Source organism: Hylobates moloch, unplaced genomic scaffold (genome assembly GCF_009828535.3).
Source record: "Hylobates moloch isolate HMO894 unplaced genomic scaffold, HMol_V3 SCAFFOLD_1, whole genome shotgun sequence".
Taxonomy (NCBI): Eukaryota; Metazoa; Chordata; class Mammalia; order Primates; family Hylobatidae; genus Hylobates; species Hylobates moloch.
The window spans coordinates 34,174,069-34,318,247 of NW_026652276.1; the positions used below are offsets into that span (position 1 = coordinate 34,174,069).

The 144,179-nt window shown below is 44.2% G+C and overlaps 2 protein-coding genes, 1 long non-coding RNA gene, 1 other non-coding gene and 1 pseudogene across 5 annotated transcripts; 2 read left to right on the top strand and 3 right to left on the bottom strand.

Annotated features, from left to right (window-relative positions):
- Positions 1 to 30,460: 30,460 nt before the first annotated feature.
- FZD5 (frizzled class receptor 5) lies at positions 30,461 to 37,795 on the top strand. The gene is made up of 2 exons (XM_032754738.2): positions 30,461 to 31,102; positions 31,371 to 37,795. Exon 2 carries the CDS (start codon positions 31,626 to 31,628, stop codon positions 33,381 to 33,383), a length of 1,758 nt encoding a protein of 585 aa, XP_032610629.1. The 5' UTR covers positions 30,461 to 31,102; positions 31,371 to 31,625; the 3' UTR covers positions 33,384 to 37,795.
- A 6,657-nt stretch (positions 37,796 to 44,452) lies between these two features.
- On the bottom strand, positions 44,453 to 90,300 carry CCNYL1 (cyclin Y like 1). 2 transcript variants are annotated; one of them, XM_032754739.2, is made up of 10 exons: positions 89,694 to 90,300; positions 77,203 to 77,277; positions 74,885 to 74,919; positions 67,697 to 67,797; positions 63,839 to 63,874; positions 59,954 to 60,005; positions 58,303 to 58,422; positions 53,454 to 53,620; positions 49,554 to 49,716; positions 44,453 to 47,062 (listed from the first exon to the last, which is right to left on the bottom strand). In XM_032754739.2, the coding sequence occupies exons 1-10, from the start codon at positions 89,911 to 89,913 to the stop codon at positions 46,952 to 46,954; spliced, it is 1,080 nt and encodes a 359-aa protein (XP_032610630.1). In that variant the 5' UTR covers positions 89,914 to 90,300; the 3' UTR covers positions 44,453 to 46,951. The 2 variants fall into 2 exon arrangements, with proteins under 2 accessions (XP_032610630.1, XP_032610632.1); XM_032754741.2 differs by lacking the exons at positions 59,954 to 60,005; positions 67,697 to 67,797.
- Positions 90,301 to 119,493: 29,193 nt separating this feature from the next.
- LOC116809478 (protein phosphatase 1 regulatory subunit 14B-like) lies at positions 119,494 to 120,257 on the bottom strand (annotated as a pseudogene).
- Positions 120,258 to 121,006: 749 nt separating this feature from the next.
- Positions 121,007 to 121,113, top strand: LOC116809762 (U6 spliceosomal RNA). The gene has a single exon (XR_004369947.1). It is a non-coding gene; the product is annotated as a U6 spliceosomal RNA (small nuclear RNA).
- Positions 121,114 to 122,785: 1,672 nt separating this feature from the next.
- On the bottom strand, positions 122,786 to 140,983 carry LOC116809479 (uncharacterized). Its single transcript, XR_009213610.1, has 4 exons — positions 140,845 to 140,983; positions 135,512 to 135,577; positions 127,082 to 127,206; positions 122,786 to 123,360 (listed from the first exon to the last, which is right to left on the bottom strand). It is a non-coding gene; the product is annotated as an uncharacterized LOC116809479 (long non-coding RNA).
- Positions 140,984 to 144,179: the final 3,196 nt, after the last annotated feature.

The window sequence follows — 144,179 nt, forward strand, 5'->3', positions numbered from 1 at the left end:
TTACCCAGTCCCTATTCAAGATGGAGTCGCTCTGGTTCAAACACTTCTGACACCACCATGACCAGTTTCAAGTTACCAGCATGATGTCGCTGAATGGAGAGTTGGGAAAAGCAGTAGACTAGCACACTGTATTCCACAGAACTTCTACCATACAGATACAATAGACGTAACCTCCAAAGCACAGATACAAACACAGTCAAATAATTAGTAAGTGATGAGTTCTGTGTATTTATTACCTTTGTTCTAAACATAATTTACTTAATTATAAGTTTATGTAATAAACTTTTTATTTATTTATTTTTTTTAGGCAGTCTCACTCTGTTGCCCAGGCTGGAGTGCAATGGCATGATCTCGACTCACTGCAAACTCTGCCTCCTGGGTTCAAGTGATTCTCCTGCCTCAGCCTCCTGAGTAGCTGGGATTACAGGCATGCACCACCACATCTGGCTAATTTTTGTATTTCTAGTAAAGACGCGGTTTCACTATGTTGGTCAGGCTAGTCTCGAACTCCCGACCTCAAGTGATCCACCCACCTTGGCCTCCCAAAGTGCTGGGATTATAGGTGTGAGGCACCACGCCCGGCCTATTTATTTATTTTTTGAAACGAGGTCTCGTTGTGTTCCCCGGGCTGATTTCAAACTTCTGGGCTCAGTCAGTCCTACCACCTCAGCCTTACCAATGGCTATGTTTAACCATTCGCTTACTAAATTCTTTTTTTTTTTTTTTTTTTGAGACGGAGTCTTGCTGTGTCGCCAAGGCTGGAGTGCAGTGGCACGATCTTGGCTCACTGCAAGCTCCGCCTCCTGGGTTCATGCCATTCTCCTGCCTCAGCCTCCTGAGTAGCTGGGACTGCAGGCGCCCACCACCATGACCAACTAATTTTTTGTATTTTTAGTAGAGACAGGGTTTCACCGTGTTAGCCAGGATGGTCTCAATCTCCTGACCTCGTGATCCGCCCGCCTCGGCCTCCCAAAGTGCTGGGATACAGGCTTCAGCCACCGTGCCCGGAAAAATTCTTGAAGTTTAACAACCAGCTCTGGCTTCCTCACACTGCTGTCTCTAAGTCTGTTCTTTCTCACCTGTGAATCGGAAAGCACAGCAAGCAATCATGCTTAGAGGCGAGGATTAAAGAAGAGTGTGCCCTTGAGCACACAGGGAAGAGTTCATGACTGTTCTTGGTCAAGAGGACCTCAAACAGAAAGTCACTCGCTCCCCCTAGTTGGGCCAGGAGAGCAGCCATGTGGGGCTTGTAGCAACTCACTGCACACAGGGCAGCCGTTTTCAGAATTCCAGGGGGAGAAAGCAGCCAGAATAGGGTGTGAGCTCACCCTGTAGGCCCAGGAATTGACCCTTGGGCCTGGCTTGAGAAACAAGAGCTAAGCAGTCAGGCAGCCGGCTCCACCCCTCCACTTTACACACAGGCCACTTACACTGTTTGCTAAAATCAAGACCCTTCTTTTGAGGTAGATCAGGTTACAGGTAAGGTGATTATTGTTTCTAATGGTCTGCAAACAGCTTCTCAACTGTTAACCCCTCCATCGTCTGGGGACTCTTGGACAAGCCCTGCCCGGGCAGAGTTACTCAAGCCCCCTGAGCTCAGAGGACTGAGATGTGTTCCAAGAATGGGGCCGGAGTTAGTGGGGTCCCAGGCCAGCCAACAGGTTGAGGCTGAGTGCTCCGCACCCATCTTCCCCAAATAGCACGTGACTGCCTCCTGGCAGTCTCATTCCTGGGAGTTTAAACCAGGGACTGGAGAGCTCATAGGCAGCCAAACCTTGCCTGCAGAGCAAGTAAATAAAAGAGGCAGGATCAAGTGGCACTACATCCTTTGTGCCTGTCAGACTGAATTCTGGGCCCCCACTGCCCATCAGTGGGAGCTTGGGCAAATTACTAATGTTCTCTGTGCCTCAGTTTCCTCATCTGTATAATGAGGATAAAATGATATCCGCCCTGAGGAGTTATGGGCCAAATTATAGGCAAATGCATGGAGAGCACTTAGCAAAATACCTGGCACCTAACAAGTACACAATAAATAGTAACTGCTATTACTATTATTTTAGTAATATTTTAATGCGTGTAGATATTCTTTTTTTTTTTTTTTTTTTCCTGGAGAGAGAGTCTTGCTCTGTCGCCCAGGCTGGAGTGCAATGGCACGATCTCAGCTCACTGCAACCTCCACCTCCTGGGTTCAAGCGATTCTCCTGCTTCAGCCTCCCAAGTAGCTGGGATTACAGGCATGTGCCACCATGCCCGGCTAATTTTTTGTATTTTTAGTAGAGACAGGGTTTCACCATGTAGGCAAGGCTGGTCTCGAACTCCTGACCTCAGATGATCCACTCGCCTCGGCCTCCCAAAGTACTGGGATTACAGGCGTGAACCACCACGCCCAGCCGCATGTAGATATTCTTATAGTTAATAAAATGCAAATCCATTTAGAAGCATTGCATTTAATTAATATGCTTTGCTTTTCTGTATTTTCCCATTCAGTAGATATTAAAAGTGTCACAAAGGGCCATCTTTGAGGTGTTTAGACTTTTAAAAACAGTCCTCATTCTTGGGAAACCACTGATCTAGCCTATGAGAGATGAGCACTGTCTTGGTGTACCTCAAGAGGGCTCAGGCCCATGAAAGATGACAGTATTTTGCACAGTTGAAATGGGAAAAAAAGGCCAGGCGCGGTGGCTCATGCTTGTAATCCCAGCACTTTGGGAAGCTGAGGTGGGTGGATCACCTGAGGTCAGGAGTTTGAGACCAGACTGGCCAACATGGTGAAACCCCATCTCTACTAAAAATACAAAAATTAGCTGGGCATGATGGCAGGCGCCTGTAGTCCCAGCTACTCGGGAGGCTGAGGCAGGAGAATTGCTTGAATCCAGGAAGCAGAGGTTGCAGTGAGCCACGATTGTGCCACTGCACTCCAGCCTAGGCAACAGAGCGAGATTCTGTCTCAAAAAAAAGAAAAAGAAAAAGAAATGGAAAAAAAGGCAATGGAGATTAGACAGTGTCACCTTAGATGTCAAGAAGGAAGAGGGAGGCCAGGCGCGGTGGCTCACGCCCGTAATCCCAGCACTTTGGGAGGCTGAGGCAGGCGGATCACCTGAGGTCAGGAGTTCAAGACCACCCTGACCAACATGGAGAAACCCCATCTGTACTAAAAATCCAAAATTAGCTGGGCATGGTGGCGCATGCCTGTAGTCCCAGCTACTTGGGAGGCTGAGGCAGGAGAATCACTTGAACCTGGTAGGTGGATATTGCAATTAGCCTAGATCAAGCCACTGCACTCCAGCCTGGGTGACAGAGCAAGACTCCGTCAAAAAAAAAAAAAAAAAGAAAGAAAGAAAGAAAGAAGAGGGAGCTGAGGAGATGGGAACCTGGGAACCTGGGAACCTGGGATGAGGTGGGATGGAAGAGGTGTGGCTCTTCAAAAGAAAAACAATTTAGAAAAATACAGTATCTTCAAAATGTTCTTTTACCCATTAGTGGCATCCACAAAATCTTTCTGAGGGCTCTAACATGGAAAAGCAATTAATATTAAAACAGAAGAACAGGAAATTGTTGAGATTCAGAAATGGCTGTTTTCAATTTTGTTGCTTCTTCCTCTCCCATTGCCAGTTACAGTGTGAGGTACAGGGTGAGCCCATTACACAGAATGACATTCATATATGCCCAGAAAAGTTCTCTGGAAGGTTATTGCATGAAAGAATGAATAGCAGTTAACTCAGAGATGTGAAATTTGAATATGGGGAAATAAGAATAATTTTCACTGGCCGAGTGTGGTGGCTCACGCCTGTAATCCCAGCACTTTGGGAGGCCGAGGTGGGCGATCACCTGAGGTCTAGAGTTAGAAACCAACATGACCAACAAGGAGAAACCCCATTTCTACTAAAAACAGAAAATTAGCCGGGCTTGGTGGCGCATGCCTGTAATCCCAGCTACTCCAGAGGCTGAGGCAGGAGAATTGCTGGAACTCAGGCGGCGGAGTTTGTGGTGAGCTGAGATCGCGTCATTGCACTCCAGCCTGGGCAACAAGAGTGAAATTCCGTCCCTGCCCCCCCAAAAAGGAATAATTTTTGCTTACTTCTTTACTTCTATATAGTTTTGCAACAGTTATGTACTACCGTTTCCCCCATCTTTCAAATGTAGATGGAACTTATGATATCCAAGTGCACAGATCTTGTGTACAATTTGGTCAGTTCTAACAAATGCATACATCCATGTAACCTACACACCTATCAAGATATGGAACATTTTTCGCTGGGCACAGTGGCTCACACCTGTAATCCCAGTGCTTTGGGAGGCTGAGGCAGACAGATCACCTGAGGTTAGGAGTTCAAAACCAGCCTGGCCAACATTGTGAAACCCCGTCTATACTAAAAATATAAAAAATTAGCTGGTCATGGTGGTGGGTGCCTGCAATCCCAGCTACTCGGGAGGCTGAGGCAGGAGAATTGCTTGAACCCAGGAGGCAGAGGTTGCAGTGAGCCAAGATCGTATCACTGCACTCCAACCTGGGCGACAGAGAGAGACTCTGTCTCAAAAAACAAAGCAAAACAAAACCCAAAAAACAGGATATGGAACATTTTTAAGATGAACCCAAAAAACTTTCCTCACGCCCCTTTCCAAGTAATCCTCTCCTCCTTCTGTCCTCTGTGGATCTTCCTATCCTTCCAGCCCCTGGAAACAAACATGGACCTGATTTCTAGTTTTGCATGATCCAGAACGTCGTGTAAGCAGAGTCATATGGCATGTACTCTCGTCTCTAGCTTCTTTCACTCAACATAATGTCTTAAGCTTCATTCATGCGGTCATATGGATCGGTAGTTTGTTCCTTTTTTTTTTTTTGATTCGGAGTCTTGCTCTGTCGCCCAGGCTGGATTGCAGTGGCGCGATCTTGGCTCACTGGAACCTCTGCCTCCCAGGTTCAAGCGATCCTCCTGCCTCAGCCTCCTGAGTAGCTGGGATTATAGGCGTGGGCCACCACGTCCAGCTAATTTTTGTATTTTTAGTAGAGATGGCATTTCACCATGTTGGTCAGGCTGGTCTTGAACTCCTGACCTCGTGATCTGCCCACCTCGGCCTCCCAAAGTGCTGGGATTACAGCCTGAGCCACCGCGCCCGGCTAGTTTGCTCTTTTTTATTGATGAGTAATAACCTGTTGCATGGATCTACCACAATTTGTGTATTCATCTGTCAGTCGACACCTGGACTGTTTTCAGTTTTTGATTATTACAAATAAAAATACAGAGAAAGGCCGGGTGCGGTGGCTCATGCCTATAATCCCAGCACTTTGGGAGGGTGAGGCAGGCGGATCACCTGAAGTCAGGAGTTCAAGACCAGCCTGACCAACATGGCAAAACCCTATCTCTACTAAAAATACAAAAATTAGCCAGACATGGTGGCACACGCTTGTAATCCCAGCTACTCAGGAGGCTGAGATAGAAGAATTGCATGAACCCAGGAGGCAGAGGTTGTAGTGAGCTGAGATCGCACCACTGCACTCCAGCCTGCGCGACAGAGCAAGACTCTGTCTCAAAAAAACAAACACAGCAAAAACAAACAAACAAACAAACAAAAAACCGTGTCTAAGTCTTTTTGAAGATAGCTGTTTTTTCTCTCTTGGGTGAATATCTAGGAGCAGAATGGCTGGATTAAAGCTGACTGTTTTCCATATTCTTCCTGTCACTCAGGACCTCAAGATTCACTGCCTGGACAAAAAGGAGGCAAAGAAAGTTTAGGGGGAAATATAAGCTGAAATGGGAGGCGGCAGCATTTTAGAGTAGAAGATACCAGGAACTTGGATTTGTAAGACCTCAGCCAGCCCTCGCTTCTCCTGGGACTGACTTTGTCTTTGGGTGAGTCAGTCATTCAGGACCCCAGTCCCCTCATGTGTAAAGAGAAGCAGCCATGCTAAAGAGCTCCAAGTAGGAGCACACATTTTCAAAGGTAGATGCCCCAGGAATGAAGCTGGGCCATTAGCCAACTCCTTGCCCCGTCTTGGAGGTGAGGAGACGTGGTCAGTCTCCCCATCACTGAGTCCAAGTGAGGAAAATGGCATGTTCAGCGTGGCTTTCTGGAGGTGGCTAGGAAAGAACAAACAGATGACTCATCTAGATCCAGGAAGTTCTGTCTTTGTTCAGCCTCCAGCTCACAGTTGAGCTGTGGGGGGGTGGGGGGGAGGAGATTCCGGTCTTCTGCACCTCCTCCTATGTAATCTGGAAAGTAAGTTTGGATTCTAGTCCCAGCCCACTACTAACCAACGGAGCTTGGACAAGCCACTTAACATCCAGGCACTTCAGGAAGCTTCCATTCAGCAACACATATAAAGCAGTCCCATAATAAAAGAAGGAAATGTGTTATTAGAAGTGACAATGAGAAATGCTGAGGACTAAGGTTTGGGGATGTAGAGATAAGCAATTCATGAAACTCTGCAAACAGCAACTTCCCATCTCTCCCGGTTTTCTCTCTCAATATCCTTATTTCCAGTTCCCCAGTCAAATGGAACAGCTCCCCCAGCCACCCCCACCGCACCCACCTCCCGCACCCCGCCCCCCGCCACACACACACACACACACACACACACACACACACACACACGAGTGAATGCCTGCTGGGCTCCAGGTGTTTATCTGGACTGGAATGCCCCCATCCCTGGAGGGTCAAATACTTCCTTGCCAGGTAATGGAGCTCCAGGAGGACAGGGTTGGACGCTAAGAGAGGCAGGCCTGGGCTGGAATGCTGACTCCACTTGCCAGTGGGCAGATGTGGAATTGGGAGTTACCTCATCTCATTTTCCCCAGGTACAAAGTGGGGCCAGTGTTACCTTCCTTGGAGGAGTCTTGTGAGGACTAAATTAAAAGCTATAGTTTAGCATCATGCTAGTACATCTTAGGTGCCGAAATAAACATTTGCTCTGAATAAAAGTAAAGAACGATCCATGGATGTTTTGGGGGAGCTGTGAAAATAATTTGTTTAGGGAAGTGTTAGATACGGATCAGAGATCATGATCTCCATGAATTTAAGGGACCCTGTCCTTCAGGTTTATCTGGCACAGTGCCTGGCATATCACTGGCACTTGATAGTACTTGTCCAATGAATTATTCCATAAGGAAGACCTTGGATAGCAAATTGTTCAATTTGCAAATCCAGTAATTGTTTTGTTGTTTTATTTAACTAAGAGTGATTACATGCTAATCTCTAGGGCAGGCTCTGAGAAAGGCACAGAAGCCAGACCCTGCCTTCTTGGGGGTGCTGCATAAAAGCCAGGTTTCATGATGTTAGGGATGAGGATTTGGCTGGGGAGTGGACAAACTGGAGCACGAGGGACACGGATGGATGGGAGGCTAGCCAGGAGGCTCTAGCTGTGGCCGGACAGGACCAGGCAGGGCTGGGAATGTGGCCAGAGGCACTGGTTTGAGAGATAGTACCAGGGAGAGTTCTCACCCGGTGGAGGAAGGGAGACCTCAAGACAAGTTCAGGTTTTTGTAGACAGATTTTCTAGCCATGTGCTTGGCCACTGGAGAGTAGAACCTTCCTTGCCATGGTGGTGACAAGTTGTTGTGTCTTGGGGAGAAAGCCTCCCCTTTTCCAGAAGGGCAGTGGGCTGGTGTGAAAGACCTCCACAGATGGGACTCCCAGCCTTCTGGGAGTCCGTCTGATTCTGCAGAGCAGGGGGTTTCCTGATGTTCCTGGGAGATGGTAGAAACTTCAGCTGCCCCTCTCCCTGCTCCACCACTCTGTCCTGCTCACAACAGGAGAGACTGATATTCACACTGGACTCCAAATGTAGAGAGCACTTTTCCAGGGAAACCCCAAATGCCATAGCCTGAGGCCCAGGCCTAGATGCTTTCTGAAGAGGGTAGGAACTAGGCTGAGCTCAGAGGAGCTTGGATGCTTTCTGAAGAGGGTAGGAACTAGGCTGAGCTCAGAGGAGCTTGTTGAAATATTAAACAAGTATCTTTCACTACATCACCTCCCGGGTTTCAATTTGTGTCTCCTTAATGTGCCATTAACTGTTCCATGTATTCCATTGTATTTACTTATTTCTCTCCTGGTCTCCTACACTCCTGTTGGGAGGTTTTCAGCCATCTATTCACTTAACAATTATTCACGGAGTGCCAACATGCTGGAGATACAAAGGAAAACAAGAGGCTGGAGCGGTGGCTCATGCCTGTAATCCCAACACTTTGGGAGGCTGAGACAGGCAGATCACTTGAGGTCAGGAGTTTGAGACCAGCCTGGCCAGCATGGTGAAACCCCGTCTCTATTAAAAATACAAAAATTAGGCCGGGCGCGGTGGCTCACGCTTGTAATCCCAGCACTTTGGGAGGCCGAGGCGGGCGGATCACGAGGTCAGGAGATCGAGACCACGGTGAAACCCCGTCTCTATTAAAAATACAAAAAATTAGCCGGGCGTGGTGGCGGGCGCCTGTAGTCCCAGCTACTCGGAGAGGCTGAGGCAGGAGAATGGCGTGAACCCTTGGGAGGCCAAGGCAGGAGGATCACTTGAGGTCAGGAGTTCGAAACAGCCTGGCCATCATCATGGTGAAACCCCATCTCTACAAAAAAATACAAAAAAAAATTAGTTGGGCATGGTGGTGCGTGCCTGTAATCCCAGCTGTTGGGAGGCTGGCAGGAGAATCGCCTGAACCTGGAAGGCAGAGGTTACAGTGAGCCAAGATCTGCCACTGCACTCCAGCCTGGGCAACAGTGCAAGACTCAGTCTCAAAAAAAAAAAAAAAAAAAGAAAAGAAAAGGAAAACAAGGTAGAATTTCAGCCCTCCAGCTTGGCAATTGCTAGTAAAAAGTTAAATGTCATTATAGATTTGACCCAGCAACTCAATTTACAAAAAATTTATTTTAAAGATATACTCCCATAGCTGCCAAAGCTTTTTTTTTTTTTTTTTTTTGAGATGGGGTCTCACTCTGTTGCCCAGGCTGGAGTACAGTAGTGAGATCTTGGCTCACTGCAACCTCTGACCCCCGACCCTGGGGCTCAGGCAATCTTCCCACCTCAGCCTCCTGAGTAGCTGGGACCACAGGGGCACACCACCACACTTGGCTAATTTTTTGTATTTTTGGTAGAGACAAAATTTCACCATGTTACCCAGGCTGGTCTTGAACTCTTGAGCTCAAGTGATCCACCTTCCTCAGCCTCCCAAGTGCTGGGATTACAGGTGTGAGCCACTACGCCCAGCCTAGTGCCAAAACTTACATGTAAAAGGACAATCCCTGCACTATTTTGAATAACAATCCAAAATTAGGAACAATACAGATGTCCACCAGCAGGGAACTGACAAAATAGAATATGATAAATCTAAACAATGGAATGTTATAATTGGCCCAATAAATACAAATTGATCTTTGTAGAATGGTAGGGAAAGATATCTAAGAAAGATTATTTAGTAAAAAGTTATTGTACTACTTTTGTTTTTAAAAATATATGTAATTGGCCGGGCATGGTGGCTCACGCCTGTAATCCCAGCACTTTGGGAGGCCGAGGCAGGTGGATCACCTGAGGTCAGGAGTTCGAGACCAGCCTGGCCAACATGGAGAAACCCCGTCTCTACTAAAAATACAAAAATTAGCTGGGTGTGGTGGTGCACGCTTGTAGTCCCAGCTACTCCGGAGGCTGAGGCAGGAGAATCTCTTGAACCCAAGGAGGTGGAGGTTGCAGTGAGTCGAGATCACGCCATTGCATTCCAGCCTGGCTGACAAGTGAAACTCGGTCTCAAAAACAACAACAACAACAACAAATATATATGTGTGTGTGTGTGTGTGTGTGTGTGTGTGTATAATTATGTGCTTACAAAGACAATCTAGATTCTTTTTTTTTTTTTTTTGGAGACAGTTTCACTCTTGTTGCCCAGGCTGGAGTGCAATGGTGCTATCTTGGCTCACGGCTACCTCTGCCTCCTGGGTTCAAGTGATTCTCCTGCCTCAGCCTCCCGAGTAGCTGGGATTACAGGCATGTGCCACCACTCCTGGCTAATTTTGTATTTGTGATCCACCCACCTCGGCCTCCCAAAGTGCTGGGATTACAGGCATGAGCCACTGTATCCACCGACAATCTAGATTCTACAGCTCAGCTGTCCAACAGGTGCCTATTGAACAAGGGAGATGTGGCTGGTCTGAATTGAAATGTGCCATATGTATAAAATACACAGCAGATTTTGAAGACTTAGTAAAATACAAGAATGTAAAATATTTTAGTAATTTATTATTTGATTATTTTTTGATTTTGTGATGAAATAATATTTTGGATATATTGGGTTAAATTAAACATAACATTGAACATTAAACATAACATTGAAATTGATCTCAGCCTGGTGCGGTGGCTTGCACCTGTAATCCCAGCACTTTGGGAGGCTGAGGTGGGTGGATAACCTGATGTCAGGAGTTTGAGACCATCCTGGCCAACATGGTGAAACCCTGTCTCTACTAAAAATACAAAAAAATTAGCTGGGCATGGTGGCATATGCCTGCAGTCTCAGCTACTCGGGAGGCCGAGGCAGGAGAATTACTTGAACCCTGGCGGCAGAGGTTGCAGTGAACTGAGATCATGGCATTGCACTCCATCCTGGTCAACAAGAGCAAAACTCCATTAAAAAAAAGGAAGGAAGGAAGGAAGAAGGAAGGAAGGAAGCAAGGAAGGAAGGAAGGAAGGAAGGGAAAGAAAGAAAGAAAAAAGAAAGAAAGAAAGAGAGAGAGAGAAAGAAAGAAGAAGAAGGAAGGAAGGAAGGAAGGAAGGGAGGAAAGAAAGAAAGAAAGAAAGGAAGGAAGGAAGGAAGAAAGAAAGGAAAGAAAAGAAAGAAAGAAAGAAAGAGAAAGAAAGAAAGAAAAATTGATCTCATCTCACCTTTATTTAAACTACAAGAAAATGGAAAATTGCATATGTGGTTCCCATTATGTTCCTGTTGAACCACATGGTTCTACGGCAGGGGTGGCACACTGTGGTTGCAGGGCCAAGTCAGCCTGAATCCTGTTTTTGTAAATAAAGTGTTACTGGAAAACAGCCACACCTATTCGTTTAGGTGTTGTCTATGGCTGCTCACAGAGACGCTCTCCTTTGACTAAACTTGAATCAGGCTCCCCTGAGTCCTCTGCTTGACTGAGCTGACCTTGGGCTTCCCTCCCTGTCCTTGTAGAATCTACTTGGAGCAAGATCCCACTACGGCAGTTTAGTGAACATCCCCCACCCTCAATATCTTTATCACCCTGGTCTGCCTTCAGCAAGAATTCTACTGAGTTTGTCTAGCAAGAAGACCCCTTACTCCTGATGTTTCCTCTTAGTAATTTTCCATCCACTGCCACCAAGCCTGCTCCTTGGCTGTCAATCTCCGCTTACCCTTGCGGAAGTTGAGCCCACTGCGAGACCACACGGGTCCCTATTCCTATGGTGATAGTTGCCTTCTAAGTAAAGTCTCCCTTCCCATATTTAACAAGTGCTGTGAGCCAGGTCTGGCGGCTCACACCTGTAATCCCAATACTTTGGGAGGTCAAGGAGGGAGGCTCATTTGAGCCCAGGAGTTCAAAACCAGCAATATAATGAGAACCTGTCACTACAAAAAATTAAAAAATTATCAGGCCATGGTAGTGCAAGCCTGTAGTCTCAGCTACGATGGAGGCCGAGGTGGGAGGATTGCTTGAGTCAGGAGGTTGGGGCTGCAGTGAGCCGTGATCATGCCACTGCACTCCAGCCTGGGTGACAGAGGAAGACTGTGTCTCAAAAAAAAAAAAAAAGTTATGAATAATTTTTCCTTAACATTGCTTTTCTGCTGTAAGGGCAAAATTGAGTGGTTGCAACAGAGATGGTGTGGCCACAAAGCCAAAAATATTAACTATCTAGCCCTTTACAGGAAAAAGCTCTCAGTGTTGCCCAACAGTGTTTAGATAATCTGTAATGATTATCTTTAGAGATTGAGATTAGGAGAGATTCTTACATTTCTTTTTTTTTTTTTTCTTTTTTCCAGAAAGAATGTATTCTTTGTGTCAACAGGGGAGAAAAACAATTAAAAGAACTTGAAAAAAATCTGCCCTCATAGGGTGCACATTCTAACAGATGGGTAAGCAAATAAAAATCTAAAGAGTCAAGGGAAAGTAGAAGGTCACTTAGACATTTGATATGTTAAGTAGATAATAACGGTAATAGCCAGTAATTATTGAAAGCTTAACTGGGTGTTGGACACTGTGTGCAAAGTGACATTTTAAATATTTATTTTTTTCTTCAAGATCAAAACAGCTTTATTGGCTTTTACGATTTTAAATGTAACACATGCTCATTGCAAAAATTCAGAAAATATTTTTTAAAATGAACTCTGTGTATAATTTTAATGAGATTAGTCTATAAATACTGTTTGGTAACTTGCTGTTTTCACCAACAATGTATTTTGGACATCTTTCCATGCTAGTGAATATCACTCTGTGGCTACAGATTACATCCTTGTATGAATATGTCAAGCTTAATGTCTATTGTAATTTAATTTAATTTAATTAATTAAATCTTATCTCACTTAATCACAACATGCCCATTTTACAGTTGAGGAAATTGAAGCCCAGAGACATTAAGTAACTTGCTCAACGAAACAAGTCCATGCTCCTTTTTTTTTTTTTTTTTTTTTTTTTGAGGCAGAGTCTTGCTCTATCACCCAGGCTGGAGTGCAGTGGCATGATCTCGGCTCACTACAGTCTCCACCTTCTGGGTTCAAGAGCGATTCTCCTGCCTCAGCCTCCCAAGTAGTTGGGATTACAGGTGCTCACCACCATGACCAGCTAATTTACAAGTCCATGCTCTTAACCACACTACAGTATGTTGGGGAGTTAGCCTGGAGAAGTCCATAGAACCAAGGAAGGACTTTACTATTGCTCTCCCTGCCTGCATTTTCCTAAGCAGCATTTCTGTCTATTTTCCTAAAGTAGTCTTGAGCTTGAGAAAGGCAGTATGAGGGCTACCTGCTCTGGGATGTTCTGAATGCTTTAAAAAAAACCTTTCCATTAGGAACATAACCTGCTTATAAACTACTATAACAATGCAGAAGCAAAAAGTGGCTTTTCCATTCTGCCCCCTTCTTCTCCACGACCCTGTCACAGACCTGGAGAATGGCCTCCCAGGCTTCATATTTAAACAATGTTAAATAATGCTTTTAGCAGAAGCAGTGCACATGACAGTTTTTACTTGCTTTTATCACTTAACAATAGAGGATAGCCCTTTTTACATACTAGCATTCATAATCAACTTAATTTTTTTAACAGTTGCATATTATTTTAATAATCCCCCCTCTTTTTTTTTTTTTTTTTTTTTTGAGATGGAGTCTCACTCTGTTGCCCAGGCTGGAGTACAGTGGCGCAACCTCGGCTCACTACAACCTCTGTCTCCCAGGTTCAAGTGATTCTTCTGCCTCAGCCTCCCAAGTAGCTGGGACTATGAGCGTGCCACCACGCCCGGCTAATTTTTGTATTTTTAGTATAGACGGGGCTTCACCACATTGGCCAGGCTGGTCTAGAACTCCTGACGTCGTGATCCGCCTGCCTTGGCCTTCCAAAGTGCTGGGATTACAGGCATGAGCCACCGCATCTGGCCAATTATCCCCCTTTTAATGAAAGAATCAATCAAAATTCTAGGATTTTGAATACTAGAAAAATAACTTTTAAGAACTGCTTTTACCCATTAGTCTTTGCTTTCAGGAAGTGGATTTATGTTTCTGATTTCTCAGGGGACACAGCCAGCAGGCTGGGTGCAGTTCTGAATCTGTGTTGGAAGACATGGCCCCCATCAGTTTTCAATCTGTGACAATCTGGGAACAGAGAACCAGAGACGGAAGCAGAACCTGATGATCTTTGACCCTCAAGATCTTGCACAATCACAGCATTATGCACCTGCAAAACTGGGGATGATAACTGTCACAGTAATTATGACTTGCCAGTGAGGGAGGCGTGTTGTGGAATGTCAAAGTCGTGTCCAGGCAGAGTAGGCTGAGGAATGATGGCTTCGTGTCTGCCTGTCTTTTTCTACCTTTGCACCCACCAGCCTAGCTTGGGCCTCTTCACTTCATTCCTGGGCTTCTATCATGGTTTCCAGGAATCTCCTAAACTGAAGACCTCCTCTGTAACAATCTGCTTAGCCTAGGATGGCTAGATTACACTCCCAACACAAAGTTTTGTGCATGCTGCCTCTCACTCAAACACTTAAACAAAATTCCAGATCATTATCTTGGCATCCAAAGCCCTCTCTAGTGTTGCCCCATCTACCCTTTTCATCTTATCACTGAGTCACTCTCTGCATCTGTCTCCTCAGTCCCACCAAAGTGGATCTCTTTGCCCCCAACCCGCCTTGCTCATTCCAGGCTCTGCCTCTGACGTAGTTCAATAGAAACGACATATATTTTAGGGTAAAAAATACTTAATTTTTTATCTTTCTCATATAAAGCATGTGACTTTGGACAAGCCACTTAATCTCTCTGAGCTATAATTTTCCCCTCTGAAAAAGGATCTAGTCATATATGTGTGTGTGTGTGTATATATATATGTATGTGTGTGTGTGTGTTTGTTTGCCCAGGCTGGAGTGCAGTTGAACAATCATAGCTCACTGCAGCTTTGACCTTCTGGGCTCAAGCAATCCTCCCACCTCAGCCTCCTAAGTCCCTGCGACTGCAGGTGCATGCTACCACTCCTGGCTAAGTTTTTGTAGAGACGGGATCTCCCTGTGTTGCCCAGGGGCTGATCTCAAACTCCTGGGCTCAAGCAATCCTCTCACCTCAGCCTCCCTAAGTTTGGGGATTACAGGCATGAGCCACCACGCCTGGCCTAGTAGTATATATTTTGATATGAATGACAATATATGAGAAGTTTGTCTAGCCTGAGTTGGTAGCCACCTCAGGAACCACGTGTTCACCATCTCATCCCCAGAGTCCAGAATAGTTTCTGGAAGGGATCATGTAATGAGAATGGAATGAATAAATGAATCCTATTTCATCCACTTGTCCATAAGATAGGTGATTCGTCCAAGGTCAGATACTGAGTGACCAAGACGAACTAAAGGTAACTAAGGAAGGAGCTCAGACAGGCATCTGACTGCTAGTCGGGCCTATTGTCTCTCCACCTGACCAAACACTTCATCATTGTCCCCAGCTTTGCTTTATTCCATGGGAAGGGAAGAGCTGTCAGGAAGGTGCCTTCTAGAAACCATTTTCAGGGTCACTCTTCTCTCACGTACTCATTCATGTAGCCCACACTTTCAGGGCAATGTCTTTGATCTCTGGGGAAGTGAGACTACTTTATATCTGGGCTTCAAGACTACCTTTCAGCTTTAATCAAACATTTTCTTCAAAATTCTCCAATTCACAACTCAACAGATCTGCCCCTTTTATTTGAGTATAGTATTTTATTTTATTTATTTTTGAGACACGGTCTCACTTTGTCACCCAGGCTGCAGTGCAGTGGCACGATCTTGGCTCCCTGCAGCCTCAGCCTCCTGGGCTCAGGCAATTCTCCCACCTCAGCCCCCCAAGTAGCTGGGACTACAGGCTATAATATTTTATACTCAAAATTCCCTCTAAACTCCCTCCTACCTTCCTTATCCCTTCCTCACCTCTGCTAATGAAGTTCTAGGACTCATATCAATTTTTTGACATCCTCTGAAGCTCTTATGTTTTGAGTCCGCAAGTCAGCTCTGTAACTTTATAGTAAGACCCAGAAAAGTGAAATTATTTGCCCAAGTCTACAGAGTGAGCTGAGAGTGAGGGTGAATTGTAACTCAGGTTTTCAGGCTCCAGAGCCTGTTCAGTTCACTCTCCAAGTTCCCATGGCTGTACATTTGCAGTTTAGAAGGATTCACTCTTTTTTGTTGTTTTTGTTTTGGAGACGGATCTCCTGTCCCCAGGCTAGATCATGGGCAAGTCCGCCTCCGGTTCAGCCTTTAGCTGGGACTACAGGCGCCCGCCACTGCGCCCGGCTAATTTTTTGTATTTTTAGTAGAGACGGGGTTTCACCGTGGTCTCGATCTCCTGACCTCGTGATCCGCCCGCCTCGGCCTCCCAAAGTGCTGGGATTACAAGCGTGAGCCACCGCGCCCGGCGAGACGGAGTTCACTCTTGTTGCCCAGGCTGGAGTGCAATGGCACTATCTCGGCTCACCGCAACCTCCGCCTCCCGGGTTCAAGCACTTCTCCTGCCTCAGCCTCCCAAGTAGCTGGAATTACAGGCATGTACCACCATGCCTGGCTAATTTTGTATTTTTAGTAGAGACGGGGTTTCTCCATATTGGTCAGGCTGGTCTCCAACTCCTGACCTCAGGTGATCCGCCCACCTCGGCCTCCCAAAGTGCTGGGATTACAGGCGTGAGCCACCGTGCCCGGCCAAAGTGCTTTTGTTTCTAGTTGCTCAGGTAATCATCGTTAAGTCTCAGAGCATGACCTCATTGCTATTGCTGGACAGCAAACCACCTAAAAATTCAGAGGCTTAAAATAACAATCACTTCCTACTCCAGCTCCTGCATCTGCTGTTCATTGGAAGGCTGGCTACGCAGACCTGCTAATCCTGGCTGGGTTTGCTTATACACCTCTGGGTCAGCTGGGCTGCTCTGTTCCAGGCAGGGCTGGGCCTGGAGCACCTTCCTTGGAGCAGCTCTGCCCGACTTATCTCTCATCCTCCTGCTGGGACCAGCGGGCTAGCCTTGGCACCCTGGCATACTCTTCTCATGGAAATAGCAGAGAGGCGAGGGAGCAAGTCCAATCACACAAGAACATTTTCAAGTCTCTGCTTGTGTCACATCTGTAACATCCTATTGGCCAAAGCAGCTGTCATGGTCAGAATCGATGTGTAGGGAATATACTCATCTCTTGATGGAAGGAACTGCAACGTCCCATGGCAGAGGGTACGGATATCAGGAGGGATGAAGAGTGGAGGCACTAAAGCAAACTCCCACGGGCTTCAAATATCAAGCCATCCTGCATTCAGCTAATTTTTTTTCTTGCCTCCAAGCACAAACCCATTCTCTAAAACATGGCCTCCCCATCACATAGGTACCCCAAGCACATAAGTGTAGCAGAAATGGGCACTGAAGGTACTTCCTTGGCTGGTGACTTCAGCACAAAGGCTGCACTTTGGCCTGCTGCAGCAGGGTAAACAGAGAGTGAGGTTGACGAGCTGGCACTGGCTCGAAACTCTCAGCTCTGCATCCAGCTGCCCCCACCCTAATGGCTTTTTAGAATGTGATTCACTGCTCTAGGAAGAGAAAAGTAATTGAGAGTGTAATTTATATTGAGAAATTGCTCTGAAAAAAATTAGTGAGCAACAGGCCAGACACTTTGTCTCAAAGGGAGTTTAATACCAAAAAGTCTAGGAAAGACTGAACAAAGCAGGATAAGGGTTGTGGGTAACTGGAAGAGTAGATATAAACCCACGGATGTGAGGGGTGGGAGAGAGATCTAAAACAGAAGAAAACATTTTTTAACAATTCTGAGAAACGCTGAAATCATCTTAGAGGAGAAATATGGACAAGCAACAAGTCTCACATTTTCTGAGATTTGTTTTACTTCCTGGAAGTGCTCAAGAAAAGACTTAGATGTGTAACACCAAGTTTTCAGTGAAAACTTCTCCAAGAGATTTCTTTCACACACCCTACCCCTTTCACTGCCAGAATAAATATGCTGGGAGGCCAGTCACATATGACACGAAATCCAAACAAACTGAACACATTCAGAGAAACCCGAGAGAACCCACTTTTCAACTCGGATAACTGTGATCACCAGCTGTCTCTCTGGTTTAGATTATAAGCTCACAATACAGAGACTTACAATTCTATAAATAATAATATTCACTTGTGACGAATGTTAAACCAAATAATAGTAGTAACATTACTGGCCACAAAGTTGTATTTACAAAGGCCGCAGACTTGCACATCTGAGGGCGAGAACAAATAAGTCAAAGCCCCTACTTGCCCAGGGAAGCTTTACCTGGAGTTTCCCCAGGAGTATTTGGACTCTCTAATTTTCTCTCATTCAGTTTAAGTTTATCCAAAATCTTCTTTGACCCATTTCTTCATCTGTAAAATGAGGAGGTAAAAACCATAGGATCATCAAGGTCCATTCCAGCACACATAGGTGACTGTAATTTTTCCCACCGTTATCCCCGCTCATTATGCTGTACATCAAAAGAATGAAATTGCCGGGCGCGGTGGCTCACGCTTGTAAATCCCAGCACTTTGGGAGGCCGAGGCAGGCGGCTCACGAGGTCAGGAGATCGAGACCACGGTGAAACCCCATCTCTACTAAAAATACAAAAAATTAGCCGGGCGTGGTGGCGGGCGCCTGCAGTCCCAGCTACTCGGGAGGCTGAGGCAGGAGAATGGCGTGAACCTGGCAGGCAGAGCTTGCAGTGAGCCGAGATCGCGCCACTGCACTCCAGCCTGGGCGACAGAGCGAGACTCCATCTCAAAAAAAGAAAAAAAAAAAAAAAAAGAAAGAATGAAATTGATGTGGCATTAATCTTTGCCCAAGTATTTAATAGCAAAGGTAAGTTGGCACAGATATTTAAAATAAAACCACAATAGAGTTACAGCAAGAGGAATCCCTGCAAGTGAAGCATTGCCAATTACACACTGAGTGGCCCTAGGCGAGCTACTTAATCTCTTTATGCCTAGGTTTCCTCATCTGTAAAATCGGGAAAATAAAATAACCTATTATTACTGGGTGTTGTGAGGATTGAATGAGATAATGCATGAAGCATTTATCTAGGGGCTTGGTACATAGAAAGCACTCCATAAGGGCCAGGCACGGTGGCTCACGCCTGTAATCCCAGCACTTTGGGAGGCCGAGGCGGGCGGATCACGAGATCAGGAGATCGAGACCATCCTGGCTAACACAGTGAAACCCCCATCTCTACTAAAAATACAAAAAATTAGCTGGGCGCGGTGGCGGGCGCCTGTAGTCCCAGCTACTCGGGAGGCTGAGTCAGGAGAATGGCGTGAACCCAGGAGGCGGAGCTTGCAGTGAGCCGAGATCGCGCCACTGCACTCTGGCCTGGGCGAAAGAGCAAGACTCTGTCTCAAAAAAAAAAAAAAAAAAAAGAAAGCACTCCATAAATCTTTTATTGCCATCTGCAAATATGATTTTGGCAATTTCATATGCCTCAGGATGGCAGATTTTCTTTCACTAAGAGGTGAATCTGAGAAAAGTTGTTGTATTTTAAATATGTTGGTGTGTGGGCTTTGGGGTTTTTAAAAAAAACTTTTAGGTTCATGGCGTATGTGTGCAGGTTTGTTACATGGGTAAATTGTGTGTCACTGAGGTTTGGTATATGAATTATCCCATCATGCAGAGAGTGAACATAGTACCAGAAATTAGCTGGGTGTGGTGGCAGGCACCTGTAATCCTAGCTACTTAGGAGGCTGAGGCAGGAGAATCGCTTGAACCTGGGAGGTGGAGGTGTCAGTGAGCAGAGAATGCGCCACTGCACTCCAGCCTGCGTGACAGACTGAGACCCTGTCTCAAAAGAAGTTCCCTGGTCTGGAACTCCCGACCTCAGGTGATCCATCCGCCTCGGCCTCCCAAAATGCTGGGATTACAGGCGTGAGCCACCATGCCTGGCCTGCCTCTTGCAGAATTTAGAGACTATTTTTTTTTTTTTAAAGCTTGGAACTAAATCTGTGACTAATTAGAATGGAGTGTTCCACCACCTTTAAGTCACCAACTAAAATCCACTGCTTCATGTCCCAGTGTGCCCGAGGCCTTCTGGGTGACCAGCTCAAAGGAAAATTATTGTCTCAACTTAGGTCTCTGTGTGTAGGTACCCACAGAATGGAAATCGCTTTACTTGGGGAAGAACAAGAGGACAAGATGAGATAAAAAGGAAGCATGTTTAAATGGATAAAAGGAGGTACTTTTTTCCCCCACTACACACAATTGACCTGGGGAACTCACTGCAGCAGGATATTAAGATCAATGGTGAAGATTTGTGTTTTAAAGGATTAGACATTTCACATGCATATGATCAACAGTGAGGCTCAATAGGATAAAAGTACAGCGGATGAAAGTTCTCAAGCTTCAGTGTAGAAGTTGATCACCAACTGGGTCAGGCAAAAAGAAAAAAGTTGTCTACCTGATTATCTAAGATGTCACGGGATGGTGGGTTTGGGGGTATTTGGGTATTCCCAGTTACCACTACTGTGTAACAAACCACTCCAGATTAGTGGTGTAAAACAAGAGCCATTTAATTATGCTCACGGATGCTGCAAATCAGGAAGCGGGAGAGAGCACAGTGGGGGTGGCTGGTCTCTGCCCCATGCTATCTGGGGCCTCAGATGGGAAGACTTGAACGGCAGGGAGTGGCTTGAGGCTGGGGGTAGAATCATCTGGGAGCTTCTTTATTCATGTGCCTGACACCTGGCCTGGGATGACCCCGTCTCTACAAAGAAAACAAACATTAGCTGGGCGTGGTGGCGCGTGCCTGTAGTTCCATCTACTCAGGAGGCTGGGGTGGGAGGATTGCTTGAGCCTGGGAGGTTGAGGCTACAGTGAGCCGTGGTCGTACCACTGCACTCCAGCCTGAGAGACAGATTGAGACCCCGTCGCAAAGAAAAAAAAGAAAAAGAAAAAATGAAAAAAAAAAAAAAAAAAAAGGCCAGGCACGGTGGCTCACACCTGTAATCCCAGCACTTTGGGAGGCTGAGGTAGGTGGATCACAACACCAGGAGATCGAGACCATCCTGGCTAACACGGTGAAACCCCGTCTCTACTAAAAATACAAAAAATTAGCCTGGCATGGTGGCCTGTAGTCCCAGCTACTCAGGAGGCTGAGGCAGGAGAATGGCGTGAACCTGGGAGGCGGAGCTTGCAGTGAGTGCAGTGCCACTGCACTCCAGCCTGGGGACAGAGCGAGACTCCATCTCAAAAAAAAAAAAAGGAAAAGAAAAAATGGAAAAAAAACAGGGGCAGGAGGGAGCAACATGGTCAACTGGACCAACTGTGTGTTATGTCTTTGGGCTGGGCCTGGAGTTCCTGCCTCCACTGAAGCACATGGCTGTGAAAAGAAGGGTAGATGCCTACAAGTCAAAACACAAAAAACCAACTGGGGTTCTGTTAGGAAACTGAAAGGAGAGATGACTCAGGTAGTAATCAATAGTGTTTGTAGCATGAAGCCTGGGGAAGGTTAAGGCTCTGTTTTCTTTGTGGATATCACCCAACACTCTTGTTTTTTCTCTCTTGTGCTCTTTGCTCCTTTCCTCTGTCCTTTTGCATTGGTAATGAGTTGGATAAATCAAATACTGTATCAATAAATAAGTGTTTTAGGTAGAGTGTGTATATGAATTTAACTCGTTAAAAAATACTTTGGCTGGATGTGGTGGCTTATACCCTGTAATCGGAGCACTTAGGGAGGCAGAGGTGGGAGGACAGCTTGAGCCCAGAAATTTGAGACCTGCCTGGGCAATGTAGTGAGACCCTCTTCTCCACAAAAAGGGGGGAAAAAGGCAAAAAGAATACTTTGATTAGACATGAATGACTAATCAGGTACAAGTTTGACTTTCAGGTACAAACCTTGACTCAGTTGCTTCTGTTACTTCTTGATAACCTGGTAATCTCCAGCTGTTCACCACTTGTGCCAGCCTCACTCCTGGCTCTGTGCCCTTTGCCTGGGCTGATTCCTCCATCCAGGAAGTCCTTCTCACTTTCTTTTTGCACACATAGTAGACACTGAGGCTTCGCTCTCCTGGCCTCCTTTCTATCTTCTAGTAGTCTAGTTGGAGAGATTGGAAACCTCGAAACTACATTTCCAAGAGCCAGGCGTGGCAGTGAGTGCCTAGAGTTTCAGCTACTCAGGAAGCTGAAGCAAGAGGCTTACTTGAGCCCAGTTCAAGACTCAGCCTGGGCAACATAGAGAGGCCCTATCTTTAAAAAAAAATTACATTTCCCAGACTCCCTTATAGCTCAGGTGTGGATCTGAAATAAGTTCTCATGTGAGATTTGGAAGGCAAAGTAGAAGCTACTGTTCCACTGTTGCTGCAGCAGCGGCTGCATAAAGCAAGCAGGGTGAAGGCACTGAATGCCGCTGGACTCAGTGTCCCTTCCGACCATCTGGTCGCCAGCTTCATGTGGCAGTTGCCTTGTCACAGGCAGTTGCAGCAGCACCACCACCATCCTGGTTTCTGGAGCATGGCCACTGTGGTGGCCCTTGAACTCAATACTCCAGGAGTACCCCCCTGGCGTGTATCTCTCCAGCCCTCTCGACAATTGTGTAATCTCTGCTTGATTCTCAGTATTAAATTTTTCTCTGCTTGAAATACCTAGAGTGGCCAGGTGTAGTGGCTCATGCCTGTAATCTCGGCACTTTGGGAGGCCAAGGCAGGCTGATGGCTTAACCTAGGAGTTTGAGACCAGCCTGAGCAATGTGGCAAAACCCCATCTATAAAAAAAATTAAACATTAGCTGGGCATGGTGACACAGGCCTATAGTCCCAACTACTCAGGAGGCTGAGGTGGGAGGATCGCTTGAGCCCAGGGGGTCGAGGCTGCAGTGAGCCTTGATTGTACCACTGCACTCCAGCCTGGGTGACACAGCAAGACCCTGTCTCAAAAAACAAAAACAAACAAACAAAAAAATACCTACAGAGGTTTCTACTTCCTATACTAAACCCTGATGGACCGTCTAACTCATAGGCCAGCCTGGGTCTTCCCTGAACCACCAGGTTGTGCTAAGTGCCTGGTGTGAGCTCCCACTATGCCCCACATTGTAAGTTCCTGCCTTTTCATCTTGTGACCCTGGCACCAGTGCTTGGCTCACAGCAGGTGCAGAGTCAATGTTTAATGAACTGAAGCTCCCTCTGCCAAGATACCGGGAGGTTCTATAATCTAGCTTAAGGAGCACTCCACCTCCTGCTTGCCCTGCAAAGCCCAAAGAACATGTTGCCTCTGGACGCTTACTGGATTCAAGATGAATCCCAGGTCCTCAGCTTTTCCACACTTGAACCACCCCGCCACAAGAGGCCACACCAGAATTGGAGAGTTGACCTGGTCCCAGGAAAAAGGTGCTAAGGAACAAGAAAAATTGCTTGTCTCAAGATTTACCATCTGGTGGTTCTTAGGGCCCTGTACTTGATGAATGGTTGCTGCTAGGCTGCAGTGAAGGCTGCAGTGGATGAGAGCATCAGCTTTGGGGCCAGGAAAACCCTCCAAGTTGGAAGGTGTGCAAGCTTCAGCAAGTCACTCAGCTTGTTTGAACCTCAGGTTTTTGTTTGTTTTCGAGACAGGGTCTCACTCGGTTGCCCAGGCTGGAGTGCAGCGCAGTGGTGTGACCATGGCTCACTGCAGCCTCAACCTCTGGGGCTCAAGTGATCCTCCCATCTCAGCCTCCTGAGCAGCTGGAACCACAGGTGCCTGCCACCATGCCCCACTAATATAAAAATAAAAACTTTTTTTTTTGTAGAGCTGGAGGCCTCCCTATGTTGCCCAGGCTGGTCTCGAACTCTTGAGCTCAAGAGACCCTCCCACCTCAGCCTCCTAAAGTGCTGGGATTACAGGCATGAGCCACTCGCCCAGCCATGATTTTTCATCAATAAAATGGGAATAATAAAATCAATCTTACAGGATTCTTAGGCATGAAAAGGTATGCATAAAATATCAAATGCTTAGTACAGTGCATGCACTTAGGAAGTGCTCGATTTTTATCAGTAGCTCTTATAATGGTCATCATTGTTGTCACTTTATCACAATTCTGTTGCTTTATATAATTTTTCCTTCAGCCTAAACAGACTCGGATGCAATTAGCCTAGAATGCAGTTCTTTATACCTATTCCCGGCGTTCCATTTTACACACTGATATGAATAACCCTCTTTGCAAAAGACTCAGCTAGGCCCAAGTTGGGGGCTGTACTGAGGAAACACCAAAACCATCTATGCCAGTGGTTCTCCACCCTAGCCAAAAACAAGGTTAAGATTTAAAAACAAAACAACCACCAAAACAAACAAATAAACCAAAACACATTTTCTGTCCCTCAACCAGAGACTCTGATTAAACAGGGCCCAAGCTTCAGTGTTTCTAAAAGCTCCCCAGGTGATTGTAACGCGCAGCTGAGGGCCACTGATCAGCGTGGCAAAGATTAGCCCATTACTTCCATTACCCCGAGGAGAAAAAGAAAGCTGCTTTTACTCTTCTATAATCTCCACCACATTGTGGGAGAAGAGAGGACTGAAGATTACTGTTGAATTATTCCACTTACAAAAGATATTCTCATTATGAACCCGGGAAAAATGGCTCATCGTTTTAATCCCCTGGTTTGTGTCTCGAGGTATCTGATATGATGGGAAGAGGAGTGATCAGAGATGCTGTAGGACATGTTGGGAGCTAGTCTGGAAATACCTGTGAGGAACTTGGGTTGGCTGGTGGCTCTCTATCCTGAGCCAGCAAGTGTGCACACACATGGTTACTGATAATCAGGTGTGTGCACTTTGATCCTGGGCAAGTGACATGATCCCTGCTTTGGCACTAAATTTACCAATATCTAAGCGCCAGAGATAGCTGGTGAGAGTCTGCAGTGTGCTCAGAAATAAAGTACACCCGGAAAAAAATAGTTATTTTTTCCATTGTTAAAGTAATATACAAAAGAAAAATACAGAAAACTGGAAAAACAGAATGAACCTTAGAAGAAACTAATAATAATAGCCAAGACCTATAGAGACTTAGGGGCTAGACATGGTTCTAAGCTCTTTACCATATAAATATACTTACTCCTCACTATAGCTCTAAGAGGTAGCTAACTATTTCTAACTCTATTTTACAGAGAAGAAAGGGGGCCTGGAGCTGTTAGGTGACTTGCCTGAGGTTGCCTAGCTTGTAAAGGCAGAGCCAAAATTTGGACTTAGGCTTCATTTAACAGGACCTGGTCAACATCAGAGGGAGAGTTCATCTGCATTCAAAGACTGAATGCCAGTTGCTAAAATTGAAAAAGTTAATATCAGTTGTCATTCACTCATTTATTTATTTCACAAATATTTATTGAAGGTGTCTAGATGTAACATAATATTCCAGGCTTATCAAGATATTGAATAGCATACATACAAAGGGTACCTGTTCATTCATTCCTACAGCATTGAACTCTCAAGAATCTCAACAAAATAATGCATGTATAAACAACATAAATGTAGAAAGTTTTTTTTTTTTTTTTTTTTTTTTTGAAGACAGAATCTCGCTCTGTCGCCCAGGCTGGAGTGCAGTGGCACAATCTTGGCTCACTGCAACCTCTGTCTCCTGGGTTCAAGAAATTCTCCTGCTTCAGTCTTCTGAGTAGCTGGTACTACAAGCGCCTGCCACCATGCCTGGCTACTTTTTTGTATTTTAGTAGAGACAGAGTTTCACCATGTTGCCCAGGCTGGTCTCAAACTCCTGAGCTCAGGCAATCTGCCCGCCTTGGTCTCCCAAAGTGCTAGGATTACAGGCGTGAGCCACTGCGCCCAGCCAAATCTAGAAAGTTTTTTTTTTTTTTTTTTTTGAGACGGAGTTTTTGCTCTTGTTGCCCAGGCTGGAAGTGCAATGGCACGATCTCGGCTCACCGCAACCTCCGCCTCCCGGGTTCAAGCAATTCTCCTGCCTCAGACCCTGAGGAGCTGGGATTACAGGCACGCACCACCACGCCCTTCTAATTTTGTATTTTTAGTAGAGATGAGGTTGCTCCATGTTAGTCAGGCTGGTCTCGAACTCCTGACCTCAGGTGATCCGCCCACCTCGGCCTCCTGAAGTGCTGGGATTACAGGTGTGAGCCACTGCGCCTGGCCTTCTAGAAAGTTTTAAAATGATATAACTGTTCCCTGATGGCAAAAATCCAAAACCAATACTTCAAAACTTATGGAATGTCACACGCCTATTAGATGGAATATTTAGCACTATCCTCTGTATTTTCATCAATTAATAAACACAATTTGGACAATAATTTCAGTTAAATTTCATGAGTTCGGCTTTGTCAGATTATGTTTTGTATGGCAGTAGTGTCTTCAACTCAGAAATTTGATGTTTGGTGAATGGATGGATTAATCGATAGATGGACGGATGCATGAGTGAATAAATAGACAAAGATGCTCAGTAATGTTCTAAATGCTTAAACATTGCATTTTTTAAAAAATTTGGCTAGGCACAGTGGCTCACACCTGTAATCCTAGCATTTCTGGAAGCTGAGGTGGGAGGATTGCCTGAATCCAGGAGTTCAAGACCAGCTTCAGCAACATAGCGAGACCTGGTCTCTACAAAAAGTTTTTAAAAAATTAGCTGAGCATGGTGGTGCATGCCTGTAGTCCTGGCTACTCAGAAGGCTGAGGTGGGAGGATCACTTGAGCCAAGGAGGCAGAGGCTGCAGTGAGCCAAGATTGTGCCACTGTATTCTAGCCTGGGTGACAGAGAGCGACCCCGTCCCCCCAACCAAAAAGAAAAAAAAAAAAATTCAGTGTTTTCTAGTTTGTTCGGTAATAAAGTATGACTCAGGTGAAAATTGTGAGGTATTTTATTTTTTAACTGACAAATAACAATTGTATATATTTATGATGTACCACATGATGTTCTGACATATATATACATTCTAGAATGATTAAATTGAGCTAATTAACATATGCATTACCTCTACATATTTTTCATTTTTTTTTTGTGGTGAGAACACTTAAAATCTACTCTCTTAGCAATTTTCATTTACAGTATGTTGTTACTGAACTGTAATCATCACAGTATATGAAAATTTTTATTTTGACTCTTTCCATAGACTAAATAAATAACTTCAAGCAAGTTATTAAAGTCATTATGGTGCCAGTTTCTTCATCTGAGGATTAAATGAGGTCTAGCACCCTGCCTAATACATGTTAAACAGCCAGCATATTTTAAAGTGCCTTCAAAATATAGACAAAAAGCAACACAAATGTCTCTCTCTCTCTCTCTTTTTTTTTTTTTTTAGAGACGAGTTCTCACTATATTGCCAAGGCTGGTCTTGAACTCCTGGGCCCTAGTGATCTTCCTGCCTCAGCTTCCCAAAGCATTGAAATTACTGGCATGAGCCACCTTGCCCAGCTGAAATAAGTTTCTTTCCATAAAGTTTTCTGCTATCACTATTATTATTAGAGATCTCCAAGCAAAATTAAGATTTTGCTGTTGATGAAGAAAAGGTTTACAAACCAGTACATAACATTGTTTGCTTCAGAACCGTTACTGGACAAGGGTCCTGATTCAGACCCCAAGAGAGGGTTTTTGGATCTTGTGCAAGAAAGAATTCCGGGCGAATCCATAGAGTAAAGTGAAAGCCAAGTTTGGTAAGAAAGGGCCGAGCGAGGTGGCTCATACTTGTAATCCAGCACCTTGAGAGGCCAAGGTGGGCAGATCACTTGAGGCCAGGAGTTCCAGACCAGCCTGGTGAACATGGCGAAACCCCGACTCTACTAAAAATACAAAAATTAGCAGGGTGTTGTGGCGTAGGCCTGTAACCCCAGCTTCCTGGGAGGCTGAGGCACAAGAATCGCTTGAACCCAGGAGGCAGAGGTTGCAGTGAGACGAGCTCGCACCACTGCACTCCAGCCTGGGCGTCAGAGCAAGACTGTCCCAAAAAAAAAAAAAAAAAAAGTAAAGGAATAAAGAATGGCTACTCCATAGACAGAGCAGTGGCGTGGGCCGCTGGTTGCCCATTTTTATGGTTATTTCTTGATCATATGCTAAACAAGGGGTGGATTATTCATGAGTTTCTGGGAAAGGGGCGGCCAATTCCCGGAACTGAGGGTTCCTCCCCCTCTTAGACCATACAGGGTAACTTCCTGACGGTTGCCATGACATCTGTAAACTGCTTTGGCATTGGTGGGAGTGTCTTTTAGCATGCCAATGCATTATAATTAAGGTATAATAAGCAGTGAGGACGACCAGTGGTCACTCTCCCGGCCATCTTGGTTTTGCTGGATTTGGGCCGGCTTCTTTACTGCGCCCTGTTTTATCAGCAAGGTCTTTATGGCTTGTATCTTGTGCTGACCTCCTATCTCACCCTGTTGACTTAGAAGTCTTCACCTCCTGGGAATGCAGCCCAATAGATCTCAGCCCTATTTTACCCAGTCCCTATCCAAGATGGAGTCACTCTGGTTCAAATGCCTCTGACAGAACCGTGTGAAATAACACAAATATTCTGGCTAAATTCCAGTGTGAGTGATTAACATTCTCCAACTTCAAATAATTTTTATTATTAGCCAACACTTGTCCATCCCCAGTAATACGCACGTTGCATAAAGAGCACAGAATGAGATGGGCCTCCCTTGGCATGTTCATAGCCTGCACATACTTTCCACTGAGGCTTCCCTTTCTTGCTCACTGCTATGCCCACAGCTTTTCAACTCCCACTATTTTCAACCCCGGGGTGCTTCCTGACCCAGAGTGGCAAGTAATTCCAAAACACAAGAGATAAAATATGAACACCTGTAGAATTCCAGAGAAAGAAAGATGTAAGGTATATTTATTCATTTATTTAATTATGTATTTTAGAGTGGGGGGTCTTGCTATGTTGCTCACGCTGGTCTGCAAACTCCTGAGTTCAAGCCATCCTCCCACCTCAGCCTCCCAAAGTGTTAGGATTACAGGCGTGAGCCATGGCGCCCGGCCTTTTAAACGATTATTAATAGTTTTGATATCTGCTAAGTGATTGATATTTGTTCTTTTAACTTGGAGACTGGGATTAATACACGTGTTCTTCATTATTGCCCACAAAGCGTTGTTGCTACGCAGGAGGGGAGTGGCACTTCCGCAATTTATTCTTCCAACCTGTGGCAATGGGATCCAGGACAGGAGATCGACAGTAACCCGCGGTTGATCTGGATCTAGTCCAGTTAGTCCAGTCCCTATCCCTTCAAGTGTCCCCAGGCCCTCTTGCCTATTTTCGCCCTTTGCCCAGTGGAAGGAAGAGTTTGGGGAGAAGGAAAAAATTTAAACCCTCTTCCTAGGCGTGTGAATGTATTTCAAGTATGCTAAATACCTCAGTCTTCCAATCTAATTACAACACATAGAAAACAGGCATTTTAAGGACATTTAAAACTTGTAGCATAATTGCGCAACTGAAGAGCGCCGCCGTGTCCCCGCCGTCGGTGCGCCCTCCGACCCCCCGCGGCGCGCAAGTGCGCGGCTTAGCAGCAGGCAGCCGGGGACGGAAGGGGACGGGGAGGCCGGCGCCCTGCCCAGCACAGAGCCCTGGGTCAGTATTGCTTCTCTCTGCGGGCGACTTCGGAACTGCCTGGAATTATAAACCTCGACTAATAAAGGACTCACATCTTTCTGGGTCTTCTAAAGGCAGAAAGAAATCCATTTTTTTGTCACAACAAGATTTTGTTAAGAGATGCAAAAGTAAAGGCCAAAGCCAGGGAGGCTGCGATAGTATGGGGGGAGGGGTGGCTACGATGGTGAGTGCCACCGACCAACTACCTGGGTTCGAATCCCAGGGTTGCCATTTGGGCGGCTACGATGTGCCAGGTGATCGGAATACGGAGGTGAACTTGCTTGCCGAGGTCGCCCTTTCTTGGGGGAACTATGATTAGCTCGGTTGCCTTGGCCAAGTCTCAGTCTCGGTTTCTTCACCTGTAGGGAGTACCTGCCTCAGAATTGTAAGGAGTGAGATCTTGTCTTAAGATGTAAACGGGCCGGGCGCGGTGGCTCACACCTGTAATCCCAGCACTTTCGGAGGCCGAGGCGGGCAGATCACGAGGTCAGGAGTTCGAGAACAGCCTAACATGGTGAAACTCCGTCTCTACCAAAAATACAAAAATTAGCCGGGCGTGGTGGTGGGCGCCAGTAATCCCAGCTACCCGGGAGGCTGAGGCAGGAGAATCGCTTGAACCCGGGAGGCGGAGGTTGCAGTGAGCCGAGATCGCGCCACTGCACTCCAGCCTGGGCGACAGAACAACTCGACAAAAAAAAAAAAAAAAAAAAAGGATGTAACCGATTAACACTTTGTTGGGCACACAGTAAAGGGCTCAGTAAGTATTCTCTCTTCTTTCACACAGTTCCAAGACAGCGCAGAAGGGAGACAGCCACGCCTAAGAATGATTCCTTGAGCAGTTCTTTCAAAGAAGCACTGAACTCTGTAAGGACGCTTAGCTGCAGACAGAAAGGGCAGGGGCCCTGGGAGCAAAGGTGCATAAGCCAGGACGTTACAGGAGCGAGTCCTGCACCCAGGGCGCGGGCAGAAAACTCCGGAGGGACTTCTGGCGAGGGCTTCCCTCCTGGGTTCCCAGAGCGGCAAGATTAGCATTCGCCCCGCCTCCATCGCCTCCCGGCCCGCGATTGGTCAGCGCTTCTTGGCTGCCCGCTCCGGGAGGGGCCAGAGGGCGCCGGGGGAAAGGCCGAGCCCGCGGGGCAGTGGGCGGGGACGCGCGGAGAGCGTGGCGAGGCGGCCCACCAACCGCGCCCGGGCCTGAGGGGGCGGGGCCGGGGCGGGGCCTCCCGGCGGGCATTAGAAGCAGGTGACCCGGGCGGGGCGGGAGAGGGCAGCCAGCCTGCGGCCGTGAGTCCGCTGTGGTCGCCGCCGCGCGCGGTTCCGTGCTCGCCAGAGGTGGGCGAAAGGGTGCGAGAGCGCGGGGGAGGAGCCGAGCAGGGCACGTCCCGAGAGCGTCGCCACCGCCCCCAGGAGTCCACTGGAGCGCGGAGCCCCCTGCAGGGGAGGAGGCGAGCGGCGGGCGGGACGCGGCGGCCGGCGCTCACCATGCAGTCCCGGCCGGGCCAGCGCCGGCTACTCGCGGTGCTGTGAGGCGGAGGGGTCCCACGGCCCCCGCCTCCTGCCTTCCTCCCGCCCAGGTGCTGCCAGGCGCGCTCGCCCTCCGTCCGGCCCCCGGCCCCGGGGAGAACGCACGGCCTGCCCCTGCCCGGCTCCGTCTGGATCATGCGGGGGGCTCCTGAGGAGGAGAGGGCGAGTGACTGGCCTGCGCCGCCCCTTTTCTGGGGGCGCCCCCCACTCTGAGTTGCCCCCACCTGCTGCCATGTGCTGCTGCCACGGGTGCCCAGCCTGTCGCTAAACTTTCCCGGCGCCAGCCCGGCTCTGAGTCGCGCTTCTCAGCGGAGTGACCCAGGGACGGAGGACCCAGGCTGGCTGGGGACTGTCTGCTCCTCTCGGCGGGATCCGTGGAGGTGAGAACCTTCCCCTTCTCCCTGTTCTTCTCCCGGTTCCTGTGCCCTTTTCCGGGAAGCTGAGGGTTCTGGTCTCTGGGCACTGCCTGAAGGGCCCAGCTTGGAAAGAGGGTGGGGGAGTCAGTAGTTTGGTTACAGGAGGCGGAGCGGGGAGGAAAGGAAAGGGGTTAACTTAAGAGATTTGGAGACGGCTCGCGGGGACCGAACCGTTGACGCCCCTCCAACAGGGAGTTGTTGCAATCTTTCTTCTCCCCCTTCTTTTTTAAAGAGTCCTTTCCTTGGAATCCGAGCCCTAACCGTCTCTCCCCAGCTCTATCCGGCGAGGAGCGGAGCGCTGCCAGCGGAGGCAGCGCCTTCCCGAAGCAGTTTATCTTTGGACGGTTTTCTTTAAAGGAAAAAGCAACCAACAGGTTGCCAGCCCCGGCGCCACACACGAGACGCCGGAGGGAGAAGCCCCGGCCCGGATTCCTCTGCCTGTGTGCGTCCCTCGCGGGCTGCTGGAGGCGAGGGGAGGGAGGGGGCGATGGCTCGGCCTGACCCATCCGCGCCGCCCTCGCTGTTGCTGCTGCTCCTGGCGCAGCTGGTGGGCCGGGCGGCTGCCGCGTCCAAGGCCCCGGTGTGCCAGGAAATCACGGTGCCAATGTGCCGCGGCATCGGCTACAACCTGACGCACATGCCCAACCAGTTCAACCACGACACGCAGGACGAGGCGGGCCTGGAGGTGCACCAGTTCTGGCCGCTGGTGGAGATCCAATGCTCGCCGGACCTGCGCTTCTTCCTATGCTCCATGTACACGCCCATCTGTCTGCCCGACTACCACAAGCCGCTGCCGCCCTGCCGCTCGGTGTGCGAGCGCGCCAAGGCCGGCTGCTCGCCGCTGATGCGCCAGTACGGCTTCGCCTGGCCCGAGCGCATGAGCTGCGACCGCCTCCCGGTGCTGGGCCGCGACGCCGAGGTCCTCTGCATGGATTACAACCGCAGCGAGGCCACCACGGCGCCCCCCAGGCCTTTCCCAGCCAAGCCCACCCTTCCAGGCCCGCCACGGGCGCCGGCTTCGGGGGGCGAATGCCCCGCTGGGGGCCCGTCCGTGTGCAAGTGTCGCGAGCCCTTCGTGCCCATTCTGAAGGAGTCACACCCGCTCTACAACAAGGTGCGGACGGGCCAGGTGCCCAACTGCGCGGTACCCTGCTACCAGCCGTCCTTCAGTGCCGACGAGCGCACGTTCGCCACCTTCTGGATAGGCCTGTGGTCGGTGCTGTGCTTCATCTCCACGTCCACCACAGTGGCCACCTTCCTCATCGACATGGAACGCTTCCGCTATCCTGAGCGCCCCATCATCTTCCTGTCAGCCTGCTACCTGTGCGTGTCGCTGGGCTTCCTGGTGCGCCTGGTCGTGGGCCATGCCAGCGTGGCCTGCAGCCGCGAGCACAACCACATCCACTACGAGACCACGGGCCCTGCACTGTGCACCATCGTCTTCCTCCTGGTCTACTTCTTCGGCATGGCCAGCTCCATCTGGTGGGTCATCCTGTCGCTCACCTGGTTCCTGGCCGCTGGCATGAAGTGGGGCAACGAGGCCATCGCGGGCTACGCGCAGTACTTCCACCTGGCTGCGTGGCTCATCCCCAGCGTCAAGTCCATCACGGCACTGGCGCTGAGCTCCGTGGACGGGGACCCAGTGGCCGGCATCTGCTACGTGGGCAACCAGAACCTGAACTCGCTGCGCGGCTTCGTGCTGGGCCCGCTGGTGCTCTACCTGCTGGTGGGCACGCTCTTCCTGCTGGCGGGCTTCGTGTCGCTCTTCCGTATCCGCAGCGTCATCAAGCAGGGCGGCACCAAGACGGACAAGCTGGAGAAGCTCATGATCCGCATCGGCATCTTCACGCTGCTCTACACGGTGCCCGCCAGCATTGTGGTGGCCTGCTACCTGTACGAGCAGCACTACCGCGAGAGCTGGGAGGCGGCGCTCACCTGCGCCTGTCCAGGCCCCGACGCCGGCCAGCCGCGCGCCAAGCCCGAGTACTGGGTGCTCATGCTCAAGTACTTCATGTGCCTGGTGGTGGGCATCACGTCGGGCGTCTGGATCTGGTCGGGCAAGACGGTGGAATCGTGGCGGCGTTTCACCAGCCGCTGCTGCTGCCGCCCGCGGCGCGGCCACAAGAGTGGGGGCGCCATGGCCGCCGGGGACTACCCCGAGGCGAGCGCCGCGCTCACAGGCAGGACCGGGCCGCCGGGCCCCGCCGCCACCTACCACAAGCAGGTGTCCCTGTCGCACGTGTAGGAGGCTGCCGCCGAGGGACCCGGCCGGAGAGCTGAGGGGGGCGTTTTGTTTGGTAGTTTTGCCAAGGTCACTTCCGTTTACCTTCATGGTGCTGTTGCCCCCTCCCGCGGCGACTTGGAGAGAGGGAAGAGGGGCGTTTTCGAGGAAGAATCTGTCCCAGGTCTTCTCCAAGGGGCCCAGCTCACGTGTATTCTGTTTTGCGTTTCTTACTGCCTTCTTTATGGGAACCCTCTTTTTAATTTATATGTATTTTTCTTAATTTGTAACTTTGTTGCATTTTGGCAACAATTTACCTTTGCTTTGGGGGCTTTACAATCCTAAGGTTGGCGTTGTAATGAAGTTCCACTTGGTTCAGGTTTCTTTGAACTGTGTGGTCTCAATTGGGAAAATATATTTCCTATACGTGTGTCTTTAAAAAAAAATGTGAACAGTGAACGTTTCGGTTGCTGTGACTGGGAAGTTGTTGGGTGTGCTTTTTCAGCCCGCTTCTCCTTCCACTGCTTAAAGTGTCCATGATTCTTTAAGGTGAGCTGCAGTTTATAGCCCCAGGTCATACCTAGGAGGGGAGCATAATGTGCTCAGGGCCTCCCCAAAGTGACAAGGATAGGGAGTGCTTAGCGATTTTGTGTTCAGCCTTAGCTTTGTTTATAGAGGGAGGTTCAGTTTCTTTTCTGTAGTGCTTGTAATAATTCTCACTCCTAACAGCACCATCGTTGTGTCTTGAATAAGTTAGAGGTAGCATTATAGAGGATCTGGCATAAATATTTGCAATAGTGAGAGCCTAAGCGATGGTGATTGGTGGAGCTTGAATTTTAGGCTGGTGAGATGGCAGCTTTGTGCCTGAGAGGTAGTGGGCGGTTCTTAGGCTTCAGTGATCCCCCCACCTTTTTTTTTTTAAAGGAACTTGTGTTATAATTTTGGTAAAAGTATAAACCCACTCCCTCTGGACAGTACTTAGCAATAGTTGCTAAAGGGGGCTCCTTTTTAAATGTAAGGACTGAAATGGATATACTTCTAATAATTAAAGTACATTTCCAACACTTATTTTCTCCACCCCCTCACCCCTCCCCCTTTATCATGTTAAACAGCCTTTTTGCTTTTCTTATTCCTCCTCTCCTGGAGAGCTGTGATTAGAAACCACACCCACCCTTGAATGAAGTGCTTGAACTGGGGGAGGGAGGCTGGCTACCTGTGAACAAACATTGGCCCAAATAAGGGAAAATAAGTGTCCCTGGACTTTGGACTAGTTTATAGCCAGATATTCCGAGAGCAGCAAGACGTTGCTCTCTGCCGTCTCTGAAAACAAAAGAGACGCATAACATGCTTGCACAACCTTTTAAAATATAGATCAGTGTAGTGCTACCTCTATAGTTTTCCTCCTCTTCTGAGAAAGCCTGTATATTGATGATCACACACACACACACAAACACACAGTTTGCAATTAGAGAATTTGGTTTGCTTTACTAATCTGTTTAACTATTTCTTCATTCATTATGAACGCTTATATTGATGAACACACACACAGAGGTTTCTTTGCTATTAGAAAATTCTGTTTGCTTTCCTAATCTGTTTAAGCATTCATTCATGAAGAGTGTGGGGCCATTACTGGGGAAGGGGGGTGACAGTGCCTCAGCCAGCAAAACACCAATGACCAGGATTGGGGACTAAATTTAGGAAGCTAAAATGGCCAGAGCAATTAACATTTGAGAAAGTCCTGTCTAGGAAAACAACTGGAGTGTAGGCATTTGTAATTCATTTATACCAAAGTTGGAAAAGTAAAATTTAAGCCTAGGTCAATTTTTACTTCATGGATGTTAAATAGACAAATGCATAGTTCCCAAGGGGAATTTAAACACTTTACTGGTGGGAAGAAACCTAGTATTAAAGTTTTAAGGACTCTCAAAAACTTCACATTTATTAAAATGCACTGCTCTTACCCAATTTATCCTCTGAATTAAAATTTCAGTAGATTCTGCAAAACCTCGTACAAATAGCTACAGAACTTTGTGCCTATTTTATTCCTCTATTTATTCTTCTAGGAAGAAGCCTCTTCCTAGAATCTTGAAATAGATCCCTTGACTGAATGCCAGTTCTCTCCTGTTTTTCAAATGAGAGAACCTTTTCTGATCACCTTGACCTTTTCCCTCATTTCATATGTCTTCCCAGAAAGTACACAGACTGCTCTGCTGCCTTCAGTCGTTGTGCCTCATTTGGGTTGTCCCTCCTTCTTTGTGGAGAAATCTAGAAATGATGCGCAGTGTATCCAAAAGTTGTGGGATGAAGTGGATGAAAGTGATTTAATTCATTTTTAGAATTTGTTTTTTTTTCGTTTTAGCAACATGCTGAACAACTGATTTACTTTAAAAATAAGCCAGTTAAAGGATGCTAAGCCCAAGCGGGGGGGGGGGGCAATATTAGTCAGGATCTTTGGGGTCTAATTCCAGACCAACTTTCAGAGGCACTTCTTTGTCTCTGTTCTCACCTCTGCTGTCCCTCTCTTCCCTCATCCCCTAAGAGACAAAGATAAAAGCCCACCTGCTTCCCTAAGTCTTACTGAGATCAGCCACCCCAGGGGAGAGAAACTGGATCTACTTACGGCCACCCCCTGTTTCCATCCATATACTTAATTCCCCCAATTTGCATGTGATTATGGAAACAAGTCATGCTCATGAAAACAACTGTAAAATAAAAGGTTATGGAATAGTTCAGCAACTTCTTCACAGCCAGCTTTGTGGAGCTGGGGAGGACTTAGGGCCCATTGGAGTCTCTTATGTGTACACCTTCAGGGCTGTCCCTTTCAGTTTGATTTTAAGCAATGCCTCACTTCGTAGTTTAGGGGGTGAGGATTCCATTCAGGTAGGTTGTCTAAAGGAACTAATGGGACCTCTCAGTGAATCAGCTGACCAGATTTTAGGAAATCTTTTTAATGATTTCCCTTCTCACATTTTCTATGATTTCCCTTCTTACATTTTGAAATGGTAAAATTGACTGGAAATAATTTTTCTTGGTGCCTTATTGGTTTATCCTTGCAAACCTTTGTCATATTTTCTCACGACCATTGCCAGTGACCAAGGCCCATGTGTGTGTTGTGTGTAATTGTGCGCATGTACAAGCTTAAATAACGTGCCGACAGCACTGTTTCAAAGTTGGTATTCATTAGGCTGTTTCCTCCTGGGCTGGAGCTGCACTAATCCTGACACCGGCTGCCAGGAGAAAACCTCATGGATCACACACCAAACCTTAATAACAGCATCCGTGACCTGCACTCTCCAGTACAGAATGGGAACCCCAGAGCTAGGAAATGTAGTTGTATATTTTAATGAACTGCTACCCCAGCCAAAGAAGCTTCTTTCACTTTTGTGCTCTACAGAAAGCCCAAGGGGGGTAGGAGGGACAAAGCTTTGAATAACTGCTTTCTAACGCTAAATGTGGCCAACAGGACAGAGCACATCACACATATAGGCAGGTGTGAGGGACAGTGGCTAAGAATTGCCTGCTCCCTCTGCATGCTCTTTCTTGTTTCCAAAGTCCAATCAAGTGATCCTGGGAAAGAAATCTGTCTGGATTGGGGAGGGCGGTTCTGAAAGAACTGCCAAGACATTAAAGAAGGGTGAAGAGTAGGCAGAATATAAGTAGCTAACCTGAGTCAAGACTCTCAAAAGCTAGCAGCCTGATGACAATAGGATTTATTTCAGCCAGGATAATGTCTGTCTGTGAGTGCATCATTTTAAGACAGTATGACTTCATGTTGTTACAAACTATGTATAGTATGTATGTTTTGTGGGTTGTGTATATACATAATATATATTATATATATATATATGAGAGATTTGGTGACTTTTGATACGGGTTTGGTGCAGGTGAATTTATTACTGAGCCAAATGAGGCACATACCGAGTCAGTAGTTCAAGTCCAGGGCATTCGATACTTTTTATGATTTCCATATATGTATAGTGCCTATCCCATGCTGTAGTCACTGTTATGTTAAATCCAGAAGTTACACCAGAGCCAGCGATACTTTATTTGTAGACAATCAATTTGAATCCATATGTTATTACTGGAAGATGATAGATGATTACAGTCCTGAATCTGTAACACTTACAAAAGGAAACCCAGAGCAGCTTGATGAGTTTTTGTTTCTGCTTCGTTCCTGGGAGTCAGTAGAAACAGCAGTTGTATGTGGTTATGTTAGTCTCAAGATACTTAATTTGTTGACCTTACTTCAGAAAAATTTTGTATGTATTATATTTGTGGGAAGGTAAAATAATCGTTTGAGATTTTTATCAAATATGAAGATTAGTTATTTATGAAAAACAAAGAAATGTCTATTTTTCTTTGTTCCCAATTAATGTAGATAAATTTTAAAACACATTAAAGTAATGGTAAAGACAATAAAAAGATGCTGTAGAAGTCTTTTTCTCCTCATGTTTTTATAGAGAGACACTGCTTTCTAAGAGTATTTGAGGAGATAATACGGATTCTAACTTCATAATCAGGTTTTTCAGATGTACTTAAAATATAAGCAGCAAAAGTTTTATTAGTAAATAAAATCAAGCAAATTCCAGTCACCAGAAACAGAACTAGTTAAGAAACATGTTTTACTTGAATATATTTCCTAGGTCTCACTCCTGCCGATCCTGTGATTGTCTCATGAGTCACTTGATGAAGGCAGATACGTGGAAGAACAGAGAATTTGCCTGAGATTGCGTTCTATTTTACAAACCCTCCGTTTATACTGAACCAATTTGATTAGAGATGATGCTGTGTTGTGCGTCCGGTTGGAGGGCAGGAACTCCCAAAACTTTTGTCACCCAGCAGTTGGATCTGCAACTTGGTATTGCGCTCTAAATACAAGTCAGGGAGCCCAGAAGAGACAGTGAAACTGACTGAGCTGGCTCTTCCCTGATTATCTGGACAGATGCTTAGTAAGCCTGAGATACTATTGTCAGACCACCACCTACTGATGCTGCTTTGGCAAAATGCAGATTAGCCACCGTCAACCAAACACCACCTCATTTTAATGCCTGGGACGTCAGTGTTCTCCACCAATGCTCTGAGACATAAGTATGTGGGAGAACATGGGTAATTAGCTTAAAATATTTGTAGGAGACAACATAAATCCAATAAGAATTTAGTTAGCAATATGAGAGTGTGTAATTCAATGTCAAGGTGAGCACTAGGAACTTTATTAGATTGATGCATAAGGTAGTTAGGAGAGGCAGACTAGAAAATATAGTTGAGTTGAATCCTAAGAGAAGAGCAACTGTACCTTACATGTCCGGGACACGGTAGTTAGCACATCTTCCCCGTGCTTTCTTGTCACTCATTTTTCCCTATTGGAAAAGGGGGCAAAGGGCAAAGTCACAAGCTGGAACAGAGAGAGGGACTGTTGGGCTTAGAAGGTTGCAGAAATAGGCTGGGCATGGTGGCTCACGCCTGTAATCCTAGCACTCTGGGAGGCCGAGGCGGGCAGATCACCTGAAGTTGGGAGTTTGAAACCAACCTGACCAACATGGAGAAACCCTGTCTCTACTAAAATTAGCCAGGCCTGATGGCACATGCCTGTAATCCCAGGTACTCGGGAGGCTGAGGCAGGAGAATCACTTGAACCTGGGGGTCAGAGTTTGCAGTGAGCCAAGATCACGCCATTGCACTCCAACCTGGGCAGTAAGAGTGAAACTCCGTCTCAAAAAAAAAAAAAAAAAAAGAAGGTTGCAGAAATAGGTGGGCCCAGGGTAATACTGGTAACAATGGTTCTTTTAGTGATTTAGTTACACAGCTCGTTAGCTTGTCTATGGATGGTAACGGTTGAGAGGCAGAGTGGTTATGAGCATGGATTTGGGGGCCAGACTTATTAGTAATTAAAATCCCAGCTCCACCACTTATGTGCCATGTGATCCTGGACACAACCTCTGGGTATTTCAGTTTTCTCATTTGTGAAAAGGGAGACTTATATTTTATGGTTAAAAAGATTTAAAGGATTGACTCAGATTAAGGCAAAGTTAAGGTAAGTAAAACAATGGGGAAGCCGCTGTTCAGACATGGAATGAAAGGAGATGGAAAGATTAGGTTTTCTTTTTTTTTTTTTTTGAGACGGAGTCTTGCTCTGTCGCCCAGGCTGGAGTGCAGTGGCGCAGTCTCAGCTCACTGCAAGCTCTGCCTCCCGGGTTCACGCCATTCTCCTGCCTCAGCCTCTCCGAGTAGCTGGGACTACAGGCACCCGCCACCACGCCCGGCTAATTTTTTGTATTTTTTAGTAGAGATGGGGTTTCACCGTGCTCTCGATCTCCTGACCTCGTGATCCGCCCGCCTCGGCCTCCCAAAGTGCTGGGATTACAAGCGTGAGCCACTGCGCCCGGCAAGATTAGGTTTTCAAATTTGTATTTGCGTAAGAGTCATTTGAGGTTCATGTTAAAAATGTCAATTCCCAGATCTCAGCCCCAGGAATTGAGATTCAGTAGCTCTGGGGCGCAATAAGCTATTTTTTTTAAATAAGCTTTTAATTTTGGAATAATTTTAGATTTACCAAAAGTTGCCAAAATCAGTTTCTGTATGCCCCTTACTCATTTCCCAATGTTAACATTTGTTAAAACTAAGTAGTCAATGTTGGCACATTACTATTAACTGCAGACTTCATCAGATTTTCCACTGATGTTCTTTATCTGTTCCAGGATCCAGTGCAGGACACCACACTGCCTTTAGAGAAGCTTTGTTTTTCACAGGCACTTTCAGCTGATGAGAGGCAGGTGGGTTGGGGACCACATCGTGAGAATCATTGGGACATTTAAAGAACTGGACAAAAATTGCTGCATCCCCAAACTGGGGAGATGAATGCAATTTTAAAGCAGAAGGGAATAAAGTAGTGGAGAGGGTGGATATAGAAGGTTGATTTTAGAGTTAGAGATGTAATCCTCTCCACTAGATGAGGAGGGTTACTTTAAAGAAGGCATCTAATGCCAGAGTAAATAGTAGATTTTGGAAGGTGCAGATGCTACTTAGTCCACAGCCTAGATTGAGGATACATGACTAGGGTTGTGAGCAGGTCAGGAGATCGGGTAAGTGCAGTAAGTTGGGAACAGCTGCTTTGGGGAACACAGGTGGGCTCAAATAGGTGATGAAGGGGAATTAAAAGAGGCAGGTTAGCCTGTGAGCCTCATGACACCTGCATGTCCTGGAACCTGATGCTAATGCTTTGGCAATGAGTCACAGTGACCAACATCAAGCATTGCCACATTGGGTCAGGGTGAGGCTGGGATGATTTTGTTGAGGGAGGGTCCTAAGGATCTTCACCTAAGAGTGAAGGAGCAGGTGGAAGACGAAGTGCGTAAAACACTTGAAGCTCCTCCTTTGTCAGAGACAGTTCTCACACCGAGGAGACACAGGAGCCACCAGCTAGGGGGTGGCAGGTAAACATTTGTAGAATTGAGGTTAAGAAGACAAAGCAACATATTTTTTTTTTTTTTTCCTTAAAGCTAGCAGTCTAATTTGGGAATCTTTTGAGGTCTTTTGAAGTAGATACTACTGATAGCTCATTGAAGACCTTAGGTTCTGGGACCATTACTGAATTTTCCTAATCACATTCCAATTGCTTTGCTCCCTTACAGCAGTTATAATAATCACTAAACCTGTCCCTTTTTTTTTTTTTTTTTAGATGGCGTTTCACTCTTGCCTCAGCCTCTTGCGTAACTGGGATTACAGGCACGTGCCACCACGCCAGGCTAATTTTTGTATTTTTAGTAGAGATGGGGTTTCATCATGTTGGCCAGGCTGGTCCCGAACTCTTGACCTTAGGTGATCCACCCCCCTCAGCCTCCCAAAGTACTAGGATTACAGGCGTGAGCCAAGGCGCCCGGCTAAACCTGTCCCTTTTTAAAGACTGTAACCTTCTTTCATTGGACTCGAGATTCCTCTTAATTTCTATACCATTTCACTTTCATAGTTGTTCTTCCTGCACCCTGGATATCCTAAACCACAAATTAACACTCTTAAAATTTCACATTTAAGTGCACGTCCTCCCACTCGCCAAATAGTTTAGATGGAAATTGCCTTAGAAACCAAACAGATTGCTCCTATATACTAGGGGAGCAGGCTTCACTGAAGGGCTCCTAGGTATTGCTTGCTGGCACAATGTCAGCCTCAGCCAGGTCCACCAGATGGGTAAGTAGGCAGAAATTAGACTTTAAGGTAATACAATCCTTAATCTGTTGAGAGGTGCTGGGTGTAATCTACAGATTCTGCATAAAAACTAGTACTTATCTGGGAGATTTCTCTGCCAGCTGTCAAGTGCTTTTCCAAGTAGTACTATACTCAATAAGCCTGCTTGAGGCTGGTGTGGTGGCTCATGCCTGTAATCCCAGCACTTTGGGAGGCCGAGACGGGCAGATCACGAGGTCAAGAAATTGAGACCATCCTGGCCAACATGGTGAAACCCTGTCTCTACTAAAAATACAAAAATTAGCTGGGTGTGGTGGCACACAACTGTATTCCCAGCTATTTGGGAGGCTGAGGCCGGAGAATCACTTGAACCTGGGAGACTGAGGTTGCAGTGAGCCAAGATCGCGCCACTGCACTCCAGCCTGGCGACAGAGTGAGACTCCATCTAAAAAAAAGCCCCTAAAAACTCCAAAAATTAGCCGGGCAGGGTGGCACACACCTGCCCTCAGGAGGCTGAGGCAGGAGAATCGTTTGAACCCGGGAGGTGGAGGTTGTAGTCAGCCGAGATCATGCCACTGCTTTCCAGCCTGGGTGACAGAGCAAGACTCCATCTCCAAAAAAGAAAAAAGCCTGCTTGAGAGTCTGTCATAGCTATCTTAAATGTAGTTAGGGAGAAAGGCTGGGTGATGAAAGATTCTAGTTAACCTGCATACTATAGCTAAACTAGTTCCCAGAAATACTGCAGAGCCTGAACACAGAATCAAGACTGATTTTGTTTTCTGGTTAAAATTGGCTTTGGCTTTAAAAAACTCAAGGTATACTTAGAAATGCAGGAAAACTAGACCAAGAAATGAACCTTGAGCTGTTATAAAGCCAGGATTTAGTGCTGTTGGATTTCAATAATGTATAGACATATGGATTACATAAAGAGGAAATGTAAAATAAAGGGCCAGGGTAAACTTTCTCTTTAACCAGAAACACTGAGCCCTAAGTGGTCATCTTAGGATGAAACATAAGAAATTGCCAAAAGGCAACCAAAAGGCCTATAAAAATGGCAATTTGGTTCAAATATATCTTTCATTTTCTTAACTCTTCACCCCCAGACTCCTATCAAATATGTTTCAGGTATTCTGTCTTGTAATGAAGATGTGAAAGTTCAATTCACAATATACCAAAGTTAATATTTCACTGGGGTCTGTATTATAGTAGTTAAAAAAAACCTACAAATGAACATAAATTTGAGTCCAGGTAATCAGCCCTTTTTAAAAGTCTCATGTTAGGGAACAAATTTTCCCTAGGTACAGAACTCTTGAGAAAAATGCCATAGTTACCACCCCACTAGCAACTTAGTTTCCATGCCCCATTTGTCAGAGAACCTACCTGCTTTTCAGTGTCATTTATACTCTTTTCCTCAACTGACCCAATTTCCCATTTATCAAAGTTGTTGTATTGCCTTCTAGAATTAAAAGTCAAAGGAAGAGAGCAGCTTTAGTGATACTTATTTTACCAACTTGTTCTTCAAGTCACAGATTCATGTCCAATGTCCTTCTCCCAAACTTTCTTTTAAACCTTTGGCCAAATATGTCAGCATTTCTCCTTATAACTGGCATATCACAGGGTGCAAACCATCTTACAAAGTGACGTATGATAGATTTTTTTTCTAAGTTAGATCTTTTATCCTAGTCGGCAACTTATCCAGACAGTGATCAGTTTTTTTTTTTTTTGAGACACAGTCTCATGCTGTCACTCAGGCTCGAGTACAGTGGCGCAATCGCGGCTCACTGCACTCTGCCTCCTGGGTTCAAGCGATTCTTGTGCCTCAGCCTCCTGAGTAGCTAGGATTACAGGCATGTGCCACCATGTCCTGCTAACGTTTTTGTAATTTTATTTCTTTTGAGCCGGAGTTGCAGTGTCGCCCAGGCTGGAGTGCAGTGGCGCCATCTTGGCTCACTGCAACTTCCGCCTCCAGAGTTAAGGGATTCTCCTGTCTCAGCCTCCCGAGTAGCTGGGATTACAGGCGTGCGTCACCACACCTGGCCTTTTTTTTTTTTTTTTTTTTTTTTAAATAGAGACGAGGTTTACCATGTTGGCCAGACTCCTGACCTCATGTGTTGGGATTACAGGCGTGAGCCACCGCACCGTCTTTTTTGTAATTTATTTTAATAAAGACGAGGTTTCATCATGTTGGCCAGGCTGGTCTCAAACTCTTGGCCTCAAGTGATCCACCCACCTTGGGCTTTCAAAGTGCTGGGATTACAGGCGTAAGCCACCATGGCTGACTGTGACCATTTACTTAAATATTTAGGTAATGAAGAATTAAAGTGGATGAAAATACTGCAATGCTATCAGGATTTATTGAGAATTGCTAAAGCTGAGTGGCTAGACTCTTAGTTCTAAAGAAACCTAATAGTGACTTTTGGTATATTTTTAACTGAAACGTAAGCTTGAAAATAGCACGTTAAAGTCAAATTATGTGGCTTAAGACACCCTCTCAACAGCAACACAAATTCTAGTTCCTGTCTTTCCATTCTTTCCTGTTTGTCTGAAAACCTCAAATACCTCTTGTTCTAATTCTACACTATTTCTGTAATTCCTTTCTCTTTGATACATTTTGCTTAATTTTATATTCTAATGTGCTTTTCCCTCTCAGAAGCGATAACCAACTATTCAAGATGCCATCTAATGCATTATGCCATTATGTATTGTGGCCAGTGATTTTAAGTGTAATAAATTATCTTCAGGTTGAAAAGAGCATGTGCAAAAGAAATGGATCACTACATCTTAACTAGAGGCATGGATCAAATCAACTTATGGTTGGTTTGAAAATGCTTTAAGACATCAGGATTGACTTAAAACTGGGCTGGGCAGAGATGTAACACTATGTGAATAGAAGTGTTACAAACACACTAGCCATATTTTAATTAAAATATAGTTTATTAGCTTTTAATATAAACATGAGAAATAAAAACCACATAAATTGTAGCATTCTTTTCAAAATAAAACTGCAATCAATACTTGAATCTCCAAGCTCTGAATTCCATAAACAATATTTGTGTTTTTTTGAGGTGGTAGATTGTAATATTTTTATACATTATTTATCATTTATGTCTCTGTCCTTTAAAAATGATGGAAACTGCAGCACAATGATGTGAAGCATTGCTATAATAGAGGAAGTACTCCTGTCCCAGAAACGCTTTGTTTATAAGCAAGATTCCTAGGATTAGATTTGATAAAGTAGGAGAAACAGATTTCACATAGTTGAGAACACTAACCTCTTTTTAGTATTTCAAATTTAGGTGACATTATCGGTCTCCTAAAATTATTTGCTCCTTGCCTTTTAAAGCCTGAAGTAAGAGTTCCTAAGGGTTATGTAAGTATTTCTTAAATAGCCGGACTTAATGGGACACCTACAGCTTGGTAGCATGTAGGACAATAAAACAGCTGGTCATATCACCTTCTATCATTAGGGTCCAATTCCTTTTATTACATGTTAATTAACACTGCTGTTCAAAATCTTCCTTTAAAGAAACTTCGGTGATCAAAGCATATAGAGCAGAGCTCTGCAGGTAACTACTTTTAAAAAGACGAGGGCATTTTATGGAGATACAAGGTATTCCAAAAGTTCAGTGTAATTTTAAGCTTTGATACTTGTAGAAATATAAATGCCACAAACCTTTACAAAACCTTGTCTGAACATTTTTCTTCTGCTTTTTTCTTTGAGACAGGGTCTGGGTGTCGCCCAGGTTGGAGTGCAGTGACATGATCATGGCCCACTGCAGCCTTGACCTCCTGGGCTCTACTGATCCTCCCACCTTAGCCTCCAGAGTGGCTGGGACTACAGACACATGCCACCATATCCAACTATTTTTATTATTATCATTTTTTTTTACAGACAGGGTCTCACTGTTGCCTAGACTGGTCTTGAACTCCTGCACTCAAGCAATCCTTCCACCTCAGCCTCCCAGGGTACTGAGATTATAGGCATGAATCACTATGCCCAGCCCATTTCTTTTGCATTTAATTTTGCATTTTTCTAAGAGATGGGGTCTTGATATGTTGTCCAGGTTGGAGTGTAGTAGCTATTCTTATAGGCACCATCATGGTACACTGCAGCCTCCAATACTTGACCTCAAGCAATCCTCCAGCCTCAGCCTCCCAAGTAGCTGGGACTATAGGTGTGCACCACAACACCCAGCTTCATTTTGCAAATTTTGAATATAAAGCTTTTAATTTTTTGTTTCAGTCAATGTCTGCTATCAAGAGTGACCAAAACAAAAAATTAAAAGCTTAATATTCAGGAGACAAGTGCCAGGTGCACTTGTAGTCCCAGCTACTTGTGTGGCTGAGGCTAGAGGATGGCTTGAGACCAGGAAGTTCTAGGCTGCAGTGAGTGCCCAATGATGGCACCTGTGAAAAGCCACTGCACTCCAGCCTGGATAATGCAGTAAGACCCCATCTCTTTAAAAACAAACAAAACAAAAAACTTTTAAATGATGTTTTTTAAAGGTTTATAGCATTTATACTCATGCTGCAGTGCCCTGGAGGGCCCAAACTATATTAAAGCCTAAAACTGCTTTACTTTTTTTCATCGTCACTGAACCACCATGTTGGTTGGCATTATGAAAATATCTTTTAATGCATTTATTTAACAAGAAAAATTATCAGAAAATGAGAAGCACCATTTATAGTTCACAAGAAATGCAACATGGACGCCAATAGAAGTAGATATCAATAACTGATACTTCCTCTGTTTATGACCCCAAACATGCTAAAATGCTAAAGTAATGCTTGCAAAGAATATGAATGACAAATGTTATCCAGCAGCTTTTTGGTTTAAAATGATTGCCAATGACTAGCAGCTTCAGTGGTAACAGTAGGGAGGAAGAACCCTGCAATACCTAACAATGCTGCAGTCTGCTCCTAAGTGGCTTTAGAGTCCCATGTTTTAATGATAATACTGCATTGATTTTAAAGGCATATGCAGCAAAATGGGGGGGGGGGGAGAAAAACTGGAAGAAACATAAAAGTTATATGGTTAGTGTCTTTAAAGTCTAAAAATTTAAACTATTGTTTAAAAAACCTTACATAGTTCACAGCTATCGGCCCACACAGTAAGCAAATATCTGTGTGTGGGATGGGAGCCTTCACTTTGGAGTGGTTTTTGTAACTCTGTTTACATTAAAAAAGGACAGAAGAGTGTTTTGTTGCATTGACCTCTTCCTGTGGTCCTCCATAGGAAGAGGTCCCATTCTTTCCTATGGAGTATAATCCTTGTTGTCCACGAGTCTCTTGAATTTGAGATCTTTCCTTTTGATGAAAACACTAATTTTGCTGGTTTTTGAGCAGGAAAGGTGATATTTCTCCAGTCTCTGTAGATGAAGGTCCCATGACGTTATAACCCCTCATTTCTCCCTTTAAGAGAGGATGGCTTTAGAGCGCTGGATACCAATGAAGTTATCAGCGCTGAAAGACCTTCTCATAGCGGCTCTACACAAGTCTTTGTCTTCACACAATCTAGAAATAGCCTAAGAAAGTCAATCAAATAGAAAACAGGTACAATTTTAAAAAGGGTTCCCACCTTTGAAAAAGCACCATTGATGAAAGCCACACATGTAGACTCCTTTACATGGTTCACATTTACAGCTACTTTGGCTGGTTTTACACTGCCAGGTTCTGGGGACACTACTTCCTGCCAATTCACCAAGGTAATATCCTTTAAGGGCTACGATTAGATTCCCAGAGAACAAAGGGCAATTTATTATATTATTAAAAAATTGGATTCCCAAAGATGTCAAAGGTATTGTGACAGGCTTCTAACAGCGATAGCATCTGTTACCTGTTAACTTATTCCTTAAATATAACAAACATACACTTGTGCAAAAAAATAAGTTTATTCAGCTATTCAAATTCTACCCAATCCTTCTTAGCTATTATATACTCAAAGCACATTTTAATGAGGCAGGTGTGTGCTGGACTATACTGGAACATATGAGAGGTCTAATGACTGATGCGCCAAAAGGTGTTACTTCACATGCACGTTAATTATGGTAGAAATACATATTATTTCTTATTTCTTCTTTTTTTTTTGAGGCAGAGTTTCGCTCTTGTTGCCCAGGCTGGAGTGCAATGGCATGATCTCAGCTCACTGCAACCTCTACCTCCCAGGTTCAAGCGATTCTCCTGACTCAGCCTCCCAAGTAGCTGGGATTACAGGCATGTGCCACCATACCCAGCTAATTTTTTGTATTTTTAGTAGAGACAGGGTTTCACCATGTTGGCCAGGCTGGTCTCAAACTCCTGACCTCAGGTGATCCACCTGCCTCGGCCTCCCAAAGTGCTGGGATTGCAGGCATGAGCCACTGAGCCCAGCCTAGAAATACATATTATTCTAAAGTACCACCAAGGTACCACAGAAAGTGTTAGTTTAAAATATGTGTCCATTTCAGCTGTAATTCTCCTGTATACTCACCAGAGTCATAAGCCATAAATATTACTTTGCCCTATAAAGTTACCATTTCCATTAAAAACCCATGTACTTCCTACATTATTATTATTATTATTATTATTATTATTATTATTATTATTATTTGAGACAGGTTCTTGCTCTATCGCCCAGGCTGGAGTGCAGTGGCATGATCTCGGCTCACTGCAGCCTCCACCTCCCAGGTTCAAGCACTTCTCATGCCTCAGCCTCCTGAGTAACTGGGCGTCTGCCACCACACCCAGCTAATCTTTGTATTTTTAGTAGAGACCGGGTTTCACCATGTTGGTCAGGCTGGTCTCGAACTCTTGACCTCAAGTGATCCGCCTGCCTCAGCCTCCCAAAATGCTGGAATTACAGGTATGGGCCACCATGCCCAGCACTTACATCCAGCATTTGAAACACCTGCATCCTATATAGTGAAGGGTAAAGGTCTCTTGGCTTACCCAAGAGACCTAAAAAAAACTCATGGGACTGCACTGTGATATATAAACCATGACATGAATTTGCAAACAGAATAAGTAAGGCAGTCAAGAGTGGCAAGTGAATTATGTATGTAGATAAAATTAGGAATACAGTCACAAAGAAAAAAAAAATTTTTTTTTTTTTTTTTTTTGAGACAATCTCACTCCATCACCTAGGCTAGATAGAGTGCAGTGGTGCAATCTTGGCTCACTGCAACCTCCGCCTCGCAGGTTCAAGCAATGCTCATCCCCCCCCCAAGCTGGGGGTTTAGGAGACAGCCCCCCCCCCCCTTTTTTTTTTTTGTGTGTGTTTTTTTTTTTTTTTTTTTTTTTTGAGACAGAGTTTCGCTCTGGTTGCCCAGGCTGGAGTGCAATGGCACAATTTCAGCTCACCGCAACCTCCGCCTCCCGGGTTCAACTGATTCTCCTGCCTCAGCCTCCCAAGTAGCTGGGATTACCGGCACATGCCACCACGGCCGGCTAATTTTGTATTTTTATTAGAGACGGGGTTTCTCCATGTTGGTCAGGCTGCTCTCGAACTCCCAACCTCAGGTGAACCACACCCGCCTCGGCCTCCCAAAGTGCTGGGATTACAGGCGTAAGCCACCGTGCCTGGCCTGTGTGTGTATTTTTATAGTAGAGACAGGGTTTCACTACATTCGCCAGGCTGGTCTTGAACTCCCGACCTTAAGTGATCTGCCCACTTCAGCCTCCCAAAGTGCTGGGATTACAGAAATGAGCCACAGTGCCCAGCTAAAAAAATTATTCATGTATGGTTATGTGAAAGGGTAGAAGTTCAAAAGGAAATCTCATTAACAACAGATTAAATGTGATTTAAAATATTCTGAATTTTGGTCACAGAAGAGTTAATATGTATAATTTTTAAATAATGTTGATCCTTGTATAAACCATAAAAGACAGGAAATCTGATGCCAAAGGGCTAATAAGCTCTTCAGTGTTCGTTAATTTTAAAGCTTTCCATTTTCCTAATCACTACTTAATATGATTTAGTCACAGATGTTGGCTTTGGTGGCTGATGGAAAACCTCACTTAGTGACCTCATAGCCTTACCTCTAGGTTCTGTGCTCTTTCTTTGCTAAGAGGAGCAAATAGAAAATTCAGGTTGTTGTCATCTGCTAAGGAGCGAAGGTCAAAGTAGTATTTGGCATAAACACTGGCAGGAACATTAATATTAAACTGAAGAAGCTCCAGAAAATGCCTTTCCATTTCATTCCTGGAGGAGGAAGAACACAACAGAACCAGCACAGGACAATGTCAATCAACTGGGCTATCTTCAAAAATATTCTAAGCAACTAGAATGGCTCTAAACTCTGTTTTAAAATATAGGCTACCCAGATGTATTAACATACTAATGTTCACACAAGGTACAGTTACTTGTGGTCCCTTCTGCATCCCAGCACTCTGGAACTGGGATGAAGGTTGAAGGTTACGGCCTCTGATGCACTTGTGCTGCTGACTCGGGCCTCATTCTTCAGAGTTCCATTAGTGCAGCTGTACAATTCATACTTCACGCTCACTCACAAGGCCCCACTATAGTGATCAGATGAAAGGAATGATGTATGCTGTTTATTAGCTCTGAAGAACTTGCAGACATTTTCACCAGGCTGATAACAGGAAGGGGTTTATTGAAGTAGAGAAGCACCAACAAAAGGAGTGGGCATATCACCACGGCAACAAATGGATCCATCGAGAGCCACTGCTATTATCTCTGAGGGAGAAAAACTCTTGAGGCAAAAACAAGGATTCATCTCAAATAAATAAATAAGCAAGCTACATTACAGGGGAAGGGAATCCCCTCCCCCTGTCCCAGCGCATGAGGCTATGTCAGAGGGCATAATGCAAGTTTCTGCTCACTTTAATATTATGAAGGTGAGAAATTGTCACTATGACATGGTAAGGAGACTCTTTATACTCTGGAAGGCAGAAAGATCAAAGGTGGATGTCTTGGCTAGACTAAACCTATTTTATGATATGACTTATGGTAGGTCACCGGACTTAAAAACTCAGTGTTTCTTCTGAGTTGGGAATGAAACCCTGAGGTGCTCAGTATCTACCATCCTGGTCAGAACAGAATGTAGGAGTGAGCTGAATGCAGTGGGAGAGGAAAGGGCTGGGAGTAGTAGTCGGCTACATGACCACACAGCTGCCCTTGCCAAATGCTTAAGCAAATAAACATAAAACTAGAGAAAATCTTAACCACTTTCACAGTAATCCCTATAAGGAGTTAACTGTATAAAAATGATAAATACCTAAACAACCTATTTGGTTTCTTGGTTTTAAAGTTTTAATATTTTATCCACTGGCTAAGTCAACAAATGCTTGATGATCTCCTGTATGGAGAGCAGTTAATATGAGCAGAGATGTGGTTTTCTCATTTGCTGAGCTTAAAAACCCAACTGAACCTACTTCCAAAATTAATTTCCTGTTCACATGTCCATAAGCCTATAGAAATGTAAATCAGACGATGTTTTGATAATCAGCTAACCGGGACTTAATTTACTACAGCAATAAATGCACTTCACAATCCCTTTTATATTTTTTCCACTAATACATTTTAACTGTGTAGAAATATAGTACTTCATAGGATTAACACACGTATTAATAGAGGTTTAATCACTGAAGAAAAGCATTATGCCTACAGAATATGCATCTTCTAGGTATTTTGTTGTTTTTAAATGGCTAGGTGGCTGAATAGCATACCCTTTACAGGCACAGCAAACCGTCTGAATAGCAGCTGCTCAGTTTAACTTATTCTTTTAAAGGGAAATATATTCTAACAGGACATGTAGATGTTGAAAATTTTTAAGAAAAACCTGATAAACACCAATTTAAAATTGTTTCAGTTTAGACTCAAAATGAGACCACTACAAATCGTCAACAGCAGGAGGATGAGACAAATGTATATTAAACAGTTTGTTGAAATGCTTTCCAAAGATCATAAACAAAAGCAGCCTGTTTGTAGCATAGCTCCTGGTGCTTCCCTGGGCATACACAAACAGCACTATTTAGAACTGGTCTTCTTAGAGCTGGCCCCTGCCACCGCTGCTCCTGAAGCTTACATCTGTAGAAACCTGCACATTTCCTTGCATGTTCTCTGATACTGTATCTTGAACTACAGCCCCAGTCAGTTCCGTTGCAGGTTTTGAGAACATTTTAGCTGCCATCATGGTAGGGCTAAGTGTTCATAATAATAAATTTTGCTTCCTTCAAGAAACCAGTTTGCAGACTGATGACAGCAGTAATCAAAGTCACTTTAGTTTCTGCAATTTCCAAAAGTACTTCCATTTGTTTCAAATTCATTTGCTGTCACACCCTTTGCTAAAACAGCTACCAGCAATATCATTAGGGCTGTTCGGTAAACAGTAAAGTGGTCAACTTCACCAAAAGCCACTTCAACAGCTACCACAATTACTGGTTCCTTTTTAGTCACAAGTATCCTCACTTCAGTTGTGAATATATGGTATTGTAATTCTGAATGACAGTCATATGGAGTAATGGGCAAAGGCAATAAAAACAAACTCTTGCCACTGCCTGTCATGACCTTGATCTTCCTCCGCTGCTCAACATCATCAAGAGGTGCTCCTTCATGTTTTTCTAAATGCCACCCACAAAGCCATTCTCACTATCTGGTGGGCACCCTGAGAGCCTTTGCTGGAAATGCTTCCCTGGCTCACCCTGCCTACCAAGCTCCAAGGCCCTTCCCTTCACAGCCGTCACGAGGCCAGCCTGGAAGGAACCCTGATGAAGCTGCTGTTTCAGGGTCATATTGTTGCCATCTGTGAGGAACTCCATGATTCAGCAAGGATCCTTGCATTCTCATAGGTAACTCAAGGCCCCCAAAGTAGTGCTGTGGTTGTCCGAGTGCCCAGGGAGCCTCTCAAGTGTGGTGAGCATTGGGTGATGCCCCAGCAGTGCTTCTCAGACCGCCTGAGGGGAACGCTGGAGCTTCCTAACTCATGAGACCAATTTCTAAATACAAAAAACACTCCTAATGGGGAGGGGTCAGGGGCACAGGGATCTTCCTATCTCAAGGCTTCTGTAAAAACAGACCTTCAGATAAAATGTGGAAAGACTAGCAAAAGCAAATATACAATGTGTGACTCAGGTTGAAAATATGTAACTTCTCAATAGTCCAGAGGCCCTAAGACCTTAATAGTGGCCAAACAATTATTTCAAAGGCCAGACATATGCCCTTTAAGGGCTGTTTACACCCTACTGGTCACATGAAAAAATATAAAGGAATGAATGAATGAATGAAAAAGAGAAAGGAGCTTGAACTGGCAGATAACTTTTTAAAAGCCATAAAGAGGCCAGGCGCAGTGGTTCATGCCTGTAATCCCAGCTCTTTGGGAGACCGAGGCGGGCAGATCACAAGGTCAGGAGTTCAAGACCAGCCTGACCAACACAGTGAAACCTCGTCTCTACTAAAAATACAAAAATTAGCCAGGCGTGGTGGCGCGTGCCTGTAATCCCACTGTGATCTCAGCTACTCAGGAAGCTGAGGCAGGAGAATCGCTTGAACCTGGGAGATGGAGCTTGCAGTGAGCCGAGACTGCGTCACTGCACTCCAGCCTAGGCAACAGAGCAAGACTCCGTCTCAAAGAAAAAAATAAAAAAAAAAATAAAGATATGTACTGTGTTATGTTGTTCTGGTAGTATACTTGTAAGATTTTTGCCAAAACCACCCAAAAGATATTTTTCAATTTACCAAGCAGATTATTACACATCAAAACCTATCAAGTAATGATGGAAAATACGTAGTTTTTTTTTTTTTGAGACAGAGTCTTGCTCTGTTGTGAACTGTTATACTAAAGATAGACAGATATAGTCTTATGCCTATTTCCATTATCTGCATAATGTAACCTTTAAAAATATTCCTTAAATTGTTAACTTTATAGGAATAAGATACTGGAAAATGGTTAGAAGTTCACCAAAACCTTACAAACTCACATGTCCTCAACTGTAATGTCCTTGAGGATCTGGCAGTAGTCCACATTCCATACAGCCTGATCGTCCCAAACCTTGGAGGCAAGAAGAATGGCTCCCAGAACAATCCTTTTCCAGTTGGTGGGACAAATGTCGATTTCAGCATAAGTTAAAAGCCTTTCTAAGTAAACCTGTAAAATAGAGCACTGGTCTTTGATTTTAGTTCAGTTTAAATGCTTTGATAAGCTTTTTTTTTTTTTTTTTTTTGAGACGGAGTTTCGCTCTTGTTGCCCAGGCTATAGTGCAATGGTGCGATCTCGGCTCACAGAACCTCCGCCTCCCAGGTTCAAGCGATTCTCCTGCCTCGGCCTCCCGACTAGGTGGGATTACAGGCATGCGCCACCATGCCCGGCTAATTTTTGTATTTTTAGTAGAGAGGGGGTTTCAAACATGTTGGTCAGGTTAGTCTCGAACTCTTGATCTCAAGTGATCCACCCGATCCTCCCAAAGTGTCAGGATTACAGGTGTGAGCCACCGCGCCCAGCCCCGAAATGCTTTGATAAGAATTCATGACTAATTTCTTCTGTTTTTGACCAGAAAATAAGTGCCTTTTATTCTTATGTTCTACAGACACTTTGCTTAGTCAGCCAAAGCAAGACACTAAATCACAGTTGTAGGTCAGATATCTCTGCTGCCTACTCTGCCCATATACATTTCCCGCCCGATTTTGGTCACGGGAATGACTGGACAGCTCAGCAAAGGGCATCATCAAGAGAGGCACTCTTGACACTCGTACGAGTTTTCAATAAATACTGAGTGCCTACCAGGTACAATGTATCATACCTGGATGGTAGATAGTAATTTTACAGGTAGTTATATTATGCTCAAATATGTAAAACCCAAGTAATGCTGAGCACATTTTTACCTTCTTTTCATAGTAACTAACCCTTTTGTGGCACTAGCTTGAAGAACTGCTGGTCAAGAGAGCCACCCAGTGGCTGCTGTGCAGAGCAGCATGACAGGTCTTTAGGGCTGTAAAATATTCCCCATGTTCAGTGCCTCCACAAGGAACATAGATGGACAAAAGGATGTCTCTGGACCCCTGGTATTCCTCTAAACCTGCCAAGCAGTTTATGAGACAATTTCATGAATTATTTTACATCTACCAAACATCCTTCAAAGAATTGGGCAAAGTGAACAGCTGAGTAGATTTCAGAGGTAAGCTGTAATTTGCTGTTACCTCAAAGGGTTCTCTGTGGAAGAGTATGTGTATATGCTGTTTTAACTCTGTATCAAGACAAAAACAAATCTTTTTAGACTGGAGTGCAGTGATGCAATCTTGGCTCATGGCAACCTCTGCCCCCTGGGTTCAAGCGATTCTCCTGCCTCAGCCCCCCAAGTAGCTGAGCACCCGCCAGCACGCCTGGCTGATTTTTGTATTTTTAGTAGAGACAGGGTTTCACCACGTTGGCCAGGCTGGTCTCAAACTCCTGGCCTCAAGTGATCTGCCCACCTCAGCCTCCCAAAGTGCTGGGATTACAGATATGAGCCACTGCGCCAAGCCTGAAAAAAGTTCATTTTAACAGAGCTTATTTACTGTCTGAAGGTTATCAGACAGGCATATCAGATCTGGCAGTGTTCTCCAAACTCAACTGTGTTTTCAAAAATGGGTATTGAACATGATATGTTCTTAAGAGAGATTCTGTTCCCTTTCCCCCAAATTCTGCACTCTCAGTATCCTAAGAATGAACCTCTTTCACAGGGTTCAAATTTCAATGAGAATAATTAGACCACAGGGAAACAACATAGACAATCCCTCAACTTCCTGTTGCCTTTACGGGTAAGCTGGTGATGTGCTGATGCTCACTGATACCACTTGCCCTCCTGTGTCAGTGAGATTTCTTTTCTTCCCACTAAAGCCAACTCCATCAGTGCAGTTGATCCCATCCCACTTGTGCAGAACACTGCCCCACAACTGCATCTTTTTGAAGCCTTTCTCCTTCTCTGCCAGAGATTTTCCCCAATGTGTTTCCTTTGTTCCCATCCCCCTCCCGACAACTCCCCAGATGTGTCCTCTCATTTGCTCAGCATCATGTCCTGGTGTCAGCTTCTCATCTCCCATCTCTCCTTAACCCACTCCTGTTTGTCCCTTGCTGCTGTCACTCTCCTGAGACTCCTCTTGCCAAGGTCCCCAGAGCTCTTCATCCCACTGCTCCACTCCCCAAGTCTTCCCTAATATTGTACAGGGCATTTTCATTCACCTAGTTGCTGAGGCCAAATACCTACATTCAAGTTACCCCACACCAGACTGTGCACAATTCCTGCTATGTCCACCTTCACTGGTAGGCTGCTCGCTTTTGATTCTGAGCTGCCATTTGTCACTGCTCACCTGTATCACCCTAGTTGCTTCTTAACTCTCTTCTCTGCCTCTATTCTGCCAATTATGGTCTACTCTCTTCAAGCCATCAGCACAACCTCTTAAGAACACTTCACTCCCCTGCTCAAAATCTACCTAAAGTACCCATCAAATTGGAATAAAAACTTCTTCCTGGCCAGGCGCAGTGGCTCATACTTGTAATCCCAGCACTTCGGGAGGCGAAAGTAGGCGGATCACCTCAGGTCAGGAGTTCAAGACCAGCCTGGCCAACATGGCAAAGCCCCGTCTCTACTTAAAAAAAAAAAATTAGGCATGGTGATGGGCACTGGTAAGCCCAGGTACTCGGGAGGTCAAGGCAGGGAGAATTGCTTGAACCTGGGAGGTGGAGGTTGCAGTGAGCCAAGATTGAGCCACTGCACTCCAGCCTGGGTGACATAGCAAGACTCCGCGTCTCAAAAACAAAACAAAACAAAACAAAAAAAACCCTCCTGTGGGCTGCAAGCCAAAAGGCCCTGTGAGTTACATGTAGCATTGCCCATGTGACCTCACCTCCTCCACTCTTTCCAATTCACTCCAACCACACTGGACACCTTGCTGTTTGTTCCTTGAACACACAAACACACACAAAATGTTCCTGTCTAGTCTTGGCACTTGTCTGGCTGCCTGTAATGCCGGCACACCTTACCTTCCTGCTTTGATCAGGTCACTGCTCAAATGTCACCTCTAGAGAGGTTCTTCCTGATCATTCTATCTAAAATAGTGAGCCCCTCCTGTCACTCTGTATCCCTTTATGCTGCTTCACCTGCTACTTACCACTACCTGAAAAAATGTCTTCCTCACTAGAACATAGGCTCATAAAGGCAAGAACTTTGTTCAATCTGCCTCTCCTCTACTCTAGCATTTGTTAGCTCACGTCTGTAATCCCAACACGCTGGCAGGATTGCCTGAGGTCAGTTCTGAGACCAGCCTGGGCAACATAGCTCGACTCTAGTCCTACTAAAAAATTAAAACAAAACAAAAACAAAAACAAAAAACAAGAATAGTGGCACAGAGTAGGTACCTAGTGAATATTTACAGAATCAGAAACTTCTTGGCAGCATTTAACACTGGGACCACAGCCTCTCTTATCTTGAACTCTGTTCTTTTATTACCTTCTCCTGGATTTCCTCCTTCCACTCCCTCTGGGGGCTTGTCCCTCAAATGCTAACAGTCTTTAGAGATCTATCTTCTATCCACTTTGTTTTCTTTTTTTAGAGATGGGGGTCTTGCTATGTTGCCCGAGCTGGACTCAAACTATTGCATTCAAGTGATCCTCCCACCTCAGCCTCCCCAGCAACAGGGACTACAGGTGTGCACTACCATGCCTAGCTTCTCCACTTTCATTCTGGAACTTTTCTCTGTATTTGGACAGCTACTATAACTCTTCATTCCTTACCTCTAAGCTCAGATTCATGCTCCAGTCTAGTACATTCAAATGATTACTGGACACTGCCACTGCTACCTCACAGGCACATAGAGCTTAAACCATCTAAAATGAACTCCCCCTCTTCCCATACAGCTTTCCCTCCTGTATCACCTGTCTCTCTACATCTGGAAGCACCACTCCTGCTTCTCTACAGTATCTGCTAAGTGTTCCAAATGGCTTACAGCTCCATGAAAAGGCCTAAGTCTGATCCAGTACCCACTGAGGGGCTTCTATTCAAGTGCACAGAAGCCTTCTCTCCTAAATTCCAATTGGATGCTAAAGGAGTAGGTACTGACCTAAGTATTCTTTCCCACCAGGCCATGCAGTTGACCTTCCTCTATAGGTTTGCTGTGGGGAGGAGTAAAACAATCCTAACCACTTGAATAGGATTTATTATTCAATGATAAAATCTTACCATAGGAATTCTATATGGAGGACATAAAGTTAAGGACACAGCTATAGCTTAGTAAGCTAACCAGCAAAGCCTTTGACCAAGTATTACTGGTACCACATTGCTGGGCACCATCACAAGCAGGCACAAGAGGTAGGCAGAGATGATTAAAACTCATCATCCAAGGAACAAATAATTTAGGGCAATAGTTCTCAATCACAACACACATCGGAAATACCTGGGGAACAAAGCCTGGGACTTGGCTTAGACCTACACTGGAATCACTATCTGGCTCTGAACCACATGGTTTTGTTACCACTCCCCATCACCCCTAGCCCTGCCACCATGCCTTGTATGTGCACACACTGAATGTGTACATGTGCATTGATGGGTGGGGGGAGAAACCAGAAATCTCCCCGGCTGCCTTTTGTAGCAACTGTTCTGTGATGAGAAAAGCAATGGAAACATGTTCAACTATAATGATGATTAAACGCGAATGTACGTATTTACGTTCCTTTCATAAGTTTCTCTTAAAGTTCTGATGATAATTTCAGGAACCTATTTTTATTTGAAAAATAGGACCATACCCTGTGTACAAGACTAATTTCTAAAGACACTTTATAAATGAGAAATATCTTACCAAAGTTACTATTGCACATTCAGCTGTTAGCTGTGCAGCACTAAAAAGAGTACGAACAAATCTGTAAATAAATTTGTGCTCAGGATCATGCTTAAAGTATTCCTCTGGAACTTTTTCTCGCTGAAAGAAGAAAAGATGCAATGTTAGTATCCACTGAAGAAAAAAAATTTAAGTTTTTTTTTTTTTTTTTTTGAGACTGAGTTTCACTCTTATTGCCCAGGCTGGAGTGCAATGGCATGATCTTGGCTCACTGCAACCTCTACCCCCTAGGTTCAAGCGATTCTCCTGCCTCGGCCTCCTAAGTAGCTAGGATTACAGGCACGTGCCACCACACCCGGCTAATTTTTGTATTTTTAGTAGAGATGGGGTTTCAACATGTTGGTCAGGCCGGTCTCAAACTCCTGACCTCAATCCACCCGCCTCGGCCTCCCTAAGTGCTGAGATTACAGGCGTGAGACACCATGCCCAGCCTAAGTACTTTTTTTTTGGAGACCCAGTCTCGCTCTGTCGCCCAGGCTGGAGTGCAGTGGCACAATCTTGGCTCACTGCAACCTCCACCTCCCAGGTTCAAGTGATTCTCCTGCCTCAGCCTCCTGAGTAGCTGGGATTACAGGCGTGCACCACCATGTCTGGCTAATTTTTTGTATTTTTAACAGAGGTGGGGTTTCACCATGCTGGCCAGGCTGGTCTCAAACTCCTGACCTGGTGATCTGCCCGCCTTGGCCTCCCAAAGAGCTGGGATTACAGGTGTGAGCCACCATGCCCGGCCGGCCTAAGTACTCTTAAGACCAACAGTGTTGACATTTGAGCCCATGTACCCCTTAAAATAATTCTGGTTGAGTGACATGACTTTTAGTTTTTAAAATATAAACAATTGGATCTTAAAATATCATAATTATTCAATACTCATCACCATTTATCATTAAGGAAAAATACAGGCACAACTCAGAAAATTTTTATGTTCCTTTCCACTTTCTATCCACAGAATTCTATCACAATGTAAACTACGTGTAGGCTCGAAAGTCTTACTAATCGTATGTCAGGATTCTCTTAAATAAACTTTGAAAAAAAAATTTTTTGTTTCTTTTTTTTTTTTTTTTTTTTTTTGAGATGGAGTCTTACTCTGTTACCCAGGCTGGAGTGCAGTGGCACTATCTCGGCTCACTGCAAGCTCCACCTTCCGGGTTCACGCCATTCTCCTGCCTCAGCCTCCTGAGTAGCTGGGACTACAGGTGCCCGCCACTGTGCCCGGGTAATTTTTTGTATTTTTAGTAGAGACAGGGTTTCACTGTGTTAGCCAGGATGGTCTTGATCTCCTGACCTTGTGATCCGCCTGCCTCGGCCTCCCAAAGTGCAAAGATTGCAGGTGTGAGCCACCACGCCCGGCCTGAAAAAATATTTTTAGTTTCCTGTAACCATAAGGCTCAAAGGCTTCACTGTCCAAGACAATAGTCATTAGCCATGAGTGGCTATCATATACCTGAGGAAGTGAATTTTTAAATGTTTACACCATTTTAATTTAAATTTAAATTGTTTTCTAATTATCTTCATAGAGATCATGTATATTTGTTAGGACTATTTATAAATATCAGCATGAAATAAACACAACTCTATGAGAGAAAAATACTACCTCAAAAAAAGTGACACTTACTGTAAGTGGATGTGATCTCTCATCAAAAATATCCAGGGATCTATTTGCATCTCTATAAAATAAGAATATTCATTGAAGAAGTTAATTCAGGAATTGTTAATATCTGAGTAAAATGTCTGCTGGGGGTGACGGGAGATGCCTCCTGTTTCCTTTGGTGTTTGCTTCACCAAAGCAAAGAGTTGTACAAATTCTTCTCCTGGATCCCAGCCTTCAGAGGATTTTCTGACCTCTTTTTACTCAGCACATGAGGTTCTGTACTGTGAAGTCTTTTCTACAATGACGATTCAGAATTGCCTTTAAGTATTGGCCCTCCCTAACAGGCAATGGTAATAAAGTATATTTTCACTCTTCTAACCCCTCATTGGAACTCAAGAACATTTTACACAGCAGTAGTGGTGGGCAATAAAATCTTTAGAACTTTAATGACTATGAATGAGATTCTGACTTCCCAGGCTTTTCCTCTCTAGTTCTCTGTATTACATTCTTGACATGTATTTGTTTAAGTAGTTTGATGAGTTAAAAACCTTATTGCCTTTTTATTTTAAAAGAGACGAGTCTTTGATAATCTTTACAAGTTTATAAAACTAACACATTGTGCTCATTTAATAAAACCAGTGGTTCTCCAAGTGTGGTCTGTGGACTTCTGGAGACCCTCCAGATCCTTTTCCAAGAGGTCCTTGAGGTCAAAACTGTTCTTATAAGAATACTTATTCAACCTGAGAAAGCTGATTGAAAATTTAGAAATAAAAATAATTTAAAAAAAAGAATACTAAGCTATTGCTTGCTTTTTGACTGTTTGACATTTGTAATGAGTGTATAACAGCAAAAGTGGGTAATCTGCTAGCTTCTCAGCATGAATCAAGGCAGTGCTACCAAATTATACTAGTAGTCATGCTACTCTTTACTGCCTCTTGCAGTTTAAGAAAAACACCTGCTTCACTCATGAATATCCTTGCTGAGGCAGTAAAAATTAATGGTATTATTAAATCTTGACCTTTCTTTTCACTATTCTGGAGTAAGCAGAAAGTTCACATAAAGTAATTCTGCATACCGAGGTATAGTTGTGTTAAAGAAAAGCACTTGTGATTTAATTGTGAGCTAAACGAGCCATTGTTTTTCACAGAATATCATTTTTACTTGAAAGTACAACTATCATTCTCAAAAATGAAACAAGTGGCCAGGTGTGGTGGCTCATGCCTATAATCCCAGCACTTTGGGAGGCTGAGGCGGTTGGATCACTTGAGATCAGGAGTTCGAGACCAGCCTGGCCAACAGGGTGAAACCCCATCTCTACTAATACAAAAATTAGCCAGGCATGGTGACAGGTGCCCGTAGTCCCGGCTACTCAGGAGGCTGAGGCAGGAGAATCACTTGAACCCGGAAGGCAGAGGTTACAGTGAGCGAAGATGGCACCAGTGCACTCCAGCCTGGGCAACAGAGTGAGACTCTGTCTCAAAAGATAAATAAATAAAAAGTTTTAAAAAAATGAAGTGAGCCTGTCACTTCAAGAAAATAACACTATTGGCCGGGCGCGGTGGCTCACGCTTGTAATCCCAGCACTTTGGGAGGCCGAGGCGGGCGGATCACGAGGTCAGGAGATCGAGACCACGGTGAAACCCCGTCTCTACTAAAAATACAAAAAATTAGCCGGGCGCAGTGGCGGGCGCCTGTAGTCCCAGCTACTCGGAGAGGCTGAGGCAGGAGAATGGCGTGAACCCGGGAGGCGGAGCTTGCAGTGAGCCGAGATTGTGCCACTGCACTCTAGCCTGGGCGACAGAGCGAGACTCCGTCTCAAAAAAAAAAAAAAAAAAAAGAAAATAACACTATTTGTTGCAATGATAAAATTCAAGCTTTCAAACTAAAAATCAGGATTTGGAGAAACTTGTACCTTATTATGTGAGTTTAACAGCTTCTCAATACTTAAAAGATTTTTTAATACAACTGGTGGTGATACTAACAAAAGTGAGCTTTTGACACTGTCAAGAAATGTGAAACAGGCTGGGCGTGGTGGCTCACGCCTGTAATCCTAGCACTTTGGGAGGCTGAGGTGTGCGGATTGCCTGAGCTCAGGAATTCGAGACCAGCCTGGGCAACATGGTGAAACCCTGTCTCTAGTAAAAATACAAAAAATTAGCTGGGTATGGTGGTGTGTACTTGTAATCTCAGCTACTTGGGAGGTTGAGACAGGAGAATCGCTTGAACCCAGGAGGTGGAGGTTGCAGTGAGCTGAGATTGCACCACTGCACTCCAGCCTGGGTGACAGAACGAGACTCTGTCTCAAAAAAAGAAAAAAAAAAAAGAAAAAAGAAATGTGAACCAATATTTTCCATATAACCAATGCATAATATTAGAAAACCAAGTAAGGGGAAATGATACATTTATTGTACAAGACAGATGGGTGAGTACTAATAAAAAATTCATTGATACACAAAATTCCACTGTAACCATTTTAAGAAACTAGCACTTGTGGAGTTGTTGGGTAGTATTAAAGAATACTGGCTGGGTATGGTGGCTCATGCCTGTAATCCCAGCACTTTGGGAGGCTGAGGCGGGTGGATCACCTGAGGTCAGGAGTTCAATACCACCCTGGTCAACATGGCAAAACTCCATCTCTACTAAAAATACAAAAATTAGCCAGGCATGGTGGCATGCGCCTGTAACCCCACCTACTCGGGAGCCCGAGGCAGGAGAATCGCTTGAACTTGGGAAGTGGAGGTTGCATTGAGCCGAGATCGTGCCACTGCACTCCAGCCTGGGCAACAGACAAGACTCCGTCTCAAAAAAAACAAATAAATAAAAATAAACTAAAAAATACAGAATACCAGCCGGGCGCGGTGGCTCAAGCCTGTAATCCCAGCACTTTGGGAGGCTGAGGCGGGCGGATCACGAGGTCAGGAGATCGAGACCATCCTGGCTAACACGGTGAAACCCTGTCTCTACTAAAAACACAAAAAATTAGCCGGGCGTGTTGGCGGGCGCCTGTATTCCCAGCTACTCGGGAGGCTGAGGCAGGAGAATGGTGTGAACCCAGGAGGTGGAGGTTGCGGTGAGCCGAGATCGTGCCACTGCATTCCAGCCTGGGGGACAGAGAAAGACTCCGTCTCAAAAAAAAAAAAAAAAATACAGAATACCCACAACCATCTGAAAGCTTTAAAAATATACCTTTTACCAACTATATACTTGCATGAGGCTAGGTCATCTTCTTATCACTTCTTCAAAACAAATTACAGCTCACTACCAGGGTGCACCATTAGCCATGTAATAAATCTACACATGTACTCACTGTATCTAAAATAAAAGTTGAAATTAAAAAAAAAAAACTAATTGCAAAGACAGAGATGAAAATCCAGCTGTTTTCTGTTAAGCTGGACACTAGAGAGTTGCAAAAATATAAATACAGGACACACATTTTACTCAACTTTGTTGTTGTAAAAGAGAGTTATTTTTCATGAAAAAATATTATTTATGTTAACAATATGGTTCTCAGTCAGGGGTTATATTTTTGTTGTCACAACCTGGGACAGCTCTTAAATATCCTACAATACACAGGACAGCCCCCACAACAAAGACTTATCTAGCTCAAAATATCAACAGTGCCAAGGCTGAGAAACCGAAACTAAACATAGGGTTTTTTTTTTTAATTCTCAATTTCAATTTCTAATGCAATAAATATCAATATAACCAACATAAACAAATACTCTTTGGGATCCTCAGTAATTTAATAGTTGAAACCGTCTTGGGGACCAGAAAAACCACAAATGATTCAGTTCAATACTGTAATAGCACTCTATAGCTTATGATGTCTATAGTTACGACCTAATACTGAACTTGATATCATGCAAAGTAATTAGCTGGAATAACAAGACAGGTTTTAAAGGAGCTCACCTGTTCTTTATGTGGTAATATATTGCTAAGGTCACACTGTGAAGGGAAAAAAAAATTATTTTTAACAACTGATTTAAACATTTGTTAGGCCTGAAGACACTTCTTAAATGAGGGAAGGGAGGAACCCTCCTAGCGGCCCTGAAATCCTCTAGTTCTGAACAGTACCGTATGGGTACTTTCCCCTTGTTTTAGTTCCTTTCAGCAAAAATACATGAATCAAAATGCTAAGTAAGGCCGGGTGCAGCGGCTCACGCCTGTAATCCCAGCACTTTGGGAGGCCGAGGCAGGTGGATCACGAGGTCAGGAGATCGAGACCATCCTGGCTAACACGGTGAAACCCCGTCTCTACTAAAAATACAAAAAATTAGCCGGGCGTGGCGGCAGGCGCCTGTATTCCCAGCTACTCAGCAGGCTGAGGCAGGAGAATGGCGTGAACCCGGGAGGCAGAGCTTGCAGTGAGCCGAGATCGCGCCACTGCACTCCAGCCTGGGCGACAGAGTGAGACTCCGCCTCAAAAAAAAAAAAACAAAAACAAAACCCAGTAATATGCTGTTAAAATACATGTTTCTGTTGATGATTATAATATATAAATAATTACATATATCCCCATTTGCTCTTCTGCCCGTAGAACCTTTCACCTTATACAAGTTCTACCTATTTGTATACATGCTTAAACTATTTGGTTTTTGGTTATTTTTATTTTTTGCTTTTTAAGCTGTTAGGCTCTGCATTTCAGTTGATTTAATTAACTATCACCTACCCACCCATTTTTCATTATTTCCCCTTAAAGTAAATAAAAGTGTTTTATACCAAATAAAATCATTTATGATCAATTTTGCATCATTAGTAGAAAATTTATTAGTAAATAAGTGCACACAAAACCAATGATAGGTGTAGCTATCCTGAAATAAGCACTGCTAACAATGCAGCATAAAACTACAAAGTGTAATATTAATGGCAAGTATTTCCACATTGGTTTAAATAAAATATTAGTGAACAGACACGACTTTTCAGATACATGTTACTGTAGTCCTAAATTACCCACAGATGTTGTGTATCAGGAAACAAGTTGTCGTCTTAGGTAAGTTATATGCTTCCATTTGCCCTCAGTCTCTAAACTGAGGCTCAAAATAATTGAGGGAAGGCAAATCTGAATTTTAAGTCTATACAATGTTAGCACTTTTTTAAAAAGTCTGTAACATTAACATCTAAGATGGATACTTCTATAGTGCTTCAAACATTTTCATGTCCAAACTGATTTTAACATTACAGAATTTGAAGTTATATGCTGAAAAGGACCACGGAAACTTACATGACATTTAATCCAACACCCAGTTTACAGATACGGGAACCAAGGCTTAAAACTGACTTGCCCAAGGTCCCACCAAATAGAAGCAGTTCATCCTCCTACATTCAATTAAGCAGTGGTTCTCAAACATTCTGCACACTGCAATCACCTGAGGAGCTTTAAAAACTGCCTAACTTCTAACTTGAGACATTCTGATTTAATTGGCATTGGGTATGACTTGGGGCATGAGGAGTGTTTTTTGTTGTCTTTTTGTGTGTTTTGTTTTTTTTTTTTTTTGAGACGGAGTCTTGCTCTGTAGCCCAGGCTGGAGTAAAATGGCACGACCTCGGCTCACTGCAACCTCTGCTTCCCGGATTCAAGCTATTCTGTTTCAGCCTCCCAAGTAGCTGGGATTACAGGTGCATGCCACCAGCCTGGCTAATTTTTTTGTATTTTACTAGAAACGGGGTTTCACCGTGTTGCCCAGGCTGGTCTCAAACTCCTGGGCTCAGGCAATCTACCTGCCTCGGCCTCCCAAAGTGCTAGGATTACAGGTGTGAGCCACCACGCCCAGCCTGAGGGTTGTTTTTAAAGTTCCCCTGGTGATGATTCCAATGTCTGCAAATTTTGGGAATGACTGAGTTAGGGTTAAGATCAGAATCATCTGGGATGTGCTTGTCTGTGTAATTATGCCTCACATGCCTTCTCCATTTTCCTAAAACGCTTGTGACTGCCTGGAGATCAAGGGAAGGTGGAGGTGAGATGAATGTGTTTGTAGACATATACTTTGAAAAAAGTTGCGTAAGTGATTCTGATATGGCTCACCCATCCCGTGAGAATAATGCACTATTAAGCCACGATAAACATTTTTCAAAATCTTTCCTAAAGGTCAATTTGCCATACTAGTGAAACCTTTATTTAACCAATAGTGAAATATACCAAATGATCATTTCTAAAACTTACTGAGAACAAATTAAAACTTACTGTACTTCCAAAAGTAGATATCTAAAAATTAAGACTAAAATGGGGGGGAAGAGCATGAAATCTATTATACTTGTTTGAGCAAGGTTAATCTTTAAAACTACTTTGAATCTTATAGAAACATCAGAATCTTTTGAATTCAAAAGAAGCCGGGGGAGGGGGGAGGGACAGCATTAGGAGATATACCTAATGCTAAATGACGAGTTAATGGGTGCAGCACACCAACATGGCACATGGATACATATGTAACAAACCTGCACATTGTGCACGTATACCCTAAAACTTAAAGTATAAAAAAAAAAAAAAAAAAAGAAGCCGGGGACTCTAGCCAAAGTGGAATGGTTTTTTAGCTCAAGGATTTAGGACCTTGGCTGAATACAAACATTGAATGATTACTCAGTAGGTGCCAAAGCTCAGGACTTTAGACAGAGTCAGAGTCCAGTTTGTGCTGAAACACAATTCGATTTCAACTATTGTTTTTTTTTTTTTTTTTGAGACGGAGTCTCCCTCTGTCACCCAGGCTGGAGTGCAGTGGCGCGATCTCGGCTCACTGCAAGCTCCGCCTCCCGGGTTCACGCCATTCTCCTGCCTCAGCCTCTCCAAGTAGCTGGGACTACAGGCACCCGCCACCACGCCCGGCTAATTTTTTGTATTTTTAGTAGAGATGGGGTTTCACCGTGGTCTCCATCTCCTGACCCCGGGATCCGCCCGCCTCGGCCTCCCAAAGTGCTGGGATTACAAGCGTGAGCCACCGCGCCCGGCCTGATTTCAACTATTGTTTTAAGTGAGAGAGGAAAGTGACATTATTATGAGTGTAAATTTGCTGCTTTTAAAGTAGAAGTTACTGACAACTAAAAAAAAAAAAAAAAGCTAGTACATTAGAAACAAAATTAAGTTTATAAGCTAGTTATGTTTTTAGACTAAAAAGTAAAATTAGGGATAAGGACATTAATATTCTAGTGTAGCACTTCCCAAACTGTGTTCTGAAAATCAACGCTCATCCAAGGAGATGTTAATAGTTTCCTGACAACCCCAATGGAGTTGTTTGCTGCTGTTGTTGGTTTTTAAATAAACTTGAAAGGTTCATCTTAGGGTGTTCTGAAAGTGCATCTCATTGTGCCCAAGAAGTGCTCATGCATGACAGGGAAAATTTAAATGCAGATACACTATGGTGCCAGTAGAGGACAAGCTGTTCCTTCTACCAAGAGTAGTTTGCAAAGGAGTACACACTGTTTTAGGCCTGTAACTCATAACAAACTAATGTTTTTCCAGAAACATACAATAAAAAGCACCTCTCCTTCTCACATTATGTTCAACACTGTCTTAACATAAATGCATTAAATAAATAGCTACACTTTTCTGGGACTGCTTCTTCACTAACTGGCTTTCCCTTCCACCATGCAGCCTAAGATTAAAACAGGAAATGAAAATTCATATTAGATCCTTGAAATCAATATATAGTTGACACCAATTTCTTAAACTCATTGCTGAAAAGGACAATCAAATGGCTGAAATTACCAAGGATGGCTAGGATGCTTTTAGCATAAGGGGGTCTGTCACTCAGCCCTTGGCAGCCTAGTTGTACTCACCATTTTACTGTGGTTCTAAGATTAGGCTGGCTGACTGTGCTGTCATCTAGAAATATTGTTGAGCATGAGCTATACTTTTTAGTAAGCTGCCCTGGAGATACCTGAAGGGGAAGGGAAATAGAAGAAAATGTCACAGTAAGTTAAACCTATAAAAGTGTGGTTTTTCCTTGGTTAAAATGTCAAATGATAAAGCATTAAGATATTTCTTACACTCCATGAACTGCCTGAGTGTAGTATCATGCGCAGCTCTATGGGAAACCCAGTGGAGGCTCTCCCAACAGACAGTGTTTGAGGAATGGGTTATGAAATGCTGCTCTTGTGGTACCTATAATCAAACCTGGCAAGCATCTGTTATGCATTCCCTGTATAAACTAATGGGAAAAGTTTACAGTAAGATTTCAGTGTTTTTTTCTTAAGCAATAAAAAGCAGCTGAGATTTTCTATTATTCCTTCACTACAGTAAAATGTAATGCCTTAAATCATATTTGCATAAGAGCATTTTATTGCAGTAAATGAAAGCCTAATACTACATTTACTAAGTTACTAATATTAAATGTATTAGTTCAGGAGACAGTATGAGAAACAAGTGTTTCACAGTCAGAGGCTTCGTCTGCCAGGGCTGCTCCATCACCCTCAGTGAGAGGGCCTGTTTTCTCATGTGGAGGAGAAAAAGTATCACTTTAATATTCCAAACAAAAAAGATGACAAAAACAACTTTAGGAATTTAACTTGCACTTCATATTTAAATAAAACTGCCATTACATTATTCAAATGAGAACCTCAGAGAACACTCTCCATTTCAAAATGTTATTAATTTTATTCTATAAGTTATTTGACAGGCATCATGGCACTTGCCTGCCTCACTCATGCTGCTCTGCCTGGAATACCTTGTTCTTCCTCCTTATCCCAATAAGCCTGACCCCATCTACCTTCTGGGATCCCTTTGCCAGCAGCCGCACCAAAAAACATTTCCCTTTTGGTACATTCATCCATCTAATTCACCACTTGTTACATGATACCAACTGCTTGTGGAGTATCCCCTCACAAGAAAGTAAGCTTCTCCAGGGAAGGAAGGACTCTTCCTCCTCATACCTCTGGCTGCTGAGCACAGAACTGGGGACAAATTAAGGAGTTCAACAAGTGTTTGACAAATTATTTAAATCAGTTACAATTTGGAAGGTAAATGCTACTACAGACACAAATTAGCAGAATTTATCTGCAGTTGTATCAAGGAGGTGACTATGAACTTTTTGAGCCCTCTAGAAAATAAACCATCTTTAAAACACTTTAGAAGTATCCATTTATTTGGGAAGAGTGCAACAGTCAAATACTGAAACAGCCTGAACTATGTTAAGACAATTCTCTTCCTTAAAAATTAGGTCAGTAACCAAATCTCAGTCATTGAATAGCTGAAAGTAACAGTAGCATTTTTTTTTAAAACCACAGAATACTAATAATTTTAACACCTAAAAAAAAAAAACTAATTCAGATGAGCCTTCCTTCTTTCTATTAATATGATAGTTTTTACCACGTTGTCACACTCTCCCATCAGTATCCCACACATATACATGAAAGACAGGGCAGGGAGAAGGTCTAGTCGTTGCTTTTAAAAGTGCATGCATTAAAAAATTGCCAGTAGCCAATAATCAGAAATATCCATACAGTGTAACACCATTTTGTTTCAGATGTTTTTACTGCAGTCACTTAATTCTTACTAACAAAAAGTCCCAGATATTCTATTTTTAAAAAGTATTACTATTTGAAGGACCAAATTCTCCTTCAACCTAGAAATGTTTTCAACTATATCTAAACTCATGTTTCTTAAGCTATTATATTTAATGTATATAGTTTACATTAACTGTGTATGTGTGCTAATGTATATACTTTTATTGTCTCAAGAAACACATACAGTATAAAAAATAAAAACTGACTCATTCAAATACATTCATTCAAAGTGGAAGGTGGGGCTGGGCACAGGGGCTCACACCTGTAATTCCAGCACTTTGGAAGGCCAAGGCAGGTGGATCACCTGAGGTCAGGAGCTCGAGACCAGCCTGGCCAACATGGAGAAACCCTATCTCTACTAAAAATACAAAAATTAGCCAAGTGTGGTGGTGGACTCCTATAATCCCAACTACTCGGGAGGCTGAGGCAGGAGAATCGCTTGAACCCGGGAGGCGGAGGTTGTAGTGAGCCAAGATCGCACCACTGCACACCAGCCTGGGTGACAGAGAGAGACTTGGTCTCAAAAAAAAAAAAGAAAGAAAGAAAGAAAAAGAAACCTCTCTGCTAATCAATATATAGCATGAGACACACCACTAACTTTCAACTATCCAAATTTTTTGTTATCAAGAGCATCCCTGTATCTCTTGAGACTAGAGGGTGGCAGAATTAAGCTTCTGAGCAAAGCAATTATAGCTGGCAATAGGTAATTCCCCCATCATCTTGCTGGAAAACTCAACAATTTCCTTTATTTTAGGCTAAAGCCTCACCAATGCTGGCTTACAACCTCAACAAACTCTACTGACAAACATAATAATACAAAATATAAATACTTAAAAAAAATCCAAACAACAAAACACTACTGAAAGTTCACAGATGTTATTTCAGGTAGTCACAAAATAGGGACAAAGAATGTATCATTCATCTTCATTTAGTCTGCACAAATGACAATCGTTAACAAGAAAGGGAAGGGGTACTACCTGTAGACTTAAGGTAGAATAGCAAAGATAGAAAATAATCATACTTAGTAATCTACTGAGTCACAACTGAAACCTTAAAGGTAAAGTACCTGTTGAACTCCTATGCCTACCCACTGACTTTTCCCATTATGCCTACTGCCTCTAATTTTAACCCATTTAAAATAAGAGGTAAATGCTACTACAGAATCTGTCTCAAAAAAGAAAAAATTAATGACTTTCAATTAACTTAAAAATTTCTGACATTTTGTGCATTAATGAAACACCTCCATCTATGTTGCACAGTAATGGGGCAATATAGCAGGGTGCAGAGTTTGAATACAATTCCTAATGCCTTAGTAGAAGAGTATAATATGCTCATTATAGGTATAACTAAAAAATGTCTGGATTAGTATCATTATGTTGAATTTAAACTTAGATTTACACTTTAAATAAAGGTTCTAAATTTGGGTTAAACATGGCAGATTGACCATAAATTTATTTCCTTGCCCTCCTGAAATTTCATTAGAATTAAAGACATAAAATAAAGGTTATACACAGGATCAGGCTACAGGATTGACAGCAGATAATTTTTCTATTTATTTTATTTCATTTATTTTTGAGACAGAGTTTACAAATTTATTTATTTTTGAGACAGAGTCTTGCTCAGTTGCCCAGGCTGGAGTGCAGTGGTACAATCTTGGCTCACTGCAGCCTCCACCTCCCAGGTTCAAGCGATTCTCCTGCCTCAGCCTCCCGAGCAGCTGGGATTACAGGTGCGCACCACCATACCCAGCTAATTTTTATATTTTTAGTAGAAACAGAGTTTCAACATGTTGGCAAGGCCGGTCTTGAACTCCTGGCCTCAAGTGATCCTCCCGCCTCAGCCTCCCAAAGTGCTGGGATTACAGGCGTGAGCCACCGCACCCGGCCACAGCAGATGATTTTTAATAAATCTTGAAAGATGAAAAAGACAAAGGAGTGGTAACTGATATGGAAGCACAACTTTAGTGCCTACACAGTGACTGGAACAGGATCAAGTTAGTTTGTCTTACAGAACCCAAGGCAGGCTTCAAACTCAGAGGCACATGGCACCTTGGAAGGTAGAGTGAAACATAAAAGCCAGAAAGGTCAGTTGAAAATATGTAGTTGGAGTCCCAGGTCCACCTGTCCTCCCATCTTATAAGGAATATAGAAGGTTCTGGGCTCAGAAATAGTAGGACTGAAATCTGGGAAATGGGAAAAAAAAACTACACCCTGAGAAGTGGAACTCCACCTCCCTTTTCAACTCTGCTTCTGGAAAATGAGCAGCCATGCTTGTACTCCCCAGGTAGAAAATCGGGAGATTCTTCTCTGAAGAAACTGAACAGTCTCAGAGAAGGCGCACCCAGCAGGGCACAGTGGCTCACACCTGTAATCCCAGCACTTTGGGAGGCTGAGTGGGTGAACTTGAGGCCAGGAGTTCGAGACCAGCTTGGCTAATACGGCAAAACCCTGTCTCTACTAAAAAAAAAAAAAATTAGCTGGGCGTGGTGGCACACACCTGTAATCTCAGCCACTCAAGAGACCAAGGCACAAGAATCGCTTGAACCCGGGAGGAAGAGGTTGCATCTTGGCAGAGGGCGCTGAGATCACGCCACTGTACTCCAGTATGAATGAGAGAATAAGACTCTCTCAGAAAGAAAGGCAAAGGAAAGGACAGGACAGGAGAAAGGAAAGGGGAAAGGAAGGGGGAAAGGAAGGAGGAAAGGAAAGGAAAGGAAAGGAGAAAAAAAAGAAAAAAGACAAGACCCACCAGATAACAGACTGATGTCTCCTAAATTAAAGGCTGGCTTGGCCTCCAATGTCCTTGCAGTAAGAACCATCAGTTAGCAAAAGTCCTGCTTCCAATTAGAGAAAGCCAGGACTATTACACATGAGGGAAGCCTCCAACAACAGAGAGCAAAACAATAGGAAAAAGGAATGCATGGGAGTGGTGAAAATTCAGGAGCAAATGAAAACTTTAAAAAATTCTTAAAATACCCTCAGAAAGATGAAAGATTCAATAGAAGGGTTAGAGCATAAAGCAAAAGAATGCCCAAGAAGTAGAACAAAAGACTAACTAGAAAATGGGAGAGTGCGGGGGCAGGGGGGGGGGACAATTAAAGATCAATGCAGAAACACTGGTCTAATAAGCTCAGCATCTGAATAGTAAGAATATCAGGATAAAGAAGGAACAAAGAAAACAAAATTCTCTAGAAGACATAGTCTACAGACTTATTGGTCTCAATAAAAAGAAAAGGTCCAGGCCGGGTGTGGTGGCTCATGCCTGTAATCCCAACACTTTGGGACACCGAGGCGGGCAGATCACAAGGTCAGGAGATCGAGACCATCCTGGCCAACACGGTGAAATCCCTTCTCTACTAAAAATACAAAAAAATTAGTCAGGCCTGGTGGTATGCGCCTATAGTCCCAGCTACTTGGGATGCTGAGGCAGGAGAATCGCTTGAACTTGGGAGGTGGGGACTGCAGTGAGCTGAGATCACGCCACTGCACTCAAGCCTGGCAACAGAGCAAGACTCCGTCTCAAAAAAAAAAAAAAAAAGGAAAAAAGAAAAGGTCCACAGCAAGCCATATTATGAAATTTCAGGATCTCAGGCACTAAAAAGCTTCCAGAGACATGTAAAAACTGGTTACACGTACTGTATCACACAATGGCAACAGATTCAAGAATACTATAATGAGAACACAATAGAGAAATGTCTTCAGAACTATGAAATTTAGAGTGAACCTAGCATTTTATACTCTTATGAAATAGGAAGCTTTGGCTAGGTGCAGTGGCTCACACCTGTAATCCCAACGCTTTGAAAGGCTGATGCAGGTGGATGGCTTGAGCCCAGGAGTTTGAGACCAGCCTGAGCAACAGGGCAAAACCCCATCTCTATGGAAAAATAAAAAAATTAGCTGGACATAGTGGCACATGCCTGTAGTCCCAGTTACTCGGAAGGCTGAGATGCGAGGATCACTTGAGCCCAGTAGGTTAAGGATGCAGTGAGCCGACATCACACCACTGCCCTCCAGCTTGGGCAATAGAGTGAGACCCTGTCTCAAAAAACAGAAAAAAAGAAAAGAAAAAAAAAAAAAGGCCAGGTGTGGTGGCTCATGCCTTGTAATCCCCGCTTTGGGAGGCCAAGGCAGGCAGATCACCTGAGGTCAGGAGTTCGAGACCAGCCTGGCCAACATGGTGAAACCCCGTCTCTACTAAAAATACAAAAATTAGCTGGGCACGGTGGCAGGCGCCTGTAATACCAGCTACTCGGGAGGCTGACACAGGAGAATCGCTTGAACCCGGGAGGCGGAGGTTGCAGTGAGCTGAGATCGCACCACTGCACTCCAGCCTGGGGGACAAGAGGAAGACTTTGTCTCAAAAAAAAAAAAAAAAAAAAAAAAGAGAAAAAGAAATAGGGGAGGTTTTCAGACAGGCCAGATCTCTAAATATGTCTGTCTATGGGCCCTTTCCCAGGAAAATGTGCGCCAGTACAACTAGGAAGGATAACAAGATAGAGGGAAACACAGAATCTAGGATTTAGGAGACTCAACACAAGAGGACAGTTATGTGAGATCCCAGATGACTTCAGAGAGATATCCCAGGAAAACAGGCACAGAGCAGTCTTAGGAAAAGCCTGTCTATATTTGAGGAGGATGACAAAAGGCTGAGGAAAGCTGTCTCCAAGAGAAAAATGGAACAGATGTGTTTTAGTAGAGGGAAAATATTTTTGATAGGCATGTGGCAAATGCTACAACATTTGGGGGGAAAATAGCTGTTAGAAAACAGCCAAATGAATATAGTCAGGAAATTAATTCCGCACACACACAAAAAAAGACATGAAAGCAAGGAGACCAGCCAAGGGTTACTACTGCATTTGGCTGTGTGAGCTAGTGGAGGCTAGGAAGAGATGTGCAAGACATGCTCAGATTTCAGAAATATTTAAGAGAAACAAAGGATGTACAAGGAGAAGACAGTGAGAATAATATATGACTCAGCAGTGAATAATATCTGCATAATCATAACAATGTAAACATCAATTACTGATTTAATTAAAAAGTGATATATGTGCGAGAAACAGAGGGAAGAAAATAAGGTCACGGTGGAGTGAGGAAGCTAAGCTTTCACTTGCTGTGACAGGAAGTCAGCATATAGTGCTAAAAACGAACTTAGCTATTATAGTTTTGTTACTTGATTTTTAAAAGGATTAAAAACTTTAGGCAAAAATATTTAAGGCAGATATTTATACCACAACCAAATTATTGAAATTTAACTTAAATGTCAGAAACCCTTAACAAATGGGTACACTAAGTCAAAGACTTTCCTGCATAAATCTGATTCTTAGAAAAATAGAAATGATTTAGAAAATCCACAAAAACAGGCCCATACTAACAGTATTGGGTCCCCATTATATTTTTATGGAATCATGACAGACATACTTTTAATTCAACTGTTAATTTCTTAGCTTTCCAACTGTTTACTTACATGGTTTAAATGGTTGCTCTTCCTCTTTTCTCGCACTAAGAATAAAAAAAATTAGCTGATCAATTCTGATACAAATGCCACAGTATAAAAGTAGTTGCTAATCATCTGATTACCAATATACAAAATGAGATAAAATTCCATTTAAAAAATAATTTCCAACAAAACTCATCATTTAAATCATCTGGCAAGATGAATCCCATAAAATAAAATCTAAAAACTTAGTTTTACTTTTTGACCTAACAGATATTCTGTTACTGAATGAAATGAAAGAATCCCTACGTACAAAAGAAAGGGGCAAAACAAATTACGCTAAATGAGAAATTTAGCTAATAGGTTTCCCTGTTGCATATCTGAACCATCATCCAGTAGTATTTTTTAATTCTACATTTACAGGTAGCTTACTTTAATTACCAAGATCGTTGTAACAGCTGACAGCTCTAAGAACCAGTTTCTGGCTAGGTGCCAATCTCTAGCTGCACCACAATCACTGCAAACATCCTGAACCACTTACTGGTCATCTACTAATATGTTACTGAAAAAATAAACAGGTCTTTACACAAGTGGAAAGTAAACTACCTTAAATTTAAATGTTAAAATGAATGTTAACCTAATTGAACATGGTATATTCACAGCACATAAAATCATTTTAACAAAGGCCAGAAGAATAAAAGCTCCAAGAGGGACTTGGACCACGCTTTGTTTCCTATACTGCTTCTTCCTTTGATGCTAGACAAGTATCACAAGCACACACTCCTTACCACTGAAGAAAGAGGAGCATGGGATAGCTCTTCTTTTACTGCTTCCACACTCTGTATGTGTGAGAAGCCCATGGCTCTGAAAGAAACTGAGAAATACAACTATCCTAACCAGAAATGACCAGCTCAAGACAAAGTCCGGCCGGGCGCGGTGGCTCACGCTTGTAATCCCAGCGCTTTGGGAGGCCGAGGCGGGCGGATCACGAGGTCAGGAGGTCGAGACCACGGTGAAACCCCGTCTCTACTAAAAATACAAAAAATTAGCCGGGCGCGGTGGCGGGCGCCTGTAGTCCCAGCTACGCGGAGAGGTTGAGGCAGGAGAATGGCGTGAACCCAGGAGGCGGAGCTTGCAGTGAGCCGAGATTGCGCCACTGCACTCCAGCCTGGGTGACAGAGCAAGACTCCGTCTCAAAAAGATAAAAAAAAAAAAAAAAAAAAAGACAAAGTCCACACGAGCTTCGAAAATGCTGCTTACAACCCCCTCCATTTTGTGTTGTGCTGCATTAACTTCAAATATTATAGAACCCCCACTTCTTGTATTCTTGCTGTTGAAATCAACTGAAAAACCTGGCTGTATATAGCTTTTTAGCAAATAAATTAGCATTTAACATAATTCTAAGAAAGATAAACAGGAGTACAGAAAAATACAACAGTTCTGATTCTCATCCTAAAACAAGCAGGACAAGGAAAATGTACGTAAGTTTCACTTGCTGAGGCTAACCTTCTGGGAAACACCATGGGGCATGTTTATATTTACATTACATTAGGATGGAAAAGTTAATAGCTTAAAAGTTTTGAGTAGAATAAATTTGAATGTGATAGGCTCATGTGATTAGAGCACTGTATAAAAGGAAGCCAAAATCACAGATTCAATCCCTGTATACGAACTGATTTTTTGTTGTTGTTCAAATGAAACCAAGCTGCAGCTTAAATCCTATCATTCATCTTTAAAATGTACTCTTTTGGAGCAAGGAAAAGAGGTCAAAGAAGTATGGAGAAATAAGCATAAATCCATGACACTGGCCAGACGGCTCACGCCTGTAATCCCAGCACTTTGGGAGGCTGAGGGCAGATCACAAGGTCAGGAGTTCGAGACCAGCCTGGCCAACATGGTGAAACCCCGTCTCTACTAAAAATACAAAAATTAGCCGGACATGGTGGCTCATGCCTGTAGTCCTAGCTACTTGGTAGGCTGAGGCAGGAGAATTGCTTGAATGTGGGAGGTGGAGGCTGCAGTGAGCTGACGCTGCGTCACTGCACTCCAGCCTGGGCAATAAAGGCACTCCAGCCTCTTAAAAAAAAAAAAAAAAATCCATGTTACTAAATCATGTGGCCAATTAATTGTGTTATAAAAAGGTGGCAAAACCTGTAAATAGGTCTACATGTTATTACTAAACAATCACAACTAAAGGAAAGTATATCACATATTAAAATAAGTGAACATATGAAAAGAAAAACTTAAACTAATACATCAGTTCTTCTAAATACCTTCTATAATACATCCAATAAAATAGAAACAGTTTTCAGTCTTTTCCTTGGAAGGAAAAAACAGTATTGTCTTACCATCCGTTTGAGATTTGCTCAGGAAAATTGTGCTTGCCCTTGGATGGTCAGAAGGGTTTGACTCCAAAGCTAAATCTACAGAAGAGGAAGAGAAAGATGTGATACTTTAGGTGAGTAGAAAAGATGATTTCTGAAATAGATACACATCCATTTTAATCACTTTTAACAGTCTTCAGGTAAGTTTTTAGTAATAAATACAAAGAAAATAAAGACAATACAGAAATACTCCTGGGGAATGCAAAATTGTAGAATCTCTCCACACACGTGGAACAAAACCAGGCTGTGTCAGAGACTTTTAATAAAAAATCTGCGCCTAAATAATCTGGTACAAATGTTAGATGAATCATACACATGCCCTCCTCCTTCAACTTATCAAATAGAAATATAACCACACTCTCCTCTCTGCTGCTATTACTAGCACATTTCGAGAACAATCTCAAGTAGCAAGTGATGCTGTGTCCAGTTACTGTTAGGCACCAGCTCAATACATCAAATATGGTAAAATAAAGAGTTGTTTTTGGCAAACGTTCTTTAGACAATTAAACAGCTAATTCTAACTCCATTCAACAAGTAAACTAATTCAGTTAGCTGTGGTTTTTTGGGGGGCCATTCATCATGGCAGATTTAAGAGGACTGAATAGAAGTTCTGTGTTCTAATATACAGGAACATGTTAGAAAATGATTAACGTTTGCCCTCAATTTCTCACTTCTTCCTTCTAACAGCATGGTTAATTTGGTGTTTCATCAAGAGTACGTTTTAAAGCAGATCTTAAGGCTGTTTCTAAAAAATTTTGCCCCTATCTATGTCAAGATAAATCTGCCTGTAGTCCACCTTGCACCAAAGTTGGATAATATATTTAGGCAAGACTACAAAACAGACTCTTGAATTTTCATGAAACAAACTTTGCCATAATATGGGATAATAAAAATTGTCACGAGGGGAAAAAATAAAAATCTATGATATTCTTCAGCAAGGTCCCTTTTTTTTTTTTTGAGATGGAGTCTCACTCTGTCGCCCAGGCTGGAGTGCAGTGGCATATGGTCTCGGCTCACTGCAACCTCCGCCTCCAGGGTTCAAACAATTTTCTCCTGCCTCAGTCTCCCAAATAACTGGGATTACAGGTGCCTGCCACCACGCTGGCTAATTTTTGTATTTTGAAAGACGGGGTTTTACCGTGTTGGCCAGGCTGGTCTCAAACTCCTGACCTCAGGTGATCCACCCACCTCAGCCTCCTAAGGTGCTGGGATTACAGGGGTGAGCCACCACGCCTGGCCCAGCAAGGTCCATTTCAAGCCACTTATCTTAACCAATCTTGTAAGAAACTGGGCCAAGATCCAGTGTAACAGTTAAGGCGATATTTCCCAAAACTACATATTAATATAAGTGCTCTACTTTTAAAAATGCGATTTAGTAGTCAAATGACAATATACTCTATCCCTGGCTCTTACAAAATCAAAATGCACATTGATATATTAAAAACTAATCATTCTAGTAGTGATTACTGTCTAACTCAGCGTTTCACAAATTTATCTACCTAGAATCCTTTTCTTTCTTCCAAGTAATTTGGTTAGAATCTTACATGAACATAATTTTGGGACTTCCTGGTTAAAATGAATTATGAATCATCCATTTTAATAGTACTGCCAGATCACTGAAAACTTACATACCTAAACCAACTGCTTTGTTCTCCATGGAAATTCCTTCACTGAACTTTTTTAAACTGCTTTTGGAGAAAACTATTCTTATATAAAAGACCCACACAAAAATTATGTTTGAAGTTTTTCCACATCTTGAAAAGATGATGTGACAATTTTAAGCTATTTGGAAAAATAAAATCATTTGTGCATAAAATGACAAGCAAAGACTTTCACAGCTGCCTCTACCTAAAGCTTTTTTTTTTTTTCCAAGACAGAGTCTCACTCTTTTGCCCAGGCTGGAGTGCAGTGGTGCAATCTTGGCTCACTGCAACCTCCGCCTCCCAGGTTCAAGCGATTCTCCTGCCTCAGCCTCCCAACTAGCTGTGACTACAGGCACGCATCACCATGCCCGGCTTTTTTTTTTTTTGTATTTTTAGTAGGCACTGGGTTTCACCATGCTGGCCAGGCTGGTCTCAAACTCCTGACCTTGTGATCTGCCCCCCTCGGCCTCCCAAAGTGTTGGGATTACAGGCATCAGCCACCACACCCAGCTTCTACCTAAAGCTTCTAAAAGGATTCATGACTACTTCCTTTCAAAAAGAAAGCAAATATACTACCATTTGAATCTAAAAAAATAACTAATGTTTACAGAAGAAGCCATATTATCAATCAGTAGCTATGTCATCATAAAGTTTAATTAGGAATTTTCAATGGAAATCCAGGAAAATTAAGTACCAAAATCAAAGAGGAGCAGGCTTCACACACACACACCTCCCCCACCCCAAACCAAGATGTGCTATATATTTAAATATAAGAAAACCAAGATGTGCTACCGTGTAAATATAAGAAATATCCAAGGCGGCTGGGCATGGTGGCTCATGCCTGTAATCCCAGTACTTTGGGAGGCCAAGGCTGGCAAATCATGAGGTCAGGAGTTCAAGACCAGTCTGACCAACCCAGTGAAACCCCATCTCTATTAAAAATATAAAAAAATCAGCCAGGCGTGATGGCGTGCACCTCTAGTCCCAGCTACTCGGGAGGCTGAAGCAGAAGAATCGCTTGAATCCAGGAGGCAGAGGTTGCAGCGAGCCAAGATCATGCCACTGTCCCCCAGCCTGGGCAACAGAGCAAGACTACAACTTAAAAAAAAAAAAAAAAAAAAAAAAGAATCCAAGGCAACTAGGATAAAAGAAATGATAAGATATAGAGAAAATAGCCAAGTTAACCCAAGTAACAAGCTGGCACTCCCTCAACTCAGGGGTTTTAGGGTGGGCATGTGACTTACAGCTGGCCAGTCAATTACATTTCTCTTGGGACTTCCCAAGAACCAGAGGAGAAAGGCAGGGCTGTACTCTAGCACTGTTAGCCAGCCAGGAGCTGCCACCAGTGGCTCCCTCTGCCATCATGAAGCGTGTCTTTTCAGGAGAGATCAACAGAAGAGCAGAACTGAGACAAGTTCTGAGATCACTTAATTCCTGGGTCAAGTAGTCCCTAACTGACTATGTGAATCCCTGGTTATACAGTTTTTTAAAAATTTTTAACTATTTTGAGATAGATTTTTTGAACTTGCAACTAAGAGGCCTGGTTTATCAGCAATACTGATGTGATCACACGAAAGGTGGGGATAGGTAAAAGCCTCTAGCTCATTCCTTTAATATCTTATCATGAACAGAAATTTGCAAGAGTCAAAATAATGCATTTGCAAATTACAAACAAACAAATTACAAATTATAAACTCACAACCATTACTTTAAGTTGCTTTTCTTTTTGAGACGAAGTCTCACTCTATCACCCAGGCTGGAGTGTAGTGGCCTGATATCGGCTCACTGCAACCTCCGCCTCCCAGGTTCAATTCTCCTGCCTCAGCCTCCCAAGTAGCTGGGACTAACGTGGCCGGCTACGTTTTGCATTTTTAGTAGAGACGGGGTTTCCTTATGTTGACCAGGCTGGTCTCCAACTCCTGACCTCATGATCTGCCCGCCTCGGCCTCCCAAAGTGCTGGGATTACAGGCGTGAGCCACTGTGCCCAGTCTTATGCATGTTAAAAAAAAATAGCTCTAATCCATATATAACTTAGGTCTTATTTTACAAATGATCTCCACTCCAATGGAGAATATTTACTGTGTAATGGATAAATGATGGTCCATCAAGTGTTATTCCTATACTCTACTCAGCCAATCCCATATTGTTGGGGACTTAGGTACTTACAAAGCTCTGCTCTTAGGAGGAAAACCTTCAATTTTACGGTATTTTCTTTTCTTTTTTTTTTTTTTGAGACGGAGTCTCGCTCTGTCGCCCAGGCTGGAGTGCAGTGGTGCGATCTCGGCTCACTGCAAGCTCCGCCTCCCGGGTTCATGCCATTCTCCTGCCTCAGCCTCTCCGAGTAGCTGGGACTACATGCGCCCACCACCACGCCCGGCTAATTTTTTGTATTTTTAGTAGAGACGGGGTTTCACCGTGGTCTCGATCTCCTGACCTCGTGATCCGCCCGCCTCAGCCTCCCAAAGTGCTGGGATTACAAGCGTGAGCCACCGCGCCCGGCCTAAAATTATTTTTAAAATCTCCTTAGGAAAGATTTTTCACAAAAGTGGGATAATCAGACCAAAAGGTCAGATTGTTTTCATCGCTCAATATACAGTGCTCAGTTGCTTTCTAAAGAAGTTAAGGGTATATTAGGATATAATGCCACCAATTTTACCAGTTTTAGCTCCTTCCACAGCTTTGGATGCTTAAAAAAAATTCCTACTGATGTGAATGAGGAACATCACCACGGCTGTAAATTGCATTTATTTATTTGATACAATTTGCTATATAACTTGCATTAACAATAAATACCACACATTGCTATTTTACAGAATGGACATTTAAGCCATTAGACAGTAAACGCATGCATACACACACACACACACACACACACAATCATTTCTGCACTCTCTATTAACTCTTTCCCCAAGAACCTAGGGAGACTCTGATAAATGATATTACTCTATTCTCACTATCACAAAGGTAAGACTGCCAGCTATTAAGGCATTAGGCTCCACAAACATGCACATACAAAATTTAGAGAAATGTCTGGAAAATAGAAACTCATCAATTACCATGCATCTTATATGTGAATGCCTTCAAAAATTATTTTTTTAAAAACTCCTAAGAATGGGCTGAGTGCGGTGGCTCACGCCTGTAATCCTAGCACTTTGGAAGGCCGAGGCAGGTGGATTGCCTGAGCTTAGAAGTTCAAGACCAGCCTGGGCAACATGGTGAAACCCCATCTCTACTAAAATACAAAAAAAAAAAAAAAAAAAATTAGCTGGGTGTGGCGGCGTGTGCCTGTAGTCCCAGCTACTCGGGAGGCTGAGACAGGAGAATTGCTTGAGCTCAGGAGGCGGAGGTTGCAGTGAGCCAAGATGGCGCCACTGCACTCCAGTCTGGCAACAGAGCAAGACTCTGTCTCAAAACAAAAAAACCCAAAAAACTCCTAAGAATGTTTGAAACTAGAAGAAATAGTTTTTGATATCATGGTTAGGGGTTATGTCTAAAATTGTATTTTAAGACCCACCAGTTTTGTATTATCAATTTAAATTGCAACTTAATTTGAAAGCGTGATAGTATGATGGGGAGCAAGTAAGACAAAAAAAAGTAAACTCAGGTCTTAATATAACACCCCTCAGGGAAAGAAATCTGTAAGATCCACTGACATTGAACACTGCTCTTCCTTGAATCTATCAGCCATCTCAATTCCACAGATGTTAATTAAAAATGTAAAAATATGGAACTTAGAATAAATGAAATGTATTATTACTAAAGGCTAAAAGTGTTAAAATTATGCAATTGTAAACTGTAAAGAAATGATTTTTCTTGTCAAAGGGAGAAGGCAGCATCCAAGAAAGTAACTGACAGAAGCAGCATATTTCAGAGAAAGAGATTGATTTCAACATATTGATTTCAATATATCCCAATTAAACAGGAGATATTGGCAGCTTCTGGGCCAACTGCTGGGCATCTGTTTATTTAAAGGCTTACTGCATTTACTGACCTGCTCTATCATACTGCTCACTGTATTAGTCTTACGGTCCATAACACAAACATTTCAAACCTCTCAATTATGATGTAAACTCTGAGATTTTATCTAAGTTCACACGTTCCACCCATCAGGTAAGTCTTACCTGATGGGTCTGGAGCTGCCCTGCCTCATCTGAGGTCACATAGCACACAGCCAAGCGCCAGTCTCATGCTCACTCATGCCTTGCTTCTGCTCTCCTAGCTTCTGACAATCCTAAATCTGGTTTCCAAACCACTTCTCTACCTCCTTCTATGTCAGTGTTCAGTCTTGCTTTAACTTACCTTCACTCCTCAATCTATGTTTTGGTGATTGTGACTGAGCTGTGACATTTCATATGCTATAGTATATGTTTCTCCCTTTGTGTATTTCTTAATAGCACTTAACTCCTTTTTTAGACTTTTAAGAATATTTCTGGGTGGAGTGCAGTGACTCACACTTGTAATCCCAGCACTCTGGGAGGCTGAGGCAGAAGGATCACTTGAGAACAGTTCAAGACCAGCCTGGGCAACATAGTGAGACCCCCATCTCTACAAAACTTTTTTAAAAGATTAGTTGGGTGTGGAGGCACATGCCTGTAGTTCCAGCTATTTGGGAGGCTGAAGTGGCAGGATAGCTTGAGTCCAGGGATTTGAGGTTACAGTGAGTTCTAATGGCACTACTGTGCTCCAGCCTGGGCGACAGGCAGAGTTGTGACCCTGTCTCATACAGAGGAAAAAAAAAAAAAAGTCTGGGTTACAAGTACCTCCATTTCATTTTTCATTATCCACTGTTATTATTTTAACTCTAAAGCTTAATTAACTGAAAAAAAGGTGGAAAAAAGGCAGTATCCAAAGAAGCCCATGAGTCATTCTATAAATTCTAATCCTATATGCCATGTATCTGAAATTTACATTCTTGATCTACCAAGCCTTTTTTTTTTTGAGACGGAGTCTCACTCTACCACCCAGGCTGGAGTGCAGTGGCGTGATCTCGGCTCACTGCAACCTCTGCCTCCTGAGTTCAAGCAATTTTTCTGCTTCAGCCTCCCAAGTAGCTGGGACTACAGGCATGTGCCACCACGCCCAACTAATTTTTGTATTTTTATTAGAGATGGGGTTTCACCATGTTGGCCAGGATGGTCTCCATCTCCTGACCTCGTGATCCACCCGCCTCAGCCTCCCAAAGTGCTGGATTACAGGCATGAGCCACCACACCTGACCATACCAAGTCTTATCTTTTTAAACCTTGGAAAACTCTTAGTCCCAGCTACTTGGGAGGCTGAGGCAAGAGGATCACTTGAGCCCAGGAAGTGGAGGCTGCAGTGAGCTATGATCACACCACTGCACTCCAGCCTCAGCAACAGAGAAAGACTATCTCAAAAACAAAAAAGAAATTAAAAAACCTTGGAAAACTCAATTTACACCTCTCAAAGCCTGTCTTCTCATATGTAAAACAAGTATAATTCTTATATTAACTCAAAATATAGTGATAATAAAATGAAACGCAAGAGCAATTGCTGTAAGTCGGGCGCAGTAGCTCACACCTGTAATCCCAGCATTTTGGTAGGCTAACGTGGGCAGATCACCTGAGGTCAGGAGTTCAAGACCAGCCTGGCCAAGATGGTGAAACCCCTTCTCTACTAAAAATATAAAAATTAGCTGGACGTGGTGGCACATGCCTGTAGTCCCAGCTACTCAGGAGGCTGAGGCAGGAGAACTGCTGGAACCCAGGAGGTAGAGGTTGCAGCGAGCTGAGATCGTGCCACTGTACTCCAGCCTGGGCAACAGAACTAGACTCCATCCCAAAAAAAAAAAAGCAATTGCTATATACCACATAATGCACAATAAATTATAAAACGAAGTTTTTGCAAATTAAAAGCAAAAGTGTACAGTTAGCATTTATTGGAAAGCCCATACCAAAATAACATCTTGAGCAAATATGCACTTTGGCTGCCCCTGAAATTAAGGGAAAAACAGTCACACACCACCACCAAGAATTCCTTTCAGTGTTGTTGTTTTAAACAAGCAAATACATATTATTTCGTACATTACTGTACATTCTCCTCGTTTTTTCATGTAACATATCCTGGATATCTGGCCCATAAGAACATTTAATACTAAAATATCTTAACTACAAAATGACTCAACCTATAGATTTAACTGAATTCTATAGGGAGGTACAAGGCATCAGTCATCAAAATATGTTTTTAACAGTACCCTTGAAATCAAATGTAATGAGACTGTGTATGATGTTACTAGAAAAGATGCCCAATCATAAAGGATAGGTAAATAAATGATACTCCAACCATCTGATGGTACATTAAGCAGTTACTAGAAGGCATACGATAGAGCAGGGTGTCCTGGCATGGAAAGATATCCTGGAGCACTCTCTGGATGTCAAGGAGTGACTCAGGAATTTACAACATTATTTCACTGCTGTTAAGTTACGAAGCAGCTCATATAGAATGATCTCATTTTTCTAAAATAAAATGTTATATTCATATGCATACCATAATCAATGACTTTTCTGTATTCTCTACGTCTTTTACATCAAACATATTATTCAAAAAACCAAAAAAAAAAAGAGGGCTTAAAATAGCTACTAGAAAGAGGAAAGATCTGTTGCTCAGAGGTTTTTCCACGTTACATTGCCAATTCTTTCCCTACCTTCACCCATCAGTGGAAGACAATAGAAAGGGTCACTTCAGAGAGTGCCTTTAGCCAGCAAATTAGCAAAGTTCCTAACGTCAGAACATAAAATGCTCTATGAAAAGTCGAGAGTACTAATAAAATTGGACAATAAGATCTTAGTATCTTATTTCGTGTTACTGATACTACCGTCAGTTATGTTAGACATACCGTTAAATAAACGCGAGGTAGTAGAAAATACTTTGAGTCTATCTGAAATGTTTACTAGGTTCTTAGGAGCATCTCTCTGAAATAGCTTGACGAGACCAGGCATGATGGCTCACGCCTGTAATCCCAGCACTTTGGGAGGTCGAGTCAGGTGGATCGCCTGAGGTTAGGAGTTCCAGACCAGCCTGGCCAACATGGTGAAACCATCTCTACTAAAAACACAAAAAATTAGCCAGGCGTGGTGGCACACACCCGTAATCTCAGCTACTCAGGAGGCTGAAGCAGGAGAATCGCTTGAACCCCGGGGGCAGAGGTTATAGTAAACCGAGATTGCACCATTCCACTCCAGCCTGAGCAACAAGAGTGAAACTCCGTCTCAAAAAAAAAAAAAAAAAAGGCCAGGCGCCGTGGCTCACGCCTATGATCCCAGCACTTTGGGAGGCCAAGGCAGCTGGACGGCTTGAGGTCAGGAATTCGAGACCAGCCTGGCCAACATACCGAAACCCAGTCTCTACTAAAAATACAAAAATTAGCTGGGCATGGTGGCGTGTGCCTGTAATCCCAGCTACTTGGGAGGCTGAGGCAGGAGAATCACTTGAACACGGGAAGAGGTTGCACCAAACCAAGTTTGTGCCATTGCACTCCAGCCTAGGCAAGAGTGAAGCTCTGTAAAAAAAAAAAAAAAAAAGAAAAGAAATAGCTTGAAGAACAAAGCCGAGTGTTCATTTATGTATGATTTTTGTCTAAATAACAAAAATAATTCTTCATTGTAGAAAAGCTAAATTTTTTGTTTGTTTGTTTTGAGACAGAGGCTTGCTCCACTGCCCAGGCTGGAGTGCAGTGGCACGATCTCGGCTCACTGCAACCTCTGCCTCCCGGGTTCAAGCGATTCTCCTGCCTTAGCCTCCTGAGTAGCTGAGATTACAGGTGCCTTCCACTACACCCAGCTAATTTTTGTATTTTTAGTAGAGACGGGGTTTCACCATGTTGGCTAGGCTGATCTCGAACTCCTGACCTCGTGATCCGCCCACCTCAGGCTCCCAAAGTGCTGGGATTACAGGCGTGAGCCACCACGCCCAGCCAAATGTTTTACATCTAAGTAAGAATTTCTGTTTCCAGGGAGACTGATATAAAATTGTCTGAAATAAAGATATTAAAAGCAAACTTTCAATGTGTCTATACTTTATATTTGGTGTTCTGGCCATGTTTCTATGGAAACTTATGAATAATAGGCAAATGCCGAAATTGAGATTTCTATTATCACTTTATTGAATGCCACAAAAATAAATTTTGAGACAAATTGAAATAAAAGTGTAACTGTTATACTAACATACAATGGTAAATTCTGTGCTTACAAATTCTCTTTTTTCAACTTTTCTGATTTAGCACTCTTTATCATCATCCTATGCTTAACGCCTGGTACCTTACCTTCCCTCTTGCCAGCTTCTCCTAATATTCCTCTGTCCAGGGCATTCTCAGCTTCAATTCACAGTTACCAGAACAAACTCTTTAAAATTTATCAACCTGTTTATTTGATGGGTATATTTAGGCCATTTTTTTACCTCTACTTTTATTCTTATCCACTGAAATGAATGTATAGACATAAGATGGAGCCAGGCAAGATGGCACACACCCGTGGTCCCAGCTATTCAGGAGGCTGAGGTGGGAGGACTGCTTGAGCCCAGGCCAGGAGTTCGAGGCCAGCCTGGTCAACACAGTGAGACTCTTTCTCTTAAAAAAAAAAAAAAAAAAAAGAGATGTAAATGTTGCCTCTGAATTGTGTAAAATAAACTTTAACTTTGAAAGGAACTAATCAAGACCGAAGTAAGTTCTCAAAAACAGGACTATTTTATGGGTAAAATACATGATGCATTCTGGATTTTTAAAAGTTTTTTAAGAACTGAACTTGGTATATCTCACCTCCATGTCAGTCTGAGAACTGAGAACCTTAGTTCTGTTCAGTGGCTGTCTTACATAGTCATTCCAGATACCTAACTCTTCATTTCTTCATTAGCAACACGGGGAATATAAACAGGCCTTATTTTGGAAGGGCTAAATTAAATGCACATGAAAGTATGTATTTTCATGTACACTGGGTGAGAGCCTTATTTGGGGCTCTCACCCAACACCACCCACCCATCTACTAACTGGTGTGTAAAATCACTCAGAAGCTTACCTGACACCACTAAGACAGCATTAAGTTTTCACAAGTACTTACATGCTTTGTGTATAAAGGTACAATCAATTAACTCACATATTTGTTCATTCTTTCACAATGTTTGAATATTCCGAAAGGTGAGTACAGTAGTTCCTAGTTACAAAGGCGTGTCCATCATGAAGCTTATTATTTTAAAGAAATTAAAAGTCCAAGCAAAGTTTAAATATAAGAGTTCTAACACATTTCTTCTATAGTAATGAAATCTCTGGCATTTAAACGAAACAAATGAGCCAACTGGATTTAAACATCTTTATGATACAATGTTTTTCTACTTCAAAGGAATTAGTTTTTATTCAAGAATCACGCTGTTACCCGGAATTATTTTGACCTAGACTTATCTCTTTCCAAAATTCTAGAGGCAAAAAACTAAACGCTTCCTCTCTCCTCACCCCTACCCCAACAGTTTAGCGAACTCCAACATTCTCATCTTTGACCAGGATTCTATTGGCAGGATTGGGAGGAAGGAAGGGGAGTCACGGAAACAAACACTCTTGAGCAGGCAGGGTCTAGCATTTTAACTTCCAAACCATTACATTATAAATTAAGTCTACATTTATATTTTGTCTCTTTTGAAACTTCTAACCATGAACCACCCCACCTCTCTTTTAGAACAAGCAGGTAATGAAGTCTGTTAAGTCACCGGAGAATGGCTGGAGATATATTTGTCACCGTGGGAATTTTAAAGTAATCAGAACTCCGTGGCTAAACCCCTTTGAGTTAACAACACCCACTGGGCGCGGTGGCTCACGCCTGTAATCCCAGCACTTTGGGAGACCGAGGCGGGCGGATCCAGAGGTCCGGAGTTCGAGACCAGCCTGACCAACATGGGGAAATCCCATCTCTACTAAAAATTCAAAAATTAGCTGGTCGTGGTGGCGCACGCCTGTAATCCCAGCTACTCGGGAGGCTGAGGCAGAGGAGTCGCTTGAAACCGAGAGGCAGAGGTTGCAGCGAGCCGAGATCGCACCACTGCACTCCAGCCTGGGCGGGCGACAAAACGAGATTCCGTCTCAAAAAAACAACTTTTCTGTACCCCTGGTAATAACTTCTCACACCCTTCACAGTCATTTTACGCCCCTCCCCCCATTTTCTTTCTTTCTGTGTTCAAATTATAGTTGGAAGGAATAAAGCAGCTTCTTTCAAGCCGACTTAACCTATTAGGAATACCATATAGTGTCTCCTATGGCAACCTCTAATTTGAGTCTAAATAAGAAATCCCCAAATATCTGGGTCTAAACTGACGCGGGCATCAGCTACCTTCACGGATGGGAGGAAGGAACAATCAGACCCTTACCTGGTTCCTTCACTTAGGTACCATCTGGATGGGTTAAGGGAGAGCATGGGATGAGTACTCCGAAGTTGAGGTATTTGCGTTTCCATTGAGAAAAGGAAAACAATATACCCCAAAAGTCTTAGCAAAGTCCCACCAGACAATGAACAGAGCTACAGACAAGAAGGGCGGCGGACTAGAGGGTCCCACGCCGGCTTGGGAGAATGGGAAGAGGGAGCAAGAACTGGGCGTTATGGTAAGGAGGGGGAAAAGAAACCGGCCAGACGCAGCAGGGAAAGAATAAGGGGTGGGGACGCGAGGCAGAGCCAGCCTTCGTCCCGGAGCCCAGCCCCGGGAAAGCCGGCTACCGGCAGGAAGGAGCCCGAGGCGGCGGATGCCTCCCGGGGGACTCTAGGGGTGGCGGCGGGCAGAGGTGAGCGCGAGGGCGGATGGCATCCGCCGCCTCCTTACCTTCGGGCATCTCGCGGTCGCTGATGTGCTGCAGGTGGTGGCCCTCGCCCTCTCTGAAATCCAACTCGGCAGGCTCCACAACAGCAGGCGCTACCGCCACCGCGTCCCCGGACGCCGCCTCGTAGATGTCGGACGCGCAGTACAGCTCCGCCGACCCCGCGCGCCGGCCCAGCTTTGGGCTGGCATTGGGGGACACGCAACAAGTCACCGTGTTCCCCATGGGGAGCCTCCGCTCCTCTCCGCCGCCGCCGCCTTCGCTCGCCCCCTACTCCGCCGCCCTCACCAGCCGCCCCCTCCCCCAACAATGGCGCGGCCGGCACCGGCAGCCCCGGGCTACGCTGGGGCTGCACCGCGCAAGCAGACGCCGCCTCGCCCGCGGTTCGCCCGCCCGCCCCGCGGCCCGGCCCCGGGCAGGGCTCGGGCCTCGGCCGCACCCCCACCGCCGCGCTGCCACCGCCTCCCTTGAGCTGACTCGTCTGCGAGGGCGGTGACCAGCCCGGCTTATTTAAAAGGGGTGGGGAACCCAACAAGCGCTGTGAGGCACAGCCATTGCCGGGAGAGAGCGCGGCTGGAGCTCCTCCTCCTTCCGCCGCCGCCTACTGACTGAAGGCTGCTGGCCCTGGCCGGTGCCTGCCAACCGGAACGCGACCTGCGGTCACCTGCTTAGGAGGAACCAACCATGCTCAGAGTTCCCCCTCCGGCGCCCGTCTCGAAGCCAGGCACGTGACCCACTGCCCCGCCCCCGCCTGGCAGCTGCCCAGCCCCTCACGCCGCTAGCCCGGACTCGGGTTTTCATTCATCGCTGGCTGCTGGGAGCTTTCCGGTCCTATTGGAAGCGCACGGGCATTTGTAACTGGAAGCTGTGTCAATGATCTCTGTAGAAAGCCGTTATTAGTAAAGAGTGGCTCCATTAGCAACTCTTTTTCCGAGTCTGACAGCTTTCGTTTGCTCACTAAACTTGGTTACACCCAAATTGTTAACTGTTTTTGTAACTAAATGCTCCGCTCCTGTCTTCCAATGAGCGTTAGTTTTCACCTGCAACGTGATCATAGCAACCCTGGGGCCCTGGTCCTACTCTCCATAAAGAGTTGTGGCTGTGGGTCTTAATGAGACTCGAGGACACGTCACCCTTCCACTTCCTCGTCCATAAAATAGGGGCCTAACTCGTCCCTGCCAACTCTGAAATGCTGGGACTCACCAACTCCCTTTTCTTGCCTGTTTCTCTCCTCTAGGCAGGGACTTGCAGATTTCCCTTCTTGTACTAAAAACAGCACATAAAGCACGATTTCCTCACGCAAAACTGAGAACCATGCAGTGAGGTGCCACAGTCTTGATTCCATGAAGATGAATAGTTACCATTTGGCAAGCACTATGTGCCAGACAGTGTTCCAACTGTGGTATATTTATTTAACCCTTAAAAACAATCCCGGCCGGGCGCGGTGGCTAATGCCTGTAATCCCAACACTTTGGGAGGCCGAGGCGGGCGGATCACGAGGTCAGGAGATCCAGACCATCTTGGCTAACATGGTGAAACCCTGTCTCTACTAAAAATACAAAAAAGTAGCCAGGCGTGGTGGCACGCGCCTGTAGTCCCAGCTACTCGGGAGGCTGAGGCGGGAGAATCAGTTGAACTCGGTAGGCAGAGGTTGCCGTAAGCCGAGATCGCGCCATTGCACTACAGCCTGGGCGACCCAGGCTCCGTTTCAAAAAAAAAAAAAAAAAAAAAAAAAAAAAAAATATATATATATATATATATATATATACACACAATGTCACTTCCTCCCTAAGCTTGATTTCTACGTTTATTTTCTGATCATCATGATAAGGGACCCTCACCCTGAGCAGTCATGTAAGCTTGCGGAAGTAACTTCTGCGTCCCAATTTCTTCTATAAAACCTGTAAAATGGGATTGCTTTTTTTTTTTTTTTTAATTTTTGAGACGGAGTTTTGCTCTTGTTGGGCGCGGTGGCTCACGCCTGTAATCCCAGCACTTAGAGAGGCAGAGGCGGGTGAATTGCTTGAGGTCAGGAGTTCAAGACCAGCCTGACCAACATGGAGAAACCCCGTCTCTACTAAAAACACAAAAATTAGCCAGGCTTGGTAGCGTCCACCCGTAGTCCCAGCCACTAGGGAGGCTGAGGCAGGAGAATCGCTTGAACCTGGGAGGCGGAGGTTGCAGCGAGCCGAGATCAGACCACTGCACTCCAGCCTGGGCGACAGAGCAAGACTCCGTCTCAAAGAAAAAAAAAATTGTCTGAAACCCTAGGAAAATCATTAGATACCATTTTGGATGATTCTTGTAGACTTGAGACGATGCCTATTTTAAGGTACAAAATAGTGCCTGCATTTAACAACAGACACACACAAAAATAGATATCTATGACCTTGAAAACTGAAGAATTTAAAACTTGCTAACCAGGAAGATATTGGGAAGCATTGTTATGGAAATAGATTTTAAAACATTTTGAATGAAGGGAATATGGAGAGAATTAAGAAAAAAAAATTCTAAGGCCGGGCGCGGTGGCTCACGCTTGTAATCCCTGCACTTTGGGAGGCCGAGGCGGGCGGATCACGAGGTCAGGAGATGGAGTCCACGATGAAACCCCATCTCTACTAAAAATACAAAAAATTAGCCGGGAGTGGTGGCGGGCGCCTGTAGTCCCAGCTACTTGGAGAGGCTGAGACAGGAGAATGGCGTGAACCCGGGAGGCGGAGCTTGCAGTGAGCCGAGATCGCGCCACCGCACTCCAGCCTGGGCGACAGAACGAGACTCCGTCTCAAAAAAAAAAAAAAAAAAAAAATCTAGAACAGTGGCAAGCCTGGGAGAGCAAAGGGAAGCAAGTAGGAGGAATGTGCTTTGAATTAAGCAAGAGTTTGATTCTGTGAAAGAAGCTGAGACTTTATATAGGTCCAGAGTTAACTCATACGTTCACTATCCATTCAATACCTGAGCTCTTAGCACATGTCACATACTTTTTAAGTGCTGGGGATGTTGCTTTCACCAAGATAAAAAAAAAAAAGGCTCCTGTTCTCGCAAAACTTCCAGTAAGGGAGTCAACAGACAACATTGGCCATCACCTCCACCTTCATGGCCTAGGATGGCTATTGATCTCCAGCTATTGGGTCTTCATTCCAGACAGCAGGGTGGAGGAAGGAAAAAAGAAAGAAAAATTTTGGGGGCTGGGCATCGTGGCTCACACCTGTAATCCCAGCACTTTGGGAGGTTGATGGGGGTGGATCACCTGAGGTCAGGAGATCGAGACCAGCCTAGCCAACGTGGCGAAACCCTGTCTCCATTAAAAATACAAAAAAATGGCTGGGCACGGTGGCTCACACCTATAATCCCAGCACTTTGGGAGGTCCGAGGCAAGCGGATCATGAGGTCAGGAGTTCAAGACCAGCCTGGCAAACATGGTCAAACCTTGTCTGTACCAAAAATACAAAAATTAGCTGAGCATGGTGGTGCCTGCCTGTAATCCCAGCTACTCAGGAGGCTGAGGCGGGAGAATTGCTTGAACCAGGACCATGGAGGCGGAGGTTGCAGTGAGCCAAGATCACACCACTGCACTCCAGCCTGGGCTGCATAGCAAAACTCCATCTCAAAAAAAAAAAATGCAAAAAAATTAGCCGGGCATGGTGGCGCCTGTAGTCCCAGCTGCTCAGGAGGCTGAGGCAGGAGAATCACTTGAACCCAGGAGGTGGAGGTTGCAGTAAGCCAAGATGGTGCCACTGCACTCCAGCCTGGGCGACAGAGCGAGACTCTGTCTCAAAAAAAAAAGAAAAGAAAGAAAAATTTTTGGAAGGCCCACATAGCATAGTGCTTACAAATCATTGGCTTAAAGCTTAGTCACATAGCCATACCTAGCTGCAGGGAAGGCTCAAAAAAAAAAACATAATCATATAGCTAGGGTGATTAATACGAAAGGAAGAAATGGATATTGGAAGGCAACTAGCACTTTCTACCACATTCTGTAAGGAAAAATTAAGGAAGTTTCTGTTTAAAACCAGAGTAACAACAGGCCTAGCACAGTGGCTCATGCCTGTAATCCCAGCTCTTTGGGAGGCCAAGGCAGGTGGATCACGAGGTCAAGAGTTTGAGACCAGCTTGGCCAGCATGGTGATACCCCGTCTCTATTAAAAATACAAAAAAATTAGCCAGGCATGGTGGCACGTGCCTGTAGTCCCAGCTACTTGGGAGGCTGAGGCAGGAGAATCGCTTGAGTCCAGGAGGCGGAGGTTGCAATAAGCCAAGATCACACCATTGCACTCCAGCCTGGGCAACAGAGAGAGACTCTGTCTCAAAAAAAAAAAAAAAAAAAAAAAAAGAGAGAGAGAGAAAGAAAAATAGCAACAAAATTTCATAGCCCTTTGCAAGAGTATGTGAAAAACAAGGAGTTTGTAATGATCTTTTCTTAAGCTAAGAAGACAGAAAACGTATAGAGAGGATTAAACTATAGAATGAGACTTTAGGTTAGATGCCAGAACAATTTTATGACAGTCAAGAGATCAGGGATATACAGTTTATTGTGTGTGTGTTGTGACTAATTGTTTCCATCTCAGGTATCATAACTAGTTGTTCTAATATAATAGGATTTTGTGTTTAAGTTATATATACATTTTTTTCTCGGCAGAAAGTCTATAGTTATCATGAAACCCTCAAAGGTAGCTCTTAACAAAAATTTTAAGAATTACTGTTATGCCTAATATGATGTGGAACAGCTCAATTTCTCTCATTCCTGATTTCAAAAAATTCCAATCTGGATTTTTCAGTAGATTGGGCATACGATGGTGTTGGTACCTATAATTTAGTAAACTGCCCAATTCTTCTTCCACTTATCTCTTTTCACTCCTTCTGAACTATTCCCCTGCCTTCTCTCTTCTACAGAATATAGATTTGTTTCTGCCAAGTGAGTCAGTTGAGATGAGACAGCTAATTTATGTGAAATGATGCTCTGAAGAAAAAAATGGGAAGGGTGTTAGTTTGCCATATCACCAGGACAGATAATGCTCATTGGACAGGTCAGTTCTTGCCCCAAATTTCCACTGTGATTACAATTCCAAACATCAGGGTATTTTATGACACAAATTCTAGGAAGGGCTTGCAGTTTTAAGAGAGACTAGGAGCTTCCTTTTGCCTTCCTGGGCTCTTTACTCTTCTCTGCCTTATAAACTGGTGTATTTGCTTCCAGTTTCATTTGCCTAGGTGCTGCAAAAGGTCTAAAATCTTACTCAGCCTTTTCAGCCCACTGCTAGACTTCCTCAGATCACCTCCTAGATCCTTTTTTTTTTTTTCCAGAAGTGTCTGTTCAGGCTCTTAGTTTTCTAAAGCAAATGCCTGCTCTACTCCCAGCTCCAATGACTATAACGACATGTTGTTTGCAGTTACTTAGTTTTATAAGAGAGCTGCCCTCTACACTTGCTCAGGAAATAAACTTACTACAAAATTAATCTTGGAACAACACAAGTATAAATAAATAAACTAGCCAGTTCTGGTGGCTCAGGCCTGTAATCCCAGCACTTTGAGAGGCCGAGGCAGGCGGACCACCTGAGGTGAGGAGTTTGAGACCAGCCTGGCCATCATGGAGAAACCCCGTCTCTACTAAAATTACGGAAATTAGCTGGGCATGGTGGTAGATGCCTGTAATTCCAGCTGAGGCAGGAGAATCTCTTGAACCTGGGAGGCGGAGGTTACAGTGAGCCAAGATAGCGCCACTGCACTTTAGCCTGGGTGACAGAGCGAGAATTTTTTTTTTTTGAGGCAGGATTTTGCTCTTGTTGCCCAGACTGGAGTGCAATGGCACGATCTCGGCTCACTGCAACCTCCGCCTCCCAGGTTCAAATGATTCTCCTGCCTCAGCTTCCCGAATAGATGGGATTACAGGCATGTGCCACCATACCCAGCTAATTTTTTGTATTTTTTTAGTAGAGACGGGGTTTCACCATGTTGGCCAGGCTGGTCTTGAACTCCTGACCTCAGGTGATCCACCCACCTCAGCCTCCCAAAGTGCTGGGATTATAGGTGTGAGCCACTGCACCCGGCCAGCTGGAACCATTTTCTTGCAATGGCTTAACACATTCCCTCCAGGTTATTCTAGTAGCCTTTTTGACAGTTACCTTCTCAAATCAAGCTGACATTAGAAAGGCAAAACTGGAGGAGGAGGAATTGCATTAAACTTGACAGCAGGGAAAAGTTTGAGGAAGTCTTTTGAACCAGATTTGTCCCCTAGAAACAAAGCTCATAGATTTTAGGACGTCATCTTTTTCTCATGATGGCTCTATTGCCCTATTGTTAAGACAACTCTATTTTTATCCTCACAGCATGCAGTCTACCCTTAAGTACCTCTAGAAATTTTCTATCAGAAGGGATTAGGACAGCAATCTGGATGGATATAGGGCCCAGGAAACTTGTCTTAAGCGATATGTTTGTATAGAAAGCACATTAAAACAAATGAACAAACAAAATACCTACTTAGATTGAATTTTATTGGGAACAGGTCCTTGTCTCCTCTGCTGAGCAGACCTTGCTTCTGTAGGGTGCTTGTTTGATGAGTCTATGTTGAATAATACCACACACTCCATGAGCTGTTTCTTTTCAACACACAGATGAAATAGAATACATTCTTTTTTTTTTTTTTTTGGATGGAGTCTCACTCTGTCACCCAGGCTAGAGTACAGTGGCACAATCTTGGCTCACTGCAACCTTTGCCTCCTGGGTTCAAGCAATTCTCTTGCCTCAGCCTCCTGAGTAGCTTGGACTACAGGCGTGTGCCACTACACCCAGCTAATTTTTTTGTACTTTTTAGTAGAGACGGGGTTTCACCATATTGGTCAGGCTGGTCTCGAACTCCTGACCTCAAATGATCTGCCCACCTCTGCCTCCCAAAGTGCTGGAATTACAGGCATGAGCCACCGCACCTGGCCATGAATACTCTTATTAAAAAAAAATTCTGCCCAGCACTTTGGGAAGCCAAGGTGGGCAGATCACGAGGTCAGGAGATCGAGACCATCCTGGCTAACACGGTGAAACCCCGTCTCTACTAAAAAGTACAAAAAATTAGCTGGGCGCAGTGGTGGGCGCCTGTAGTCCCAGCTACTCGGGAGGCTGAGGCAGGAGAATGGCGTGAACCCGGGAGGTGGAGCTTGCAGTGAGCCGAGATCGCGCCACTGCACTCCAGCCTGGGTGACAGAGCGAGACTCCGTCTCAAAAAAAAAAAAAATTCTCGTTATGTAATCAATGCTTTGCTCAGGAAAGAAAAAGAAAAACTCTGAGCTCACAGGAGCAATTGAAGCCAGAGTGTCCAAACTGGGCCTGTCCTGTTCTTTGCAGCCATAGTGTTAGCTTCAAGATCTAAAGAGTTGGGAACTCAGTAGCTACCCTGCTCTGGCCATCTGATAAAACTCTATTCAGTCTTTGAGCCTCAGAGTGCCTATGAATTTCTTTGATTCCCTCAAGGCTGTGAGATTCTGTATCTTCAAAGCAATCAGTTCCTTCTCCAAACCCTTACTATAGAGCAACATTGTATTACAGTGTATGCTAATTGTTTACTTCTCTGACACCCCCATTAAACTAGGAACTTGCTGAGATCAGAGCTAATTTAGTCATTTTTTAGTATCTCCCACACTAACTAGCTTGTAGCACTCTCAACAAATGTTTCCTCAATGAATGGACAAATAGATGAAAAAGTTGAATTGACAGTACTAACGATCACAGTTTGAGAATTGTGTGCAATGATTCCTTATTTTGTTCAGTATTTCCTATTCTCTTTTATGCCTCTGCTTCTAGTTTCTGTTCTCCTGTAGCATTTTAAAAAACAACAACCATTGTATAAAGCTCATGAGTTTGGGTAAGGAAATTAGGCAGGCCACTGTAGGGACTGTTCATCCCTGCTCCAGGATGACTGGGGCTTCAGCTGCAGTGGACACAACGATTGGACCTGGCTGAGACTTCTCACCTGGGGCCATATGTCTGGAGTGTTAGCTCTAGCTGTCAGTGGGGTTCTTTCACTCTTCTCCAAATCACATCCCCAAGACTGAAAGTTTATGATGACTTGCAAATCAAGTGACTAGCCTGTGAAGGCTGGCACATGTGGGACTGGTTGCACATTCTCTACAGCAAGGTAATCTCAGAATAGTCAGACTTCTTACAGAACGCAGCTATCTAATCTCAGTGTGTTTCACTTCTCCAGGAAACATTAATCTAAAAACATGGGGCAAGTAGAAGAGGTGTGGTGAGCAACATTCCTTCAAGTGAAGGGGAAAAAAATCCCCAAATCTCAAAACCAGTTTCTTCACTATTGTGAAGTTCATCCAGATCATCACTTTACAATGGATTATGCTAAAATTACTGTAACCAAATCTAAGTCTTATGCACTATCTGGCATCTAAAGAACTCCATTTTTCTCCTTGCGTCTGAGTTTTTTAAGAGTTACAAAGAATGCAGCTTTCTGCAGGTGCTTTCAGAAACAAATTTGCTATAAGTTAAGTTTATTTTGTCACATCAATTTATATTTTCAATATATATTCAACTTATATTTTTTTGAAAACAACACACATACACACACATTAAATCAAACTAAAAAGAGTAATGGGGAAATTTCCTAAAATTTACGCATTAAGTACATCATATTTTTCTTTTTTTTCTTTTTTTGAGACAGAGTCTCACTCACCCGCCCAGGCTAGAGTGCAGTGGCACGATCTTGGCTCACTGCAACCACCATCTCCCAGGTTCAAGCGATTCTTCCATCTCAGCCTCCCAAGTAGCAGGGATTACAGGCACCCACAACCATGCCTGGCTACTTTTTTTTTTTTTTTTTAAACGGAGTCTCGCTCTGTCACCCAGGCTGGAGTGCAGTGGTGCAATCTTGGCTCACTGCAACCTTCACCTTCCAGGTTCAAGCAATTCTCCTGCCTCAGCCTCCCGAGTAGCTGGGACTACAGGCGCATGCCACCACGCCCGGCTAATTTTTTGTATTTTTATTAGAGACAGGGTTTCACCATGTTAGCCAGGATAGCCTGGATCTCCTGACCTCATGATCCACCCTCCTTGGCCTCCCAAAGTGCTGGGATTACAGGTGTGAGCCACTGCACCTGGCCATAAAACAAGATTTTAAATGTGATTATTATTGCTACTTTTTTTTTTTTTAAGAGTCTCGCTATGTCACCCAGGCTGGAGTGCAGTGGCACAGTCTCAGCTCACTGCAACCTCTACCTCCTGGGTTCAAGCGATTCTCCTGCCTCAGCCTCCCAAGTAGCTGGGATAACAGGCATGTACCACCACGCCAGGCTAATTTTTTTGTACTTTTAGTAGAGACAGGGTTTCACCATATTGGTCAGGCTGGTCTCATACACCTGACCTCAGGTGATCTGCCTGCATTGGCCTCCCAAAGTGCTGGGATTACAGGAATGAGCCACGGCATGGGCCTATCATTGCTACGTTTAACTAGCAATTACCATGTGAATGTGTACCGGGTATTGCTTTACATGATTAACTAATACCCACAAAAATCCCAGGATATGTAATATGAAAGTCCCTCAGGAAACCCTCCACCAAGACCAAAGACCTGCCTAACTCCATCACATAAGAATTTCCCTTCTCCCAGGAAGTGGATGGAATAAGCAGACTGTGTGCTATGGCCTGTTCTTGAAGCAAGGTATGCCCAGGTCTGGGTGCCCTTCCACAGAAGTATCAGGGGAGGAATCTGCAACATCTGTAAACTCTGCTTAGTCCTCTTTTGGGTAGAAATCATACTCTGCTGGCATTTTATGTTTCTATAAAAGAATAGGGAGAAACCTGCCCCTCAGAGTTCTCAGTGAGGTAGAAGCGCCACAATTAGGTAGCAATTATGATTAGGTATCTATATAGAGGAAAGGAACAAACAGGGTCAGAAAAATAAATATTCCCTATTGATATCCTAACAAGGGCTTGACTGAAAGCAAAACAAACACAGAATGAGCAATGCAGCTACTGAGGCTCAAGACAATTTGGATAATTAATTATAATTAAGAAGTAATTAATAATGATTTGGATAATTGATGGTCTGCTCCCTTCAGGCTGTGGGCTGGAAGCAGTGCTTAACTCATCCATAATGGAGCCTGAGGCAAAGGAAAAATTACTAATACTTACCATGTCTTTATCAAAATTATTGCTATCTTGTTCACTGTAAATTTTTATATAATTTTATGTTTTAAAATATTGCATTAACATATTATTTATGATGAGTACCAAGTGGTTTTGGTGCCCCTTAGGTTTGGTGCCTGTGGCAAGCACCTTACTACTTCACCCTAGTTCAGGCCCTGTACTCAGAAGCAATGTGAGCAGTATCTGGATATTGCTTGGCTTGCCCTTGAAGGGGAATAAAAGGAGAACCAAACCCCTGGACTAGTCTCTGACCCTTGGTGTCTTGATATTTCCAAATCATTGAGATCAAAAGAATAAAATTCCAGCCTGGGCCAGAGACTAGAGGCAATATGTCCTGTAAGTACAATATTACCCCATTTTACAGATGAAGAACCAGGACAATGTGAGTGACAGACATGCCCGAGATGACAGATCTAGAAAGTGGCAAGTGAGGACGTGAATCCTCACAGGCTATGTCCCCAGCTGAATAGCACAGGCTATGTCCCCAGCTGCTGGGCTCGGAGACATCACCCACTTGCTGTGCTTCCCACCATTCCCACCGAAAAGAAAAAGAGCATCTTTTTTCTTTCTTAACCTAACAGCCAGTTAAAAGTATGACAACATATCTTCTATTAGCCATTCATAACTTCTATTGTTTTTTCTCTCTTACAGAATTTATATTCACTACAGAGAAATTAGAAAATACACATCAATGAGAGAAAAATAAATCAAAATCTCAAGAGTCAGCCAGGTGCAGTGGTTCATGCCTGTAATCCTGGCACTTTGGGAGGCCAAGGCAGGCAGATCACCTAAGGTCAGGAGTTCGAGACCAGGCTGGCCAACACGATGACACTCCGTCTCTACTAAAAATACAAAAATTAGCCGGACCTAGTAGCGAGTGCCTGTAATCCCAGCCACTTGGGAAGCTGATGCAGGAGAATTGCTTGAACCCAGGATGCAGATGTTGCAGTGAGCTGAGATTTTGCCACTGCACTCCAGCCTGGGTGACAGAGCGAGACTCTGTCTCAAAGAAAAAAAAAAGAGCCACCTGCTATTAGTAATTTGTGGCGTATTTCACTAAGCTTTATTTGTTTATTTGGTTTTTTCTTTTTTTTCCGAGACAGAGTCTTCCTCTGTCACCCAGACTGGAGTGTAGTGGCGCGATCTCGGCTCACTGCGACCTCCGCCTCCCGGGTTCAAGCGATTCTCCTGCCTCAGCCTCCCAAGTAGCTGGGATTACAGGCGCCTGCCACCACATCTGGCTAATTTTTTTTGTATTTTTAGCAGAGATGGGGTTTCACCATGTTGGCCAGGCTCATCTTGATCGAACTCCTGACCTCGTGATCTGCCCGCCTCAGCCTCCCAAAGCACTGGGATTACAGGCGTGAGCCACTGCACCCAGCCAGTTTTTTGTTTTTGTTATTGAGATGGAGTTTCGCTCTTGTTGCCCAGGCTGGAGTGCCATGGTGCAATCTTGGCTCACTGCAACCTCTGCCTCCCAGGTTCAAGTGATTCGCCTGCCTCAGCCTCCCAAGTGGCTGGGATTACAGGCGCCCACCACCACGTCCAGCTAATTTTGTATTTTTAGTAGAGATGGGGTTTCACAATGTTGGTCAGGCTGGTCTTGAACTCCTGACCTCAGGTGATTTGCCAGCCTCAGCCTCCCAAAGTGCTGGAATATCAGGCGTGAGCCACTGTGCCCGGCCTCTAAGCTTTATTTGAATACAAATAAATAATATGTACATGATTTTAAAATGAAACTACGCTACCCAGGAGGCTTTTGTAATTTGCTTTCTTCACTTGACGATATACCTTGAACATCTTTCTCTGTCATTACCTTTTTGTGGAGTAATTTGTAATGGCTTCCTATGTGTTAATTCATTCCTGAACATTTATCGAGGGCCTGTTACTGTCCAGGCAGGGAGCTAGGTACTGGAGATACTTCAGTTCATAAAGAAGTTGGCACTCTGGGGTTGACATTTAAGTAGATCTTCAAAAAAACTAAATGAGGCTGGGTGCGGTGGCTCATGTCTGTAATCCCGGCACTTTGCGAGGCCGAGGTGGGTGGATCACTTGAGGTCGGGAGTTCAAGACCAGCCTGACCAACATGGAGAAACTCCATCTCTACTAAAAATACAAAATTAGCCGGTGTGGTAGCACATGCCTGTAATCCCAGCTACTCGGGAGGCTGAGGCAAGAGAATCGTTTGAACCCGGGAGGCGGAGGTTGCTGTGAGCAGAGATCACACCATTGTACTCCAGCCTGGGTAACAAGAGCAAAACTCTGTCTCGAGGAAACCAAAACAAACCCAAAAACAAAAACAAAATTAGCCGGGCATGGTGGAGCATGCCTGTAATCCCAGCTACTTGGGAGGCTGAGGCAGGAGAATCGCTTGAACCCCGGAGGTGGAGGTTCAGTGAGCCAAGATCACATCACTGCCCATTGCACTCAAGCCCGGGCAACAAGAGTGCAACTCTATCTCAAAAAAAAAAAAAAAAAAAAGAAAAACTAAATGAATAAATATATTCGGTTAATAAGGGCACTGTTTTATAAAGAATGGTTGGGGAGTCTTCTCCAATCAATAAGGGGCTGTTATAATCTGAATTTTGCCTCCCCCTCTACCCCCCAAAATTTACATGTTGAAGTCCTAACTCCCAGTGCCTCAGAATGTGACCATATTTAGAGACAGGATTTTTCAGAGGTAATACAGTTAAAATGGTATCATTAGGGCTGGTTCTAATTCAGTAATGGTGTGTGGTGTCCCCATAAGAAGAGGAAGTTGGCTGGGTGCGGTGGCTCATGCCTGTAATCCCAGCACTTTGGGAGGCCGAGGTGGGTGGATCACGAGGTCAGGAGATCGAGACCATCCTGGCTAACACCGTGAAACCCCATCTCTACTAAAAATACAAAAAAAATAGCTGGGCGTGGTGGCGGGCTCCTGTAGTCCCAGCTACTCGGGCAGCTGAGGCAGAATGGCATGAACCCAGGAGGCGGAGCTTGCAGTGAGCCAAGATCGTGCCACTGCACTGTAGCCTGGGCGACAGAGTGAAACTCTGTCTCAAAGAAAAAAAAAAAAAAGAAGAGGAAGTTTGTGCCATGAGTGGTGGCTCATGCCTGTAATCCCAGCACTTTGGGAGGCCTAGGCGGGAGAATCCCGAGGTCAGGAGTTTGAGACCAGCCTGGCCAACATGGTGAAACCCTGTCTCTGCTAAAAATACAAAAAATTAGCTAGGTGTGGTGGGGGGCGCATCTAATCCCAGCTACTTGGGAGGGTGAGGGAGGAGAATCGCTTGAACCCAGGAGGCACAGGTTGCAGTGAGCCGAGATTGCACCATTGCACTCCAGCGTGGGCGACAGTGCAAGACTCTCTCTTAAAAAAAAAGAAGAAAAAGAAGAGGAAGTTTGGACATAGACATGTGGAGGGAAGGCCGTGTGAAGACACAGGGAGGAAATGGTCATCTACAAGCCAAGGAGAGAGGCCCGGAACAGATGCCTTCCTCACGGACCTCAGAGGAACCCAATCCTGCCAGCACCTTGATGCCAGACTTCTAGCTTCCAGAACTGTGAGAAAATAAATTTGGTTTTTAAGTCACCCATCTGTGGTACTCTGTTATGGCAGCCCAGGCAGGCTAACAAGGTGCATAGAAAGCAGCCTGGATGAAGTGGGTGCAAGCTCTATGGGTATTTGGGGAACAGCCCAAAAGCGGAGCCCTAGAGGAAAGCCAAGGGGCCAGGTACCTGGAAGAGGGGTTGGAGGAGAATGGAAGATGTGGTTAGAAGAGGCAGCAAGGTGCCACTAGGTCCTAAAGTGCCTGCAGGCCTTAGAAAGGACTTTAGAGTGTATTCTGGGGGAAATGGGAAGCCACTGGAGAGCCACTGAACCTGACATATTTTATAGGGGCTCCTTGGCTCCTGCATGAAGCCCAGACTACATATATCAAAAAATTTGTAACCTTCATATTAATTATTTAGTAGCACAGTTTGAAGGTTTGGGGCAAGACAAAGAAGTGCTTCTAAGGCATTGACCCCAAGTCCAAATCCCTCTTTGTACCCCTGCTATCCCACTTGGCCATCCTACTCCCCAATCTGATAAACTGGATAAGCCATCATTTGAAACCAGCCTGATTTTTTCATGAGTCCTCTCTGCAGGGTCATTCAATTGGACCTCTCTTCCCCTCTTTAAAGCCAACTGGTTGCTCTTCCTTTCCCTTCCTACATCTGTTCCCTGTCCCTGTGTTGCACACCAGGCTCCTCATCCTCAAGCCTTTCTGGCTCCCTGGGTAGCAACTGCCATCTGCCAGGATTCCAGCACTCATTCACTCTCCCTTCCCCAACCCCGACTCCCACATTCCTGGCTTCCCCCTAGGGAATGCAGAAATGTAACCCTCCTCTGATATCTCCAAACAAAATTTCAGGGAAGTGGACAATTTTTGCCAGTCAGGTTTGGGAGAGAATTCATGAGTGCTCTGCCCAGTTTGGAAATGTCTATCAAGTCAGTGGTAATGGCTTTGTGGGAAATAACACAGCTCAGAGTTGGACCAAACTTTGACCAGCATGCTCCTCTTGGAAGACTTTGAGATAAGTCTCAAGACCCCTTTTATGATACTCAGGGGTCTTCTCTTACAGAAAGAGCCTGCATCAATAGCTTCCTTTAAGGATGTGTGATGGTTAATATTGAGTGTCAACTTGATTGGATTGGAGGATGCAAACTATTGTTCTTGGGTGTGTCTGTGAGGGTGTTGCCAAAGGAGATTAACATTTGAGTCAGTGGGCTGGGAGAAGCAGACGCACCCTCAATTTGGGTGGGCACCATCTAATCAGCTGCCAGCATAAAAGCAGGCACAGAAAGAGCAGACTGGCTGAGTCTTTTAGCTTCCATCTTTCTCCCGTGCTGGATGCTTCTTGCCTTTGAACATCAGACTCTGAGTCCTTCAGCTTTTGGACTCCTGGACTTACACCAGTGGTTTGCCAGGGGCGCTCGGGCTTTCGGCTACAGACTGAAGGCTGCATTATTGGCTTCCCTACTTTTGAGGTTTTGGGACTTGGACTGGCTTCCTGGCTCCTCAGCTTGCAGCCAATTATGGGACTTCACCTTGTGATCATGTGAGTCAATTCTCCTAATAAACTCCCCTTCACATATTCATTTATCCTATTAGTCGTGTCCCTTTAGAGAACCCTGACTAATACAGGGTGTATGTACTTATTTTTGCTTCCTTCTGCTCAAAGTCTCTCCACATCCTCCCCCAAACTGCCCACCCCAAGGCCAATTGACTCCATCTACATACACTTGTCCTTCCACCCTAGGCTGCTTTTGACAGTTATTCAACAAAAACAAGGGATCAAACTCAAGGCATGTGAATCGGAAAAAATAACAATAAAAAACAAAAAATGCCATTAGTAAGAGCCCAGGTTCTTGGGCCCATCTGCTCACTTGACCACACAAGAAAGTTGACATTAAAAAGATAGGTAGGGGCCGCACGCGGTGACTCACGCCTGTAATTCCAGCACTCATGCCTGTAATCCCAGCACTTTGGGAGGCCGAGGTGGGCGAATCATGAGGTCAGGAGATCGAAACCATCCTGGCCAACATAGTAAAACCCTGTCTCTACTAAAATATAAAAAATAAGCCAGGCGTGGTGGTGTGTGCCTGTAGTCTCAGCTACTTGGGAGGCTGAGGCAGGGGAATCGCTTGAACCTGGGAGGCAGAGGTTGCAGTGAGCTGAGATTGCACCACTGCACTCCAGCCTGGTGACAGAACAAGACTCTGTCTCAAAAAAAAAAAAAAAAGATAGGTAGGGCTGGGCACGGTGGCCCACACCTGTAATGCCAGCACTTGGAGAGGCTGAGGTGGGAGGATAGCTTGAGCCCTGGAGGTCAAGGCTGCAATAAGCAATTATCGTGCCACTGCACTCCAGCCTGGGCGATAGAGCAAGACTCTATCTAAAAAAAGAAAAGATAGGCAGTGGTGCCTATCTATATAAGCTGGACATTTCCAGGAGCAAACGTCTTGAGACTGAAAAGAGGACATCAGGAGGCCACTAGCTCTGGGCCTCACTATCACCAAGGGCCTCAGTGCCACCAGGTCACACCCACAGTTAAATAGAAGCACTGGCAGGTTTGAAGAAAGAAGACGGCATCGACCAACTTTAGCTCTCTGTCTCATTACTGTCTCATCTCTCATGAACTATGAACCAATATTTTAAATAAATCCCCTAATAATCCCCCAATCACTTTGGGAATATAATAATTATACTGAACTGAATGTGTGTGTGCATGTGGGTGTTGGAATTGCTTACTTGTTAAATACTGATGTTTACACCACGAATCCTGTAACCCTATTTTGGCATATCTTTTTCTTCTTCTTTTTGTTTTTTGTTTAATATGGAAGTGACCAATGCCTCTCTTGACCTCTGGAAGGCCCTATGAAAACCTGAAACCGAGGCAAGGTGACAAAGTCTGGTCATTCAGCACTAAGGGCCGCCTCAGATTACTTCTTTACTTAGAAAAACAAAATGTTGTTGCAAAAGATTCGGGGTCACAAATATTCTTCCTGGGCCTGTCAGTTTCTGAATTCTTAGATTTTTCATTTAATTTAGCCATCAGGGAATTTCTGAGACGAGAAATACCTAGGCAGAACCCAAACAAAATCTCGAGCATGAGCCCGTATCTTCAAGGTTGGTGAGAATCAGATATGCCTCTGGGCTGAAGTGAGTGAGGGAACTGATTTTTACCCCATGCAGTCACCTCAGGATCAGATAGAAGGTGAGTGAGAGGTTGCACGTGTCTCGATGTGTATCTTACCAGATTCTCATGCTTATTTTCTTGAGCAATCCTAAATATCTTGTTTAGAATGTTTGCAAAACTATAGTTTAGTCTTTGTAACTGCCACTTCCTACCAGAAACTAGAATGCCCATATGTTCAGTACAGAAATGACAACGTAAAGCTTTTTAGCAACTCTTGTCCCCTGTAATAGTACTGTCGCCTTGAGTTTGAGGGATCATGACACTGTCTGTATGTAGTTTTAAATTCCCCAGTGATGCCAAATATATTTGTGTCAACAGATACCGTTCCAAAATACCGGAGTTCAATTTAGCTGAACACCAAGGGACTGAGTCAAATTACTTTGAAGGAAATAAATATATCTTTACCGAACTCATATGACAAACTGTAGAAAAACTCAGAAAATTTGTATTATAAAGAGTTAGAAAGTAGTAAAGTAGGAAATTTCCAAAAAGGCTAATAAGTTTTATGCTTTAATTATATTAGTGTAGCCCTTTTCAATTCACATTTTTAGCAGCCATATGTGAAAATGCTGGTTCTACTAACTAGTGATAGTATTTAATTAATTACTAATACTAAATAATTATTGTTAGAAATATAGAAAGCTTTTACTACAGAACTTTTCAATATCGTGAACTAATAATCATAGTAATAATAATCATCAAGTTAATACCTAATTTTGAGGACTTAAGATGAGCTGAGAGCTCTGCTAAGCACTTTTTTAAATTTTAATTTTTTTTTTTTTTTTTTTTTTTTTGCGGAGATAGGGTCTCACTTTGTTGGCCAGGCTGGTCTCAAACTCCTGGGTTCAAGCAGTCTGCCCACCTCTGTCTCCCAGGGTGGTGGAATTACAGGCATGAGCCACCCCGCCTGGCTGAAAGTACTTTTATAGGTTGTCTCATATAAACCTCCCAACAAGCTTATGAGATCGGGGAAATAATTTTTTACTTCAGAGCCTGGGGATCATAATGGCTAAGATTTTTATTGAGAATTTACTATGTGACAGGTGCTGTTCTAGGTCCTGTATGTGGATTAACTCATTCATTCCTCACGACTACCCACAAAGCAGCGCTCTCATTATTCCCATCTTAGGGAATAAGGAAACAGAGCTAAAGTGACCTGCCCAAGGTCACATAGCTGTAAGTGACAAGCCAACATGCTCGGGCTCTAGCTATCTGGCTCTAAGCCCAATCTTTTCCTCTCTAAATGGCTAGTCAACACTAATTTCATTTTCTTTAAGACTTTTGCATGCCAGGAACTGTCTCAAACGATCTTCAGCTATTAAATTATTTCTCCATGAGGAGCTCATCGTTTTTCCCATTACTCAGATGAAGAAAGTAAGGTACAGGTCACTTGCCCAGAGTTTAGAGCTAGGATTCAAAATCTGGTTTTGCCTGATTCCCAGGCTCTTACTGTTTCCACCTTACTGCACAGGAAAAGTTGGTATGGCTTCTAAAGATGCATAGTGACTCCAAAGGAAAAGTATATGAACAGTGAAAATTTGATTAATCAGGTCATGAAATAGAAGAAATGCCTAGCAAACACAGTGTGCCACATGTTAGACACAGACACGGGAGTGGAGAGCTAGATGACACCCTTCCTTTGTCTCCTTGAATCTTCCAGGGTTCTGGCCCTAGAAAAAGATTAAAAATGGGCAGGGGAGGCTGGGCAAGGTGGCTCATGCCTGTAATCTCAGCACTTTGGGAGGCCGAGGCGGGCAGATCACAAGGTCAGGAGATCGAGACCATCTTGGCTAACACGGTGAAACCCCATCTCTACTAAAAATACAAAAAATTAGCGGGGCGAGGTGGGGGGTGCCTGTAGTCCCAGCTACTGGGGAGGCTGAGGCAGGAGAATGGCATGAACCTGGGAGGCAGGGCTTGCAGTGAGCCGAGATCGCGCCATTGCACTCCAGCCTGGGCTCAGAGCGAGACTCCATCTCAAAAAAGGGCAGGGGAAGCTGCCATCTTCAGCAAACCAGCCTTGGAAGACATCCATGAGTCCTGGTTGCATCCAACCCGACTCTTTATTGGGCTTGCCCAGGCTGGAAGACACGGGGTCAGAATCTATCCTCATGGTTTCTCATATTTTTAAATTATTACCTGGGAGCAGTGGGCCATACTTACAGGGCCAGCTACGTAGGAGGCTGAGGCAGAAGGATCCCTTGAGCCCAGGAGTTAGAATCCAGCCTAGGCAACATAACAAGACCTTGTCTCTAAAAAAAATGTAAAAACATTGTTTTAGTTATTTATTTAGGCCAATGGTGTGAAAAGGCTCAAGTGGCAGGTGAGCAGTGGAAGAACAAGAGAAACTATTCTTGCAAAGTGAAGACCAGCTTGTAGTTTTTCCTGTTATTCTTTTTGCGTTTCCTCTTCCTCACCATTGAACATTGTTTAAGGGATTATTTAGGCACTAACTTGAAGTAATTTCTATTTTCTTACATTTCTTAGATTTCTATTTCCCCACATTACCTTTTGAAGGACACTCACAGCCTCAGCTTTTTGCAGTGTACTTTCAAAAATTTGGAGATGGTTCCAGCCTAGCCTGGTTCACAAGGCAAAAGACATTTCCCCTGCAAAAAAGGTGTTTCATTTTTCTGAACTGTATACACAACTGTCACTTTTCTTTGTTTCTTCAGAAATATATCCCTTCATACAATAAACTATTGTCATTTCTTCTTTCTGAAGTCATCTCAGTCTGTTGCATTATTGAATTGCAATGCTTGAGTCCTCTGCCAGGGGGACTCTGCTGTGAATGGCGCCCCCTGGGATAATTCAGGGCACAAACAACGATAAGCAGTGGCCCTGAGGTCAGAGCTGTATGCTAGGAGAACTGAGCACTGGAGCAGAGAACTTAATAACAGGAACTATTGTCCTTTGATTTATCACTCCTGCTCTATCTGTAACCTTTTGGCTTATTTCTAGTTTTAGCACTATGACATGTATTTATTTACTTATTATTTTCGGTTTTGAGATGGAGTTTCGCTCTTGTTGCCCAGGCTGGAGTGCAATGGCATGATCTTGGCTCACTGCAACCTTCACCTCCCGGGTTCAAGCGATTCTCCTGCCCCAGTCTCCCGAGTAGCTGGGATTACAAGAGCATGCCACTACGCCTGGCTAATTTTGTATTTTTAGTAGAGATGGGGGTTTCACCATGTTGGCCAGGCTGGTCTCGAACTTCTGACCTCGTGATCTGCCCGCCTCAGCCTCAGCCTCAGCCTCAGCCTCCCAAAGTGCTGGGATAACAAGCATGAGCCACCACGCCCAGCCAGCACTATGACTTTTAAATCATTTTCTCTGCTATGGCAGAATCTAAACAGACGTAAAATAGTCTGTCTACCTCTGTGTCTAAGATAGAATGGAAATCAATTGGCCTATTTGAAATAAGTTCAACTTAATTGTTTTTTAAATTTATATTTTCCAGGAAATTGTTGCTGTGAGTAAATTTGGTTTATTTGATCAGAGGGTTAGTGTTTCTTCTAGTTGAAGTAAGTAATGAAGAGCTGGAGTTTGTAAACACAGCTCTGAAACGTGTATGTTTTGGTTGATTAGACATTTTGGTAAACCAATATAGTTTTTTAATGTCGTTACAAAAATAGCCACCAAATACAGAATTATAACAGGAAGAAAGGCTGGGAAGGTGGTAATTTGACTCACCTTACTGACTTGGTGCAGACATATTCTAAAAATCAAGTGAAATAAACCAACACTCCATCACCTTTGTACCCGTTCAGCAAACTTGCTTTGCAATTTTTTACTTTTTTTTTTTTTTTTGAGACGAAGTTTCGCTTTTGTTGCCCAGGCTGGAGTGCAATGGTGCAATCTCAGCTCACTGCAACCTCTGCCTTGCAGGCTCAAACAACTCTCCTGCCTCAGCCTCCAGAGTAGCTGGGATTACGGGTGCCCCCCATCATGTCCAACTAATTTTTTGTATTTTTAGTACAGACGAGGTTTCACTATGTTGGCCAGGCTGGTCTCGAAATCCTGACCTCAGGCGATCCACCAGCCTCAGCCTCCCAAAGTGCTGGGATTACAGGCATGAGCCTCCATGCCTTGTCTACTTTTTAAAATTTTTTATTTTTTGTTTTGCTGAGACAGAGGCCCACTCTGTCACCGAGACTGGAGTACAGTGGTGTAATTTCAGCTCACTGCAACCTCTGCCTCCTAAATTCAAGCGATTCTCATGCCTCAGCCTCCAGAGTAGCTGGGATTACAGGCACGCGCCACCACACTCAGCTAATTTTTGTATTTTTAGTACAGACGGGGTTTCACCACTTTGGCCAGGCTAGTCTCAAACTCCTGACCTCAAGTGATACACCTGCCTTGGCCTCTCAACGTGCTGGGATTATATGTGTGAGCCACCGTGCTATGCAAATTTTAAAATGCCCAGCAAAAGTTCTTCAATTTGGAGTTTTCTTTTTGCTGGCTTAGATCCTACAAACTGAACACAGAAAAGAGCTGAATTCACTGTTGCTTCCTCTTTCCTGGCTTTTCATTTTCGAAAAACACACATATAAATTCCAAATTACGTATGTGATGACTTTGACAATCAGAAAAACAAAACAAAGACAAATAATAAGTGTCTAGGGAAAAGTTACATGGCAATTAGTGAATGCTCAGTGAATTTTGTCGAATTGAAATAAAATACATTTGAATACATGAATTGTAAAGATCAAGGATTGTCCCTTGATTTAAAAAATTATAGATATAGCCTAAGGACATAGTTAAACCCATAAACAAAGACTAATGCACAAATATTTATTGAAGAGTTATAACAATGAAAGAAAGGAAGCAATTTAAATATGCAATAATGAGAATTATTAAATAAATGGTGTATCCATGAAGAAATACTATACGTCCATTTAAACTATACTTACAGCAAGTTCTAAGGACATGGGAAAATGTGTATGATGTAGGTTAAATTTATAAAATAAAGGGTATACTAAACAACATTTCAGTGTAAGTTCAGCTTTGTTAGAAAACATTGTTCAGGGCCGGGTGTGGTGGCTCACGCCTATAATCCCAGTACTTTGGGAGGCCAAGGCGGGCGGATCACTGGAGGTCAGGAGTTCGAGACCAGCCTTACCAACATGGAGAAACCCCGTCTCTACTAAAAATACAAAATTAGCCAGGCCAGGCCTGGTGGCGCATGCCTATAATCCCAGCTACTCGGAAAGCTGAGGCAGGAGAATCGCTTGAACCCGGGAGGCGGAGGTTGCGGTGAGCGAAGATCACGCCACTGTACTCCAGCCTGGCGACAAAGCGAGACTCTGTCTCAAAAAAAAAAAAAGAAAACATTGTTCAGGAAAAAGACCCAGAAGAGACTGCTAGAATATCAATAGTGTGGCCGGGTGCGGTGGCTCACACCTGTAATCCCAGCACTTTGGGAGGCCGAGGCGGGCAAATCACAAGATCAGGAGATCAAGACCATCCTGGCTAACACGGTGAAACCCTGTCTCTACTAAAAATGTAAAAAATTAGCTGGGCGCGGTGGCGGACGCCTGTAGTCCCAGCTACTCGGGAGGCTGAGGCAGGAGAATGGTGTGAACCCAGGAGGTGGAGCTTGCAGTGAGCTGAGATCTCACCATTGCACTCCAGCCTGGGTGACAGAGCAAGACTCTGTCTCAAAAAAAAAAAAAAAAATTAATAGTGTTTCTGGGTAGTGAGACTATTGGGTTTTTGTTTTTTTGGGGGGTTTTTTTTGGTCTCCTATATTTCAGAATTTATCTGAAATAAAAAAGTTGTGTTATTTTGATAATTTAAAGACGTTAAAAATTAAAAACACTTGTTTTTTGTTTTTTTTTTGAGACAAAGTCTTGCTCTTGTCCCCAGGCCGGAGTAAAATGGCACGGTCTTGGCTCACTGCAACCTCCGCCTCCCGGATTCAAGCGATTCTCCTGCCTCAGCCTCTCGAGTAGCTGGGAGTACAGGCGCCTGCCACCAAGCCGGGCTAATTTTTTTTGTATTTTTAGTAGAGATGGGGTTTCACCATGTTGGCCAGGCTGGTCTTGAACTCCTGACCTCAGGTGATCCACCCGCCTCGGCCTCCCAAAGTGTTGGGATTACAGGCGTGAGCCACCGTGCCCAGCCCAGAAAACATTTCTATGAAAAAAATTTACTGGTATAACAGCTCAAAATCAATGAAAAATGTATGCTAAACCTGTCACATGGCTTTTAATATAATCCAACAAGAGTCACATAATCCAATGAGATAATAAAATCCAATGAGGTAATAAAATCCAATGAGAGACACATAATTCATAATTCTTGCAGGTAATTTATTCTAAAGTATAACCAAACATTTTCAAGCTTACTTTCAATTCTCTAGTTTCAATTTGAATCCATTGTGAATCAGTGAGTTTGTAGGAGTATGTACTCTTAGGTCATATTCTAACATCTCTTTTACTAAATAGCATATTACTTTTCATTTTTTCCTTTTTGTGTTGTTTGATTTGATTGCCTCTTTGTTTTCTTTTGTTGTTTCTTATTTTATCATTTACTGTCTCAGTTTCTTAGGGTGCTAATTCTCCCATTTTGCTTCCTGACTCCCCTGTAGATCACTTCCTCAATATGCTCTGTAATTTTTCATTGTGAGCACATTTTTAGCAAAGTGTAACTGTTCATTAGACATTCCATGTGCCTTGAATTATAAAAGTGTCTCCAAAAAGAGATTTTGTGTTAACTTCTGTCAGGGCTTTCGCTGATATCATCCTATTCAGGGCCCACTTTTATACAAATTTCTGGGCTTCGGCCAGGCACGGTGGTTCACACCTATAATCCTTGCACTTTGGGAGGCTGAGATGGGCAGATCACTTGAAGTGATCCCAGCTACTCAGGTTGCTGAGGCACGAGAATCGCTTGAGCCCGGGAGGTGGAGGTTGCAGTGAGCCGAGATCGGGCCACTGCACTCCAGCCTGGGCGACAGAGCAAGACTCTGTCTCAAAAAAAATAAAATGCCAGTCCAAGGCCACTAGAACTTGTATCTGGGCACAATGCCCCTGTAGGCTTCTTTGACATCATGTCATACTCTACTTTTGAGTTCTATCTTTTGTTCTGGTGCCTAGGTATTTCCTTTGGAAGGATTAGGCTAGTCAAGTGAAGCAGTGGGAGTGGAGAAGGAACAAAGAAATCTGTAACTCGTGGTGATCATAGTTGTAAACACCACTGCACACAGACTAGCCTCTATTTTATTTATTTATTTTGAGATAGAGTCTCACTCTATGGCGAGATTCTCCTGCCTCAGCCTCCCGAGTAGCTGGGATTACAGGCGCCCACTGCCGTAATTTTAGTAGAGACTGAGGTTTCACCATGTTGACCAGGCTGGTCTCGAACTCCTGACCTCAGGTGGTCCGCCCACCTCAGCCTCCCAAAGGGCTCAGATTACAGGCATGAGCCACCGCAACCGGCCCGACCAGCCTATATGTTAAACTGTTATTGCATTTGATACAGGAATCTTATTGTTTGGGGTAGGAGGAGTTCTGTGGAACTCTTGTAACTTTGGAGAGGAAAGAGTTACCTAGCTGTATTTCAAGTCCTCTAGAAGTTTTCTAGATCAGAGCATCTCAGGCTATGGCAGCACACCTGTGTGTGATAGCAACCTGGGTCTTGCTATCCATCTGAAGAGCCACAAGAGATTAACAATAGTTAGAACATCTAAATTCTCCAATTTTTCACCTTTTCAAATACATTTAAGGCTCTTCCTGTATGATAACGTGATCCTTGTTTCCTTGAATTATTTTTTTCTTTTTTTTTTGAGATAGGGTGTCACTCTGTCGCTCAGGCCGGGATGCAATGGCCTGATCATAGCTCACTGCTGCCTTGAATTCCTGGGCTCAAGGGATCCTCCTACCTCAGCCTTTCTGAGTAGCTGTGACTATAGGCCCACACCACCATACCCAGCTTGTTTTTAAAAGTTTTTAGAGACCGAGTCTTGCTGTGTTGCCCAGGCTGATCTCAAACTCCTAAACTCAAGCGATCCTCCCACCTCTGCCTCCCAAAGTGCTGGGATTACAGATGTGAGCCACCACGCCCAGCCCTTTCTCTTTCCTTCTCTCTCTCTTTCTTTCTTTCTTTCCTTCCTTCCTTCTTTCCCTCCGTCCCTCCCTCCCTTCCTTTCTCCCTTCTAACTTCCCTCCCTCCCTCTCTCCCTCCTTCCCTCCCTTCTTTTTCTTTTCCTTCCCCTCCCCTCCCTTCCCCTTCCCTCCCCTCCCCTTCCCTCCCCTCCCCTCCCCTTCCTTTTTCTCTTTATTTGAGACAAGGTCTCACTCTGTCACCGAGGCTGCACCGTGCCCAGCCAAATGTTATCTTTCATGTTGAGGTGGACAAGAAAGCTAAGAGGTTACTCTAGACTGTATTCATGACTGTTAGTGCCATCTGAAGACACTATCAACCTCAAACCTCTATCAAATTAATTCTTAAAAAGTAAACATTGGGCCCGGCACGGTGGCTCACACCTGTAATCCCAGCACTTTGGGAGGCCAAGGCGGGCAAATTACCTGAGGTCAGGAGTTCGAGACCAGCCTGGCCAACATGGTGAAATGCCGTCTCTACTAAAAATATAAAAATTAGCTAGGTGTGGTGGCACACGCCTGTGATCCCAGCTACTCGGGAGGCTGAGGCAGGAGAATTGCTTGAGCCCAGGGGCAGAGGTTGCAGTGAGCCAAGATCATGCCACTGCACTCCAGCCTAGCCAACAGAGTGAGACTTTGTCTCAAAAAAAAAAAGTAAACATTATGCTTCATAATGATAAGCAGAAAAATAGATTTACTTCTGCATCTTTCTCAAGATTCTTATGATTAATTCCAAAGTGCGTTTTCACCAAAATGAAATATAATTTGTAAAGTTTACGCTATAATTGGCCAGTTACCATAATAGGAAACTGAACTTCTTTTTTTTTTGAGACGGAGTCTCGCTCTGTCATCCAGGCTGGAGTGCAGTGGCGCAGTGGCAGCCTCCCGAGTAGCTGGGACTACAGGCGCCCGCCACCACGCCCAGCTAATTTTTTATATTTTTAGTAGAGACGGGGTTTCACCGTGTTAGCCAGGATGGTCTCGATCTCCTGACCTCGTGATTTGCCCGCCTCGGCCTCCCACAGTGCTGGGATTACAGGCGTGAGCCACCGCGCCCGGCCTGAACTGAACTTCTTCCCTCACCACAAGTCCTGTCCCAAGCCTATAAAAAAATCAAACCTACCTCAATGGGACATCCCTAACCTTGTGCCTCCTCCATGACAAGGGCCACTCTTGCTACTGAGATCTCTGGTATTTGTAGCCGCTTTGTCCTTATCGGTGGTGAAAAAATTTAAGAGGGGGCTGGGTACAAATAAGAACAACTCGGGCAATTGTTTGGTAGGGTCTGATTTTTATCTACATAACGAAAATGCATTTTCTTCAATTACATGACACCTCAAAGAGAGTAATGGGGCCAGGTGCAGTGGCTCACGCCTGTAATCTTAGCACTTTGGGAGGCTGAGGGTGACAAATTACCTGAAGTCAGGAGTTCGAGACCAGCCTGGCCAACATGATGATACCCATCTCTATTAAAAATACAAAAATTAGCTGGGTGTGGTGGTGCATGCCTATAATCCCAGCAGGAGATTATAGGAGGCTGAGGCAGGAGAATCGCTTGAATCCAGGAGGCAGAGATTGCAGTGAGCTGAGATCTTGCCACTGCACTCCAGCCTGGGTGACAGAGCGAGATTCTGTCTCAAAAAAAAAAAAAAAGAGAGAGTAATGGTAAGAAGTCTTTACCATTCATTCTTACTAATGATAATTATCTTTTTGAAAAAAACATAAAATGTGTTCCTTGCTGTATAGGACATCAAGATTTTTATAAACTCTTGTTGTCATCTGTCACCTCACTGACTTTGAGAGTCCTCTAAGGAAAAGAGATAAAATTATGACTCCACTCATTTAACAGCAGAGCTGCCCAGTGCCAAAACCAGGGCTGGGGGCCCTCATGTGCCATAGAACCTACAGTATGTCCACTGGGTGAATCTGGGGATCTAGGTTAGCATCGATCTGAAACCTTCTTTGACTCTGTATCTTTCTTTTTTTCTTTTTATCTGAGATGGAGTTTCGCTCTTGTTGCCCAGGCTGGAGTGCAATGGCGCAATCTTGGCTCACTGCAACCTTCACCTTCTGGGTTCAAGTGATTCTCCTGCCTCAGCTTCCCGAGTAGCTGGGACTACAGGTGCATGCCACCAAGCCCAGCTAATTTTTTTTTTTTTTTTGTATTTTTAGTAGAGATGGGGCTTCACTGTGTTAGCCACAATGGTCTCTATCTCCTGACCTCAGGTGGTCTGCCTGCCTCGTCCTCCCAAAGTGCTGGGATTACAAGCGTGAACCACTGCGCCTGGCCTTTTTTCTTAACTTTTTTTTAGAGATGGGGTTTTGCTGTGTTACCCAGGCTGATCACAAACTCCTGGCTTCAAGAAATCCTCCTGCCTCAGCTTCCCAAGCAGCTGGGATTACAGGTGCGAGCTATTGCACCTGGCTTGCTGCCATGAGTTTGATTCAGCAGTTCTCTCTAAACTTGATGGGTCTAACCTCTCACCCCAATTCCATCCATGTCTCAGCTCCACCACTGTGGAAATTCTCACACATGCCACTGCCTTACTGCCATAAATCTTCCTCCCGTTGTTCCAGAAATGGGTCTACATGGGCTTTCACATGAGCTAAGTGCACATTTATCACTTTGGCTTGTGTTGAACATTGGCCATAATCTTCTAAGTCACAGCAGATGAACCAGTGTGATTCATGCAAGACTAGCAGGAATGACTGTGACAAATGTTTGTCTTCAGAAAGACAAACATTATTTGTAGCTCACTTGTGGTGGGAAAGTAATCCAATATGCAAAAGACATCTGAATTTATTAGGTTGGTATAGCTATAACATAACTACTAATATATGAGATTTTTCTCACAGACTGATAACAGCTTTATTGCATGTGAGTCCTTGTCATTTATTGCTTCCTAGTACTATAAAAACTGAAAATAGCATATTATTCCTTGACCAGCTGACATGAGTTTGTGATTCATTTGACCAGAAATGTGCCTTCTAACCACAGCACTTCAATTTATGGTCATAGTTGGTTTGACAATAAATTTAATAACATAATTAGAGAGCACTTAGGAAATTGGTCTACTTACCTTGATTAGAGTTTCTAAGGTGGTTATCTATTGTGGGCCAAAACTCTACTTAAGTTTTGTAACTTTACAAAAGTTATGCAGATAAGTCAAAAGATCTAAGTAGTTAAAAGGCCACGAAGTCTCTTCATATTGCTTCAGCTCTTAACAGAAGGACCTGCCCAGGGTTACACTCATATGTGTGAGAATCAGGAGGCAGCAGGTACACGAGAGGGAAAATGCTGTGGGCAATGAGCCTGTGGCACAAAGATGAAAATAACCATATTGCAACAGACAATGGACAGCGAGGAGGGATGACTGTTCCTCAGCTCTGCCCCTTTGCCTGTGCACAGAAACAGTGGTCCAGCAGCCATCCAAAGAGAACACGAGAGAAACAGATCTTCCTATTTTGAAGCCAGGAGTTTGAGACCAGGGCAACATAGCAAGACCCCATCTCTAAAAAGAAAGATCACGACTGTAAAAGGAAAACTTGCATCAAGGAAGGTTGGCATATAATGTTGGTAGGAATGGTCTGGGATACACTAAAGAGGAGAGCAACAGAACTTGGCAAAAAAACAAAAAACAAAAAACTATGAGTGGAATTATTGACTTAGTACCTAGTAGTACTGTACCTACTAGTAGCACCTTTAATACTTAGCAGATATATTAAAACTGGTTTTAAATCCCAACACTCTTGTTTGATTTTTGGCTTTTTAAAATAAGAAATCAAAAGGATTGGGTGAGGCCAGGACAACTGCTGTTGTGAGAAAAGGGGGAAATTTTGAGGTTTGGCGCTTATAGGTTCTTATTTAAGAATCCCATAAAAAATCCTGAGTAGATTGGCTGGGCGGGGTGGCTCATGCCTGTAATCCCAGCACTTTTGGAGGCTGAGGTGGGCAGATCACCTGAGGTCAGGAGTTCGAGACATGCCTGGCCAACATGGTGAAACCCCGTCTCTACTAAAAATACAAAAATTACCTGGGCTTGGTGGCGACCGCCTGTAATCCCAGCTACTTGGGAGGCTGAGACAGGAGAATTGCTTGAACCTGGGAGGCAGAGGTTGTGGTGAGCCAAGATCAGGCCACTGCACTCCAGCCTGGACGGCAAGAATGAAACTCGGTCTCAGAAAAAAAAAAAAAAAAAAAAAAAACGAAAGTACAGTCATTCTGGCATGTGGCTCACAGCTGTAGTCCCAACACTTTGAGACTCTGAGAGGCTGAGATGGGAGAATTGCTTTAGCCCAGGGATGTCAAGGCTGCAGTGAGTTGCACCATTGTACTCCAGCTGGAGCGACAGAATGAGATCCTATCTCAAAATAAATAAATAAATAAATAAAGCTTTTAAAATATGGAAAAGTACAGTAAGAGGACTAAGATTTATGTTCATATATGTCCATTGCAACATTATTTATAATATCAGAAAACTAAAAACAATAAAAATATGTAACCATTCGTATGGCTAAATATCTTCACTTGATGAAAGGCATGGTGTTTAAGAACGTGTAACAAACCTTAACAAAAAACCCTAAAAAGCAAGATACTATTAAATTGTATGTACAAAATGATCTCAACTGTGTTTTAAAATAAACCAAAAAAGATTAAAAAATATAAAAATATAAAAATTGTATCTACTTGGGGAAGACTATGTTTTTTCAGGAGAATGTATTATATATAGAAAGAATGTTTTTTTTTTTTTTTAAAGTCCCATCAGTTTAATCACAATAAAAAACCCCAAAAGTGGAAAACTGAGGGGGCAGGGGAAGAAGCCCCTGGGCCAGGGGCACGAGGAGCCCTGCTCATGGCACCAGGCCTGGCCGCAGGGTCCCCCGGTATTGCTGTTTCTACGAGGTCGGGGGGCAGCGATTGCCCTGTGGGAGCCACCGTTCGCCTGGGTCGGGGACCCTCACTTCTTCTGCGGTGTGCTCAGCTTCTGCATGCCCCGGATCTTGTCCAGCAGGCCAGAGATGAGGGCTCCTGTGGGTTTGTAATAGTCAACCAGCAGCTCCTTGACCCTGGCAGCCTGGGCATCGTCACTCTCCATGTCCAGGAGCTCATCCACGTCAATCTCCAGTTCTCGGATCTCCTCTTCCTGGCAGTCGTAGAGGCGCGTGAGCTGCTCCAGGATCTACTCCTCTAGGTTGAGGCGCTTCCGTAGCTCCTTGCGGTCATACTTGACAGTGACCTTCACTTGGCGCCTCACTGGGCCCTCATCGCCCGCGCCGCCCGGGCTCTCTCCTGCGGCCCCGGCGGGTCTCTGAAAGTAGACGCGTGGTCCCGGGCCGGGGCAGCCAACGCCGCGCCCCTCGCGCTGCAGCTGTCCGCCACGGCGGCCGCCGGGGTCACGTGCGCGCGTCGGGCCCCTCCCTGCGCCGCCGCTTCCGGGACGCCCGGCGGCTGGCTCGGGTTAGCTCGCCGGCTCCGCTCCGCGCGGCTCCGCGGCTAGGGCGGCGGCGGGGGCGTTCGGCGGCAGCGGCAGCATGCGGAGCCCCCGGGCCTGGCCTGGCCGCGCCCCGCCCCCTCCCCGCCGATCCGCCCGCCCTTGGTCCCCCGCGGCCGCCCGAAAGAATGTTAAGGTTCACTAGGACTAGATAGGAAAACTTAATCGTAAGATAAATACAAGTGAGGAAAAGGAATTAGATGAAATAGTATGAAGTAAATAGAATTTAAGAATTCAAGGCTGGGTGCGGTGGCTCACGGCTGTAATCCCAGCACTTTGGTAGGCTGAGGCGGGTGGATCATTTGAGATCAGGAGTTCGAGACCAGGCGTTCGAGACCAGGCTGACCAACATGGAGAAACACTGTCTCTACTAAAAATAAAAATAAAAATTAGCCAGGTGTGGTGGCGCATGCTCAGCCAGCTACTCGAGAGGCTGAGGCAGGAGAATCACTTGAGCCCAGGAGGTGGAGGTTGCAGTGAGTGGAGATCATACCACTGCACTCCAGCCTGGGCAACAGAGCAAGACTCAGTCTCAAAAAACAGAATTCAGAGAAATTGGATTATCTATGTCTTTAATTTCTGACAAGTCAATTATGTTCACACAACCTGTATTTTTCATACGACGGAGGCCTGAAATGCAAACCAATGACTTCATTTGTTGCCGATCCACAGCAACAGTGATGGACTCCAACGCTAGAGGAAAAACTGGCTGCACTGCATTTATTAAGAGATGGTACAGAATATATTAATCCTGACTATTACTATACCCTGGACAATTCAAGAGATTTTTCCAGAGTAATATTCATAGATCAGATGCAATTTTCATTTGACATATACTGTAGAATATAAATTTTGGTGCCAGTTTCAGCAGCACATATACTAAAATTGGAATGATACAGAGAAGATTAGCATGTCCCCTGCATAAGGATGACATGCAAATTCATGAAGCGTTTCATATTTTAAAAATACCTATCAGGTACTACACTTAGTACCTGGGTAATGAAATATTCTGTACACCAAATTATCGTGACATCAGTTTACCTATATAACAAAACTGCATAATGAACCCCTGAACCTAAAACAAAAGTTAAAAAAGAGAAAAAAAGAATATAATCTTTGGTTAAAAAGTGACTCCTACCTTGATTTTAAGAAAATTTTTATCATTTAGTTTAATTCCATTCAGGGATCATAAATAAATAGTCTAATTTTTTAAAAAAAGTTGAGATAGAATTTACATAGCAGCATTCACCCTTTTAAAGTATAAATTTGTTTTGTTGTTATTTGTTTGTTTGAGGCAGAATCTTGCTCTGTCACCCAGGCTGGAGTGCAGTGGCATGATCTTGGCTCACTGCAACCTTCACCTCCCCAGTTCAAGTGATTCTCCTGCCTTAGCCTCCCGAGTAGCTGGGATTACAGGTGCCTGCAACCATGCCCGGCTAATTTTTGTATTTTTAGTAGAGACAGTGTTTCACCATGTTGGCGAGGCTGGTCTCGAACTCTTGACCTCAAGTGATCTGCCTGCCTCGGCCTCCCAAAGTGCTGGGATTACAGGCGTGAGCCACCATGCTTGGCCTGGAACCTCCCTTTCCAGTTTGCATTCCCTCATGTCTCCTACTCACACCTCTGTGCTTCCAGCATTACCTCCTCCTTCTCCTCCAGTCTAAATCCCACCCATTTTACAAGTCCCACTTCAAATCATGAGTTTTTGATAAAGCCTTCCCAGGCTAACCGACCCCCAGAGACAGCTTCCCAAATCTCATTGCATATAGTAGCTGCACCTTTTGTTTGGCAAATGTTCTGTCTTTCTGGCATTGTAGGTGCTTGCATGTATGTTAAGTGAATGAATAAATCTCTATACCAGATTATAAGCAAATTGAAAGTCGTGGCTTATGCTACATTCTAATCCAGGGCTGTAGAGTGGTTGAGGAGAGATATATGGCAATGATGAAAATATTTGAAAAGCTTAGGAGCCCCCGGGAGGGAGGAGCATTTCCCAGAGTCCTCTCTGTTTCCTTAGTTTAGAGCAACACCAATGTACCTGCTGGCTATGATCAAAAAGTTTGTGTCCCCCAAACTTCACATATTAAAAACCTAATCCTCAAGGTGATGGATGGTATTAGCAGGTGGGCCCATTGGGAAGTGATTAGGTCATGAGAGGGGAGCCCTCATGAATGGAATTAGTGCCCTCATGAAAGAGGCCCCAGAGGGCTGCCTCTTCCCCTTCCACCACGTGAGGACACGGAGAGAAGGTGTTGCTCACCAACCAGAAGGCAGGCTCTCCGTAGACACCACATCTGCTGTCGTCTTGATCAAAGACTTCCCAGCCTCCAGAACCATGAAGAAACACATCGTTGTTGGCCGGGCGCGGTGGCTCACGCTTGTAATCCCAGCACTTTGGGAGGCCGAGGCGGGCGGATCACGAGGTCAGGAGATCGAGACCACAGTGAAACCCCGTCTCTACTAAAAATACAAAAAATTAGCTGGGCGTGGTGGCGGGCGCCTGTAGTCCCAGCTACTCGGAGAGGCTGAGGCAGGAGAATGGCATGAACCCGGGAGGCGGAGCTTGCAGTGGGCGATAGAGCGAGCCTGGGCGATAGAGCGAGACTCCGTCTCAAAAAAAAAAAGAAACACATCGTTGTTGTTTGTTTGTTTATTTTTTTGAGACAGAGTTTCACTCTTGTTGGCCAGGCTGGAGTGCAATGCCACGATCTCAGCTCACCGCAACCTCCATCTTCCTGGTTCAAGCCATTCTCCTGCCTCAGCCTCCCCAGTAGCTGGGATTACAGGCATGCGCCTCCATGCCTGGCTAATTTTTGTATTTTTAATAAAGACAGGTTTTACCATGTTGGCCAGGCTGGTCTTGAACTCCTGACCTTGAGGCCGGGCGCAGTGGCTCACACCTGTAATCCCAGCACTTTGGGAGGCCAGGTGGGCAGATCACCCAGTCAATGTTATAGCAGCCCAAACAGACTGAGACACTCCTGCAAAAGCATGCCAAGAGCAAAGGGCCTTTTCTTCTTTTAGGGTCAGGATCAGGGACGGCCTTTAGTAACCATTTTGCCTTGGACCTTTCCTGTCCAACTTCTCATGCTCTCTTGATGTGACACCCAGATGTATGGCCAGCAGACTCCTACAGGGTCACTAACAGCTCCTCTGCAAAGTGCTCTGGTAGCACAAAGGTGTCAGTCCTTCCTTTCAGCCACCGCTACCTATGGAGACAGGGACAGAAGTAAGAAGTGAGAAGACCCCTCATACCTTCTCTCATTCTACCTCATGATGATATTCTTCAAAATCTGTGGGCTCCTTTAGTTTGAGCATCGCTAGTATATTATAATATGGTATGTTATAATACAGCATAATATAGTATAGTATATTCACCAATCTATTTTTTTTTTTTTTTTGAGACAGAGTCTCGCTCTGTCCCCCAGGCTGGAGTGCAGTGGCGCAATCTCGGCTCACTGCAAGCTCCGCCTCCCGGGTTCACACCATTCTCCTGCCTCAGCCTCTCCAAGTAGCTGGGACTACAGGCGCCCGCCACCACGCCTGGCTAATTTTTTTGTATTTTTGGTAGAGACGGGGTTTCACCGTGGTCTCGATCTCCTGACCTCGTGATCCGCCCGCCTTGGCCTCTCAAAATGCTGGGATTACAAGCGTGAGTCACCGTGCCCGGCCTCACCAATCTATTTTTTTGTTCTTTTTTTTTTTTTGAAAAGGAGTCTCGCTCTGTTGCCAGGCTGGAGTGCAGTGGCGTAATCCTGGCTCACTGCAGCCTCCACCTCCCAGGTTCAAGTGATTCTCCTGCCTCAACCTCCTGAGTAGCTGAGATTACAGGCATGCGCCACCACACCCAGCTAATTTTTGTATTTTTAGTAGAGTCGGGGTTTCACCATATTGGCCAGGATGGTCTCGATCTCTTGACCTTGTGATCCACCCACCTTGGCCTCCTAAAGTGCTGGGATTACGGGTGTGAGCCACCACGCCCGGCCTTTTTTTCTTCATTTTTTTTTTAGGTTTCTGGAGGGGTCCAGCTTCCGTTACTCTCTCATCCCATAAGCTGGATACCACTATTTTACGTGTAATTCTGTTTTTATTTATTTATTTATTTTGAGATGGCATCTTGCTCTGTCGCTCAGGCTGGAGTGCAGTGGTGCTATCTCGGCTCACTGCAACCTCCGCCTCCCAGGTTCAAGCGATGCTCCTGCCTCAGCCTCCCAAGTAGCTGGGACTACAGGCACCCGCCACCACACCTGGCTAATTTTTGTATTTTTAATAGAGACAGGGTTTCACCATGTTGGCCGGGCTGGTCTGGAATTCGACCTCGTGATCCGCTTGCCTCGGCCTCCCAGAGTGCTGGGATTACAGGCATGAGCCACCATGCCTGGCCTTGTGATTCAATTTTTCTAGCTAATGATAATCACTTTCTGAAAATAAGTGCTTTTAGTTTTATCTTAATATTTTGAAAAAATATCTTTACCAGAACTTTTCCCTCATCAGTGAATAGTGTTCATGGGACAGTTCTTCCTGGTCAAGGAAAAGGGAAAAGGAAACCTCTGGGTTACTTTTGGCCTTATGATTCTAACTACACATCCGTGAACACATCACAAAATGCTATTTGTTGTCTCACATATTTGACAGATGAGTTGAAACGCTTTTTTGTAATTCAGCAAATATTTAACATGGGAACACTGTGCTAGGCTTTTGTGAAATATATAGATGAATGAGAAAGTCTTGGCCATCCATGGATGATAAGCCACAAATACAGATAACTTCACAAGAACTATTTCAGGCATCCCTTCTGACTCACCACTGGCAATAGATTGGGCCTTAGACCAAGAAAAACGAAACCCAAGATTAAAAAAAAAAGTCCTTTCAATTTACTGGGCAACCAACCAAAACTACAGACTTTTCAGGTTTTAGATAACATTACAAAGAATCTTTCTTGATTATACATTTGCTCTTGTAGCAACGTAAAACGTTTTCTGTGATTATAGTTAAAGTGCTGGTTATGTGACTGTTTACCGTTAGGGATAGATATGGATTTTTACTTGTGTTTAATTGCGGAGAGTGAATACAGAACTCCTCTCCTCCCCAGCCCCTGCCTACCTTCGGGGGGGCGAGGGGGAATCAGGAAGGAACTAAAATACAAGGCTTTTCCTCCCATTTTACATTCAAACTTGTCTCACAGGAAATGAACAAAATAGTGATTCTCAAATGTAACATTGTACTTCTCTGTGCTGTGGTACAAAAAAAGCTTTACAGGAATTTTTTTTAAGGACAAATGTGGAACTTGGATTTTGTTTTCTTTTCTTTTGTTTTTTTTTTTGAGACAAGAGTCTTACTCGGTCCCTGAGGCTGGAGTGTTGTGGAGCGATCTCGGCTCACTGCAACCTCCGACTCCAGGGTTCATGCAATTCTCCTGTCTCAGCCTTCCAAGTAGCTGGGATTACAGGCGCCTGCCACCACACCTGGCTAATTTTTGTATTTTTTGTAGAGATAGGGTTTCGCCATATTGGCCAGGCTGGTCTTGAACTCCTGACCTCAAGTGATCCACCCACCTCGGCCTCCCAAAGTGTTGGGATTACAGGTGTGAGCCACCGCACCCGGCCAAGAACTTGAATTTTCATTTCCTGAAGAATAAATGCCAAACTCCTTTACATTCAAGATCTGCAAAATCTCATCCCAAATCATTTCCAGCTTTATCTGTATATCCACCCTTACTCCATGTACCCAGCAATATCCTGTGAAGCATGTGGAATATTTTTATTTCCATATCTGGATTCCATCCCCCCCTTTAAAATACCCTTTTTCTTTTCTTTCCTCACAATCCTACTGCTAAAATCCTCATCTTTCAAGGCACATCTTCAAAGAGGAGGCATCCGTAAAGCATCCCTCTCACCATTTTCCAAACTAGTATTTCTCCTTTCCTGAATTTTAATAATTTTCTATAATTAAGAGTTACTGTGGCTGGAGCAGTAGCTCATACCTGTAATCCAGCACTTTGGGAGGCTGAGGTGGGCACATCACATGAGGTCAGTAGTTTGAGACCAGCCTGGCCAACATGGTGAAACACCGACTCTACTAAAAATACAAAAATTAGCCAGGCGTGGTGATGTGCACCTGTAGTCCCAGCTACTCAGGAGGCTGAGGCAGGAGAACTGCTTGAGCCCAGAAGGCAGAGGTTGCACTGACCTGAGATCGGCCACTGTTCTCCAGTCTGGGCAACAGAGTGAAACTCCATCTCAAAAAAAAAAAAAAAAAAAAAGAAGAAAGAAAAAAAAAGTTATTGTTTTTGTAATCAGAAATAAAAACTAAATGGTTTGCCTTTGCTTTATTGGTAAATTTAAAAAAGAAATAAAAACTAAAATGTATAAAATAGCTTGTCAAATAAAAAATGAACATAACTTTTTTTTTTTTTTGAGGCCGATTCGATCTTTGCTCACTGCAACCTCCGCCTCCCATGGTCAAGTGATTCTCCTACTTCAGCCTCGCTAGTAGCTGGGGTTATAGGCACGTGCCACCACGCCCAGCTAATTTTTGTAGTTTTAGTAGAGACATGTTTTGCCATATTGGCCAGGCTGGTCTTGAATTCCTGACCTCAGGTGATCCACCAGCCTCGGCCTCCCAAAGTGCTGGGATTACAGGTGTGAGCCACTGCGCCCAGCCTAAACTTTTGCACTTTGAATATAAGCAGAAGGACACAATTAATATCTGCCTAAGAGGTGCGTCAACCTCATTCTTTGATCATTCTCTCCCCCTCTTCCACCTTCAGCCTGTACCCTCATTTCAAACATGTAGCAATAAAAAGTTTATAAAAAGGGGAAATAAAAATGATGTAGTTGGTTCAGAATGCAAAAATGTGCATACCTCCATGACACAGAAACAAACAAAAATTACACAGTGAAGAGAGCTGAATTGCAGCTGTATACCTACTTGCCTTCTGTTCTTATGTCCAGGGCTTTGGCTCCCACAGGGTAGCGAAGAGTAACAGTAGACAACATCACGCAGAGAGCTTTGAGGATAGGGACTAGCAATGGGGCTCCCTCTTGTGATGGAGCCTGAAAAAAGTCGGATACCCCATGGCTTAAGGCTATGGAAGTAGAAGTTGGGAAAGAGGAATTCAAGGACAGAGCCTGATGTAATGAAGGAATCAAAAGAAAAAAATATAACATTTTAATAGAAGCTTAAACCTTGTCTCTACTAAAAATAAGATAGAGTCTCGCTGTGTCGCCCAGGCTGGAGTGCAATGGCGCAATCTCAGCTCACTGCAAGCTCCGCCTCCCAGGTTCATGCCATTCTCCTGCCTCAGCCTCCCGAATAGCTGGGACTACAGGCACCCGCCACCAGGCCTGGCTAATTTTTTTTTATTATTTTTTATTTTTAGTAGAGACAAGGTTTCACTGTGTTAGCCAGGATGGTCTCAATCTCCTGACCTCGTGATCCACCCGCCTCGGCCTCCCAAAGTGCTGGGATTACAGGGGTGAGCCACCGCACCCGGCCTGGAAGATTTTTTAAAAGACAAATTAATGTATGTCATAGTCCTATAAATTTTTCTCAAATTGACAAGTGGGTTTAATTTTTTGGTATTCCTGCCTTACTTTGATATTGTAAATATTGTGATATTTACAATATCAAAGTAAGGCAGGAATACCAAGAAAAAATGCTGTGTTTCTGCTTCTGAACTGAGGTCCCAGGCTGCCATGTGGAGGTAAAGGCAATACTGTCAGGTAGGAAAAAGTGAGCATGGAGGGAACAGGAAACAGAAAATAAAAGACTACAGCTCTTTCCGCTCAGAATAGCCTCCTGCAAAGTAAAATTCAAAACCACATTAAAATATTTTACATAAGAAAGAATATGAATTCCACCTCCCCAGTTAAGAGTATGAATTCACTCTAGATAAAATTAGGCCTGGCATGGTGGCTCTTCTCTGTAATCTCAGCATTTTGAGAGGTCAAGGGTTTGAGACCAGCCTCGGCAACACAGCGTGACCTTGACCTTAACCTAAAAATTAAGAAATTAGCCATGCGTAGTGGCTCACTTCTGCAGTTCCAGCTACTCAGGAGGCTGAAGCGGGAGGATGGCTTGAGCCTGGGAGATTGAGGCTGTAGTGAGCCATGATCGTGCCATCGCACTCCAGCCTGGGCTGCAAAGCAAGACTGTCTCAAATAAATAAATAAATAAAATAATAATAATAATAATTTTGTGGAACCGCTTGATAAGGAATTGAAAATAAATGTGCTTATGATACTTAAAGAGATAAAGATATTTCCTCCGTTAAAAAAGAACAAGAAAATAGGAAGCAAAAAAAAAATTTATTATGCAACAAGAAATAGGTAGATCTGAAAGAGAAACAAGTAGAAATTTAAAAATAGACATTAAAATTAAAAAACCAATTGAAAAAATGAACTCTAGGCTGGATACCTTTGAAAAGGGGATTACTGAATTGGAGGGGAGGACTTCATGTAAACATGGTCAAAGACGAGAATAACATGAGAGAACCATGAAGGAGTATTGAGGTTAGATTGTGAGGACTCCAGAAGAAAATGAAGGGAAAGTTAATTTTTACAAAAGCATGTTACATACCAAAAGGATAAAGAAGTCAAATCATTACAGAACAATTTTAAAACATCAAGAACAACAAGAAAATTTTAAGGGCTATCAGAGATAAAAGACAGATTAGGAGCAAAGGAATGACAATTAGGAATGACAATTAGGCAACCATCTTCTCAACTGAGAGATTAAATGCCACAAAGAAGCCAGTGAGGAGTACCTTCAAGGTGCTGAGGGAAAACAGCATCTACACTGCTGAACTACTGCAATGCGGGTGTAAAATAAAACAATTTTTCATTCTTTTCCACAAAAATATATATTTAACAAGCTTGTTATGTGAAATCAAACAATATTTTTGGCATTTTGTCAACAATTGAAACTCTTACCAATAATTCAAACTCACTGATACCTAACTAGGAGTGCTTTGTATTTTGGAAGATTCCCTAAACTAAGAATATATTCAAGGCCGGGCACGGTGGCTCACGCCTGTAATCCCAGCACTTTGGGAGGCCAAGGCGGGCAGATCACAAGGTCAGGAGCTCAAGACCAGCCTGGCCAATATGGTGAAACCCTGACTGTACTAAAAATACAACAATTAGCTGGGTGTGGTGGCGGCCGTCTGTAGTCCCAGCTACTCGGGAGGCTGAGGCAGGAGAATCGCTTGAACCTGGGAGGTGGAGGTTACAGTGAGCCGAGATCATGCCACTGCCCTCCAGCCTGGGTGACAGAACAAGACTCCGTTTCAAAAAAATAATAATAAAAAAAAATATATATATATATTTACAACATATGTAAATATAACTGAAGAACTACTTCATTGAAATTCACAGAATTCTAAAGATTTATAGCCTAGAAGTATCATAAATTTGTCTGCAGTTGGCCAGGCGCAGTGGCTCACGCCTGTAATGCCAGCACTCTGGGAGGCCGAGGTGGGTGGATCACGAGGTCAAGAGTTCAAGACCAGCCTGGCCAATATGGTGAAACCCCATCTCTACTAAAAATACAAAAATTAGCTGGGTATGGTGGCGGGCGCCTGTAATCCCAGCTACTCAGGAGGCTGAGGCAGAGAATTGCTTGAACCTGGGAGGCGGAGGTTGCAGTGAGCCGAGATCATACCGCTGCACTCCAGCCTGGGTGACAGAGTGAGACTCCATCAAAAAAAAAAAAAAGAAGGGTCTGCAGTCAAACATACTGTGCTAATTATGAAAAAATGTCTTAACAACTATTAAACCAAAAGGAGAATAAAATTGAGGGGAAATATATGGTTTTAAAGTCCTATGACAAACGGAAGATTAGCAATTGCGGTTTTTGCCATTAAAAGTAATGGCAAAAACTACAATTACTTTTGCACCAACCTAATAAAAAGTAATAATATAGGCCGAGCACGGTGGCTCACGCTTGTAATCCCAGCACTTTGGGAGGCCAAAGCAGGCAGATCACGAAGTCAGGAGATCGAGACCATCCTGGCTAACACGGTGAAACCCCGTCTCTACTAAAAATACAAAAAAAAAAATTAGCTGGGCATGGTGGCGGGCACCTGTAGTCCCAGCTACTCAGGAGGCTGAGGCAGGAGAATGGCGTGAATCCGGGAGGCGGAGCTTGCAGTGAGGGAGATTGCGCACTGCACTCCAGCCTGGGTGACTTGGCGAGACTCCGTCTCAAAAAAAAAAAAAAAGTAATAATATAAAATCGATTTAATGATCAAAATTGCTTATTGAATCCCTGATTGTCATTTTTGGCAGCTTAACCCCATCTGTCAGAAGCTAGTGTGCTATGCTGTCAGAAATTCTCCACTCTCTCATAAGAGCCATGCCAAATGCAGTGAGAACCCTGGCTGAAAGTTAGGAAGTTGATGTTAGCAACTTTGAGTGCTGCACACACCTTCCCCATAGAGGCTGAATCCTTATGCTTATATGTATCCCTGAAAGATTTAAAGGCCTGTCACTCTTTCATACCAAAAAATACCTTCTCAACATGCTGTAAAAGGGTTCCTTACCTTGGCGGGGGGAGGCAACCACATACATCATATACAGAAATTTATCATAATAAGGTTCCAAATCCCATTTTATATTTTAAACTACACTATGGTAATATTTAAACCATTCCATTCCAGGCAATATTCCACACTAGAACAGTAAATATCTTTAAAAAAAAAAAAAAAAAGGTCAGGCACAGTGGCTCATGACTGTAATCCCAGCACTTTGGGAGGCCGAGGCGGGTGGATCACAAGGTAAGGAGTTCGAGACCAGCCTGGCCAACATGGTGAAACCCCGTCTCTACTAAAAATACAAAAATTAGTAGGGCATGGTGGCGTGCACCTGTAATCTCAGCTACTCGGAAGGCTGAAGCAGAAGAATCACTTGAACCCGGGAGGCGGAGGTTGCAGTGAGCCGAGATTGCGACACTGCACTCCAGCCTCGGTGACAGAGTGAGACTCCATCTCGGGAAAAAGAAAAAAAAATACTGCATATAGTCTCTGTCTCTGTCTCTATTTCTCTCTCTGAAGGCTGGGGCTGACAGTCACCAAGGACAGCAGCACTGGTGTGAACAAAGAGACTGCTTAAAGTCAGTGCCCATTCTGATGGGTTAGTGCCCTATTCTGGCTGGTGAGTGCCTGTCTCTCCACTGCTCCCCGCTACCACAATCCTCCCATTCTCCTTCAACCGCTCCCCGCCCCCGCAGGAAGAGAGCATGCTGATTGGTCAGCTCAGTTTGATTCCAGGGCCCTGGCTGTTACATATTTTGAATAATACCTTGTATTGTAGCAGGTCTTCTTGAAAGTAGCAAGAAGAAAAGTGACTCAGATACATTTGTACACAGAAAACAGATTTTAGCACACAAATTGACAAATTATGTCAGAAAATTTATTTAACAATTGTGAAAAACAATTATGGGGTGAGGGTGCTTAAAAGAATATTAAACCTCCAGAGAACACTATTATGATGGGGTGGGAGGTAAAGTTATACAACAAATTATTCAAGCATACTTTAATAAACTAAATTGTTTAAAATACTTGTTAAACAATGTGTTTAAGAAAAGATAAAAACAGTAAAAACTTTCGATTTTGTTAGAAAAAAGTATTTTATGGCCGGGCATGGTGGCTCAGGCCTGTAATCCCAGCAATTTGGAAGGCTAAAGTGGGTGGATCACCTGAGGTCAGGAGTTTGAGACCAGCCTGGCCAACATGGTGAAACCCTGTCTCTGCTAAAATATAAAAATTAGCCGGGGGTGATGGTGTGCCCCTGTAATCCCAGCTATTCCAGAGGTTGAGGCATGATAATTGCTTGAACCCAGGAGGCTGAGGTTGCAGTGGGCCGAGATCATGCCACTGCACTCCAGCGTGGGTGACAGAGTGAGATCCTGTCTCCAAAAAAAAAAAAAAAGAGAGAGAGAGAAAAAAGTATTTATTAAATAATATACGTGTAAAAAAATTTAAAGTCTATTGTAAAAGAATTGAATTGTATAGCCTCCAATAAGAAAAAGAAAGAAAATACATGAAAATTTATCAAATCAATCAGTTAGTCCAGGCAAACGAGATAGGTTGTGTTAAGGCAATGATGGAGAAGAAAAAAGGAAAGCAAAAGATAATAAACAGAAAGCTTCTACTGAAAGAGCTTTTAAAAATACCCATGCTCTTTGGAACACTTGTGCAGTTCGTGGGAATGTAAAATGATGCAGCTGCTATGGAAAACAGAATGGAGGTTCCTCAAAAAATTAAAAATATACTTACCATATGATCCAGCAATTCCACTTCTAGCTACATATCCAAAAGAATTGAAAGCAGGAGTTCAAAGAGATATAGTATTTGCACACCCGTATTCACAGTGGCATTATTCACAATAGCCAAGATGTGGAAACAACCTAAATGCCCATCGATAGATGAATGGATAAAGAAAATGTGTTATATACATACCATGAAATATTATTCAGCCTTAAAGAGGAAAGATATATAGTAGTTGCACACTCGTGTTCACAACGGCATTATTCACAATAGCCATGATGTGGAAACAACCTAAATGCCCATCGATAGATGAATCGATAAAGAAAATGTGTTATGAGCCGGCGCGGTGGCTCAGGCCTGTAATCCCAGCCGAGGCGGGTGGATCACAAGGTCAGGAGATGGAGACCATCCTGGCTAACATGGTGAAACTCTGTCTCTACTAAAAATACAAAAAAATAGCCGGTTGTGGTGGTGAGCACCTGTAGTCCCAGCTACTTGGGAGGCTGAGGCAGGAGAATGGCAAGAACCCGGGAGGCGGAGCATGCAGTGAGTCGAGATCGCACCACTGCACTCCAGCCTGGGCAACACAGCGAGACTCTATCTCAAAAAAAAAGAAAAAAGAAGATGTTGTTATGTACATACCATGAAATATTTTTTAGCCTTAAAAAGGAAGGAAATGCTGACACATGCTACAACATAGATGAGACTTGAGGACATTATGCTATGTGACATAAGCCACAAAAGACAAATACTGTATGATTCCACTTATATGAGGCATCTAAAGTAGTCAAACTCATAGAAACAAAAAGTAGAATGGTGGTTGCCAAGAGCTGATGAGAAGGGGAAGTGGGGAGTTGTTCAATGGGTGTAGATGGCCGGGCGCGGTGGCTCATGCCTGTAATCTCAGCACTTTGGGAGGCCGAGGCGGGTAGATCACGAGGTCAGCTGTTCAAAACCAGCCTGGCCAATATGGTGAAACCCCATCTCTACTAAAAATACAAAAATTAGCCGGGCATGGTGGTGAGCGCCTTAGTCTCAGCTACTTGGGAGGCTGAGGCAGGAGAATCGCTTGAACCCGGGAGGTGGAGGTTGCAGTGAGCCAAGATCATGCCACTGCACTCCAGCCTGGGCAACAGAGCAAGACTCTGTCTCAAAAAAAAAAAAGGGTGTAGGGATTCAGCTTTGCAAGATGAAGAACTTCTGGAAATCTGTTGCATCACAATGTAAATTTACTTAACACTACTAAACTGTACACTTAAAAATGATTAAGATGGCAAATTTTGGGCCGGGCACGGCGGCTCATGCTTGTAATCCCAGCACTTTGGGAGGCCGAGGCGGGTGGATCACGAGGTCAGGAGATCGAGACCACTGTGAAACCCTGTCTCTACTAAAAATACAAAAAATTAGCCAGGCGTGGTGGCGGGCACCTGTAGTCCCAGCTACTCGGAGAGGCTGAGGCAGGAGAATGGCGTGAACCCGGGAGGCGGAGCTTGCAGTGAGCCGAGATCGTGCCACTGCACTCCAGCCTGGGTGACAGAGCGAGACTCCGTCTCAAAAAAAAAAAAAAAATGGCAAATTTTACGTTGTGGGTTTTTTGTTGTTGTTGTTGCTGTTGTTTGTTCTACCACAATTTAAAAAAATACCCATTCTTAGGATCCAAGTAATTTCTTTTTTTTTTTCTTGAGACACAGTCTTGCGCTGTCACCTAGGATGGAGTGCAGTGGCACGAACTTGGCTCACTGCAACCTCTGCCTTCTGGGTTCAAGGGATTCTCCTGCCTCAGCCTCCCAAGTAGCTGGGACTACAGGCATGTGCCACCAGGCCTGGCTAATTTTTGTATTTTCAGTACAGACGGGTTTCACCATGTTGGACAGGCTGGTCTCGAACGCCTGACCTCATGATGTGCCAGCCTTGGCCTCCCAAAGTGCTGGGATTACAGGCATGAGCCACCGTGCCTGGCTGATCCAAGCAATTTCAATTTAATGTCTCTATGGGAGCAGGGAGCAAATTCCCTTTGTTCTCTGCCTGGGTATTTCTGGATCTTTTTTAAAGCTTCCCAGATAATTTTTTATATACAGGCAAGGTGAAAGTAATTGAAGTCTGCATTTCCTTTAAGAAACTTACCTAAGGCCAGGCACAGTGGCTCATGCCTGTAATCCCAGCACTTTGGGAGGCCGAGGCGGGTGAATCACCTGAGGTCAGGAGTTTGAGACCAGCCTCAACATGGAGAAACCCCGTCTCTACTAAAAATACAAAATTAGCTGGGCGTGATGGTGCATGCCTGTAATCCCAGCTCCTCTGGAGGCTGAGGCAGGAGAATTGCTTGAACCCAGGAGGTGGAGGTTGCGGTGAGCCAAGGTCATGCCATTGCACTCCAGCCTGGGCAACAGAGTGAAACTCTGTCTCAAAAAAAAAATTACCTAAGGTCGGGTCATGGCCATCTGTAACCAAAACTTTGGGAGGCCAAGGCGGGCGGATTACCTGGGGGCTTGAGCAGCTACTCGGGAGGCTGAGGCAGGAGATTTGCTTGAACCTGGGAGGTGGAGGTTGCAGTGAGCCAGAGGTTGCAGTGAGCTGAGATCACACCACAGCCTGGGGAGAGAGGGAGACTCTGTCTCAAAATAAAATAAAAAAAAAAGAAAAATAATAATAAAAAAAGAAGCTTAGCTAAAACAAAATCATGAATTTGAAATACAATTTTAAAAGAAGGGTGGGAGAGAGAGTTTGGAAAGATAAATATAAAGCAAATAGAAGGCCGGGCGTGGTGGCTCCCTCCTGTAATCCCAGCACTTTGGGAGGCTGTGCGGGTGGATCACCTGAGGCCAAGAGTTCGAGACCAACCTGGTCAACATGGTGAAAACCCTTCTCTACTAAAAATACAAAAATTAGCAAGGTGTGATGGTGCACATCTGTAATCCCAGCTACTCAGGAGGCTGAGGCAGAAGAATCGCTTGAACCTGGGAGGCAGAGGTTGCAGTGGGCTGAGATAGTGCCATTACACTCCAGCCTGGGCAAAACAGTGAGACTCTGTTTCAAAAAAAATAAAATCATACAGGCCCAGACTTTGAGGGAAGCTCAGCTTCTTCACTCACTGTATGTGACAGCTGGGGCCTCACTTCTCAACTTGCGATGGACAGAGCACAGTGGAGCTTCTTAACCTGGATGGGAGAAGGGAGAAGAGAGATGGATTTGCAGATGCATTCATGTGGAGACAGCTATCTTTAAACCTGTATTGTGCCATTATAAATGAAAACAACTACAGCCTTCCCTGGGTTAGAATGGGGAAATTGAATAATTTCAGTAATTTAAAACAGAGCAGTAAGTCAAAGTCAAAGATTCCTAAAAGGATTTTAATTACTGCAAGAGTATAGAGTCCCTTCAAACAGGCTCCCTTTCTAAAAACACAGCAATCCTAGCTCTGGGGAATAAATGTAATACTGATTGAAACCACAAATGATGACTGAGAATGAAAAAAAGAGCTATGTAATTTAAATAAGCATTTTCTTTTTAAAGTATCTATTTTTTTAAAAGAAAGAAAAAATATTTCAAAATATGTTTGTTGGCCTATCCTCATTCTACAGACACATTCATAGACATTTCTGTCAAGGTTCTCCCCAAAGAAAGACACCATCTCCCAGACAAGAAGAAATTATATTTTGCAAGGTTTTGAATGAGAACACGCCTCCAAATCAAACGTGTGTTGTCTTAATGATTAAAATAGTCTCTTGTTTTACAAAGGCAGATTTGATCCTTCTATCAAATAAAGCATGTTTTGATGATTAAAATGTTTGTAAACACAGCAATAGTCAGAAAGAACACTTTCATTTGTTGAATCCATTTTTCCTCTATCTCTTCTTTCCTTTCTTCCTTGAGTTGCCCATAAGGGCCAGGCAGGTGGTGCAAAATGGCGGAAAGCGTTAGATGCAAGAGTAGGGATGCTGGGGTGGTGATGAACTGGAGAGTGCAGGCTCCATCTGCAACGAGAAGCCACTGGTCAGCAAGAGCCAAAGGGTGCATTGCAGGAATGCTGGCCCAGTGCTAAGAGATTATCCCGTTACTCAAATAAGCCAGAATTCTTCATATTCATATGAAACCTCTCAGGTTCCAAATGGTTGCAATCCATTTAAACATTTGTTTAAACCAGGCAAGCCAACAGTGAGTGACCAGATTGCAGTCTTTGACTTAACCTGTTTAAGCTCAACTTTCTCATCTAGGTCAAGGGGCTACAATACAGAAAATACTTTTAAAAAAATAATAAAAGCTGAACTCGTTGAGTCCTTACTTTGTGCTAGACAGTGTTTCAAGTACTTCATAAATATTAATTCATGGCCGGGCGTGGTGGCTCACGCCTGTAATCCCAGCACTTTGGGAGGCTGAGATCGAGACCATCCTGGCTAATACGGTGAAACCCCATCTCTACTAAAAATACAAAAAATTAGCCAGGAGTGGAGGTAGGTGCCTGTAGTCCCAGCTACTCGGGAGGCTGAGGCAGGAGAATGGCGTGAACCTGGGAGGTGGAGCTTGCAGTGAGTGTCTCTCTGCCTGGGTATTTCTGGATCTTTTTTAAAGCTTTCCAGATAATTTTTTATATACACACAGACACACATACATAAAGGCTGGGCTCAGTGGCTCAGGCCTGTAATCCTAGCACTCTGGGAGGCCAAGGTGGGCAGATTGCTTGAGCTCAGGAGTTTGAGACCAGCCTGGACAACATGGTGAGACATTGTCTCTATAAAAAATGCACACACACACACACACACACACACACACACACACACACACACACACAAATTAACTGGGCATAGTGATGTGTCCCAGCTACTCGGGAGGCTGGGCAACAGAGTGAGACCCCGTTTCAAAAAAAAACAATCTATTTTTGCCCAAAGTGAGAATCTGCACAGCAAGCAACACCCTTCCCCTCTCCCTCTTCACACCCAAAACTTATCCCCTATGTCCCTCATTTTATTGAAATAAATAATTCCTGGCAGCAGTGCTAGGCAGGCCTAGGCTAGGCTCTGTGTGGGGAATCAAGGACGAATCAGACATAGAACTGCCCTGCAGTAGTTCACTGTTGTCAAGAGAAAAAGACAAGAAATAACAGTAGCAACAGAGAGAAAGGGGAAAGTGTCATAAGGAACACAGCTAAAGTGTTCCAGAAATTTAGAGGAGAGAGATTACTTCCAGCTGCACCCTTAATCACATACTGCCTCACATCTCTTGTATTATTGTCTTGTCTGGTTATTAATTCCTGTATTGTTAAACAACAGCAAACCAGTCACACTGAATAATTCATGGTGTTGCTTCTTCCTCCACATCCAGATTGTCAGCTCCTCCAAGTCAGGATTGGAGACTCTGATAGGCACATTTCAGTGGCTAATATCTATAGGCCCCCTCTTTTTTTTTTTTTTTGAGATGGAGTCTCGCTATGTCACCCAGGCTAGAATGCAGTGGTGCGATCTCGGCTCACTGCAACCTCCACCTTCTGGGTTCAAGCAATTCTGCCTTAGTCTCCTGAGTAGCTGGGATTATAGGCACGCACCATCTTGCCTGGCCAATTTTTGTAATTTTAGTAGAGATGGGGTTTCACCATATTGGCCAGGCTGGTCTTGAACTCCTGACCTCAAGTGATCTACCTGCCTCAGCCTCCCACAGTGCTGGGATTATAGGTGTGAGCCACAATGCCCAGCCTATCTATAGCCTTAAGAATACCTGCTTCAGCAGAAGAGACCACCAATAAAATGTTATGGGAATAAAGCCTGTAACAATATAGTCCTTTATTAGCTTACTAATATTTCTTCAATGCATTCCACATAATAGGAAATTCAAAGTGATAAATAGAAGACTGCTTTTCGGCTGGCTGCGGTGGCTCACACCTGTAATCCTAGCACTTTGGGAGGCCGAGGTGAGTGGATCACCTGAGGTCAGGAAGTCGAGACCAGCCTGACCAACATGGAGAAACCCTGTCTCTACTAAAAATGCAAAATTAGCCAAGTGTTGTAGCGCATGCCTGTAATCCCGGCTACTGGGGAGGCTGAGACAGGAGAATTGCTTGAACCTGGGAGGCAGAGGTTGCGGTGAGCCGAGATCGTGCCATTGCACTCCAGCCTGGGCAACGAGAGCAAAAACTCCATCTCAAAAAAAAAAAAAAAAAGAAGACTGTTTTTCCCTATAGTCACCTTTTTTTTCTTCTAGTGGGAGAAAATGTCTTCTTATTGGTGTTTCCTGGTTCCAGTAATGGATATCTCCGTTGGGTTTGTTCTCTCCTCTTGGCTACATACAAATGTCAAATAAAGGTGACTAACTGTAATAGTAAATACACCTTGGGTGTTTAGACCATTTTTATATAGTAATCTCAGACTCTTCTGAGAGCTCTTTTGTGCGTGCACCACCAGAGTATTGCCTTTTGTCATCATTTCCAAGTCTTTCTGAAAAACATGCTATGTTTCCTTTTTTTGTTTCTGATTTTTAAATGACAGATGGTCAGGAAATGTCTTCTTTACTCTTATAATTATTTTCCCCAGTTTTTCTCCATTAAACAGCAATTACTCTCATGCATAATCTTCCTAAGTAGTTATTTTCTAGCTCCTGAAGAGCATAATTACCATGAATGCATTCATCTTATGCACTTCATGGTTTTTCTCAGCGTGAAACTTCTACTGAGTATAATTTGTACCACAGTAACTAACATGGACACTTAAACATGTTTGGTAGTTAACTTTTTACAAAGCAGACCAAATTTTTAGATGAAACATTCATCTGTTTTACAAAGGGTCGTTTTCCTGGAATCTATCCAAAAGTACCTTCAAAGGGAAATTAGAAATATGACTACTGTATTTTAAATATTTTCCAAGGGAGTGGTGGAGTGAGAAAAATCTTTTTCCTCTGGCTTAAATTATCTAACATTTATACCATACTAAGCAGTTTACAAAACATGCAAATTATCTGCTTTGTGGAGAAGTAAAACCCCTTGTAAATGTATTTCTTCATGCTAGCAATATCAAAAACAATTTAACTTACATTATGCCAAAAAAATCTTATTCTTATTAATTAATTAATTTATTTATTTGAGATGGAGTTTTGCTCTGTTGCCCAGGTTGGGGTGCAGTGGCGTGATCTCGGCTCACTGCAACCTCCACCTCCTGGGTTCAAGTGATTCTCCTCCCTCAGCCTCCCAAGTAGCTGGGATTACAGGCATTGACACCATGCCCGGCTAATTTTCATATTTTTAATAGAGACAGGGTTTCACCATGTTGGCCAGGCTGGTCTCAAACTCCTAACCTCAGGTGATCCACCTACCTCGGCCTCCCAAAGTGCTGGAATTACAGGTGTGAGCCACAGCGCCTGGCCCCCCAAAAACTTGAGATTTAACAGTTAAACATATAAATCAAGTCATAACAAAGTAGTGAAAACAGAAACAGTTATGATATCTTCAGAGAATTATAACTTATCTAAAAGCTTGGAAACAGTAAATGAAATAGCAAAAGACAAAAACAAGAGATTTGATAATTTGTGAATTGTAACATTAAAGGTGATTTTGGCCAGGCGCGGTGGCTCACGCTTGTAATCCCAGCACTTCGGGAGGCAGAGGCGGGCGGATCACGAGGTCAGGAGATTGAGACCATGATGAAACCCCGTCTCTACTAAAAATACAAAAAAATTAGCTGGGCGTGGTGGTGGGCGCCTGTAGTCCCAGCTACTCGGAGAGGCTGAGGCAGGAGAATGGCGTGAACCCGGGAGGCGGAGCTTGCAGTGAGCCGAGATCGCGCCGCTGCACTCCAGCCTGGGTGACAGAGCGAGACTCGGTCTCAAAAAAAAAAAAAAGGTGATTTTGGCAGGCCATATTATTTTACCAGAAGCCGCTCATGATGAATTTAGAAGAAATTTTATTCTTGGCATTTGGCATTCAGTGATGTCTACATTTTACAAATAATCTCAAAAGCCAGTGATACACAGAATTTTTTGCTTTTGTTGTTGAGTCAAAGTTTGAATTCTATGGAAGGCATAGTATCCCTGAGTCTCTCAGTAAAAAGTAGACCGGGTGCAATGGCTCACACCTGCAATCCCAGCACATTGGGAGGCTGAGATGGATAGATCACTTGAGGTCAGGAGTTCAAGACCAGCCTGGCCAACATGGTAAAACCCCACCTCCACTAAAAATACAAAAATTAGTCCGGCATGGTGGTGCACATCTGTAATCTCAGATACTTGGGAGGCTGAGGCAGGAGAATCGCTTGAACCTGGGAGGTGGAGGTTGCAGTGAGCCAAGATCACGCCACTGTACTCTACCCTGGGTGACATAGTGAGACTCCGTCTCAAAAAAAAAGTATCCTATCTGATCCCCCATCTTAGTCTGTTTCTGCTGCTGTAACAAAATACCACAGACTGAGCAATTTATTTTTAAAAACCCCAGAAATCTATTTCTTACAGTTCTGAAGGCTGGGAAGTCCAAGATGAAGGCACCAGCAGGTTTGTTGCCTGGTGAGGGTCCAGTGTTTGCTTTCATGAACATTGCATCCTCGGGAGGGAGGAACACTGTGACCTCACATGGCAGAGGGCAGAAGGGGAAAAGGGCTGAACACAGTTGGTTAAGATTTTTTGTAAGTCAGTCAAGCCTAATGCCACTCACGAGGGCTCCACTGTCATGACTTAATCACCTCTGGAAAGCCCCACTTTTTTTTTTTTTTTTTTTTTTTTGAGAAGGAGTTTCACTCTTGTTGCCCAGGCTGGAGTGCAGTGCACCATCTTGGCTTACTGCAACCTCTGCCTCCTAGGTTCAAGCGATTCTCCTGCCTCAGCCTCCTGAGTAGCCAGGACTACAGGTGCATGACACCATGCCCAGGTAATTTTTGTATTTTAGTGGAGACGGGGTTTCACCATGTTGGCCAGGATGGTCTCCATCTCCTGACCTCGTGATCCGCCGGCCTTGGCCTCCCAAAGTGCTGGGATTATCAGCATGAGCCACTGTGCCCAGCCAGCCCCACTTCTTAACACTGTGACATTGGTGATTACATTTCAAAACATGAGATTTAGAGGGAACACAAACCTTCAAACCATAGTAGACTTCTAGTACCTGAATTTCAGTCACTCTCCAGAAGTTAGTGTGTTTGGACACGTTAGTGTGTTTGGACAAAAGAAAGCACTTATTACTCTGTTTTTTCTCAAATATGGAGACCAAAAAAGGTCTCACTTAGGCCTGGCGCGGTGGCTCACGCCTGTAATCCCAGCACTTTGGGAGGCTGAGGCAGGAGAATCCCTTGAACCCGGGAGGTGGAGGTTGCAGTGAGCCGAGATCGTCCCACTGCACTCCATACTGGGTGACAGAGCAAAACTCTGTCTCAAAAAAAAAAAAAGGTCTCACCTAGAATGCATTTCTGGAGAATAGTATTATTGCTGGAAAATTCCATAGAATGGAGATAAAAGAAAGATAAATGGGAAGTTAGTGACTTTCTGGAGCTAGTGTCCAAATCAGAACTCTCTCTAATTGGTTCAGGAGAATTCCAAGTTTGAATGCAAATGGTAATATTCAAGAGAAATAGAAGAAAGAAAGAAAGAGGCAGAAGACCCTTTCCCAGAGTCACACACAACAACAATGACAAACAAGCTAGTGACCATATGATCTCTCCAGGCAGTATCAGCAACAGACTAAGCTAAACAATGCCCAGAGTTACTCAGCCAGGCAATGTCCACGGCTACACACCTCAGGAACGGCGACAGCAGCTCCCGGCCACCTCTGCATTCCTGCGTTCTGTCGCTTCTCCTTCCTGCTTCTCCCTGAGCCTGACCCACCTCATCACCCCATGCTGGACTGCCTGGCCCTGCAGCTGGCCTCCTAGGCTCCAGTCTGCCCACCGCCAATCTATGAAGCACCTTCCTCCGAGTTTGCTCCGTAAAGTACAGGTGTGTTTGTGTCCCTCCGAACTTTAAATTACTTCAGGGAATGGCCCATTGCCTTCACCAGACTGTTCCTACTTCATAACTGTGATTCATGCCCCTCAGGATCTGTTCTTAAGCCCCCTTTCATCACACCCTTCTCTCTGGTGAGAGGAGTTCCCCAAGGTTCCGTCATGGAGGAGCCGGACTATTCACATCTCCACTGGGAGTTCCTGATGGGGTGTTCCCCTCTCCACCTCAAGCACATCTTGATCGCTAAGGCAAAATCCACTTCCGTCAGAAAGAAAAATGACCTTGAGGGGATTGCCTTTGGGAAGCCGTCTCTCACCATGTCCCATAGCCCACCAGCCCCTCCAACAGATCTGAGTCCTCCTTCCTGTGGACCTCACTGGTGTGCAGGGCTGATCATGTGGGCAGGCTTGTGATATTTATTTATTTAATTAATTAACTTATTTTTGAGATGGAGTTTCACTCTTGTCGCCCAGGCTGGAGTGCAATGTCACGATCTTGGCTTACTGCAACCTCTGCCTCTGGGGTTCAGGTGATTCTCCTGGCTCAGCCTTTCGAGTAGCTGGGATTCCAGGCACCCGCCATCATGCCCGACTAATTTTTTTTATATTTTTAGTAGAGATGGGGTTTCACCATGTTGTCCAGGCTGGTCTTGAACACCTGACCTTGTGATCCACCAGCCTTGGCCTCCCAAAGTGCTGGGATTACAGGAGTAAGCCACCATGCCTGGTGTGATTTTTATTTATTATCTGCCTCCCCTAGAAGACCAGCGATCCTTAAAGGCAGAGCCAATATCTTTTTTTTTTGAGACAGGGTCTCACTCTGTTTCTCGCTTAGGCTGGAATACAGTGAGGCTCACTGCAGCCTCGACCTCCTAGGCTCAGGTGATCCTCCCACCTCAGCTTCCTAAGTAGCTGGGACCACAGGTGTCCACCACCACACTCAGCTAATTACTTTGATTTTTTTTAGTAGCGAGGAGTTCTCGATATGTTGCCCAGGTTGGTCTTGAACTCCTCAGCTCAAGCGATCCTCCTGACTCAGCCTCCCAAAGTGCTGGGATTACGGATATGCACGACTGTGCCCAGCCCAGAGCCAATATCGTATTCAGTTTTCAAACTCTGTTACCCAGCAGGGGGTCTGCCAGGTAATCTGCATCTTTGATGTCTTCTGAAGGAAGGGAGGGGAAGATGAAGAAAGTTTGGTGGGTGGGTGGACAAGCCGGCGTGAAGGAAGACACAGGACGAAGCTTCTCCTCCGCCCCTGCCCCGGCTTTCCCTGCTGCCTCATTCTCTGTGCTCGGGATCAGAGGACTTGCCCTGGCCGCTCTGGTAGCTGCATGCACATCTCTCCGGAACCCCTGTCTCAACATCCCAAAGCTAAATACCACTTAGTCCTCACAAATGGGACCCTTCCATTTCCAGATGTGGGGGCCCAAAAGGGGAGCTTAGATCCAGGGATTGCAAACTCATGGTCCAGTGCAATCTGACAGATCATGCCTTGGATTATTGAGGAGAAAACTATCATGTATGAAGCATCTACTCCATGCAAGCCAACACACAAGGCCTGCAGACTGATCAAATTTCAGTTCCTCTTCAGTCTTTTGAGAGAGGTGTTATTATCCCCACTGCTCAAATGAGGAAAGTGAGACACAGCCAGGATTCCAGCTGTTTCCTTAATGCCAAGGCCATCCTCTGATGATCACACTTTGACACCTCAAGGTTGGAGTCTTTTGAGACTTACAATAGAATGGTCCTTTTTTTTCTTTTCTTTTTTTTTTTGAGAAGGAGTTTTGTTCTCGTTGCCCAGCCTGGAGCACTGGTGCGATCTCAGCTCACTGCAACCTCTGCCTCCTGGGTTCAA

Excerpts from the sequence above, each read along its gene's own strand:
- FZD5 (XM_032754738.2), top strand. The coding sequence starts at position 31,626 with ATGGCTCGGCCTGACCCATCCGCGCCGCCCTCGCTGTTGCTGCTGCTC.
- CCNYL1 (XM_032754739.2), bottom strand. The coding sequence starts at position 89,913 with ATGGGGAACACGGTGACTTGTTGCGTGTCCCCCAATGCCAGCCCAAAG. Across the intron at positions 60,006-63,838 it reads TATTACCACATAAAGAACAG|AGATGCAAATAGATCCCTGG; the intron begins GTGAGCTCCTTT and ends CTTATTTTATAG. Across the intron at positions 49,717-53,453 it reads GACATTACAGTTGAGGACAT|GAATGAAATGGAAAGGCATT; the intron begins GTGAGTTTGTAA and ends TTCCTCCTCCAG.